Below are 144,179 nucleotides of genomic sequence, written 5' to 3'. Positions count from 1 at the left end.
GGGCACCACCACAGGGTCCTAGTCGTGATCATCGCCATTTTGGCCAGAGTAAATTTCTGATTTGGATTTCCTAGGCCCCACTCCAAAGCGAGAGTAAGATTTTAGGAATTAAGTAAATTTGTTATATTTGAGGGTATAATTATTTATTTGAAATTTATGGGCCTAGAAAATATTAAAATAGTATTATATTTAGGATTGATTTAATGGAATTAGGAATTTTTATAGGGCTCTAGTGAGCGCCGCAGGTGATGGGGATCAACATGCCTTATGTATCCCTTTTACTGATATGATGACACATGGACGACCTCCCGATCTCCACTCCTTTGCTGACATGGTGACATGTGGACAACCTCTAGATGTCCATTATTGTTTATATCTATTTTGTAGGAACATATGGAATTAATTGAAGATCTTCTACTTCTTTGATGGAAGACTTTTTTATGTGAAGACTTTGCTATTGTGTTAATTTATATTTTTTGTGGATAAGTTATTTCAAGATTATTAGGTGTTTGAAGACCATGCTTGAAGACCCAAGTGAAGTATTGAAGCAAAGTCCAACTCAAAACCCATGTGGTCTCCACATGGCTCCAATGGGTCCCACACGATTTTGGCCTTCCTTTTGGAATGTGTTTAAATTTCAAATTTGAATTGTAATAATGTAAGACAACTAAGCTTGACTTGTGTGCTTATGAGTTGGAGTTCCTTGTTTTTTTAGTAAGTATTAATTGTGTTAGGTTAATAGTTGTTGAGAGTTGTTGTTGAAAGTTATTGAGAGTTGTTGAAAGTTGTTGAGAGTTGTTGAGTGTTTAAAGCTTTGTCTCCCAGGCTATGCCTATAAATAGCCTTCTTATTGTAAGAACAAGAGATATGAAGTTGAAGTTGAATATTGAAGAAGCATCTCTTTGCTTGAGCTTGTAAAGTTTGTTCCTCTCCTTGTGAGTGAGTAGTGTGAGGCTACGGCGTTCTCTTCGGAGATCAAGTGGTGAGAGACCACTAAACTATCCAACGACTCCATCAACCCCTCCTCCATCTAATATTCTCACGGCCCCCATCAACACCACACGGCCAGCGTCTTCATACACCCACACGACGATCATCATTTACACTTCATTGCTATGTTCATCTTGTGATTCAAAGCTTGTACAAAAGACTAACGGTATGACCTAACTACGTGTGGAACAACATCAAGTCATCCAAACCAATATCTTGGTAACTTCAATACTTGTGTTTGAATTTTTTTTTATATTTTGTGAACCCTTGCTAGTAGATTAAAATCACATCTTTGAATAGCCCATTTGATCCATAGATTGCAATATTGGTACTTGCTAGTTAAAATCAATTGTATGAATATTAGTTTGCTAACATAGAACTTTTATTCTTGAATCTTTGAAATAACAACTTTTCAGTATATAACTTGATTCCTTTGTGAAAGAACCAATCGGGACTTAATTGCTGGACAAGTCATACACCTTTTCAAAATCCTTGAACATGTGAAATAAAACATGATTTATTGTGTTTATGTTCGGATAATTAAATTCTTAAATTAAAGTGTTTAAGTGTATGTGCTTGTGTGAGGGTTGAATCGTAGGACATAGGTTGACCTTTCCCATCCTACATCAGCAGGTATCTTTTTGGGGTCCCTGTTGGCATAGTTCAAGAAATCAGGTAAGAAAAAATATATATATTAAACCAGAATTTTTATGGATTTAATGGAAAATGAATTGCGTTATATATAAGTGTATATGTTTCAGTATGAGTTTAAAATACCAACCATTTAAATTATGTTTTCCGAGCTTAGGGCTATTTATTAGATATGTATATACAAAATTGAACTGATGAAAGTGAAAGATACTTTGAGGATAATTACGTAAGATAAGAAAGGTATATTTTTGAGTTTATGAATGTCAAATGCAGGTTGGCTTATTTTGTGGGGATTACATATATATGAATTTTACTACTAAATATGGTGACATGAGTAAATTGAACCTTGTATGGGACTATGTTATATGTTTGAGATGCATGTTATGCAGGAAATGCACTAAAATGAAATGTTGTATGGAATATATTGCATGTGTTTGTTAATGTAAATCATGTTTACGACAGCCAAAAGGGAGTTGTGGATCACGTTTATGACAGCCAAAAGGGTGTTGTGGATTATGCTCATAACAGCCAAAAAGGTGCTGTGGATTATGCTCATTAAAACCAAAAGGGAGTTGTAGATCATGTTAATGATAGCCAAAGGAGAGCTGTAGAAATAATAGCCAAAAAGGAGCTGTTGTAATTAAAATACAATGAGAATGATAAGGAAATATAAAATGCGAACAATGTGAAATGGAATAAGTCACGTAAAGTGAAATGCTATGAGATGGTTAAGCTAAGAACATGAACAGTTAAGAATTACCGGATAACGACAGGCGAAATAATGTACTGTGGTATTATTAGTATGTATACTAGTAGAATGTGTTATGTTTGGGCGGGGCAAACTTTTCGCCCGAGGGCTTGCTAAGAAAGGCGAGTGCCCTGGTAAGTATCAGATGTGGCACTAAGTTGCATAACGTGCTAGGGCAGAGGGAAACTATTTGTATGGGCGGGTAGATTTTCTTATTCTTGGGGTCTTTGCTGGTAAACCTTTGTATGAATTGTGTGAGTATGAGATTACATCACTACCTCGGGACTTACTGAGTAAGGTGAGTGCCCTGGTATGCCTCAATTGTGACATTTGGGTTACCTAAAGTATCAGAGTAGAGGGGTGCTACTTGTATGGGCGGGTAATCACCCCTGTCCTTGGGTAATCTTGTGGGTAAAATGTCTTGCATATGTTTTATTATGAACAAGAAATGATTTCAGAAATTATGCTAATGATTTGCAAATGATGAAAATGTATACTTATGTTATTTACAAGCCTCATATTAGTCACACGCTGTTTTAATATATTGTTTCTTCCTTTACTGAGATGTGTCTCACCTGAATATGAACTTATCTCTTTTAGGACCTCCACGAGATTGAGCTTAGAGAGCTCGAGGTGTTTGTAGCATTTTTGGGACATAGAAAAGAAATGGTATATACTTAGCTAATATTTTGGGTTGTATGTAAGTTATGTTTTATGTTTTATGTTTTAAGTCTTCTAAGATATGGATCATTGTGAAATATATTGGTATTTGTGAATACTGGATGTTTTTTGAGATATATGTATATATGAGAATACAGGTGATGAATAGTTATTTTGGATTATAGATAGAAATAGTAAACTCTGGTATTATATTTGTGGAGATTATATTTGTATTTTTCGCTGTGTACATGCTATTAAAATGTGGATTATCGGATAAATGAATGGATTAGTAGCACTCCGGGCCCACGTAGGGGGTCGGGGTGTTACATATATGTGTGTGTGTGTGTGTGTGTGTTCGCGCGTGCATGTGTGCTGAAATGCATAGAGAGGGAGAGAGAGAGAGAGAGAGAGAGAGAGAGAGAGAGAGAGAGAGAGAGAGAGAGAGAGAGAGAGAGAGAGAGAGATGTTCTATGTAAACTAATTTATTGGCCTAGTAGCTTGCACATGCCCCACGAATCTTCATATGAGAATTACATAGAGAGAGAGAGAGAGAGATATGTTCTTTTTGTCAAATAATTTATTGACATAGTAGCTTGCACATATTCCACGAAAATGTCCCCTAAAAAAGAAAAAAAATTAAAAAGAAACATAAAGAATGAGGTTTCACATTAGGTGCAGTGCATATAAATAAATAAATAAGTAAATAAAAAATTAAAAAAAGTTTTATATTTACCAAGTTGGATGAATAAAGTTTTTCGGAGTGAAATTAATAACATTACTTAATAATTCATATCTATTTATATTTTATTTATCCTCCAAATATCACACTTTTTTATTCTTTATATATTATTTATCTGGAATCGAAAGAAAATATTTTTGTATGTATCAACAATATTTAAAGATATTAAAAAAAAAGAATGTCATAAGTAAATATTAAATTGATTATTACAAATATTTATATGCAATTTTAAATTAGTTAATGTAAGATACATAATAATAAAAAAATTGTAAGATACATAATGTTTTTCTGTGCTTACATTAATTTTTTTATTTAATTAATAAAATGAACACATTACATATTCTTCTAAAATGACACTTCAACGTGAACTAATTAATTAATAAAATATTATCATCTAGAGTCACTTCACTTCTATTTAAAGATTTTTTGTATATATATATATATATATATATATATATATATATATAATAAATTAGTTTACAAGAGAAGCATCTACCTCTCTCTCTTTGTGTGTATGTATTTCTACACATATATTTACATATATTAGAGGGAGATGCTTTTCTTGTACACGCGCACGCACACACACAGATAGATATATATATATATATATATATATATATATATATATGTGCAAAAATACATACACAGAGAGAGATACTTTTCTTGTAAACTAATTATTGACTTGCACATGATCCAGGAATCTTCATATAAGAATTACTTAGAGAGAGAGAGAGAGAGATATTCTTTCTATAAACTATAATTAATCATGGCCACTCAAAAAGAAAAAAACAAAAAATAAATAAAAAAAACTTAAATAATAAGGTTTCGCATTAGGTTCACTGCATATATATAAATAAACATGTAAATAAAAAATTTGAAAATTTTTTATAATTACCAAGTTGGACGAATAGAGTTTTCCGAAGTGAAATTAATAACATTAGTTAGTAATTCATAATTATTTATATTTTATTTATCGTCAAAAGTCTACGTTTTTTATTTTTATATATATTATTTATAGGGAATTGAAAGAAAATTTTTTTGTACATATCAAAAATATTTAAAGATATATTAAACAAAAGCAATGTCATAAGTAAATTATAAATTGATTCTTATGAATTTATTAATAAATAAAATGAACATATTGTTGTTTTTTGTCCCACATTGGTAGAATAATTTCACATTAGCATAAAAAGTTGTTTTGAATTTTTTTATATTATTTGTCCCACATTGGAGGGAAGTGTTTTTTGGACTTGAGATTGAAGCTATATAAAAAGCTCAACTCTTCATTTGTAAAACACACGTCAAAGTTGTACTTTATCATGAAGTAGTGGATTGATCATCTACGTTCTAGGACGTAGGTAATTTTATACCGAACTTCGTTAATTTATTATCTTATTCTTTTTACTGTTTTATTATTAGTTTCTGCATTGTTTTAGTTTCTTATATATTCAATAGCAATAGTTGTAGTATTGGTGTTTGGCACAAGTGGGGTGTTCGACACAACAATTGGTATCAGAGTTAGGTTGAATAGTATTGATACAGAGGTGTTCCTCTGTTAGGATCCTTGATTCCACTTTTGATGCCTAAGAAAGACCTTGTCTAAGTAAGTGCTCAAAGACCATTGCGGCTCAGTCGCTCCCTGGAGGTCGGCCTGGTCAAAGTGAAATTTCATAAGATAAACAGAGTAAATACAGTTGGTATGTACTATTCATCCTAAGCCTTTTGCTTTGTTGGTTGCTATTGAATATATAGAAGATGGTAGAAACTAGTGCAGCAGTAGAAGAAACTCTTTCCACACGAACTCCAACCCCTTCAGCTTTGACATCATCATCAAAGATGATAGCTAATGCTCGGTTTGAGGGAGAAATTTGATGGCACCAATAATTTTGGTATGTGACAATGTGAGGTGATAGACATCTTGTATCAGCAAGAACTAGATATTGCTTTGGATGATAAACCAGTAGATATGAGTGACAGAGATTGGGAAAAGATCAATCACCAGGCATGTGGTACGATTTGTCTGTGTCTCTCTAAAAATCAGAAATATTGTGTTATGAGGGAGACATCTGCAAAGAAATTGTGGAAGACATTGGAAGATACATTTATGACCAAGAGTCTGGAAAATCGGTTCTATTTGAAAAAGAAATTGTTTCGCTTCCAGTATCAACCAGGTATTTCGATTAACGACCACATAAACGCTTTCAATAAAATTTTGACCAATTTGTTAAATTTGGATGAAAAGGGGAAAGATGAGGATAAAGCCATATTGTTACTGAATTTTCTCCCTGATGAGTATGACCATCTGACCACCACTTTATTGTATGGGAAAGATAAAGTTACTTATGATGTTGTTTGTACTACATTGATTAGTACTGAATGCAGAAAGAAGGATCAGAGGGTCCATAAGGAAACAGCAGAAGCACTAACAATAAGGGGACGTTCTCAAAGTTGTACGCCTGGAAGGAAGAGTAAATCTTGTGGGAGACCTGCTAAAGATGAATACGCCTTTTTGTCGTGAGAGAGGGCATTGGAAGAAAGATTGCCCTAAATTACAGTAGAAGAATAATGGTAAAGCACATTCTAATGCCAATATAGCCAATGATAATGGAAGTGAGTCAAATTTTTCTCTTGTTGGAACATCTTCATCACATTATTTTGGTGAGTGGATTTTGGATTCTAGTTGTTCCTATCACATGTGTCTTAATAGGGAATGGTTTTCTAATTTTGAAGAATTATATGATGGGGTTGTTTTTATGGGAAATGATAATACTTGTAAAACAACTGGAATTGGATCAATACAGTTGAAATATCAAGATGGAACTATTAAGACCTTAATTGATGTTAGGTATGTTCCAAGCCCAAAGAAGAATCTGATTTCATTGGGTGTCTTAGAATCTAAACGGTTCACTATCACTTTGAAAGATGGAATCTTAAAGATTGAATCATGTGCGCTGGTGGTGATGAAAAAAAATAAGGAAAAATAACTTGTATTATTTACAAGTACAGTTATTGGTTCAAGAGTTGTTGTTTCTGAGAAAGATGCAAGTTCAGATACAACCAGGTTATGACATATGCGATTAGCACATGAGGGAGAAAAATCTTTGCAACAATTAGTTAAGTAAGGTTTGTTAAAGGGTGCAAAGGTGTGCAAACTTGAATTTTGTTAGCATTGCATTCTGGGAAAACAAATTAGAGTGAAATTTGGCACTGTAATCCACCAAACTAAAGGTATCTTAGACTACATCCATACATATGTATAGGGGCCCACAAAAATGGCTTCGTTGGGTGGTATGCATTATTTTGTCACTTTTGTTGATAATTTTTCCAAAAGAGTTTGGGTGTATTCTATGAAGCATAAAAATGAAGTGTGTGATATTTTCCTTAAGTGGAAAAAATTAGTTGAAACTCAAACTGGTGGAAAAATTAAACGGCTTAGATCAAATAATGGTGGTGAATACACGAGTGACCCGTTTATGAAGGTATGTCAGGATGAAGGTATTGCTCGACACTTCACAGTTCGAGATACACCACAGCAGAATGGGGTGACAGAGCGCATGAATCGGGCTTTATTGGAGAAAGTTCGATGTATGTTGTCTAATGTTGGGTTAGACAAAAGGTATGGTCTGAAAAGCCTGCTAGTGATTATGGTTCTTTACATGTATTTGGTACTATGACTTATTATCATGTTAAAGAATCTAAGTTGGATCCAAGAGCCAAGAAAGAAATATTCTTGGGGATAAGTGCAGGAGTCAAAGGATACCGTCTTTGGTGTCTAGAGACAAAAAAAAAATGATTTTAAGCAGGGATGTGACTTTTGATGAACTTGCGATGATGAAGAAAACAATACGCAATGAGTCACGAATTGAAGAGAACACCAGTGGTACTCAACAATAGGTGGAGGTCGAGACAATTTTGGGAAACCCAGTGAGAAATGAGACTACACAAGGTAACTCTCTAGTTACGGTGGGGAATAGTGTACAAGAAGAGGAGATTTCAATTCGAGAATCTTCACAGCAACAAGAATCAATTGTTTCTCAAAGGCCAAAACGAGAAATTCGAAAACATGCTCTGTCTACTGATATGGTGGCCTATGCACTTCTAGTTGTGGATGATAATGTTCCTTATACTTTCAAAGAAGAAATGAGGAACTCTAAATTAGACAAGTGGAAAAGAGCGATGGATGAAGAAATATAGTCTTTTCATCATAATCAGACTTGGGAGCTAGTCCAACTGCCCAAGGGTAAGAAAGTAATTGGTTGCAAATGAGTTTATGTAAAGAAAGAAGGATTTTCAGATTCAAATAATGTTCGCTTCAAAGCTAGATTGGTAGCAAAGGACTGTGCACAGAAGGAAGACATTGATTATAATGAGGTATTTTCTCTAGTTGTTAAACATTTTTCTATTCGAATTTTGTTGGCTTTGGTAACAAAATTTGATCTTGAACTAGTTCAGTTCAATGTAAAAACTGCATTTCTACATTGTGATTTGGAAGAGGAAATCTATATGACTCGGTCAGATGGATTTCATGTTGTTGGAAAAGAAAATTGGGTATGTAAATTGGGTAAATCGTTGTATGGTTTAAAATAGTCTCCAAGACAGTGGCACAAACAATTTCATCAGTTTATAATGGGTCAGAAGTACATTAGAAATAAACATGATCATTGTGTTTATTTTCGCATACTACAAAATGGATCTTTTATATATTTACTCTTGTATGTTGATGATATGTTGATAGCTTCAAAGAAAATGGAAGAAATCAACAAGTTGAAAAGTCAGTTAAATCAAGAGTTTGAGATGAAAAATCTTAGTGAAGCAAAGAAGATACTTGACATAGAGATTCGCAAAGATAGAATGAGAGGAAGAGTTAGTTTGTCTCAGAAACAATATTTGAAGAAGGTAGTACAGAGTTTTGGCATGTCTGAGCATTCAAAACCAGTAAGCACTCCTCTTGCTCCTCATTTCAAACTTAGTGCGGCTTCCTAAATCAGATGAGGAACGTAAGTATATGCCACAGGTTCCTTATGCAAGTGTTGTTGGTAGTCTAATGTATGCAATGGTTTATACTAGACCTGATATTTCACAAGCTGTTAATATGGTGAGTAGGTATATGCATGATCCGAGTAAAGAACATTGGCAAGTTGTGAGATAGATTTTGAGATATATTATGAATACGATTGATGTTGGTATAGTATTTGAGAAAAATAATACTATTGATCAACGTGTTGTTGGATATGTGGATTCTGATTTTGCAGGTGATTTGGATAAATGTCGATCAACTACTGGATATGTTTTTACATTTGCTAATGGTCCATTGAGTTGGAGGTCTACCTTACAGTCTACCATTACCTTGTCGACAATAGAAGTAGAGTACATGACAACTTCAAAGGCTGTTAAGAAAGCTATTTGGTTGCAGGGTTACTTGAAAATTTGGGAGTTGTTCAGAAGCACATTGTTGTGTTCTGTGATAGTTAGAGTGCTATTCATTTGGCAAAGAACCAAGTCTATCATGCACGAACGAAGCACATCGATGTTCGATTTTATTTTATGTTGGATATTATTAATGGAGGCAAGATACTTCTTCAGAAGATTGCTACAATTGAAAATCCCGCAGATATGTTGACCAAGATTGTGACAACAATCAAGTTCAAACATTGTTTGGACTTGATCAATATCCTACAAGTCTGAATATTTTTGAAGGCGCCGATGATGTGGAACTCCAGAAAATGTTGGTGACTAAAAAATTTATTGAATTTATCGTCAAGGTGGAGATTTGTTATTTTTTGTCCCATATTGGTAGAATAGTTCCACATTCGTATAAAAAGTTGTTTTGAATTTTTTTGTATTATTTGTCCCACATTAGAGAGAAGTGTTTTTTGGACATGAGGTTGAAGCTATATAAAGAGCTTAACTCTTTATTTGTAAAACACACCTCAAAGTTATACTTTATCAAAAAGTAGTGGATTGATCGTCGGCACCCGAGGACGTAGGTAATTCTATACCGAACCTCGTTAATTTTTTGTCTTGTTCTTTTTACTGTTTTATTATTAGTTTCTGCTTTACTTTAGTTTCTTATATATTCAATAGTAATAGTTGTAGTATTGGTATTTGACACAAGTGGGGTGCTCGACACAACACACATTACATGTTCTTCTAAAATAACACTTCAAGGTGAACTAATTAATTAATAAAATATTATCATCTAGAGTCACTTCACTTCTATTTAAAGATTTGTTATATATATATATATATATAAATGTGCAAATATACGTAGAGAAAAAAATAGAGAGAGAGAGCGAGAAATGTTTTTCTTGTAAACTAATTTATTGGCCATAGCTTGCACATGATCCATGAATCTCCATATAAGAATTACTTAGAGAGAGAAAGAGAGAGAGATATGTTTTTTCTATAAACTATAACTCATCATGTCCACTCAAAAAGAAAAAACAAAAAATAATTAAATAAATAAACATAAAGGAAATTAATGAAAAATTAATTTTGGGTTTCACGTTAGGTGCACATATATCTATAAATAAACAAGTAAATGAAAAATTAAAAAAGTTTAATAATTACCAAGTTGGACGAATAGAGGTTTTCGAAGTGAAATTAATAACTTTACTTAGTAATTCATAATTATTTATATTTTTTTTATCATCCAAAGATTTCATTTTTTATTTTTTTTGTATATTATTTATGTGGAATCGAAAAAAAATATTTTTGTACGTATAAAAAATATTTAAAGATATTAAATAAAATGAATGTCATAAGTAAATTATCAATTGATTATTATGAATCTTTATATGCAATTTTAGATTAGTTAATGTAAGATACATAATGTTTATCTTTGTTTACATGAATTTTTTTATTAATTAATAAAATGAACACATTACATATTTTTCTAAAATGACACTTCAATGTGAACTAATTAATTAATAAAATATTATCATTTAGAGTCACTTCACTTCTATTTAAAGATTTATTATATATATATATGTAGAAATACATAGAGAGAGAGAGAGAGAGAGAGAGAGAGAGAGAGAGAGATGTGTAAATTATAATTGTTCATGTCTCATGGAAAAAGAAAACAAAAACAAAAAAGACAACAGAAAGGATGAGGTTTCACGTTAGGTTTCACGTTTCCATTCTCCGTGGATGGTAATGGAGATGTGTCCCGGGGGTCGGATTGGCCGAACGTCCAACTGATGCATGGAAGTCGTGTCCGCATTTCGAACTTTACTTGATCAGCGAAACCTAAGGAGAGGACGCTGATCCGTAGGTTTGGTGCCGCACCAGGGGGTCCAAAGGACTTATTGGTTGCTGGAGTTCTTATGTAATAAAAAAAATAAGTAAATAAAAAATTAAAAAAAGTTGTATATTTACCAAGTTGATGGAACTGAGAATTCTGGAGTGAAACTAATAATATTACTTAGTAATTCATAATTATTTATATTTTATTCATTATCCAAATATCACATTTATTTATTTTTTTATATATTATTTATGTGCAATAATATTTATAGATATTAAACAAATATCATAAGTAAATTATAAATTGATTATTACGAATCTTTATATGTAATTTTAAATTAGTTAATATAAGATACATAATGTTTTTTTTGTGTTTCCATGATTTTTTTATTTAATTAATAAAATGAACAAATTAAACAATTTTCTTAAATGACATTTCATTGTGAACTAATTAATTGATAAAACATTATCATCTAGAGTCACTTCACTTCTATTTAAAGAATTGTTCTATATATATATTTGTAGAAATATATAGAGGCATATATATGTTCTGTGTAAACTAATGTATTGGCCTAGCAGCTTGCGCATGCTCCGTGAATCTCCATATAAGAATTACATGGAGAGAGAGAGAGATGTTTTTTTTTGTAAACTAATTTATTGACCTAACACCTTACATGTGCACCAAGGGAGAGAGAGAGGGAAAGAAAGATATATATTTTTTCTATAAACTATATTTCATCATGTCCCCTAAAAAAGAAAAAATAAATAAATAAAAAACAGAAAGAATGTGGTTTCTTATTAGGTGCATTGCATATGTACAATTAAATAAGTAAATAAAAATTAGAAAAAACTTTATATTTACCAAGTTAGACGAACAGAGGTTTTTAGAGTGAAATTAATAACATTACTATTTAATTCATAATTATTTATATTTTATTTATCATCCAAATATCATTTTTTTATTTTTTTTATAAATTATTTATGTGGAATCGAAAGAAAGTATTTTTGTACGAATCAACAATATTTAAATATATTAAACAAAAAGAATGTCATAAGTAAATTTTAAATTGATTATTATGAATCTTTATATGCAATTTTAGATTACTTAATGTAAGATACATAATGTATTTCTATCTCTACATGAATTTTTTTTATTTAATTAATAAAATGAACATACTACATATTCTTATAAAATGACACTTCAATATGGACTAACTAATTATATATATATATATATATGCTGAAATACATAGAGAGAGAAAGAGAGAGAGAGATGTTCTATGTAAACTAATTTATTGGCCTAGTGGCTTGCACATGCTCAACGAATCTCCATATAAGAATTACATAGAGAGAGAGAGAGAGAGAGAGAGAGAGAGAGAGAGATAAACTAATTTATTGGCCTAACAGCTTGCACATGCTCAACAAATCTCCATATATGATTTACTTCTATAAACTATAATATATCATGTTTCACATTAGGTGCATTGCATATCTACAAATAAATAACTAAATAAAAAATTAAAAATTTTATATTTACCAAGTTAGACAAACAGAGGTCTCCAGAGTGAAATTAATAACATTACCTTAGTAATTCATAATTATTTATATTTTATTTATCGTCTAAGGATCATGTTTTTTAGATATATTATTTATGTTGAATCCAAAGAAAACATTTTTGTACATATCAATAACATTTAAATATATTAAACAAAAAGAATGTCATAAGTAAATTATAAATTAATTACTATGAATCTTTATATGCAATTTTAGATTAGTTAATGTAAGATAAATAATGTTTCTTCTCTTTTGACATGAATTTTTTTTATTTAATTAATAAAATGTACCGATTGCATATTCTTCTAAAATGATGTTTCAATGTGAACCAATTAATTAATAAAATATTATCATCTAGAGTCACTTCACTTCTATATATATATACACAAATACATAGAGAAAGAAAGAGAGATATTTTATGTAAACTAATTTATTGGCCTTACAACGTGCGCATACTCCACAAATCTCCATATAAGAATTACAGAGAGAGAGAGAGAGAGAGAGAGATGTTCTTTTTGTAAACTATAATTTATCATGTCCCCTGAAAAATAAAAATAAAAATAAAAAAAAACAGAAGGGATGAGGTTTCACGTTAGTTTATAAATAAATAAGTAAATCAAAAATTTTGAAAAAGTTTTATATTTACCAAGTTGGACGAACAAAGGTTTCCAGAGTGAAATTAATAATATTACTTAGTAATTCATAATTATTTATGTTTTTTTTATCATTAAAAGATCACGTTTTTTTATATATTATTTATGTTGAATCAAAATAAAATATTGTTGTACGTATCAACAATATATAAAAAACATTAAACAAAAAGAATGTCATAAGTAAATTATAAATTGATTATTATGAATCTTTATACGCAATTTTAGACTAGTTAATGTAAGACACAAAATGTTTTTCTATGTTTACATGATTTTTTTTATTTAATTCGTAAAATTAACACATTACATATTCTTCTAAAATGACACTTCAATGTGAACTAATTAATTAATAAAATATTATCATCTAGTGTAACGCCCCGAAATTCTACACCTGCTCGAGCGCATTATACCTAAATAAAATCTGATAGTCCATTATATCTAATATTATATCTAATAGTGCAATCTTACTAACCTACTTACCAATTTAATAATATTATATCTAATATTATATCATATAACTCCAATTTCATTTACTTTCTTTTTAGATTGATTACAACCAAAGCCCACTAACCTATTATATTATTATTTAAATAATATCTGCTTTAACTATTACATGCAACCTTATCTAACCACTAACCTCCACTAACATATTATTATAACTTACTTTATCATATTATACTATATATACATATATATACACATTTACATATTACTTTATCATATATATATATCTATATTTATATATCTATCATATCATGTATTTAATTATTTTAATTTAATAATTCTTAATTAATTATTTGATTAATATTTAATATTTTATTTATTTTTTATTTTAATCATTTTAAATTTTCGGATCATTACATCTAGAGTCACTTCACTTCTATTTAAAGATTTGTTCTATATATATGCAGAAATACATATATATATATATATATATATAGAGAGAGAGAGAGAGAGAGAGAGAGCAAGAGCGAGAGAGAGATATATGCTCTCTGTAAACTAATTTACTGGCCTAGTAGCTTGCACATGCTCCACGAATCTCCATGTAAGAATTACATATATATATATATATATATATATATATATATATATATATAAAGAGAGAGAATCTCATAAAGAGGGGGAGAGAGAGAGAGATGTTCTTTCTATAAACTATAATTCATCATGACATCTCAAAAAGAAAAAAAAAAAAAAAACATAAAGGATAAGGTTTCTCGTTAGGTACACTGCATATCTATAAATAAACAAGTAAATAAAAAATTAGAAAAAATTTTGTATTTACCAAGTTGGATAAATAGAAGTTTCCGGAGTGAAATTGATAACATTACCAATTCATAATTATTTATATTTTATTTATCATCCAAAGATCACATTTTTTTATATATTATTTATATGTAGTCGAAAGAAAATATTTTTGTACGTATCAACAATATTTAAAGATATTAAACAAAAATAATGTCATAAGTAAATTATAAATTGATTATTACGAATCTTTTTATGTACTTTTAGATTAGTTAATGTAAGATACATATTGTTTTTCTGTGTTTACATGATTTTTTTTATTTACTTAATAAAATAAACACATTACATATACTTCTGAATGACAATTCAATGTGAACTAATTAACAAAAAATAAAGTATTATCATCTAGAGTCACTTCACTTCTATTTAAAGATTTGTTATATATATATATTTGCATAAATACATAGAGAGAGAGAGAGAGAGAGAGAGAGAGAGAGAGAGAGAGAGAGAGAGAGAGAGATGTTCTTTCTGTAAAGTATAATTCATCATGTCCACTGAAAAAAAATAAAAATAAAAAAACAGAAAGGATGAGGTTTCATGTTAGGTACACTGCAGATCAATAAATAAATAAGTAAATAAAAAAAATAGAAAAAGTTTTGCATTTACCAAGTTGGACGAACAGAAGTTTCCGAAGTGAAATTAATAACATTACTTAGTAATTCATAATTATTTATATTTTATTTATCATCAAAAGATCATGTTTTTTTTTAATTTTCTATATATTATTTATATGTAATCGAAAGAAAATATTTTTGTACGTATCAACAATATTTAAAGATATTAAACAAAAATAATGTCATAAGTAAATTTTAAATTGATTATTATGAATCTTTATATGCAATTTTAGATTAGTTAATGTAAGATACATAATGTTTTTCTGTGTGTACATGAATTGTTTTATTTAATTAATAAAATGAACACATTACATATTCTTCTAAAATGACACTTCAATGTGAATGAATTAATTAATAAAATATTTTTGTACGTATCAACAATATTTAAAGATATTAAACAAAAAGAATGTCATAAGTAAATTATAAATTGATTATTACACATCTTTATATGCAATTTTAGATTAGTTAATGTAAGATACATAATGTTTTTTTTGTATTTACATGAATTTTTTTATTTGATTAATAAAATGAACACATTATTTATTCTTCTAAAATAAACGATTGTAATGTTTAGAGATAAACAACTTCAATGTGAAATGGCGAAAGACTTCTATCTTTCACTCAAGAAGATAATATTTTTTAAGATGATTTTCATATTAAATATAATAGCTTTGATCAAATTATGGTGAAAGTATTCGTTTTGATGCATTAGACTTCATGAATTTGTCATATGAAAACTATCTTATGTAGTTGAAATTTAAATTATCCCTTATATGTCAAAGATATTTCTATTACACATCTAATGTGGAATTGTGGCGTTGCGTATAGAGAGGTTTAAACTTCAACTATGTGAGTCATATTTTATAAGACAAAATTATAAGATTTAACAAGTTATAGTGAATAATACCTTATACAAGTTAAATAGAAACCGTTGCATTTTGCTTAAGTTATGCGATCAAAGAAATAAGACATTAACCACAATATTTGGGTTTCCTATATCCTTTCAAATTGCAATAGATAACCTGGCTTTGATACTGGCCTAAGCCCCCTATATTTTTGGACAATGAATTTAGATGCATTTAGGTGAAGCATGGTGTAAGGGTTCAATTTCTCTTGTTTTAATAAAAAAAAAAAGATAAATTATTAATGTTGAGGGTGGCGTTTATCAAGGTTTTGATTATGAAATTGAGATAGCATAATATGTTCATTTCTTATGGCACTATTGATAAGCAAACCTGGGCTCTTACTCTGACACCAATATGAATGACAAACCTAAAGCTTTCTATCGAGAAGAAACTAAAGACATTATTAGATCCCATTTAACCTTTTAATTGTTAAATAATACTTGAAAATCATTACTCCAGCACCCACATGCCTTAACACTTCTATATCTACTATTCATTTGCCACTTTTTACAAACTCACCAACCTTTACCTCTTCATTGTGCAATCCATCGTCAAACAACTCATCCCCTTACCTTTGACGCCCTTGCTTACTCTGCCATTAATCACCTCCCTTTGTTTTGACACAAGCATTATAATTGTCTATAAAACCATTATATTTGTAATTTGAATATGCAACAAATTATGTATTTTTATGACACCTCAATAGCATACCTTCAATCATTAAAGCTCTCTTTACTTTGTAGTTAAAGGCTGAAATGACTATAGTCGAGTTCAAATTGAGTTCCATTTAGATTTTAGAACTTTTATTGTGTGTCAAATGCGAGTGTCTCTAACCAATCTCGTTGATCTTATTTTACCCCTGTCACGACGTCCCAGGTGCGAGGTACCCCGGGAAAGTGAATAAAAATGATAAGTTTGATTTTTGGAAAAAAATTGGAAGTTGGAGTCACCACTAACCTTTTTGGGTGTGATTAGAACACTTGATTACTACTCGATTAAGAATAGTATCAGTTTGCGAATATCAGGATCTGAATCAGGAGTTTGGTTATGCAAAGGGAAGATACTAACACCTACTACGCACCCGTTCTATGAACAGAACCTAATTAACTACGAATTATCCCCAAATTGAATTTTAACAACCTTTATTTTGCACCTTTTAAATAAATTGAAAATGTGAACACTTAAGTAGGTAAATACATATGCACGCTTTATAGGGTATATTTAAAAGGGTGTGATTTAAGGATTGTCTAATAAGACCCCCAGAAGTGAGGATCTCGTTTGACAAACCCCTCATCAGGTGAGGCTCAAGAAGCCCATTGCCCTTTTTGAAATCATAGGGACACATCCCTTTTAAAAATCAAGAAAATATTTTTAGAAAATAGCTCCCAAATTTATTTCAAAATTTTGTAAGAAATTTTCCAAGTATTTTATAATATTTTCAAATTTTTTGGGAGGTTTTGGAGCTCCTTTTTTATTTTCCAAAGTGAAAAAAAAAAATTAAATATTTTTCCAACCTCAAAAATATTTTTCCAAAATTTTCCTGATTTTCCCTAGCTTTTTTGTGATTTTTATACTTTTTTTTTTTCAATTTTAAATCAAATAATAATATAATAACAACTAGGCCATTTATCCATTCCGAGTGAAAACACATGGTCTTATGTATATATATGTATCAGCTTTTAATGGGACAGGAGGTGACGTCATGGACGTCACCTAAGGCACGTGTCAACGATTGGTTGGATGGGCTTGAAGGACAATGATCGTTGACGTGGCAAGATCTATGCCGTCTTGAGAAAGCACGGATGCGACGGTCCCAGAGAGGCCACGCCGCGTCAAAAGGAGAGGAGGAGAGCTTGCCAAGTGTCACCCATCAATGGTGACCATTGGCTTCAGAGGTACTTCGTATAAAAACCAAAAATTCCCCTTTTTGCTTCAATTTTCCATTTCCTTTCTCTCTCTTCTCTCGAACAGTCTCTATTTTCTCATTCTCTCTCTCTCTCTCTCTCTCTCTCTCTCTCTCTCTCTCTCTCTTTAACTCTCTCTAACTCAACAAACCCTAACTCTCTCTCAATTTCTATTCTTTCTCTTACCTTATCACTCTGTTCTATCTCCTATCATGTGAAGATCTCGGAAAAACTAACCCTCCTCCTCTCTATTCTCTCTCATATCCTACGAAGGCTTCTAAAACCCTAAGCCTCACTCCCTAGATCCCTTTGAAACTCTAACTTTCCTCTCTTTCTTTTACCCTCTACACCAGCAAATGACCTGAAAACCCTAACTCTCCTCACTCTCTTTCTTTCTCCTGACCTGAGAACGACTTGAAAACCCTAATCCTCAAGTCTTATCACTCTCAGTGAACCTACGAACAACTTGAAAAACCCTACCCTCTCTTCTTCTATCTCTCAGTGAAGGCTCTTTAGGCCTTCTGATTTCTATGCTGGTGGCTTGATCTGAGATCCGAGAGGGACCTGATCGACGGTCCCATGATGGTGATTACCCTTCCTTGGGGTTTGAGCATGAAGCTCACAGAAGATAAGTATCCCCCCCTTTCCTTTCTTTCTGCTTTGTGTGATTGTGTGCATGTGATTCGAGTGCTATTGTTTTGTGATGTTGTCATTGTTCCTCTTCTTGTGTTTGTGATTTAAGTGTCGTTGTTTTGTGATGCTGTGATTCAAATGTTGTTGATTCTAGGGTTTTGGCATCCTTTGTAACTTGGTTAAGTGATCACAGGGTTCAGGGACAAGTTGACTCGTTTGAACCCCCACTGAGTCTTTCCTAGGTTGACTTGAACGAGACAACCCATGGACCCTTGTGGGTCATAGGTGTTTCGGGTTGGGCTTGTTTCTTGGGTTCGATTCCGTTTTAAAAATGGACTGGGTCTGGTTATTTTAAAAATAAGTTGGGTTGGGTTTATTTTTAAAAATGGATTGGGTCGGGGTTGTTTTTTTAAATATAAATTAGGCCTAGTTGTTTTAAAAAAATAAGTTGGGTCTGGATTGTTTTAAAAATGGAATAGGCTTGGGTTGTTTTAAAAATGGATTGGGCCTAGGTCCTCAAATAATTTTTTTTTTTTTTTGTGGGCTTGGGTTAAAACGAAGTTGGGTCTAGTTTGTTTTAAAAATAAGGTTGGGCTTGGGTTCTGTTTTAAAGCGAATTGGGCTTGATTTTTTAAAAACAAAGGTTGGGCTTGAGGTTCTTGGGTTTGTTTCTTTGTGGGCTTGGGTTATTTTAAAATGAAGGTGGGCTTGGTTGTCTTAAAACGAAGGTGGGCTTGGTTTTGTCTGGTTCTATTTGGTTCATTGGGGATTGGTTACAGGTTGAGGTTCTAGTGGGGGGTTTTGGTTACAGATTGAGGTTTTAGTTGAGGGTTGTGGTTATAGATTCAAGTTTAGGTGGGGGGTTTTAGTTACAAGTTTAGGTTCAAATTGCATGTTGAGTTTGCCTTGGTTCAAGGTTTAGGTTTAGGTTTTATGTTCAAACCCCTGCTTTCAAAATATGCACTAACAATTTGTTTAGGCAGATTAGAATAAGGAAGGGGAGCCAAATTTACCTACAGTCTCTATCTCCTTGGGTCTTCTTTTCCCACTTTTTGAGTTTGCTTTGTGTTAGTTTGGAGCAACCTTTTGGGGGGTCTGCTTCTGTGTATTAGACGACTACACTGGTGTGTGTATTCTTCCAAATGTGGGTAGTCGGGCACGTGTCTTCTAAGGAGATGACTTCAACCTTCTGGAGTCTTTAGGATTGCCGCTACTTTGCAATTTTTTCAGAACCTCCTCATACTGCTTCGAAGTGTTTTTAAGTGTTTTCCGAAGGATTTTAAAAGTTCCCTAATGAATGCCCATGATGTGATTTTTGGGCATTTTTCAGAGATTTGTAAGTTCACCTTTAATAAGATTCCAAGGTAGGTTAGTGGTTCTTCATCCAAGAAAACTTTTTTTTAAGTTAAATTGGAAAAAAAATGACGTTCTTCAAAATAATCACCTATGAAGTGATTTGAGGGTGGAAAAATATTTAATTTTCTAAATTTTATAGGGTTTTAAGGCTTTATTATCACAACATTTTTTTTTTTCTGAAATCGATGCTTTTTAAATAAAATATATATATTTTTCAATCAAAGACTTTAAGTATTTTCAAGAATCATCAAAATGTTTTCTAATTCTAAATTTAAAAATATTTTGATGAACTATATATGACTTGATTTTTCTTTTGAGGATATGTATGCATTCTACTTTAATAGATTCGGCCATTGTTGTTTATGGTGTGACTCTTATATTTGGAGTTTCATAAACAAGGGAAGGGAGAAGAACATGGAGGGGCTGCACAGCAGGCACTCGTCAACAAGTGCCCTGAGCTCGTTGACGAGTAGATACCAAGAGTCATAATTTCTCATAATTGAAGACTCGTTGACGAGAGTATGGACACGTTGACGAGTGATCTTCTTCGTATTGTCAACGAATCCTTGTACTCGTCAATGAGTGTCGCCTGGCTACGAAGAGAAATTCAAAATTTGAATTTGGACATTATGGTAATTGGGTATTTGGAAGGAAACCTCTGAGGGGTTATTATATATGTCGTTGTGGGCATATTTCAACATATAAGAGAGTGTGAAAGAAGGAGAGAAGATCATTGTATTGTGAGACTTTGATTTTCATAGTGAATCTCTTACCGATTGCTTCTGTGGATGTAGGTTTTACCGAATCACGTAATTCCTGGTGTCGTTGTCTTTATTATTACTCTCTTTATATTGCTATGGTTGTGGAATGTTTTGTGTTTTTCACAATTTTGTTTGTTGCAAGTATGTATGTGTGATCCTTTATACAATGTTCATTCCATTGCGCATTGTTGAGAGAGGCCACCCTTATTTTTTCATAACAACCATAATGATAAAAAGAACTAAAAATTCTTTTATTTTTCCTTCCTTGTCTTTTTAAATGTTTATGTGAGTGCTTGACTTTTTGGGAAAAATATCAAAGTAGTAAGTTGTCCATGAGGTTAAGTCATATGTATGGACCTTATGGAAGATTTTTTGAAGGAGTTTTGGATAAATAAATCATTTTTGCCAAAAAAAGAAAAGAAAAGGGAGACACATCTTCTGTAAGCAAAAGGATGATTGACTAGCCTTACCTAGAAGCAAGATAGGTTGACTGGTCCTTCCATTTTTCATGAAAATTTGACACTTTTTATTACAAAAAGGTAGTTTTTCTCGAGGGACACACACACACACACACACACGATGTAAGAACAGTAATTATTAATAGAATAATTATATTAGGGTGTTAGTCTTTTGATTCCATTTAAAACAAATTGAGAGATTACTTTCTTATTCATAATTGTACTCTCAAACCAATAACTCTTTTAAAAAAAAATTTCTATTATTTTACCTATTAAAAAATTGAAATAAAGTGGCAAATTTGTTTTTCTAAAATAAAAATAAAAATTAGATGATTAATGGTCTATTGTCCATACTTGATTTTCAAAATGGTAGCCAAACTTGTTGGTAGCCAAATAGGCCACCAAACTCAGTATTCACAATAACCAATCAACTATCTATTTATATCCATACCATCACTTAAAATGTACATAATTTTTTATTAAACATAACTCCTTCTAACCATCCTTGAGATGCTAACCAACCTCTTTCAGATCATAATAAATACAGGCAATTGCCCAAAGGCATGCTAAGGTGTCCGCAAGGATGCTTGAAACTCCACAGCTATTGTTTATGAATGTACATACTACATTGGGGGTTATTTATAAAATTTTTGAGGGTGGAAACTACTGATGAAGAAAAATAGGGGGTCAACCTGAAAATAACTAAAACTTTGGGGTGATCTAGAAAATTTGAAAAATTGATAAGTAAACGGGGAGGACGCGGCACCTGCACTGGCTTTCGCGGGTTTCTCTCTGCCCGACGAGTGAACCGGACGCCTTTCGTCCTTCAGCTCTTCAGCTCTTCTATTCTTCAAGCACGCGGCGAGCCGACAAGGCCTCACGCAGCGAGGGAGAGGGCGGCTGAAGAAGGAGAGCTAGAACTAGAAGAGGAGAAATCTAGAGGGATATAGCCCCTGTTGGAGTGTCAAGCTGAAGAAAAATCCTGGCAATCCATTTGATGGAAAGATCAAACGGCTACTCTGTCTTAAGCTGTTAAGGGGGGCATTGTTGTAATTTGCTTCCTTTCTCTTGTTTAGTTGTAACTAGAAAACAGCAGGGGGCGGTGGTTTGTTGGGTCTTCTGTTTACAGCAGCGTAGAAGGAGGGAGTTTTTTCTCGTTTTATTATTAAATTAAAATAAAATATTAAATAATACTTTATTTGAAAAAAAGTTCTCCAAACTAATGTTCATGTAATCTGGAGACCAAACTGCGAGATTTGCTTCAATTCCTGCGAAATTTGTTTTTCCATTGACTTTCTTATCTAATTAAATATCGCAGGAATATATATATATTTAAAATTAAAAATGCATTAAACACAATTAAAGAAACAAAATTTTTTTTACCTTCTAAAAAAAACATAAGTATTTTAAAAATAAACTCTATTTAATAAAAAATAAACTCTATTTAATAAAAAAAATGTAAACAAAAATATTATTACCTTCTAAAAGAAAGACAAGTATTTTTAAAAATAATAATTTCAATAAAATTAGATAAATCAACTTTTAAAAAATTTATTTGAATCCAGCAAGACTAGACCTAAAAAAATCCATTTTATTCAAAAAAATAAGTGCAAAAAATTTATAAATGTTATATAAAATGCAAGCTACCCTGTCAAATGAATCCTTAGTTGAGAATCTCATATATATATATATATATCTAGCTAAAATCTAATTTGTATATTTTTTTCACATTTTTTTAATTTTAGTCATATTTTTTAATTGCTATTTGATTAAAAAAAGCATAAATTTAATTAGGTTTTTAATTTATTTTAGTTTTCAAAATACTAACAAAAAAAAATTGCTAATTTTTAATTTTTTCTTCCTATTTCTAATTTTTCAGTTCTTGTTCCTCGTTTTTAGTTTCATAATTCTTGACAATAATACCAAACAAATTAAAGATTTTTCATTGTTATAACAATATTTTAATATGTAAAATTGGTTTATGGAGATCAATTTATTCATTTTATATATAAATTTTAATTAAAATAAAAATAAAATGACCATGTGAATTTAAAATATAATTCAAATAAACATATTTACAAAATTTTAAAAAATTTTAAAAATAATTAAAAGTGTTTTTTTTATTATATGCATAGCTGCGTAGGCAGTTGTGCAGATTATTCATTCTTATATATATTATTTCAATAAATATCTATCAATATCTTCTAAAATTTTTTAAAAATATTTGTAAATATCAAGTTCTTTTAATTAATGCTCAAATTTTCTTAATCTTTAACTATTTAGTTAAATAAAAGTTATTTTTTTCATCTCAATGTAATTTAAGTTTTATATTCACTTGAGTTAACTTTGAAAACCATTAATTTGTATGATAGTTGGTTAGAGTTCCTATGTAAATAAAAAAAAAAAAAAAACTATATAATTTGAAAATATTATGATCTTTCACACTAAAAAAAGTTAATTAGCTATAGATAATAAATTATTACTATAGTCTATGTATTATTGCTTCTAATGCATAAAATTTACTCTATGGGCAACACGTATCTCTAACTAGTAAATAAAAACACATAATTGAATGTATGTTAATTTTTGTCTTTAATTTGGACTAAATAAAAATTTGGAAACATGATTAAGATAATAAAAATCATAATATGTTATAATAAAAATAGATATTAATTATAATTATTTGTATTGTAGTTATTTTCAAAATTTAACTGTTACAAAAAATAATTTTGCAAATAATTGAAAAATAGTAAAAAAAATATTTTTTAATATTTTTAAAATTCTTTAAAATTTTGCAAATATATTTATTTGAATTATATTTTAAATTCACATGATCGTTTTATTTTAATTTCCATTAAAAGTTGATTTATCAAATTTTATTGAAATTATTATTTCTAAAAATACTTGTCTTCTTTTATAAGGTAATAATATTTTTGTTTACATTTTTTTATTAAATATATTTTATTTTTTATTAAATAGAGTTTATTTTTAAAAATGCTTATCTTTTTTTAAGAAGGTAAAAAATATTTTGTTCATATAATCCTGGGAGATTTAATTAAATAAATAAGAAAGACAACAAGAAATCAAATTTCCCAAGAATTGAAATCTTGCCATCAAGTTGCAAGATTACCTGATATTAATTTATTAAATTTTTTTTCAAATAAAATATTATTTAATATTTTATTTTAATTTAATAATAAGGAAAAAACTCCAGAAGGATTTCTGTTCTCCAGCCGCGAGAGACTCATGCAGAGCCGCAGCTAGTCTTCTTCTTCATCCCGAGCGCAGGAGATCTTCCCCTTCACAACCGGCGCGAGTCTTCCCCAGCGTGACACACGTCTGCAACGAGTCTTCTTCCACAGCCGGCGAGAGTCTTCAGCGCACGCGAGGGACTTGCAGCCGAGAGAGATCCTTCACCTGCGCGCGAGAGAAGGAGCAGGCAGGAGGAGGGGCGTCGTAGGGTATCTCCAGCCTCCAGCGGAGGTGCACGCTCAGATAGAGGGGAGGTAATGCACATATCTAATTTCTTGAGAGGGTTTCTTTTAGAAAAATTAGGGAGAAGGATAGGAAGAAGCCTAGGTTCTTCGCAGGTGCGAAGAGGGGCTTTCTTGGGTCGTTTTTGAACTGATTTCCAGAGGAGATTGGTAAGCCAAGAAAGGGAAAATCTGTGTATGTATATTATTTCCGCCGGATTTAATATAGTATGTCCCAAAGTGAGCCAATTTTTGATCCGTAAATGTGTTCTTGTGGATTGTGCTTGTGGCATGTTTATGTTTATATTTTGCTGAATATTGGATTGATGAACATATATTTTTTTGTTCAGGGTTATTACTTAGGCACACATTAAAATAAACGGATTTTCGTTTAGGTGTGATTGTAGTTGATGCTTTGATTAAAATCTGAAAATAGAATTAGCAGTGAGCTGAAATACACACAACAGCCCCAATTTTCCAGGTGACTGATTTTATTTCTGTTCATTCTCGAGAATGACGATGATAATTTGTCTTGCTTTTCCATATTTTTCCTTGTTCTTTGTTCGGAATGTATCCCTGCTGTCCTAATGTGCTCATTTGTTTTGCTTTGTTTTACCCTGTTTTTAGGATCCAGCCATAATCGGCTCCATTTCCCACGTTTTTGAATTTTAATGATATTTCTTCTGCTCTTAGTTTAATTTAAACTAACAAGTTGTATCTTTCTTCGAACGAAAAATTGGTTTATTCTGAATTTTTAATGTTCCTTTCTAGAGAAATAGCTTGGGTTATTAATTTGTTTTTGGCTCTAAAAACATAATTTTTTGTTTGTGTGTGTGTGTTTTATTTGTTTATTTATTTTTTGTCATTATGAATTGATAGAATTGATATCTTTTTTTTTTTTTTTATGATGTTTTTTTGTTTGTCTGCGGAAGCAGAATTAAATTGAATTGGTAGAATTAATTCCTGAGTTTCTGGTATGATAAGTTTTTTAGCAGCAAAACATATATTTTTTTCTCACGTTATTAATTGCTATTAGTTGATGAATGACATTCTCCAAAAATTTCTTGTTTTATGTTTTTTCTGTAAAATATCTATTTATTTATAAATTTTTACTTGGTGTAGTGAGTATTTTTGTTGTTGTCTTGTTAATAGCTGGTGATAAATTACTTATAAGGAGTCCAATGATTGAGCAAAACTGTCTTCTCAAGTACCAAATTGTAGATATGATTTAATTTTTTTTTTTTCTGATAAAGAAATCACTGATGTGAGAAGAGAGAAATATAAGATTTGGGGAATGAGACATCCTCCTATGCAAATCTAAAACCAACTACAAAAGGGCAGTCCTGCAGTCCCTTTGCAAATTAGACAGAGAAATCCCCCAAATTCCCAGAACACACCTGAAGGAAGCACCCTAGAAGGATCTGGGAAAGCAACTCTATTCCATAAAGATATTGTCTTGCTATTAAAAACCCTTGCTTTTTTCTCAAGCCATACAACAATAACAACAACAAAACCAGGCCTTAGTCCCATTAAGTGGGGTTGGCTATATGAATAATTTTCAGCCAATTTATGCGATCATGGACCATTTCTTTTGATAGATTCAAGGATATTAAATCCTTACTTACTATCTCCTCCCAAGTTATTTTAGGTCTACCCCTACTCCTTCTACTGCCCCCCACAGTAATTAAGTCACTTTTCCTCACAGGTGAACTATAAGGCCTACGTTGCAAGTGTCCATACCATCTGAGTTGTTCCTCCCTTATCTTATCTTCTATAGGAGCTACACCTAACTTATCACGAATATGTTCATTCTTTAATTTATCTTTCAATGTTATACCACTCATCCATCTAAGCATCCTTATCTCGGCAACTTTTACTTTTTGGATATTATGTTTCTTCGTCGCCCAACATTCTGATCCATATAGCATAGCTGGTCTTATAGCTGTCCTATAAAACTTCCCTTTCAATTTTAAGGGTATTCTACCATCACATAGCACATTTGAAGCACTTCTCCATTTTACCCAACCTGCTTTAACTTTATGCATTACATCATCTTCAATTTCTCCTTTAGCTTGCATAATAAATCCAAGGTATCGAAATCTACAAGTGCTATTTATTTATTCATCATCAAGTTTAACTTTGTCTCCAATATTCCTCCTATCATTACTAAAATTACATTTCATATATTTTGTTTTATTTCTACTTATCCTAAAGCCTCTAGATTCCAAAGTTTCTCTCCATAATTCTAATTCAGCCTCTACTCCATCTCTAGTTTCGTTAATTAATACAATATTATCTGCAAACAACATACACCATGGAACCTCCTTTTAAATACTCTTAGTCAATTGGTCTATCACTAAAGCAAAAAGATAAGAACTCAAAGCAGATCCTTAATGTACACCTATGGTAATTGGAAATTCTCTAGTTTCTCCATCTATAGTCCTTACACTAGTCATTACTCTATCGTACATATCCTTCATGACATCGGTATACCTACAACATATACCCTTTTTTTCTAAAACCCACCATAGAACTTCCCTCATATGCTTTCTCCAGGTCAATAACTATCATATGCAAGTCCCTCTTCTTTTCCCTAAACTTTTCCATTAATCTTCTTAAAAGATAAATAGTTTCTGTGGTAGATCTCCCAGGCATAAAACCAAATTGATTTTCTGAGATCTTCGTTTCTAACCTTAATCTTTGTTCAACAACTCTTTTCCATAGCTTCATCGTATGACTCATAAGTTTAATTCCACGATAGTTATTACAATTTTGAATATCTCCTTTATTTTTATATGTAGGTATTAAAGTGCTTTTCCTCCATTCATTTGACATTTTCTTAGTTTTTACAATTGTATTAAATAAATTAGTTAACCATATAATTCCGTTATCACCCAAGCATTTCCAAACTTCAATTGGGATGTTATCTGGTCTCATAGCTTCTCTATTTTTCCTCTTTTTTAGTACAAACTTAACTTCGTTAACTCTAATTTTGCGAATAAATCTTATATTTTTAGTCTTTTTCTCATTTGACAACTCTAAGTTTAAGCCTTCTGTTTGATTTTCGTTAAACAACTTACTAAAGTAACTTCGCCATCTTTCTTTAATATCTTTGTCCTTAGCCAAGACAATATCATCCTCACTTTTCATGCATTTTACATTTCGTAAGTCCTTGCTCTTCCTTTCTCTAGCTTTAGCAAGTTTAAATATATCTCTTTTCCCTTCTTTTGTACTAAATCTATCATACAAACTATTAAATGATTTATATTTAGCTTCACTAACGGCCATTTTTGCATATTTTCTTGCCTCCTTATATTTTTCAAAGTTTTCTCTATTTCTATATTTTTGCTACGTTTTATATCAAATTCTTTTTGTCTTTATGATTTTTTGTACATCTTTATCCCACCACCAACTTTCTTTGCTATTCGAGAATCTTTCCCTTGATTCACCTAAAATCTCTTTTGCTATTTTTTTTAATAGAACTAGCTAATCTATTCCAAAGAGTATTTGTATCTGTCCCATCCTCTACGATCCAATCCCCATCTTTGATCATTTTATCTTTAAATTTTATTATATTTTCTCCTTTTAGGTTCCACCGTCTAGTTCTCCTATACTGGTTTATTTTATCCTTTTTCTTCCATTTTTTAATACATATATCTAACACTAAGACTCTATGTTGTGTGGTTAGGCTTTCACCTGGAATAACTTTACAATCCTTGCATGATAAACGATCTACCCTCCTAGTTAAAAAAATTCTATTTGACTTTTATTTTGTCCACTTTTAAAGGTTATTAAGTGTTCTTCTCTCTTCTTAAAACAAGTATTCATTATACTAAAATCATATGACATAGCAAAGTCTAAGATCATCTCTCCTGACTCATTTTTGTCTCCATATCCATATCCTCAATGTATCCTCTCATAATTTTTATTATTTCTTCCAACGTGTCCATTCAGATCTCCTCCTATAAATATTTTCTCAGTCCCTGGTATGCCTTGTATAATACTATCCATATCTTCCCAAAATTGTCTCCTAAGATTTTCTGTTAAGCCAACTTGAGGAGCATAAGCACTAATGATATTTATTATCTCTTGTCCTAATACCATCTTGATTTTTATAATTCTATCCTTTACTCTAGTTACATTCACAACGCTATCTTTTAAGTTTTTGTTTATAATAATGACTACTCCATTTTTTATGTTTTTCTTTTCCAGTGTATCAAAGTTTAAATCTTGATTTATCGATTTCTCTAGCTTTCTCCCCCACCCACTTAGTTTCTTGAAGGCAAATTATATTAATTCTTCTTCTAATCATTGTATTCACAATTTCCATGTTTTTACTCGTAAGTGTCCCTATATTCCAATTGCTAATCTAATCCTAATTTCCTGAACTAATGTCTTTACCTGCCCACATTTAGAATGATGCAGGAATCCTTGCATATTTGATACCATACCTGGGCGCCGACACGGCCCGTCGCTTTGGGGCGACAACCTAGCCCACCCTCATCCACTTTTCGCTACACCCAGGTGGTTCAAGTGCAACACGTCGCTCGTAGGGGACACCCCAGCAAATATTCAGTAAGGATTCATATCATAGTGATCTGACAAATTTTACGCTAGTTGTCAGCAACCTAACGCAACCCTCCTCCTTTACCCGGACTTGGTAAGCCCTAGAATCCAAAAAATAGCACGGACAACACATTTCACAAATTTCTATCTCACCAACTTTTCCTAGACCCCCAAATTGCACCTACGTGAAGTCATTTACTGCACGCGGTGCTACCCAAAAATAAAAGTAAGTTTTGCTCAAATCTGTTTAGACACCCTGTATTGTGTAAAAACGTACAAATAGACTCAAAACACTTAATGCAAGTATGTGAACTACTAGCCTTGTAGGGTATCCTCACCTACAGCGGGTCATACATATTAATCTTGTTGAATCTCAAAGTCCAAGTAAATGTTTTGCTCTTTAAGGGAACCTTAGCCTTCCATATAACATCATTCAAAGGAAAAGGACATCTAGATGAAGGTTTTAGTATGTGAAGAAAGAAAGATTTAAAGGAAAAAGAACTAGAATGATCCCCTTACCAAATATGTAAATCATGCCTTGATCGAGGAAGGAAAGAGTCCAAAAATCACAAAAATCAACCTCTTTTTCATTAGGATTCTTGAAGAGAATGGAAATATCAAGACAGTCCCCTCCATATAAAAGGATGTGATGGGAGTGTTATGAACATAAGAAAGTATAAGGAGAGTGACCAAGGCTTCCAAAGAAACCTCACCCACCCACAAAACTTCCCAAACTCAAATATTATTACCACTACCAAGCTTGGAATGAGTAAGAGGAATGGAAAAATAAGCAACTTGAGAAACAAACTTCCAAGGATGCACACTAGAAGAATTATCACTACCTCTAACATCCTGTGCATTTCAACGTTACCATACTTGCTTCTTGTAACCTTGCGCCATGAGGGATCAGCCTCCAATGTGAACTTTCATAAGGACCATAACTATTTTCCTACAAGAGAGCTGTTTTTAGACACCAAATTTCCAAGTCCCAAACTCCTTTCTAACTTAGGGTCTCCTTAGTTCATTACAATTGACAAAATGATCCCTCTTATTATGAGCATACTTGATTGATGTAGGAGAGCAACAGAAACTTAGAAATAGAGAGAGATTGAAAAAATTATGGGAGAGAGTAGACTAGTTGAAAGAAGCAGAAAAGAGAAGAAGAGAAGAAGAGGAGAGAGAGATGGAGAAACTGTAGGGATTCTGGATTCAAATCAACAACTGTTTCATACATTACACACACAACTTATATACCCCACATTGCAACAAACAATTAATTACAAAATAAGCCCGACTAAAACATGTAATAACAAAATAATCCCAAAGTACTTAAAATACACAAAACAAACCAAAACTAGCTGAATTTCTAAAATAACCACATACTTTCCCAAACTAAAATAAACATCCTAGCTACCAAATAAGTACCTATAGTTCTCCATTGGTGGTTCTCCATCAAACTTCCATTGTTAGATAAAACTCAACTTCAAGTTCTGAAATGGTGTAGTAGACTAGTAGTTTTAACTCCATGAATGGGAACTATGAATTATTAGATATCTGTCAACCTTTATTAGGGGCTGATCTTTTGGAGATTTACAACTAACAAATCAGTTGATTTGTTAACTATTTTTGGTTCTATGATCCTAGGGGATTTGGGTAGCATGTTACCCGATTCTGTAGATAGTCTTTCCTATTTTACTGCTTTCCATTTTAAATAAGATATTCTATTTTCAGTAGGTTGTAAATATCCCTAGTAATTAGATGAGATTTATCATCTATTTTAAAGAGAATGTAATCTTTTTCATAAGTAAGTGGAATATTCAGTTTTCTTTTCCACATTTCAACATGGTATCAGAGCATCCTTTGAACCCTAATCTTCCCATATGATTAAATACGGTATGGCCACTGGGAGACTCGACTCCACCTTTTCAGTCTTAGACGTCACCACCAATTAGGAAACCATGGTCTCAGGTAATAGCAGCAGTTCAGCCATTGTCCCAGAATTGTTGCAAAAAATGTTTAGCCAATCTTTAGCAGCCCCTACTACTAGGGGTGAGCATAATTCGAGGAAAATCGAATTAACCTAATTAACCGACCGAAATTGGTCAGTTCGGTTTGGTTAAAAAATCTAGTTCGGTCGGTCGGTTATGCTTTCCAATATTTCGGTGAATCGAGTTTTGGTTCGGTGAATAGAGAATATTAATTCGGTTAACCGATTAAATAATTTATTTAATTTTAAATATAAATTAGTAAATTAAAATCCGGTTATTCACTTATTCCCTCTCAGTCTCACACTCTCACTGTTCTCAGAAGTCAGAACTCAGAAGGCCCTCACTGCCTCTCTCTCGCTCCGCTCTGCACCACCATCTTCATGCGATGCCATCGCCATCGCTGTCGCTGGCCATCGTCACCAACACAGTCATTGCTCTCATAAGTCAAAAGGCCCTCACTGAGTCACTGCCTCTCTCTTGCTCAGTCCTCCGCACCACCATCTTCACGCGATGCCATCGCCTGCGCCCATCACCATTGCCGTTGCCAACCATCGTCACCAGTACACAAGCTCCTTCTCATTCTCATTTTTCTTCTCTCGCGCACAGATCAGTTCACCGAGAACCACCCCCGACTCCTCCTCGCTAGCATCAAGCTCGCACGAGCCCAATCGTCTCCCTAACCACCTCTTCTTCGCGTTAGTCTGGAATCTAGATACACCTTCTTGGCTTCCCCCCTTCCCTCGTTCTGGATACACCTTCTTGACTTCCCCCCCTTCCCTCGTTTCATGGTTAAATTCGGTTAACTGAATTACCCGAAAAAGAAATTCGGTTGGGTTCAGTTCGGTGAGGCCCAACGGTTCGGTCGGTTCGATTAACATTATTCTTTAATCGAAATTTTCGATTAATTTGGTTAATTAACCGAATTTGGCCGAACCGACCGTTTGCTTACCCCTACCTACTACTGTGGTTGGTACCGGTTCTTTGGCACACAGAGGTAAATTTTTAAGTGCTCTTAATGTTAAAAAGGAGAAGCTAGGTCCATGGATTATAGACTTAGGACCATCGGACCATATTTTTTCTACTTATAGTCCCTGTTATGAAAATTTAACAGTCAGGATAGCAGATGGTTCACTCTCAAAGGTGGCTGGTACAGGTTCTGTTAAAATTTTAAAGAACCTAACACTCAACTTAGTTCTGTTAGTGCCAAATTTGGATTGCAATTTACTGTCTATTAGTAAACTCATTTTGGATCTCAATTGTGTTGTTAAATTTTTCCCAAATATGTGTGAATTTTAGGTCTTGAATTCGGGATAGATGTTTGGCAGTGCTAAGATGTGTTCGGTGCTCTATCTTCTCGAGGTTAATGATCCTCCTCAAGGAACAACTCACAAATCCGATTGTTTAGTGTCTGTAAGTCAAAGTTATTTTTTTGTCATTCGTTCTAATAATGATAGTGCAATTATGTTGGGCACTATAGGTTAGGACATCCAAATTTCTTGTATCTAGAGAAACTCTTTCCTTCATTATTCAATAGTAAAAATCCAAATGATTTTCAGTGTGAGATGTGTCAATTTTCAAAACATGTTCGCAACTCTTATCCCAACCAACCCTAGAAAGCATCCCAACCCTTTTCAATGATTCATAGTGATGTGTACCATCTAGGATCAAGAATATTACTGGATCTCGCTTGTTTATATCTTTTATAGATGATCACACTAGACTTACCTCGATATTTCTCATGAAAGAAAAGTCAGAGGCAGGCCAGATCTTCAAAAATTTTAACACCATGATCCAAACACAATTCCAAGCAAAGAATATTTCAAATCCATTCTTGATGATTATCTCTTGAGTCAAGGTATAATACACCAAAGTTCCTGTGTTGACACTCCTCAGCAAAATGGAATTGTCGAAAGAAAAAAACCGACATCTACTAGATGTTGCCCGCTCCCTCATGTTCTCTACACATGTACCGAAACACTTTTGGGGTGAAGTCATTCTCATTGTAGCCTTCCTCATAAACTAGATGCCCTCTCGCGTTCTCAAATTCCAAACTCCCTGTCAAACTCTACTTCAGTCCTTTCCCAATACTCGAGTCATCTCCACTATTCCCTTCAAAGTATTCTGGTGCTCAGCTTTTGTTCATGTTCATAATCAACCTCGGGGTAAACTTGATCCTAAAGCCCTTGAGTGCATTTTTCTCGGGTACTCTCCAAACCAAAAGGATTATAAATGCTATTCACTACCTACTAAAAGATATTATCACTCCATGGATGTCACCTTTTTTGAGCAACAACCATATTATCCCAAATTTGAAACTTAGGGGGAGATTACACAGGAATTCCAGCTTTGGGATATTGAAGAGTTATCTGACCCTTCTTCTGATTCCGGCCCTTCTCACCTATCACAAATTTCTAAATCTATTCCAACTACTGACTCCACTTCTCCTTCACACCCCTTCTTAGAATCTCTTGTGAAACATCAGCATCTAGACACTATTCAACCAACCAAAAATGATGAGTTGATTACCTATTAATGAGGAGAAGGAACCAAAAGGAGATAGAACAACAAGCATCCCTTGAGCAAATCCAAGAGTCTGATCCGAGCCCTAGATCAAGTGAAAATTCATCAGGTAACTCTAATCCTGAGACTTCCCATAATGAGTTAACTAATGATGATAGTGATTGTCCTATTGCTGTGAGAAAAGGTGTGAGATCATGCACAAAACACCCAATATACACGTTTGTGTCATATCAGGGGCTATCATCGAATTTTAGATCTTTTGTTGCCAACCTCGACAAAATCCAGGTTCCTAATACATGCTAGAGGCTCTCGGTACACCCGAATGGAAGTCTGCTGTTTGGGAAGAAATCAGAATGGAACATGGGAGATCACAGAATTACCAACTGGAAAACGTCCAGTAGGTTGCAAATGGATATTCATTGTGAAATACAATGAAGATGGAAGTGTTAACCGATTCAAAGCTCAGCTGGTAGCATAGGGATTCATTCAATCATATGGAATTGACTACGAAGAGACATTTGCCCCTGTAGCCAAGTTTAATATAGTGCGGGTCCTCTTATCTTTGGTAGCAAATTTAGACTGGCCTCTTCACCAACTAGATGTCAAGAATGCCTTCCTCAATGGAGACCTAGCTGAAGAAGTCTACATGGAAATTCCTCTTGGATTCGAGACACAAACTACGCACAACAAAGTCTGCAAACTCGGAAGATCTTTATATCGGCTCAAGCAATCCCCAAGAACTGGGTTCGAGAGATTCACAAAGGTAGTTAGGAGGTATGGCTATTCTCAATGTCAATAAGATAATACACTATTTGTTAAATACTCTCCTGAAGGAAAAATTTCTATCCTCATTGTATATGTGGACGACATCATTCTAACGGGAGATTATGAGGAGGAAATGGGTAGTCTCAAAAGTCTTCTAGCTAAAGAATTCAAAATCAAGGACCTTGGGAATCTCAATACTTCCTAGGCATGGAAGTGGCACGGTCAAGGAAGGCAATCTTTGTCTCCCAAAGGAAATATGTTCTAGATCTTTTGAAAGAGACTGGGATGCGCAGATGCAAGCCAACAGATACTCCTATGGATTCAACAACCAAACTAGGAGCCAAGGAAGACAATGCACCAGTGGATAAAGGCAGATATCAAAGACTAGTTGGAAAATTTATATATTTGTCTCACTACCTGATATTGGCTTCTCTATCTATTTGGTGAGTCAATTCACGAACAATCCCAATGAAGAACGTATGGAGGTAGTTTATAGAATCCTACGATATCTGAAGCTAACACCAAGCAAAGGATTATTTTTTGAGAAGAATCAAAGAAGAGATATTGAAGAATTCAGTGATGCAGATTGGGCAGGATCAATACATGATTGAAGGTCAACTTCTAGGTATTGCACATATCTGTGGGGAAACCTAGTTACATGGCGAACTAAGAAGCAATCAGTTGTGTCAAGAAGCAGTGCAGAAGCTGAATTCAGGGCAATGACACGTGACATCTGTGAAGGAAGATGGCTAACAAGGCTTCTAAAGGAATTAAAGATTTCAGGTGAAGAACCCATGAAGATGTTTTGTGACAATCAGTCAACCATCAGCATTGCAAAAAACCCAGTGCGTCATGATAAAACAAAACAAGTGGAGATTGATTGAAATTTCATAAAAGAAAAAATAGAGGAAGGAATAATCAAGATGTTGTATGTGCCTACATGTCTCAAACAATTGATATCCTTACCAAGGCTCTGCTAAGAAAGAATTTTGATGATCTGAGTTCCAAGCTGGGCATAATCAATATTTACAGCTCAACTTGAGGGGGAGTGTAGAATTATTAGATATCTGTCAACCTTTATTAGAGGCTGATCTTTAGGAGATTTACAGCTAACAAATCAGTTGATTTGTTAGCTATTTTTGGTTCCACGATCCTAGGGGATTTGTTATCCGATTTTGTAGATAGTCTTTCCTATTTTACTGCTTTCCATTTTAAATAAGATATTCTATTTTCAGTAGGTTGTAAATATCCCTAGTAATTAGATGAGAATTATCATCTATTTAAAGGGAATGTAATCTTTTTCATAAGTGAGTGGAATATTCAGTTTTCTTTTCCACATTTCAACACGAACAAAGTTAGACATATAGGCAAATCAAGAGGAGACACACACATTGTCCATCACCATTGCAGAGTATCTAGAAGATCCTCCAACTGCAAGTAGCATAGAAGGCTGCAATATCCCCTGATAAATAATAACTCTTCCAAACAGGAGATCACTTTAATATTCGAATCCTTTAGCAGCTCAAGCAAATATGCATTCTGTCCATATTCTAGGATGATGGAGATGGACATGTTTCACTAGATTTGGTTAAGGAAGATGTGGATGGAGAATATGTGAGGGATAAAGGCACAAGTTTATTGGATGGAGGAGAAATGATCTCAAGGGAATTTTCAACCATAGGATCCATGATTTGAAGAATTTTGAACCAACTCTGGAGCAACCAATTGTTCCTTGCTCTTTGGGATAGAAATGGAAAATTAAGGTTGAAGAGCAAGGTCATTGGCAAACGTATCTTTCCTAGTAGTTGCTGACTCATCTTGAAGTTCATTGCAAGTCTCAACAATCAAGGTTAGTGACACGTCAAGGTCCATCTCTGGCCCTGAGGCTTCAACAGTGTTTAGGGTCACTAAAGACAAGTCTATGGCCTTATTTTGAGAATATTCATGGCTCATGTCCACAGAAGAATGTGCACTAGTAATATGCAAATCACTTATGTAGTCATGGGACTTAATTTCGTAACAATTTGCATGGGCACTTCTGACGTTTAAAATTTTTTTTTGGATATAAAAAAGAAGAATTTATTATGAAGTAGAAGAAGTACAAGGTGCATGAGAAATCCTCATTAAAAGATACAAGAAAAAGAGAAAAGAAACAAAATAAATCAAAACAGCCCAGATAACCAGTGACTTGGTAGATCAGAAAGAGAGACCTCTTTGAAACATTAGCTACAAAAACCCACAAGGAAGCCTGATACTTTATTTATATGTCGAAGACATTCTCTTCCCAGTAAAATTATGAGCATTTATGTCCAACGAAACCCCCCCTCCCACAAAACTGCAAAAATTGCACCTTCCATAGCGCCAAAGCATGTTTACCCCTTCAGAAACCTGTACAATAGTAGCTAGGCAACAAATCCTCCACCGGCTGTATACACAACCAACTCTCTCCAAATTGGCCAAAAAGATTATTCTACCCCCTGCAAGAAAGGGAGCAATGAAGGAATATGTGAGAAGAAGATTTTGGATTTTGGAAGCAAAGAGAACATACATCCAGAGATAGATCCTTGGAAAGCCTTCTACTCTGCAACAATAGATTGTTACTGTGTTAACTTTATTAAGAACAACTGACCAAATAAAAGCTTTAATTTTAGAGGGGATTTTAGCTTTCCAAATGGATCTATGAGGCTGGAAGGACAAGTTATTTTTGGTTAAATGCTCAAATAAAGAATTACAAGAATACTCCCTAGAAGAATCAAGAATCGATAAACAATACTCTCTCCTTTCAGCAAGGAGCCTACCATCCAACAAATTTCATAAGGAGGCAAGCTCTGAAAAACCTTCCTATCATTAAGAGCCCTACAAAAATGGAAATCCCAATAGAAATCAGTTCCATTAGAAATAAAGAATGAAAGAATAGATTCATGGTCCAAAGAGGACAATCTAAACAAACGGCAAAAGATGAGCGAAGCAAAGAACTCCCTACCCAAATGTCTTCCGAAAAGTGAACATGATAATATTGTGAAGGATTGGTTTCATAATGGAGAGGGGAGGTGCTTGAATGAGTGACTGTTTGATTAGATATATTAAGTGAGAAAAACGTTCAACACTATTTAAAATCAGTTGATTATGGAGCAATTCCAAAGCATGTAAACTCTTTTAAGATAAGTGTGAAATATTTCTAGTTTTTGAATTTTTGTGGCAGAAAATTTAAGATGTATTTTTTTTGAAACTTTTGTAATGAAAATATTTGATATGATATTTATTTATTTTGATTACTAGAGTATTGATTGCACTCACTTACAAAAGGTCTTCAATCTGTCATTTGCTTTTGGTGTAGTGGGAAGCGCTTGGTCCTGGCTTGTACAAAAATCTACTGCTAAATTTCCCTTTCCAAGTAATACCCTCATTTAGAAGTTGCTTTGTGTTTGTACAATCAAAATGATGTCAATAATAACTGTGGTAGTTGAGAGAATTACACTAATTCAGGGTGTAGGAATTGAACATACATTCACAAATAAAGACTGAGATTTCAGAGTAGTATTTTAACAACCTTCTTTGATTCAAATAACTACTAAATCCTTAAAACAGTGAAGAGATTACTGCTGTGAATTTCAGTCCAGCAGATAGGGCAATTTCTAGGCACAACAACAACTTAATCCTCAGATCAGTGCTCAATACAATATGACACTTCGCAGAGATTTAAGAAAACAATAAAGAAATATCAAGCCCAAGGCTAAATAAAAGTCCATGTTAAGTTATAGGTGCAAAAACCTCAAAACTACACTAAATCTGAAGAACTACCTGTTTTGGCAATGTTTCAGAATAACAATGAATAGTAAAAGTGGCTTTTTGCTAGTCTATTGCACCTTTAGCAACGATGGAGGGACTGGTAGGCACCACACGGTCAAATCCTCAGAACCCAAGCCTCCAAATCTTCACAACCTAGATGGCTTGGAGCTGAGCTCTGTGGAGAAATCTTGTCAAAGACAAATGCCAAAAACCTGCTAGAGAAGTAGTTGAAGGCTCCTACTTATACAAACTCCAAGGCTTCCAAGAGAAGCCAACTCCCATTTTGCTCACAAGCCTCTCTAAATGCCACTTATCTTCTAAAGCCTCACCAAAAGAACTCCCATCTTAGAAGTATCTCCTGAATATTACAAGATGGCCTTCAAAAGCTAATTTGACTGAAACAAACCCCAAAGTTGAGAAATTATAGAAATACCCTGGCACCCATAAATAACAACACTTGATATAGACAAAAAAAATTGCATAAAGATTGCTGAGTTGCATCAAAAGAAGAAGGATCAGTTGATTAGTTGGAAGGTAATGTGTAGGTCTAAGGAAGAAGGCGGTTTGAGTCTTGGTAACTTTTTATCTAAAAACATCACTTTTTTGGGTAAATGGTTGTGGTGGTTTCCTATTTGGCGCAAAGATTTTAATAGCAAATTTGGCATGTGTGGAAATGTGTGATGCAAATATGGGGATAAGATGTTCCTTTGAGAGTTCTTCGTGGTTGTATTTCACAACTCTACTCTCTTTTTATCCTATTTACTAAATTTTCTTTTGGAAGCTTAACAACTTTTGCATATGGGCTTGTGGACTCTGGTTGTTTGATCCCACAAGATAGGTCAGTGTGAGCTAGCAAACTTGAAGTGTTCAATCAAGTATGATGGAAAGGGTTTAAAAGAGGAGTTTTCTTATTTGATTTTTTTTTTTAATCTTTGGGTAGAAAATTCTTGTGAATAATAATTAGAATTGTTCACAAGAGATTCTGTTTCAAGATTTGATCTTGGAAGATCAAGAGGAGTCCAAGGTCTGGCTCTGTGTGCACCAGTGGTAGCTGAACTTTATATGCGATGTGCTGTATCAAGAAGCTGCAAGAAGTTACAGGCCCATCTTTGATCTGCCATCTACAGCCGGCCGTCTTCTTTAGTTGATTGCCCATCTCAAGTGGATCATATATTTCTCTCCTGCTTTTCCCTTCGATGCTCATCGCAAAAGGTTGACTTAAGCCACCTCCAATTTGTCAATCTCCAGCTGCAATTATTCTCTCTCTTTCTGCCATAAGGAGCCAAAGGCCCATCTGTATGCTGCTGGCTTTGCAACACTGCACTCCAGCTGTCTTCTACAGTGTAGATGGTCCTCCTTGAACTCTTTATCACCGAAGAGATCACGAACTAATTAATACCTGAAACTTCTTGGGAGAGTCGAGGTCGGGCCTTTCTAAGATTTTGTTGTCTTTATACTGTAGCTATGAGTAACATTCTCTGTCTCTCTTTTCTTAAATTCTCTCTAAATTTTGGTTCCATCTTTCTTTCTTTTGAAGGAAATCCCTGCAAGAACCTTGTGTTTTGGCGAAGATCGATTGCAAGGAATTCTTGAATCATTAAACTTGAAACAAGGCTTTAAGGAAATCCTCACCTGCCAACCTCTCCTGTTGCAGAGCTTTGTCGTGAGTTTCTGCAAGGAAAAAATTCTTAGTCATTTTGGTTCAAGACCGTCATCAAGAACCTGGTTTTGAGTTTCAGGGACCTCAAATTGTTGTAGATTGGCATGGTCAGATTCCTACAAGGGATAAAATTTGACAATGTAGAGGCTGATTTGGGGCGGAGTTGTTTGCGAGAATTTGGGAACGGTTCAATTGAAGACCACGAATTGATAATGGATTTTTTTTTGGGGGTTAAGCTGTGTTGGAGACAATCTGAAAATTCTTTCTGCTGAATCCAAAAGAAAATTTGCAAGATCACTGTTGATGTGAGGCGGCGTGAGTGGTGCGAGAGGTGACCTTGACATTGTTGATTACTTTATCGCCAATCTTGATTTTGGATTGAAGAATTCCTGCAATCCCTTGTTGCTCTTCATATTCTTCGATTGGTTTTGTTATTGGCATTAAATTTTTGGTGTCAATGGGTACTTACTGCATATTTTCAGTTGGTTGTCACTGCTCTTTTTACTGGGGCACCGAACTTTTGCCTGTAATTCAACCTTGCTGTTTTTAGCCGCCGGTGAGATCTTCTCCTCTCTTGATTTTTTTCCCTCTCTCCTCAATTGTTGGTTATTAGAGTGGATTTTGTGTTTTCCTTTTTGGAGACTTAACATATGCATGTAGACATTGTTTTTTCGATTTGTAGGTTTAACATATGCTTTTTTATGTTTTCTTTTTGCAAATCTTGTTTTTTTCTTAAAAAAAAAAATTCAGAAATACTTTTTTAGTGTAGATTAATTTTCATTATGTTTAGATTGTTCAGGGTAGGTGGTGTGGGTTTTTAGTTCTTGTTGTATCGTCTATGTGAAACAAGTTTACAATTAAAAAAAAAAAACAAAAACTCAAACTTGCACTTTGCCTGTGTAAAACAAATTATTTTTGTACACACAGTCGGTCCCAAGCCTGGGTAAAGGAGAAGGGTTGTGTTAGGTACGGGACAACTAGAGTAAAAATTGTCTTATCTATACATCACAAGTCCTTACCAAATCCACCCGGGTGAAAGAAATAGACCGAGTCAATATATAAGGGAAAGGGCTAAAAAGTTAGTACAAGAAACAAATATTAGATTAACAACTTGGAATATAAAAACACTTATGGGCAAAAGCATGGAAATAGTGGAAATAATTTTTAGAAGGGAAATTAACTTAATTTGCCTTCAAGAAATGAAATGGGTAGGGGAGAAAGCTATAGAAATTGAAAAATTAGGATTTAAATTTTGGTACATAGGAAAAGAGAAACATAAGAACGGGGTGGGACGAAATGGGTAAGGGAGAAAGCTAGAGAAATTGAAAAATCAGGATTTAAATTTTGGTACGCATGAAAAGAGAAACATAAGAATGGGGTGAAAATTATTATAGACAAAGACCTAAAAGATAATGTAGTGTATGTTAAAAGAATAGGGGACATGATCATTGAAATTAAGATAGCTGTAAATGTCATTAGTGCATATGCTTCCTAAATAGGCTTAGCTAGAAAATCTTAAAAGATAATTTTGGGAAGATATGAATGATATTTTACAAGGGAAGACATTCATAGGAGTTGATTTGAATGGACACGTTGGAAAGGATAATATGAGTTATGAGAGGACACATGAAGGACATGGATATGAAGATGAAAATGAGGCCGGTTATAAAATTTTAGATTTTGACATGTCTTACGATTTAGTTATATTGAATACTTGCTTTATAAAAGGAGAAGAACACTTAATAACTTTTAGGAGTGGGTAAAATAAAAGCCAAATAAATTTCTTCTTAACTAGGAAGGGGATCGTCTATCTTGTAAGGATTGTAATGTTATCCGAGGTTAAAGTTTGGCTAGACATCATAGAGTCCTAATTTTAGATATAAAAATGGAAGAGAAAAAGTAAAGTAAAACAACACAGGAGGATTAGGTGGTGGAGTTTGAAGGGAGAAAATATGTCAAAGATGAAAACATCAAAGAGTGTGATTGGACAATAGGAGGTAATGTAGATGCAAATACTGTTTGGAATAAGATGGCTGACTCTATCATGAAGATAGCAAAAGAGATTTTAGGTGAGTCTAAAGGAAGATATTGGGATAGTAAAGAAAGTTGGTGGTGGGATCAAGAAGTCTCAAAAGCCATTAGGACGAAAAGAAACTGGTATAAAATATGGCAAAGTTTTAGAAATATAGAAAACCTTGAAAAGTATGAAGAGGCAAGAAAAAATGCGAGAAAGACCATTAGAGAAGTTAAACATAGAGCTTATGATACTTTATATAAGTAGACTAGATACAAAGAAGGAGAAAGAGACATTTATAAACTTGCTAAAGTTAGAAAAAAATGCAAAGATTTAGGTAGTGCAAAATGTATAAAGGACGAGAATGATAATGTGTTAAGTAGAGAAGAAGACATAAAAGAGAGGTAGCGAAGATATTTTGATAAGCTGTTTAATGAAAACCAAAATGAAAGATTGAACTTGGAAGTGATAGATGAGGAAAAGTCTAGAAATAGGAGATTTATTCGCAAAATCAGAGTAATTGAAATTAAGATGGCTTTGAAAAAGATTAAAATTGGGAAATCAATAGGACCAAATGACAAACCAATTGAAGTTTGGAAATATTTAGGGGATAAAGGAAGTATATGGTTAACTAATCTATTCATCATTATTCTAGGAACCAAGAAAATGCCGAAGGAATGGAGGAAAAGCACGTTAATACCTTTATACAAAAGCAAAGACGATATTCAAAATTGTAATAACTTTCGCGGAATTAAGATTATGAGTCATACAATGGAACTTTGGGATAGAGTATTTGAACAAAGAATAAGACTAGAAACGAAGGTTTCAAAGAATCAATTTGGTTTTATGCTTAGGAGATTGACAACAAAAGCTATTTATCTTTTAAGAAGATTAATGGAAAATTTTAGAGAAAAGAAGAGGGGCCTGCATATTTTTATTGACCTTGAGACATATGATATAGAGTACCTAGGGACATTCTTTGGTGTGTCTTAGAAAAGAAGAGGGTATGTAGTACATATACTAAGGTCATTAAGGATATGTATGATGGAGTAATGACTGGTAGTAGGATTGTAGGAGGGGAATCTAGAGATTTTCCAATCACAGTTGGTGTAAATAAAGGTTTTCTAGTTTGAGTCCTTATCTTTTTACTTTAGCGATTGATGAGCTTACTAAGATTTTCCAAAATGAGATCCCTTGGTGTATGTTGTTTGTAGATGATATTGTCTTGATTGATGAAAGTGGAGTGGAATCTAAATTTGAACTTTGGAGAACCACTTTAAAGTCTAAAGGTTTTAGGATAAGTAGTAAGAAGACATATATGAAATGTAATTTTTGTAATGTAAGGAGGAGTAGTGGGGAGAAGATTAAACTTGATAATCAAGAAATTAATAGAAGGGGAGCTTAAGCACAATGGTAACGTTGTCGCCCTGTGACTTGGAGGTCTCAGGTTCGAGGCGTGGAAACAACTCTTGCAAAAATGTAAGGTAAGGCTGCGTACTATAGACCCATTTTGCAGTTCTCCCGTTCCCTGGACCCTGCATGCACGGGATCTTTGTGCACCGGGCTGCCTTTTTTTTTTTTAATCAAGAAATTAATAATACTTATAGGTTTCGTTACCTTGGATCTATTATAGAAGTGGAAGGCGAAATTGAAGAGGATGTAATAAATAAATAGTTGGGTAAAATGGGGGAGTGCGTTAGACATGTTGTGTGATCGTAGAATACCCTTAAAATGAAAAGGGAAGTTTTATATGACAGCTACAAGGCCATCTATGCTCTATGGTTCAAAATGTTGGGCAACTAAGAAGCAACATGTAAAAAAAGTAAAAGTTGTTAAAATGTGAATGTTAAGGTAGATGAGTGGTATAACATCAAAAGATAAATTAAGGATCGAGCATGTATGTAATAATCTAGGCATATCACCAGTTGAAGATAAGATAAGGGAGGGGCGACTTAGATGGTTTGGGCATTTGAAACATAGACCTAGTATAGCATCCGTGAGGAGGAGTGAGTTAGTTGTTGTTTTTGGCATGAGAAGGGGTAGGGCTAGGCTTAAAATAACTTGGAATGATGAAGTGAAAATGATTTAATTGCTCTTAATCTAGTAGAGGAAAATGCTCTCAATCAGGTGAATTGACGAAAAAGGATTCATGTAGCCGATCCCACCTAGTGGGCCTTAAGGCTTGTTGTTGTTGTTGAAGGTGTCTCATATTCGATTTTAGGAAGATATTTTGAGTGGATGATTTCACTTTATTCATTTCTTTTTCTTATATTTACTGCCTACCCTAGTTGCACAATGGGCTTTTCCCCTCTTTCGTGATCATTAAGGGGAATGCTTTTTCTTGGAATTTCTATTTTCATAGGTCTTTTAGTGAGAGGGAGCCAGGGAGTAGATGATCTCTCTGCCGTGTAGGGTTTGTTTGAGGGTTCTTGTCCTTCTAATAGGAAGGATTCTTGGTTGTGGTCTCCTCATTCTTTTTGCGAGTTTTTTCATGAATCTTTTTTGATCATTTGATTCACATAAATATGCCACTTGAATTTTATGGTTGTATTTGTAAGGCCAAAGTTCCCTTGAAGATTAAAGCGTTTATTTGGTTGGTTGTTTTTAATAGAGTAAACACCAAGAATTTGTTGTAGACTAGGAGGCCTTCTAAGGATTTATCTCGAGATGCATGCTCTCTTTGTTTTGATAGTTCAGAATCAGTTTCTCATCTCATTTTGCACTGTCCTTTTTCTTGGAAGATTTGTAATATGTTTTTTGGTGTGTTTGGAGAGAGTTGGGTGTGTCCTCATTTAATGGAGGATTTGTTTCCTTTGTGGGGTTTGGCAGGAGTGGAAATGGTTTGGAGTTGGGAAGTGTGGGACTTTGCTGTTTTGTGGGGGTATTTGGTTGGAGAGGATTACTTGTATCTTTGCCAAGAAAAAGATTTCTTCATCTTTGCTTTGGGATAGGATTCAATATTTGGCTTTGCTTTGGGCTTTTGTGGAGGGATGTTTTAAGAGGGTGTGCTTTTCAGATTTACAGCTTGATTGGAAGGCTAGATTATTTTTTTATTGTGTTTTTCTCTTTTTTGTTCATTTTCTTTCTTAGAAGGGTTTCTCATGCACCTTTTATATATATATATATATATTCTTTCTCTTTTAATAATATTTCTCCTTTTTATTTCAAAAAATGTGATAATGCTTAAACATATACTTCTGAAATTTCTTCTCAAAAATGACATTAGCTGATCTGTCTAATTAGGAAATTAATGAGTATGAATAATATGTTGCCTCAAGATTTTTTGGGGTTGGGATGGTGGTGCTCTTGGGGTTCTAAAGTTCATCTTCTAATTCTTTATTCCTCTTGTTTTCATAATTTCCATTTGACTCCAGTTTCCCAGACATTAAATGATGCTAGTGATAATTTTTTTTATTTCTCTATCAATGCAGTTTGAAACATTTGTCGGTTATTCTCTAAATTTTGGGTTTGCCAGTATGGTGATTATCTTTGAAGAGAATCAATAGAAAAAATTGGCTCACTGTTGAAGTTGATGATCAATGGATCAAGAACAGCACTTTGCAATATTTACCACAGCAAGCCTTCCATGGATGACTGGAACTGCTGTTAACCCCTTGTTCCGGGCTGCTTATCTTGCAAAAGATGGGGATAAAAGGGTTACATTGGTGATTCCTTGGTTATCCTCGAAAGACCAAGCACTTGTTTACCCTGAAAACATCATATTTGACTCACCTTCAGAGCAAGAGGCATATGTTCGTAAGTGGCTTGAGGAAAGGACTGGATTTACATCTGATTTTGGTATACATTTTTATCCAGGAAAGGTAAACAAATTTTATGATTTATTGAGTTTACTATTTAAATTAATCATGAGTCTATCACCCATCATTATTTGCATACATAATTTATTTGAGTAATTGGTAATCGTTTAGGTTATCTGCATCATGTGAATGGGGTTTTCAGAAGATCTATTTTAATACAAGGGTTGAAAAGACAAATCTTTGGGTTTTTATTGTTGCAGTAAATTAAATTCTTTGCTGAATAAAAAAAAATCCTTCTTTTTTTTGGCCGGGGGGGGGGGGGGGGGGGGGGTTCATAGATTTGTACAATATTTGTTTTGCTGGTATTAAGTTTGTAATGTTTTATCCTAAAAAACATAAGGTTAAGATTTTTAAGTTTTTCAGTGCCTATGCAGTAATGCACACTTCATTACTGATTTTTATGCTTTTATCAATAGTATAAATTAGAAATGTCCTCTCCATGGACTGTATAGGAGGTTAAAAATAAGCATGAAAGAAGATGCAACAAAATTGAAGGTATGCATCAACATTGCTGCTATGTTGGTAAATTTTGTGTCTTATACACTTATCAGCTAATATGGATATTTTCTCAGTTAATTGTAGGACTCAATCCCCTCTTAGATGCCAAAGGTAGAAAAGACTTGAGCACATAGGCTGGGGGCTTTACTGTATAGTGGTTAAGCCTAAAATGCTAAAATTAGTTTCACACACAAGTCATTAGTTTCGGCTATTTCCTTGATGCGTTATTCAAATATGGTCAAGAGTGTCCATTAGAGAATATCGTGATTATATTTAGGCTAACATAGTGCAACACAAATGGCCACTGGTATTTACTAGATTGTACTAGGTATAGAGGAACCAAATTTAGATGCCTAACAAGATCCGTCCATCAAAGAGCCTACTTCTCCCATAAACTCTATACAAGTTATGATTCATTGCTTCAGTAAATGATAGATGGTTGGGAATGTGATTGGACTTTTAAGCATTCAGACAAGTACTTTTTGGGGGCTCATTATTAATGGACCATGTTGCAGGAGTTCATTATGACAAACTCATTCTTCACATCCCTTTTTAATGACCTCCTTGACACTCTATTTGAAATCTAGGTGTTCAATGGGGCAGGAATGCCTTGAAACCATAGTCTTGGAAACATGGAATGGCAATGTTCAATTGAGGGGGTTTGGGAAAGGGAAGGAGAGAAAGCTTTGTGGTAGTGCTCGGTTATGGCTATCATATATTGTGGATTTGGATGAGAGAAACGCCAGATTTTTATGGGGATGGCCATTTCTCTTAACTTGCTTTGAGTAGAGTGATGCTTCTTGTCGTTCTGGTGTTAGGTGAATGGTTTCTTTAGGCATTATCCATGGAAGATTTGCAGTGGGATTGGACTGCTTTGCTCCATCAGAGGTGTCTTGTAATTATTATTATTACTGTTTTTTTTTTTTTTTTGTTCTTTATTTATCTTGCTGTTTTCCTTGTGTATTGGGAGGATATCTTATTCTCCCTGTTTTACTTTTTATCAATTTGTTGTATTCTTTCTTTCTTTCTCTAATACAACTCTTTGTTTATCCAAAAAAAAAGAAAAGGTCACTTGAAATCTTAGTTACTGTCCAATGGCAGGGAATTGTTAGCAATTTGCTTCTGATGTTAATTGCATTTGCATGTGGAGAAGAAGGATTGCATGAAAATTGAATGTTGTGAAGAATGAGGAATCAATGTTGGCTAAAAATTTGTCAGATGATATTATTGTGACTTTTATAGTGAACTTGTCTCAACAATAAAACCTGAAGGGGTTGGAGAAAGTAATCTTAATAATATTTTTAGCTTTTTATATGTGGTTCTCAAAAGCCTAGGTTTGCTCCTCCCAAATAGCAACACTTGTAACACTTGTGTGTGTGCATGCCTTGGAAATTTTTCAAAACACGAACAATTCATTTACTATGGGTTGGTGTGGTCTAGCTCATATGGTGAATAAATAAGGGAGATGGAAAGGTAAAGTGAAAGATGAATATGACTCTCAATGGGCTTAAAATTGAAGACTCTTGAGGGAATTAAACTGATGCAATGCGAAATAGCATCAAGAAAAATTCCTTTTGGATCCTTCACAGAAGGCAACAATGTTGATAATATTTTTAGGGCATCAATTATTTCTTGTAGTTAATCATTTGTTGTTGATGTTTGACAAATAATGCTGTGATTAAAATTATAATAAGGTTGCCAAAATATTATCCTACAAGTACATATTAGATACAAGGGTCTTAATTTTGATATGAGCTGAGTGGTCACCCTTTTTCTTGGAATATTTTGGAACATTAAAGAATTTTGTTTATCCTTCAGAAGGTACACTCAAGTCGTCCTATTGTAATGTTCTTACAACTTAAGAAGCCAACTATAATTTAATAATGTCACAATATGGGAGTCACCTGAATATCCTTTTTCTTCTCTTAATAAATTTTGTTGTTTATGCACCTGCCCACCAAGCCAGACACATTGAAAGGAGTCTCCCTCACCCTGATGAATTTTTTGACTGTCTGGACAGTTTTTACAAGATTTATACATGATCTTTTCTAGGGGGTGAGTGTCCTTTATACTTAAACACCATGTGAATGCGGCAAAGGAATTGCATGGTCAATTGGAGTTTTTTGATGTTCTATAGGGCTTGAGGTTTTACCAGATCTTGGGCAAACTAATTGAGGATATGCTTGGAAATTTGGCTTCTTGTTTTATAGTAGCCACAGAGGAGCTTGGGCCTGTTGGTTCTGAGATCAGAATATCTTTCACCCTTTTGTTTACCATCTTGGTATATGTGCTCAATTAGATTAATATTACTAGGCTGGAATTACTGAAGTAGATTCTCCCTCCTCCCTTTCTTGAAGGAGTTGGTGTTATCAAGAACAAATGAGTGTTTCCATCTCTTATTTTCTGGTACCAGTTTCTTCAATCTTAATGCAGACAATATAATAGTCCTGTTGAGCAGGCAAAATAAATAAATAAATAAATAACCAAAAAAATGCCGTCTGTGCAAACAAAATTAAAAGACCAGATGTGATGGTTATCTTGATCAGTACCATAATGAGAGACTTTTTAATTTTTTCTCTTTTTATTTGTTTGCATAACATTAATTCACTACTGCACTTGTAATGCAGTTTTCTACCGATAAAAGGAGCATTCTTGCTTCTGGGGATATTACAGAAGTCATCTCTGATAAAGAAGCAGATATTGCCATCCTTGAGGAACCTGAGCATCTTACATGGTATCATCATGGGAAGAGATGGAAAACAAAATTCCGCTTGGTTATAGGAGTTGTTCACACCAACTATTTAGAATATGTGAGAAGAGAAAAGAATGGAAAGATGCTGGCATTTTTTCTGAAATACATAAATAATTGGGTTGTTAGCATCTATTGTCACAAGGTATGTTTTCTGTTGTCTCTGTGGTTTTATTAACTAAACTGTTTCTAACTTTTTAAAGGGTTCAATTTGTATGATATCCTTTATTCACCTAAGTAATTTTAGCCTTTGCTCTATGGTCAATAGACTCTGGCAATTATTTTTTTGGTGTGTTAGGTTTTGACATATTCCAAAAATGGTAGGGTTTATGTTATTTTGTTAATAACAAATGTATATTAAAAATGCTTATTATATGTTGCTGAAAGATAAACTTATGAAAATCGTTTCTCTTCTGAACTGCCCTCTGGGGTATTCATTGAAGTGATGGTGGCTAGCCCTTAGTATTGATGATGATGAGCTGTTTGGTGGCTTTGATTAAATCAGCGCTCTGATGATCGGTCAGGCCTTTGCTTGTTATATATGCGTGCTACAGACCCCTTCATATGATGAATTTTTTTTTTTTTTTGGGTATTGTTTCATTTGAATTTTCAAATTACTTTCTTATACTTGGAAGCAAAGATCATTGATTTAACTTCTGGAGGGAACTTGATATAAACTTTTGAAAGCAAGTTCAGAAGAAAGTACTCGGTAGAGTCAAATCAAATGTTAGTATGATTTAGGAAAATGAGTCATTTAAAAATTTGTAATACTCACTGATGTTGCATATGCCACATAATTTATAATGCCCACAATTTTTAAATGAAACTTTCTGATTTCAGTGAATAAAACTGGTGATAGAATCCCACATCAGTAAGTCAAAAAATGTAAATGTGAGTAAAAATAGCAATACTTACTAGTGCTAGTATAACTAATTGTTCTATGTTATAAAGTCCCTGCTTGTCTTTGGAGTAGAATCAATAGGTATTATATATACGTCGGATTTATGATGATTGGTTTTTGTTGTCTCTGGAGTCTGGACCTTGGGCGACTTGCTTCTTTAAAGAGAAGGTTGGGGCTTGTTAAACTGGGTATCAACTTTCCCCTGCTTCAATGGGACCTGATGTGAGTTTGGCTTCTCTCATATGTATGAGGATGGTGGTTGAAGATGGCAAGCTGCTTCACCTGGGTGGAGTCATTTAGCTTGCATCTATCCCACCTAAGCTTGTTTTTTCTTAAACCAACCTGTATGGCAGTACTAATGAGGACTGCTTGAGTAATTGACTAAGTAATGCTTCAACACTTACGCGAGCACAAAAAAAATATGGAAAACTAAATACAGCGACAGAGTTTCTGTTTGCTGTTTTCTGAAGCAGCAGATTAAGGGGCAGAGTTTTTATAATGTTCGGGGGACAGAGTTGTAATTTTCTTTAGTCATTTTTGTGGGTTGTTTGTGGGGTAATTTTTTAGTATGTTTGGAAAGTTTGGTTGTTAAGTTATTTGCTTTTAAATGAAGAGCTGGTTCTAGAAGTTCCTTTCTTTCCAACTGGGTTATAGTAAGATTGGTTAATACAGAGTTTATAGATAGAATTGTAATTGTTTCATTTTAGAGTGAGGAATGTATAAGACTTCCTAGCATTCTTGCTTTTTATTGGTCTATGGATTTCATGGTTGCTGTGAGTGGAAATATCCCAAATACTTGGTGGATCTCCCACCTTCTTTCTTCTCTTCTATCCTTCTTCTCCTCTTTACTCTTTCTTTTACTTTCAAATTCAATTCATGCTAATTCCTCAATTCTACTATAGCCAAACTGTAGTTGAAGCACACAATATCGCAAACCCATATCCACAACCATAGAACGTGAAACCCTACAACTGAGGCCTAATTACTACCCTCAGTACTGTTCATAAAATTTCTGCTTCCCTTCAATTTCCTTATGCTCCAAGTTTCTACCTTAACTTTTGGTCATTGAAAGCCTAATCAAACCCCTAACTTTTTTGCGTCAACCAGCCTTTTTGGTGACATTCTTAAGTTTTCAGCCTTATAAAACCGTTGAGATACTTGTTTATTTGCACTCAATGGCCTCTGAATAGAGATTGGCTCTTAATTGGTTCAATACTAAGTGACGCTAACTTTTTTTGGTGAACTACCTTGATGCCTGTATAGTCTCTGACTGAATCAGTGTGGTCTCTCCCTTGTTCAGTCAGAGTGGGCTCTTTCTTTTCATTGTTTTTTCTTCACATTTGTCTGTCTGCTGTCTCATTGGTCTGTGCTGAGGGTAAGGGCAGCCATATCTCTGGCTTGTGAAGGTGCTGATGGTTTTGATCCACCATGGATGCAGAAATCATATGCACTATATCAATTGAAAAGAAAGTTTTAAAAAAATTGAAAACACCCTTCAGCCTGATCCAAAGCTTTAATTTATAGCTTCAAGGTCAATGCTGCTTGTTACAATCCTCTTTGCTCCCCATTGAACCATATCTTGGATCGGCTTCTCCAGGATTAAGATACGGCATTGTGATAAGATCAATTTGAGTCTGTTTCATTTGCTTGTACAAATCATTACATCAACACTGGTGGCATAAATAGCAAAGAAACATGATGAAGTTGAGGGCTGGTTCTCAATGAAGGCTTGTGTGCTTCACCAGAAAATATCTGCTGTTTTGGATAGATGAATGGCTTTTAGATGGAAATTTGAATTTTTTTCCCGTGATGATCTTGAACGGACATTTTTTTTTTCTGTAATTTTTTTTGCCCATGTTTTTTTTTTTTTTGAAAACTTCATGATTTGTGTTTTCCCCCTTGATGGCCTTTGCAAGCTTGAAAATTGGATTTTTTCAGTGATTTGGTGGTTGTGATGGGCTCTTTATTTCCTGATTTTTCTCCTGTCCATGGTTGGTGAGTTTAAAAGTCTGATTTTTTTATTATCATGGTTTGGGATATTGAACTAGAGTTCTTGAAAAAATGAGACCTTTTTTGAAGAATTTTTCATTAATGTAAATAGGTTTGAAGTTATTTACCATAATAGGGAAATTACATGTCAGAAATGCAAATGAAAAACTTGGACAACCAAAATCAATGTGAATTTTGTTAGGCCAGAGGAATCACAGGTTGAACCTGCGATTTGCCATGCTAGAAATAGAAATTGCAAGTTCAACCTGCAATTCCTCCTGGCTAAAAAAAAAAAAAAAATTCAAAAAAAAAAAAAATCAATACATCTCTCCTCTTCTCAGTGTCAAAACTGATGCATTCCCATGACTGGTGTCTTTGTCGGCATTATTAGCCTGGTTTCTCTAGTGGGCTTTTACTGAGAAATAGATATGATCAATTGGATTCACTTTTGTTTTTTTGTTCTGCCTGAACTGTAAAATCATAGCCTACTTAGTTACTGAGAAATCGCAGGTTTCTCTTGCTGGAGTAACTAGAGGTCCAATCTGTGATTTATCTTGTGCAACAGAATTCATAGGTTCAGTCTGCTATTTCAACTGCTGGCAACTTTAATTTTGCATGGTCATCATTTGATTTCCGCTACTTCGGTAAATAGTTTCAGAACCTGTCTATTTTATTTATTTATTTATTTTTGTTATTGAGCCAGGTGTTATGGTCGGTCGGGAAGAAATAAATTTTATGAACAGGGTTACACCAGGAAAACTGTGCCTATTCAAAAATTTGAAAAATATAATTGAAATTCAAAAAATTCGAAGCTTGAATTATTAATTCAAAGCTTGAATCTGATTTCTAGGACTTGTTCTTTCCAATTGGTTGTCCTGCATCAGAGAGTGGGGGCTGTTTGGTATTACAGTACAAAATATGAATTTTAACGAAAGTGAAACAAAAACTAAAAAGTGATGTTCTTTTGTTAACTACTCCCAGAATTGAAACAAATTAAAAACTGAACTGTACACATGTTCAATTTTTATCCAAAAAACAGCTAATTATATGATTAGAATTTTGATAACTCATCATTGATCGTGTGAGTTATAACAGAGTCAATTATTTTTTATGTTTTTTATTTTGGTTCGGAGAAATGGTCTCATTATTAATAAACCCTTTTGTTACTTAGGTTTGATACAATGCACGAGATGCTTGCTGGTTTTAGAATTTAGAGATGTTTTATATTAATTTTATTTTAAATTCACATGCCATTTTATTTTATTTTATTTTTATTTAAAGGATTGTGTGCATGATGATTTAATCCAAAAAAAGCGAAATCAAGGTATTAAGGTACTGCTGCCTCAACAAATGAAAAACATAAACTCTGGTTTGCAACTGATGCAGCATTAGCTGAAAAGAGATGAGAAAACTAGAGCAAAAAGAAACGAGAGGGAAATAAATAACAAAAGAGAGCAAAAAATGAATTTTTTATTGATATATTTTTACAAGCTCTATACAACCCCTATTTATACATGTAAATGGGGAACACAAATTGGATGTAATTAATCTGCACGCTCCTGTCCATATTTAGATGATTCGCTGACTTCTCTTAAATAAGAAGTTCACGTAATATTAGTCCCCAATTCGCTTGATATTAGTCCCCAATTCGCTTGATACTTGCCATGATGTTAGGCAAGATTGTTGCCTTGAAGTACAACCTTCCTCAACACTCCCCCTCAACAGCCTATCTCGATATGCTTGGTTCGTTCATGGAATGCTGGATTTGAGGCTATGTGTATAGCGGCCTTGTTATCACAGTATAGTATGACTGGTTGAGAATGCATTACTTCAAGATCAGTGAGTAAAGCTTTTAGCCAATTAACCTCGCAACGTGTAGAGGCCATGTACCTATATTATTCTTCGGCTGAGGAGTGTAAAACTATTGTTTGTTTCTTGGTCTTCTAGGAAATGAGTGATTTTACGAGTAGGATGCAATACCCAGTGACCAATCGTTTGGTGTCCCTGCAGCATGCCCAATCCGCATCATAGTATGCATGGAACTGGATTTCACTAGAAGAAAATAATAAAATCCCTTGTCCTGGAGATTTCTTAAGGTACCGTAGAACCGTGTGTGCTGCATCCAAGTGTGGTATTCGTGGCTTGTCCATAAATTGACTTAGTACATGCACTGAATAGGCTAAGTCTGGTCTTGTGATGGCCAGATAAATTAGTCTTCCAACAAGCCGCCTATATGATGACGGATCCGAGATGAGTATACCCTCACTCTCATTGAGTGCAAGATTTTGATCCATGGGAAAGTTTCCATGCTTAGCTCCAAGGAAGCATGTATCTTCTAATATCTCGAGTGCATATTTCCTTTCAAATAGAAATATTCGTTTGGCTGAATGAACCACTTCAATCCCTAGAAAGTATTTGAGGATTCCTAGATCTTTGAGTTTGAAATGATTGCCTAGGTATTTCTTGACCTCATTGACCTGTCCCAAACTGCTTCTTGCAACAATAATATCATCCACATAGACTAAAATGGCAGTGAAAATGCCCTCATGGGATTGGATGAAGAGTGAATATTGAATAATCTACCTTGGATTGTTTGTATCCTGCATGGCTGCATCAATGAGAGTGGATGAAAGTTTGGCATACCATTGCCTCGAAGTTTGTTTGAGACCATACAGAGACTTGAAGAGCTTGCAAATTCTAGTCTCCCCCTTTTGTCCAAACCCCGGAGGAAGCTGCATATAGACTTCTTCATCAAGATCGCCATAGAGAAAAACATTGTTGACATCGAGTTGATGGAGGTGCCAGTTGTGAGCAGAAGCAATAGCCAAAATGGTACGAATGGTAATCATTTTAGCAACTGGAGAAAATGTCTCGGTGTAGTCAATACCTTCTTGTTGGCTGTAGCCCTTGGCAACTAGGCGAGCCTTCTACCGTTCGATGGATCCATCAGGGTTGTATTTGATCTTGTAGACCCATTTGCAGCCAAGGGGTTTATTGCCAGGAGGGAGAGGAGTAAGGTGCTAGGTTTTGTTGAACTCAAGGGCATCAATTTCAGCACGCATGGTAGTATGCCAGTTGGGATTTGTCATGGCTTGAAAATATAGTTGGGGTTCTTTGGAAAGAGAGAGGGCTATGGTGAAAGCACGGTGAGAAGGAGATAAGCAAGAATAAGGCAGAAAATTAGTGAGAGAATAAGGAGTACTTGACGAACGGACCATTGCAAAGTCAGATGATTGAGTGGGCCGAGACGGCAGAGCTTGTTTCACATGAAAATCTTGCAAGTCTGTTAGTAACTGAGTAGGACGACTAGATCGTCGGGGTGGTGGAGGAGAGGGTAAAGGAGTGGATGGGGATGGAGGAGAGGTAGGCGGTGAGGAAAAATATGGTGACGAAGATGGAATTTTTGTGATGTGGTCAAGAGAGGGAATAGGACAAGGTAGGACGGGTTTCGTGGGCTCAGGAGTAGATGATGCAAAGGGGAAGAAATCTTCATGAAAGAGAATATCTCGAGACACAAATACTTTGTGTTGCAAGGTTATAAAGTCGGTATCCCTTTTGGCCATATGGATAATCAAGAAAAGCACATCGAGTTGCTCTTGGATCGAACTTGGATGGGTTTTGCGAGTGAGTGGAAGCAAAGCAAGAGCATCCAAAAACTCGCAGGTGACTGTATGTAGGTTTGACATTATGCAATCTCTCATAAGGAGACAAACCACCTAAAACAAGAGAAGTAGTTTGATTAATGGGATAAGTTGCAGTAATAATGGCATCCCCTCAAAAGTGTTTAGGCATATGGGCTCGAAAAATTAATGCACGGGCAACATTAAGAAGGTGATGGTGTTTGCATTCAACTACTTCATTTTTTTGGGGAGTGTTGAAGCAATTAGTTTGATGTACGATGCCTTTGGGGGCATAGAATGAGGGAATGTCAAACTTAGACCCATTATCACTTTGGATGATTTTTATGGTGGTGGAGAATTGGTTTTCAACAAGGCGAATGAAGGATTGCAAGAGAGGGCGGGTGTTAGATTTTTGGCGCATTAAGTAAACTTATGTACAATGGGTATAATCATCAACAATGGTGTGAAAATAGTGTGCACCAATAGTAGAAGGGACATGATGGCTCCCTCAAATATCAACATGCAATAGGTCAAAAGGTTTAAGAGAATAAATGGAACTAGATGGAAAAGGTGCATGAGTTTGTTTAGCCAATGGAAAAATTAAACATGATTTTGAATTGGAACTACAAATTTTTGGGAATTTATTGGAAAAAGAAGACAGATTTTTATTTGATAGATGACCCAAACGACGGTGCCAAAGTTGGGAAGCGGATGTGGATGTAGCCACTGACAACAAGCATTCCTGGTGTTGGTGAAGTGGTATAAGCCGTCCCGCTCAGTTCCCATCCCAATCATCTTCATCAAGCGTAGGTCCTGCATGAGACAAAAATCAGAAGAAAAAATAATGTGACAATGGAGGGTTTTACACAATTTAGGGACAAAAATTAAGTTGAAATGAAAAGTCGGGACGCAAAGGACATTGTCTAAAATAGGATTGGAAGAAAAGTGAATTGATCCAATATGAGTAATGGTGGCATGAGAGCCATCTCGTAATTGAACCAGTACGACCATGTACTGGGAAAGATTGGGTTAAAGTAGTGGGTGAGCAAACCATATGATCGGTTGCGCCACTATTAAGAATCCATAAAAGATCATTATTGGACTTACTTGACAATGAAGATTCGACACTACCTACTTGGTGTGCCATGGATTGAGGGGGGATGGAGTTGTAGAGAATGGCCAGAAGCTGCTGGAACTATTCAAGGGTGAAAGGAAGGCTGCTGGTAGATGGATTGGAAGAAGCTTGATGAGCGCAATGCTTCGGACCCTGATTGGGCTTAGAGTTACGAGGTCCTAGAGGGAAGCCATGGATGCGGCAGCATCGATCCACAATGTGACCCTCTTTGCCATAGTGGTACATTTGAGAGATTTCTTAGGTGGACCAGGGCGCCCTTCCTTTCGTGACCGATAATTGGTGGCGGCCAGAGCAGTACCTTCAACAGATGGTGGAGATAGAATGTTGTGATGGTGTTTTTCTTGAAGCACAAGAGCGTAGGTGTGATTTAGAGTGGGAAGTGGATCAATAAGAAGTATCTACCCACAGATCGCAGTGTAGGAATCGTTGAGCCCCATAAAAAACTTCAAGACATGATATAGTTCTTATTGTGTGTGAGTCTCCTCGCGTGCGCTGTAGGTGCAGGTAGACATCCCTTGAACTGCACGTAACTTGTCCCACGAACTCTTTAATTTGGCAAAGTATGCACTAATTGATAAAGATCCTTGAATAAGATTATTAATATCTTGTTAAAGCTTGTATAAGCGGGTGCCATTGACTTGGGAGTGTTGTTCTTTCAAATCGTCCTATATGACGTGGGCAGTTAGATCACACTATTGGAAATCTCTTTCGAAATTTAATTGAGAAGCTAAGAAATTACAATAATGTTGCATCGTCTCCATTGCGAATGTTCCAAGGATTCGGAAGATGGTGAAGGTAGTGTGCCATCAATGAAGCATATTTTGTTCTTCCCTTGGAGTGCGAGAATCATCGCACGACTCCATGTGGAATAATTGTCTTCCATGAGTAGTGGAGAAACCAAAATCAATCCACGACGATTTGATTGTTGGAGGCATAAGTGATGATTAGGATCATCATAATTTTCCACCTTGGTTACCTTTTCAGCCATGAGAAGTGAATCTATCTTCTTTTTATTTTTTATTTTTTATATAGATCGGATCTGTGTGCGATTTGAACTGGGGCGCGATTTGGACCTGTGCACGGGTTGGGCTCAAATTAGAGTTTGTTGGCCAAAATAAAATGTGCGGCCCAAAGAGAAATGGAATGGAGTGATTGTGTGCGTGGACTAGGCTTTAGCTTAGGAAAAACAGCCCAAAACCCACCTTCTTCAACCTTGAACAAAAGGCAATATGCAGGTTGTGCGCCCCAACTATTTGACAAGATGCTCAATGAAAACAGAAGTCAAATTGAACTGATTGGTCGAACCAAGTGAAAAATAAAAAGCATCAGAATAATCCCACAATAAAGAGTAGTGGAATTTTGAAAATTAAAACCCACACTGAACGTTTGACAGTAACGTTGATGTGAGAAGATTTGAGAAATACAACCTCTATTTTGTGGTATCAGGAAACTGAGGAATGGAACTGAGGAGAATTATCCTCAAACAAAAGTTTTATCTCTCAAGGATCGATTTGCTCTGATACCATGATAAAACTAGAGCAAAAAGAAATGAGAGGGAAATAAAGAACAAAGGAGAGCAAAGAATAAATTTCTATTGATATATTTTTACAAACTCTATACAACCCCTATTTATATATGTAAATGGGGAACATAAAATTGAATGTAATTAATCTACATGCTCCTGTCCATATTTAGATGATTCGCTGACGTCTCTTAAATAGGAAGCTCACGTAATATCAGTCCCCAATTTTCTTGATACTTGTTGTGATGTTAGGCAAGATTGTTGTCATGAAGTACGGCTTTCCTCAACAAGAGAAATTGAAACTAGTAATGCAGACGAACACATTGCCACTTGTTTCTTCATTGTGCTGCTTTACCAAATAGCTCCTAAAGTATAAACTAAAGTGGCTTTTTTCACATCGGAGGCAACTTGGGAAAGAAGACTCACTCTGGACAATATGATGAAGATGGTCCTCTGTTGGAACACTTGATGTTTTTGTGCAAGGATACAGTAAAACACCTTCTTTTACACTGCAGATGGGTGTGGGGGCTGCAGGGTTTTGTTTTCCCTTTTCTGGGTATAAATTTGGTGGTAGCACACTAATTGGAGAAAAAAATTGCACACATTGAAGGGTTCCATTTGCAGAAGAGAAAATAAATATTAGTGGGATACAATTTCTAATCTGTGTTTTGGCTGGGCGAGAGGGAGAGAGGCTAGAGCCTTTGAAGGTGTTGAAACCTTGTTAGAAAAATTCAAGGTGAAGTTGATTTTTGTCTTGCATTTTTGGTTGAATGGTTCTTTTTCAACTTCTTCAATTCCTATCTTGATGTTACTGAGTTCTTTTTCATGGGATTTGATAGTTTGTCAACCTTTCTTTTTTGTACATGCTTTGCTCCCCTGTGGAGTTCTTACAGTAATTTACCTTGTTTAATAAGGGGCATTTTCATTACTACAGTCTACTTTTGTGGCAACACAAAAACTAAATGCCTTACCCAGTGTTGGTCCTATCAAGTTGGGTCCTGGGAGGGGTGATGGGGATATAGTCCATTGGTCCTAAACTTCTGCATTTTTGCATAATGTTGCCAGTCTGAAGATTGCACTTGCACTACTGAGTCCAAGAATTTCACCATTGTCCCGAATAGGGAGCCAAAATTAGAAACACAGGAAACTAGTAGAAAAAAAGTGTTGCACCTGATGAATTGATGGAATGATGTATAAGTTGTGGTTCTTTGTTATATTTATATATATATTTTTTGCTGCAAAGCACAAATATGAAATGAATTATGTATATTGAGTCTGTCACCAATATGTTCACTATTGGGAATTCATTTATCCATTACTATCTGACAGCGAAAGAAATGGAGCCAACGTAAAATAGTGAAAAGTTCAGTTTACATTTTAGTTAAGAGAACTGCTAGCGAGGAAGGATGGAACATGGATTAGAAAGGCTTATGGTGGGACTTATATTTTAGATTTTTAAACAAAAGCATGTTGATCAGGTTTGAAAATAGATGCTAGGTTTGACAAAATTGACCGTTGAAGGAAGTGACAGGCAGAGAAGGACCGTGAGGTATATTGGAAACTGGAAATACTGAAGACCTTTTTGAGTTGGTGGTGTTGCTTATTTCTGTCCCAAATAATTTGCCTTTGATAGTGTTTCTCTTCAGAATTGCAGGAATCAACAAAGGCTGCCTGATTGTCATCATGAAACCAGTAAGAAACATAGTTAGCTGGCAGTTTAGATTGCACTGGGTATGCTTATATTAGAGGTATAGGCTATAGTGGGAGAGAATGCATTGCCTGGAAACAGAAAATGCTGATGGCTCATTGCAGAGTATTGTTACATTTGTTATTTTTATATGATTTATATGATTTATATGATTTATGGTGAAGTGTAAGTACCGATTCTTGATTTTATTTTTATTGATTTTAAGAATTTGAGAATTCAGATAATGTGATTTGGCTGGGTCCCCCTTCCTTTGCCCCACTGGAGTGCTGCCCTTGGATGATGAAAATTGAAGTCAAAAATTTTGAAGAGAATTGCATTTCTCATTTCTTCTCCCTCCACATTTGCTTATAATTGCCTTCTCACCTAATTTTACTTGTCATTTATTGCAGGTGATAAGATTATCTGCTGCCACCCAGGATCTTCCAAGATCTGCGATTTGCAATGTTCATGGAGTTAATCCAAAGTTCCTTGAGATTGGGAAGAGAAGAAAAGAAGAGCAGCCAGACAAAAGCCAGACCTTCACCAAAGGTGCATATTACATTGGGAAGATGGTGTGGAGCAAGGGGTACAAGGAGCTCTTGCAACTTCTCTCTAAGCATCAAAAAGAACTAACCGGACTTGAGGTTGATCTTTATGGTAATGGCGAGGACTCTGATCAAGTAAAAGAAGCTGCCTCAAAATTGGAACTAGCTGTTTCTGTTTACCCAGGGCGGGATCATGCTGATCCTTTGTTTCATGAGTAAGCTTTCTATGATGTGTTGGGTTCTTTTTGATATTGATTTTATCAGAAGATCCTTATTATATTAAATTTATTTTTGGTCTATTTAAGCATAGAATGTTTTGGCTGCCTTCCCTGTTTTTACAATTTCATGCACCATAATGTGCTTGGAGATGCTGGCCCCGGTAGTTGTGCTATATTGGGTGCTTTAGGCATGCTTAATCCGTTTTGGATTGGAGGGCATTGGCCTACTGGGTAATTCTAGTTGGTTTATTTGCACCTCCATATTTATTATTTATGCACAAAAAAGTCACATCATATTGTCCAATTGATTCTTGATCTTCTAACATGTTGGAGATGTTGTGCTTGTTAGTCCTACATTTGATTTTACTTTGTTAAATTAGGAAATTATCGGTGGCTGGTATTGAGTGCAAATTCAATCATAATGATGATGTCAAATGCATGATTTTTAATTTCTACATGATTTTTCATGACCATTTTGGGAATTGCAACATTTAGAAGCCTCTTCTATGTTTGATGCTTAAAATTCAAAAAATATATTTTTGGCCTCAGAGATGAACCCTCTAGATTCTGCTTTTATGAAAAAACAATTGACAGTAATGACTAAAGCCAATTGTATGTTAACATGCATCTTGAAGCATTTGCAAGCTGAAGTATTTTGACCCTTGTAGGCGACTATTCATTTAAATTTATGCTTCAGATTTGCATGATTTTCTTCTTGCTTAAAGATGGTTTCATGGGTATTAATATTTCTCTACTTTTTTTTCTTGTTACTTTCCAGCTATAAAGTGTTTTTGAATCCAAGCACCTCAGATGTGGTCTGCACAACTACTGCAGAAGCATTGGCTATGGGCAAAATTGTAATATGTGCCGATCATCCCTCAAATGACTTCTTCAAGCAGTTTTCAAATTGTCGAACATACAAGGACAGTGATGAGTTTGTCGAAACAACATGCAAGGCACTGACCGAAGAGCCTGCCTTGCTGAGTGATGCAGAAATATATCAGTTGTCATGGGAAGCTGCCACAGAACGGTTTTTGAAGGCTGCTGACCTGGAGCAGGCCCCAGCAAAGGAACTAAAGAAAACTCCTTCAAAGAATCTCATGTCTCTTTCTTTCAACATGGGGAGGACAGTGGAGGATGCTTCAGCGCACTTGCATTTCATGGCTTCTGGGCTTGAAGCATCCCGGAGGGCATTTGGTGCCATTCCAGGAAGCTTGCAGCCAGATGAACAGCAATGCAAGGAGCTTGGGTTGGCCTCTCCTGCAGGGAAACGGAGCTCAAGGAAATGATTAGAAAGATGCATTATTTTTTGGGTGCAAATTAGTATGATCAATCAGATAACACATTAATTCTGAGGAGACCAAACCAAAGATCAATCACCCCTTCTGAAATTTCTCTTCGGTGCTACATTAGGAATTGTATATGAAAATGAAGATGTCCGTAGCTGTCGCTGGTCATTTGAATCTTTTTCCACTTTTGGGCTCTCTGCCACCGTGTGGAGGAAGGGGGTTGTCATATACCTTGCTTTTTTTCTTTATATCTTTTTTTTTTCTCTTTCTTTTTTTGGGAGAAATATTGATAGTTGCTTGTGGTCATTAAAATGAACTTGAACTCACCATGTACAGAAAATTCTGTTTGCTTATTGCAGCTTTTTGAATTTGTGAATCCCACTATAGGAGCAAATAATATTTGGGAAGATTCATTTGTATCCTGAGCTATTTTTCAATGGATTTGGCTCCTCTCAACCCTTCCCGTGACACCGTTATGCAAAATCCCATGATTACTGCTTAAGCATTGCACAACTAGATTCAATTAATGCTCTTTGCTTAAAATATGAAACATCATTCCAAAATTCATCCGTAGTTCATGTTGGAGCATAAAAGAGGATGTCCTGATTTAATCATCTGACGTAGCAATTTTGTTAGGAAATATTCACATTGGGTCCAACATGCCTTTGCAGAGACCGACTATTTACGTCATATGGGAGCTGTTCATCATCACGTCAATCATCCTAATCACAACTTGCAAATGCAAGCAGCAGAATCTGCAAATCAAATTGGTCGACGAAATCAAATTTATTTATTTTCCTTGGTAAAATCAGTGTCGCAAAATCCTTTCATTTTGAGATTGGTCCGCATGCAAGGGGTTGGGGGAGAATCAAATAAATGGCATTGTGTGAACCAATCCATGCAAAAGGATATGCTAGAATAACCCAAGTTTGGAGAGTTGCATCCATGCCTTTAGCCCTCCAATGTCTTAAAAAATAAACATTTATTATAAAAAGTACTTGAAGTACTTATTTCAATAAATAGTGTTTTATTTAATTTTTTTTCCCGAAAGAAGTACGCATTATTTTATTTTAAAGAGGCAAAACCTAAGATAATACAACAATTGAAACAAACTGGGTACGGTACAATATTGGTGTTTGAGCTCAAGGCTCAAGCAAGAAATCAAATAATTAAATTACTTATTTCAAAAAAAATAATATTTCTCTATTATTTTTTAGAAAAATAATCATTTACATAAACATTTTTTTAAAAAAATATCTAAAATTTCATTTAGATGTGAAGAGGAGTGAATTAATTATTACTTCTAACATTGAAAAAGGATAGGGATAAACCTAAAATAACTTGCAATGAAATACTGAGAAAAAATTTAATAGCCTTTAATCTAACAAGGTAAATTGATAAAAAATGATTCATATAACCAACCCCACCTATGAAAAGACTTCTTGTTATTTTTGTTATTGTTATTGTATATTACTTTTAAATAAGTACTTGGTTCCAAATAATCCTAATATTTTTAAATCCACAATTGCAAAGACTCGAGGCACATTGATGTCTATGTTCCCAACCTCTGCGCTAAAACCATCCGACATAATGGAGAAAACTGCAAGAAATAAAAGTTACTCATGAACATGGTGCTTGTGACCCTAGTAATCACAGATGAATACATTCTTAAAATCACATGAAGTAAGGAAGCATTGAAATACTTTAGTTGCATGAAAAAGTAAAGCAAAAGTTGAATTACTCCAATTTCATTGCCCCATGGAAGGCAGAGATACATCAGCCAAAACTACAAATAACACGGATCCTGTAGAACAATCTTTACACCACGAACCCTCAAGATGAACGTCGGAAATAATAGCTGGAAAAGTAAAGGAATTAGTGAATCAATTAATCATTTTTTACTAATATATATATTATATATATATATATATATATATATATATATGCATAGAGAGAGAGAGAGAGAGACATACACGAAAATCTTTATTCCGTACAAAGAGGCATATTTACGCAGAAGCCGTTCAATGGTGTACCATTCTGAGCGATCAGATCCCTCTTGATATCCGATACGAGGCATATGGATTGAAGCTTTTGAGAAAATTCAGAGCGATATAACATTAGCAAACGTTTACCCAATAAAAGGGGAGAAGATTCAAGATTGCAAATTTATGTGGAAAATTTGCATGCACAAGATACAACTCATACAAGAGAAAATACCTCAAACAACAGCCACAACCTTTATGCCAATAACATGAAACAATCATGCTTTTACCTAATGCAATAGGATTCAACATGAAGCCTTGCATGCATCTGATGAAAATTTAACGAGTTGATGAAACGAAATTGATTCTGGTTGCTATAGAATTTGTGTGATGCCCTTATTAAAAAGGAGCCATTGACAATAAAAATTGATCTTGATCTCAAGCATTAGGCAAATAATTGCAAATATGAGTAATTTTGTAATATTTCAGGAAAAAAAAATCAGGAACGCCCATGTATATCAAGCTTTAATACTCCCTCGTATGCGCAGCCTGACAGCACATGGAGAGATAAAGCCCAGGATAAATAAAACCGAATACAGGGAATACAATAATTTTCTAAACTCCACAAAATAAACATAGGCAAGAAGACTAGAACCCAAGACCTTTTAGTAACTAGCTCTAAAAGTTTAAGCTATTAGGTTGTGGGCCAATAATGTCATCAAGCATTAACAGCAGTAAACTGCAGCTCTAGGTTCTAATTGGCCTCCATGTGTGTTCATTCTATGGTGAGTGAGATTGCATGTGCTAATGAGTTTGGTGGGGATATGAGAGAAGTGACGAGTAATTGAACCCTTTTCTCCATTATAATGGATTGATATTGGGGAACTGTTGACACAGGCTAAGTGAAAAACCAAAACCAAATTAAAATCTTGTTCTCATGTGCATGCTTGATTCTATGCATACCCATGTATGTTCTCTATGCACAACAGCTAATTACTGGTTGATGGATTATTTTGAAAATGAGTCGCATAATCAAGTTGGAATTTCAAATGTATCAACAAAATGTAACAAATTTGTTTGGGGGGGGGGGGGGGTGAGGGGTAGTGTTGGGCAGAATATTCTCTAGTAGAAATTTGAAGGCGAAATACAAACATATTCAACAGAACCAATACCATAATTTTGAGCAGCCGAGAAGGATGCCTTTGATAAGCAGCATTCTAAGTTGATAAGAGAAATATTACTGCGGGGTACTTTGCGTCTGGGATTATATGATTGTACAACAGCCAAGGCCACCCATTGAGGACCATTACCATCCATATTCTGTTCCTTGCAATCTTCTGCAAAGTAACAAATGAATTTGAAAGGAGATATTTTTCAAAGGGAAAAAATGGCATGAAATGAAATCTAAAAATAGACCTTAAATGGCAGCTTTGCTCCAATTCAAGTATCTTTATTTTTTAATTAGTGATTCAAGTTTGCATTTTTCCACCTCTTTAATATGTGTGTGCGTTTGTGTAATCTTTAAGCTATAGGAGTAGAGGATCCACAAGGACCTGGATGTCCCTCCTCTTTTATCCAGGACTCAGACCAGCTATGTAAGAAAAGAGTTCATATAACCTCACATAGCAAGGTTGCTGTTGTTTGATGCAAAAGGAAATTTTAGAGTACATTTCGAAGCTCACCAGTCTGGAGTATGGAACTACATCCTTTCATCCCCACGGTATTGACTCATGCATAGTGGATTAGGTGAAATGTGCATGCAAAAGACAGAATATGCACATGTTGAAGATTATTAAAATATGGATTCCATTCATTAAGTGGACTAAACCAGGGTGTGTATTGCTTCCAAGGACCTATACAACTCATGATGTGCCTAAATGGCAAAAAGGGAATTGCACTATTCACATGAACCCTAGATATCCATTCCAAGAATGAGATGCTAATTCTATATGCAGAATGCAGCCTTGGCCTTTATTATCCAGCCTTGGCCCTTATTATCCAAGATCTAAAGTACACTAGGGAACAGACATGAGAGCATATATGAGTTTGCATGTAACTTTAACAAAATTTACCATGAACAGAGTCATGTATACTGAGAGCATATGTGTGTTTTTTCTTTTCATATTTTTGAAAAAGGGGGGGGGGGGGGGGGGTGGTTGAGGTTGGGTGTTGGGGGTGGAAGCCGATATACAGCTTTGGATATACAATATACAATATGAAACAACTGACCGCTGATCTTTATAAAATGCAGATCTCCAAGATGAAGATCCCCAAATTCAGAAGCTTGTTCATAAGCACTGGGGATACTTGTGCAAAGCTTGGCCAGTGCATCAAACATTCCTCCATGGCCCCAGTTTCCGGAATCATCTACACAACTGCCAAAGGAACATGTGAGTCAAGGCCAAGAATAACAACTATGTTTATTTGTGGACTTAAAATTTCTAGTCTGCAACTGATTATAGCTTATGCTGTGGTTTTAAAGCCCAAATGTGGACGACTCAGAGCACAAAATCAGTAAAAGCGAATAAGAAATACAGCTGAGTTTCCAACTTTATTTGTTTGAATGCCTATATCTTGAAAAGGATAAGTGAAACAAGCACAAAGACAAAACAATATAGGAGGCACATAGAGATTAGGCAGATCAGAAAACTAGAAATAGCAATCTGAGACAAACGACTGATCTTAAGCAATCATCTCATGAAAATAAGCACAAGCAATGAGGGGCAGCCAATGAGGAGACTATCCAAAGACAAAAATCTCACCTAAATATGATTGTGGGCTCAGATGGACAAATTTTTGATGGATGTGTACAATCGCCATAAACAAAGTGAACTGAACCTGAATCTGACATGATATCACGATCCACATTGCAGGTAGGATCTTTCACAGATAAGGAGTGGTATCCAAGAGCTTCCCACTTAGACAACTTCTTCTCCTCTGCTTTCTTCCTCGTAGCCTCAAGTTTAAGGTGCTTTTCCCGAGGTTGAGTTCTCCTAGTTTCCAATCCAAGACCTGAATCGTCACTTATTTTTGATGCCACAAACTTTTGAACCCATAAGCTATATGAAGCTTCATCAAGACCAGGTTCAAAATTGATAGATGCAGTACTCTTTCTCATAAGATCACTTGCACTTAATAAATCCGTTGGATTAATCTCAAATTTCCTAACCTCCTTGTCTGACAGTTGCTTATGACGCATTGCAATTACCTTTTCAGCCATAGCATTCAATTCTGAAAAATTCAATTCACTGGGATTTTCATTATTGATCTCTGCAGGATTGAATATGTGTAACCCAAATATGATGGATCGCAAATCACCACCTTCAGCTCCTGCCATTTCTTTCAAATTCTGGTCCGTACCATATCCCCCAACAACATTATGGCTAAGCTGCAACTTTTTCTCTGCTCTCCTCATGATCACCTAAATAGAAACCTTCAGATTTTGGAATCAAACATGAAATAGAATACAATCTTAATCTAAAACATTTAATTTATCAAATTTCACCTCTTCTACAGTCTGTTCTGTAACTAAGTTTATAGACAAGACGTGATTCATCTGGCCAATCCGGTGTGACCGTTGCTGAGCTTGCTTGTCCACCTGTGGATTCCAATCTTGCTCATAGAATATAACCTACACCCAGTGTTTAAAAAAAAATCGGTAAGAATATAAACATTCATGAAAGAAACAAACATTTAAGGTAACCTTGAAAATAACTTCAAGGTAAATCCATATGTACTTGATTAGTCTCTAGCTAATCATTGCTCAAGTCATTCTAACAAGAAACTGGGTATTGCCTATGCTAACGAACCTTCATTTTATTCCATTCAAATGAAAGGAACATCTAAAATAAATGCCCAAAAAAATTGTACCAGCCATTGGAAATTATTTTCTTTGAAACTGCCATCAAATATCTCATCCTTGTCCAAAATATTTAATTTCCAAGAATAAACAGAAAGAATTCAAATCAAGATGTTTCAAACATGAAGGAGGAGCAAATTTCAGAAAGATGTGCAGATTTAACAAATAAAATAGAGGCAGTATTAAATTTGCAACAGACCACTTATCTCGCCAAATCAACTACCCTAGTTAGAGAAAGCAGGTGGCTGGGTGCATGTAAAAGAACATAATGAACTAATTTTAATTATCACCTTCCAAAATCAATTTCTGTTCACAATGTTATGCTTTTGTGGAGTAATCTGCGTGTCATTCAGTAAAAGGCTGTGATCTCATGTTAGTGGTCTAATACTTACTCTTTGTTGGATTAATAGTACACATAATTTTATATATTTCTGATTAGATTGAAAAATTTATTCCCTTCTGATGCGCATGAATATTAGCAACTTCTATACAAAGATCAAATTGAAAAGCCACTCCTGAAATCTGGATGCTATTCCAAGAGAAGTCGACAAGTGCTAGGCTGAGGATTTGAAAAAACTCACAGTATCAGCAGCCACAAGATTCAAGCCAACTCCCCCTGCTCTGGTAGATATCATAAAGACAAATGCACCACTGCAGTCAGCCAGGGAATTGGAACCCTCTTTATCTAATTGCCGGCTGAAGCTTCTTATAGCTGCAAAACGCTCCTCTGCCCGGATTGATCCATCAAGACGCTCATAAGAATATTTTCGCAACTCCATAAAATCCTACAAGGTAGATGAGAAATTGAAATTAGAAATCTTTTTATTTACACCTACATATGCAGTTGAGCAAACGAGCCGAAAGAAAAGTATCATTATAAGATTTTAGTAAAAATGAAGAAGTCCGTTACCATTTATTGTGTCAGTTATTTAGTATTAATACTGTATGTTAGTGAGCAAGACTTAGTGAATGGTCATTATGATGTACGTGACATATATTACAAATAGAGAGGGAGATCTATCAGTATGAATAGTTTTTCCAATTTTATTGAACTCTGTTAGCATGGTATCAGAGTATAAAAGCCACAGCCACTGCCAAACCAAGCCCTAAATCTCACAACCCTATGCATGCCAGCCACCATAGGAGGGTTGTCCACATTACAACAGGCCTGAACCAGCTCCTGCAGCAGCTGGAAAACCCAGCAGTTACTGGAAAATCTTGGACGACACTGTCAGATCTCCCAGACACTGTTGATCAATAGATCTTAGAAAGCCCTCTGCAGGATATCCTCCCACGCTCCATCATGGGCCAGTCAGAGGCTGATGGCCCCAATGCCACAGGCAGGCTTCACAAAGCCCTGTTTCTGGTCTGATTGGATCCCACATGGTTCCATAAACCATGATATCAAGTTGGGCCATGGATTTCAGTCAAAAGATCCAACCTTTTTAGCTGTTTGTCAATGGTTGCTGTGTCCTTTGGGTGCTGAGGCAGTGCTATGTTGTTTGTGTCTTTGATTCATTTTGGTTGTTCACATTGTTCATTGTTGGTGTGGTAAAATTGTCGCCGTGTGACCTGAAGATCACAGGTTTGAGGTGTGGAAACAGCCTCTTGCAAAAATGCAAGGTAAGGCTGCTTACTATAGACCCATTGTGGTCGCCGCTTTCCCGGACCCTGCATATGCAGGAGCTTTGTGCACCGGGCTGCCCTTTCACATTGTTCATTGTTGGTCTTGTTTGTGTTTAGGATGGAGTCCATGAATCCTGAAAGTAATTTTCCCTCATTATTGCCATTACAACCAAGAGAATGGAAGTAATTATGTGCAAGTCATCTAAGGCTGCCAAGATCTATTTGACAGGCCTAGTCAACCCCGAACACTCTAGTGACAACAAAAGAAAGGAGGTATGGGTTCAGGGGGACACAATGAGTGTCTCACTTTCGTGGGACTCAATGGAACCTCAAATTGCACATCTATATGTATTTAACATAACTCGTATGAACGATCTCTCCCTGAAGTACTTCATGGGGATGAAACTTATCCACATAACTCGTATGAACAATCTCTCCCTGAAGTACTTCATGGGGATGAAACTTACCCATGAGGAACTCAACATTGTGCAACCCATAACACTAATGTCCATGAGATACAAAAGCAAAGGGAGCATATGACATTCCTTCAGGTCTTAGCGGGTCTGAAACTCAAGTTTACCGGCCTGACCCCAAAGTGTAGTGCAGAAAGTTGCATTTTTTGCTGATGTTTCTTCTCGTGTTGTCCATCCTCCAGCAATCATTACTCAGCTCTTAATTCAGGTGTTCGACCTATGGTTCCCACAAGTTTGCATTTACTACATGTGGTGGTTTGAGCTATCAATAGGGTACTAGCAGAGGTTCCCAGGGTTTTTTCAGTAATCATGGAGGAAGGAACGGATGTGGTAAAGGTGCCCCATGCAAGTGTATTCATTGCCGATGAGGGGTCATGATTGGGCAGTGTTGGGATCTTCCTGGTAAGCCCCCATGCTTCACCAATGCAGCCACCACACCTCTATCAGTTTAACTAGCTCTTAATTCAGGTGTTCGACCTATGGTTCCAACTTCCAACAAGTATGCATTTCCTACACATGGTGGTTTGAGCTATCAGTAGCGTAGTAGTAGAGGTTCCCAGGGTTGTCTAAGTAATCATGGAGGAAGGAATGGATAGGGTAAAGGTACCCCATGCAAGTGTATTCATTGCCAATGAGGGGTCATGATTGGGTAGTGTTGGGATCTTCCTGGTAAGCCCCCATGCATCACCAATGCAGCCCCCACTATTCCACCTCTATCAGTTTAGCTATGGGTCATGATTGGGTAGTGTTGGGATCTTCCCAGGGTTGTCTAAGTAATCATGGAGGAAAGAATGGGTGTGGTAAAGGTACCCCATGCAAGTGTATTCATTGCAGATGAGGGGTCATGATTGGGTAGTGTTGGGATTGTCATGGTAAACCCCCATGCATCACCAATGCAGCCACCACAATTCCACCTCTATCAGTTTAGCTATGGCGCAGCATACTGCATTGGTCTTAGAGGAGGAGTATTTGAAGTTCCTTCAATATTAGGAATCTCAACAAACTTCTCTTGCCATTGCATCTCTTGCTTAGATAGGTAACTCTATAACTCATTTGTCATCTAGTACCTCTCCAACTAGCTCTTGAGATAGATTCCGCTGCCACTGACCATATGATAGGTACAACCAACTTGTTGTCCAACCTCCAGTATTCTAACAATTTACCTTGTGTTAGCAATGTTAATGGGTCCAATACTACATTTTGGTAAATGGAGATAGTAAATCATACTACCGCTGTCTCTCTCTCTTCTATTTTATTATATTCCTAGATCCCCCTTTATTCTCATGTCTATAAGCAATATTACAAAATCAATGTATTGTTCACAATATTATTCTATCCTCATTTTGTTGTTATTCATGATTTGAAGATGAGGAATATGATTAAACAATCGGCATAGAAGATGAGGTGGGTGGACTTTACTACTTTCAGTTGCCGTCTCCTTTGCTTGCACTACTATTGCTACACCACTTTTTAAATCCATTGTTGCCCAGGTTTGTTGGAAAGTTAAAATAGTTTATTCCTGCTTTGAGTTGAGTGTGAATCTTGTCAGTTAGGAAAGCACCGTCACATTCGGTTTTCTTACTGAGTAGTTTCCCTTTCATGCTAGTTCATTCCAATGTTTGGGGTCCTAGTTGTGTTGTGTTAAAGTTGGGTTTGAGATATTTTATTAGTTTTGTTGAAGATCAATCAAGAAAGACATGGTTTTAAGTAATAAAGGATTGTTCTGAGTTATTTAATATCTTTTGTGCCATTTTGTTTTTGAATCAAAGACTCAATTTAATTCATCTATCAAGAGACATCATAGTGATAATGCTAAGGAGTATTTTTAGTACCCTATTACCTATATGGCTAAATCCGGTATAATTCATGCGTCCCTTGTGCCCCACTCTACAAAAAAAAAAAGGGGGTCACAAAAAGGAAAAACAGATGTGTCCTAGAAAGTCACTTGTACCCCCGTATTAGATCAACTTCCCTAAAGTGCTTTGGAGTGATGTCATGCTAACTGTGTGATGATTATACCCTATAACCCATGGTTAATTTAAATTACTTTCATAAATTGCATGGTAGTTGCTTTTGCTTTTGTATTGAATGAGTTTATACTAAGCATGTTGTGCATTAATTAAGATATGTTAATTGATATTGGAAATTTCACTTAATTTATTAGTAGTAGGAGCGGCTTAAATGAAAGCAAGTTTTGAAAATGTCAAAACATAATAACATACAATTTGGAATAGAAATTAGGGAAAAAAAAAAGGAAAAAAAGAAAGAAAGAAAGAGGGGCATGCTGAAACTAAGAAAGGACACCTGGAAAACAGCTGGCAGCTCTGCAGAGCCCCTTGTTACAAACTGCTGCTGTCCTGCCATGTTTCCAGCCCAGAAGTGGATGTTTGGCACACAGCTAGCAGCAAGCTGCTGTTGTTATAATCCATTTCTAGCTCTTACCAGCAACAACACAATATGCCATTAAGTTTTGCTGTAAACCCTTATTTCTAGAGAGAGAGAGAGAGGAAGATAGAAAATTCTGCAGAAAATCAGGAAATTCAGGGAAAAACCAGGATAAAATACAGAAAATTCAGAGTAACTTCAGAATAGATTGGAGAAGCTGATAATCAAGGTCGCTGATAATCAAGGTCGCTGATAATCATTTATTCATTGGGATTTTGGGTATTCAATAAAAAAGGGTAGAAACTTGCATGAAATTGAATAATAATAAGGAAGGATTAAGCTTGTTGTTTTCCAATTATTAGATATGGCAGCACATATGTTCTCCTAGATTTTCATAGCTGCATATTTGCATTTTAGTTGGGAAATTTACACATGATAAATATTGTCGTGTAAGGAAGATAGTTTGTTGCTATGGCATAGCTTGTAGCCTTGTATGTGCATATATTGAACTGCTATTATGTGAAATAGCTGGCACTGCGTATGTTGTCTGTGGCTGTTATACTGTGAAATTTAAGCAAGCAAGGATTGTGTTCCCTTCGGTGAAAGGCACTAAACCTCTGTTGGGTGTTGCCATGTTAACTGGTGGTTGACCAAGCTGGAAATTGGCACTTGTTTGAGATGAAAATTTGCACTTGTTTGAGACAACACTACTATGTTGAGATGAAGTTGAATGCGTGCTATTTGAATGTTTTGTGATGATAACCCTATTAGATGAAGCGATTGCTTAGAATAAGGAGTGTGTTCATGACAATATGATTACACACGCATATAAAGGAATCACATCTTAAAACGGTGAATCCTTACACAAATAAGGGGGAATTAAGAATGCCTAAGCTCATCGTTGCTCACCCTACTTCTATAACCATTTTCAGGTTCAATTGGACTGAATGAAAGCCTCACTTGCTGAGTTTTCCAAAGAGTGAGCCATTTTTTGACATTTAGTATAGGTGAGCAAGAAGACACAAAACCAATGTTTGTTGGCAACCATATTCAGTCTAGGAAGTGTAAAAAATATTGTATATAAAGTACAACTGAATGTAAAGAGCCAGTGAAAAATAAAACTTCTTGGTTGCATTATGAAATATATGTATGTATCTTGTGTTCTAATGCAAACTCTCATACCTGTACTCAAATGAAGGGTTTTTTGCGAAACTAATTCTTCCCTGGTCCTGGTGCTTCCATTGGATTGTGAGATGGAATCACAGCCGGTCATGTGCCAAAAATAGGGACGTGACAAACTGGTTGCTCTTTTATCAATAGAATGCCATCAACTATCCATGATAAAATGGTCTACTATGTTCTCCTCCCAAACACTCCACTGTTCTCACTACCTCACCATATATTTGGGTATGTGTCCTATCTCCATCAGGTAACTCTAGGCATGGATAAGTTGGATCCTTGGGCCATCAAATGTATTTTTTTGGGATACTTGTGTACTCAAAAGGGATATCACTATTATAGTCCTACTTGCATGGATTCAGTCTTTGTTGATGTTATATTCTTTCCTTGAGTTTTGCTGACGTTGATGACTCCTTTCCTCTACTAATCTTTTCCTTCAGTCTTGCTGGTGATGGATGTGGATGATATTGTCAGATTATCCAAAGTCTCAAGCATTTACTTAAGATGAAGTTTCAAACTAAAGCTGGGGCCTGCAAAATACTTCTTGAACATAGACGTATCCAAAATCTCACACGGGACTGTTTTTTACAGAGGAAGTATGTTCTAGAATTTTTAGATGAGACTAGGCTATTAGTATCCACCACTTGCTAATACACCTATAGATCCTAACAGCAAATGAATAGTAGATGTGGGTGATTTTATCGGCCAATCCTTGATCTTAGAGACCTGTTGGGGTATTAAACTATCTTTCACAACATGTTTGTCATCTGGTTTCCTGATTCACTCTGAACAAGTCACAAGGATGCAGTTATCTTGCAGTATCTTAAAGATGCAATTGGAAGAGGTCTGTTGTATTGGGGTTAGGGTCACACTCATGTCCAGGGATATAAAAATGCAGATTGGGCTAAGCAAATGATAAAAGATCGACAATCTGGTACAGCGTGTTTGTTGATGGGAAGTTGGTTTCTTGAACAGTAGTTAAAGCTTGACATACATTGTTGGCCCATAACCTAATAGCTTAAGCTTTTTGTAAAGCCATTGCCTGACATGGATAGTGCTATGGTTGACAAGAGGTCTTGGTTAGCTGTGTTTCTTGTGTGGTGGATCTTATTCCCTGTAATGGTTGTTATTCATCGTTGTTTACTCCTCCGCGTGCAATTGGGCTGAATGTGCAGGGGAGTTAATTATACATTGTTTCACAATACAACCATTAAGCTTCTAGATAAAGTGGTTGCTTTAAAATATTATAAAAAAAAACACTCTGGTAACCTAGTCAAATTCTGAGTCAGGTATAAAGCCATGGCCCACACTACATGTGTACTAATTTAATTAGCTGAAGAACATGTTGGAAGAACTTGGTTTTCCACACTCCCATTGATGTGTGATAATGAAGTTGTTTTTCTTATTGCCTCCAATCTAGTCTTCCATAAAAAGAAAAAACACATTGAAGTTGATTGTCATTTTATTCATGAGAAACTGGTGCGGAAGCTCAATGCAACCACTCATGTGAAGTCCAAAATACCAACTTTCTCTTTACGGCGCTAGGAGGGGGGGGGGGGGGGAGTGTTACCGTATGTTAGTGAGCATGGGTTAGTGAGGGTATGATAGTCATTATGTACATGACCTGTATTATAGATAAAGAGGGAGACCTATCACTGTGATTAAGTTTTCCAATTTTATTGCACTGTAAACAAAGTCATAACATACCTGTAAAATGTCAAGTGTACGAGTCATCTGAGCAAACAGAAGAACACGATGTCCAGAACTATACAGCTTCTGAAGTAATTGGTCCAAAATTATAAGTTTACCACTAGCCTGACCAGGAAATGTCACAGAAAAAAAAAACTCCTTAAAGGGAACATTTTGCAAAGTAAAAAAGCAGATTTAAAATAAAATAATTTCAGAAATACAGCCAAGGTTTAAGCCCTTTCAAGAAGTAATGCTTTCGATCGCTCATTTCTTGCCAAATTCATTTTTACTTTGACAGGCATCTATGAATGAAGGCAAAATAGACACATGTTCGAAGACTATCTTCACAAAATATCATTATTTTACCAAATCAACTCAAAGACTTTTTTTGTTTTGGGGGGGGGGGGGGGGGGAGGTGGTAGAGCTTACCTGAACCAGGTGTTCACCCTCCTCATATGGCTCAGGCTCAATGCCAGGGAAGAGATAAGGATGGCTACATGCTTTCCTCAGTTGTATTACCTGTGTCAAAGGCATATAAAAAGGTAGAGGCATTAGTGTCTTAGTGCGGCAGAAATGGTCCTCTAAAAATAAAACAAAAAAGTAAATACAATAGAATGATTTGCAAAGTCAACAGACTCTGCAGATGCCATTCTCCAGAATGAAGATGAACACCAAGAAGATTAAACAATTCATAACAGTTTAACACCAAAATATTGAACAATTAAACAGTTTTTTTTTTTTAATTGGAAAGGAAGAACATTATTAATAGAGAAAGAATGTACAAAACGAGAGAATAATAAATCTTCCTAATAAGAACATAAAAACAAAAAATAGAAAAACAAATAAATAAATATAGAACAGCAAACCAATCTTGCTGAACATCCTCAAAAGACATTCCCATGAAACAACCAGCAGCAGCAGCCCATAATGAAGCCAAATATTGAAACTGTTGGAGTTTGTGGCTCATATTGAGTGGAACGCATGCACGGGAAAAGCATGGTGAGCAAGAACAAGGACGCTGAGCTGCAGGAAGACACCATCAACGGTTTACCCTAGGGAGAAAACCGTTCAACGGTTTGCCTGAAACCATCGACGGTTTCAGCCTTTGCATTTCAATATCGGTATTAAATCGTCAACAGTTTGTTGAAACCGTCGACGGTCTTGTTTGACGCTGATTTTGAATTTTGAATTAGAAAGATCAGTAAGCTAAGGATTCGGAGGAAAAACCTTCGGAGATTGCTACAGGGGTACTTTAGGAACTTCCTAAGTCCTTTGTACGTGTAGGGCTAGCATATAAACAATATTGTAGCCCTGGTTTGAAGATTGATAGTGAAAATTCAGCCGTTTAATCTCGTGGATGTAGGCACATTGCCGAACCACGTAATCTCTTGTGTCATTGATTATTTGCTTTCCTTTATTATTTGTGTGTGATTGTGTTTCCGTATTCTTTCATTGTTGGTTGTTGTATTGCATGATCTGATCGATTTGTGTTTCCGTTGCGCATTGGTATATTTGCACAACAAATTGGCATCAGAGCTATTGGTTACAATGGCTGGGATTTCTTCTGCAAAGTTCAATATTGTCAAGTTCGATGGATCGGAAAACTTCGTACTATGGCAAACGAGGGTTACGGACTTGTTAGTGTAGCAAGGTATGGTGAAGGCATTATACGAGAGGCAATCGGAAGGCATGGGTGACATGAGTTGGAAGGAATTGGAAGCGAAGGTTGTAGCGACTATCAGGCTTTTTTTGGATGATGATGTGATGCATCACGTCATGGATGAGGAATCGCCGGCAGCAGTTTGGCTGAAACTGGAGAACCGGTATATATCCAAGTCATTGAAGAACAAGTTGTATCTTAAGCAGAAAATGTATGAGCTTAAGATGGCAGAGGGTTCGAATCTGAATCAATACATCAACGTATTCAATCAAATCATCAGTGATCTGAAGCGGGTTGATGCGAAGCTCGATAACGAAGACAAGGCGTCGATGCTGCTAAATTCCCTACCTACGTCTCCTATGTGTGAAAATCTTGTTATGACTCTGACATGGGGAAAGGAAACTCTAGAGTTGGAGGATATCACGAGTGCTCTGTTGGATTTTCATCAGAGGAAGAAAGCCAACGATGAGAATTCTCAAGGTGAATGGCTTGTGGTGAAAGGTAATCAGGATCGTGGGAGAAAGCAAGTTCCGGAGTGGACCGAGTAACAATAAGGCTCGTTCCAAGAAGAGGAAGGATGTATGGTGTTTTAAGTGCAGGAAAAAGGGGCACATAAAACCGAATTGTCCAGAGAGGAGGAAGGGGAATGCAGAAAATAAAGAAGGTTCATCGAAATCGGCAAATGTAGTGGAAGGAGACTCAGGGAGCAGTGATGGTGATATGCTTTTGGTTTCATCCGGTTCAAATGAGCTCACGGATTTTTGGATCTTAGATTCATCGTGCTCTTATCACATGACGCCCAACAAAGACTGATTCACCACTTACAGGCTGGTAAATTCAGGTTCTGCTCTGATGGGAAATGATGCTTTATGCAAAATTTTCAGAATAGGGAATATCATAATCAAAATGTTTCATGGTGTGGTGAGGATGTTATGTGATGTAAGGCATATACCGGAGTTAAGGAAGAATTTAATTTCACTGGGCACTTTAAGTTGTAACGGGTTTAGTTACAAGTTTGAAAGTGGGGTAATAAAGGTGAGTAAGGGCGTTCTAACCGTGATGAAGGGGCAGAAAGTACCAAGGAATATCTATACACTGCTAGCTACCACATGGAGTTCCACCTACAACTGTGGAAAGCTGAAGTGGAAAACCAAACCGGGAGAAAAATCAAATGCCTCATGTCAGATAATGGAACTGAGTACACTGATTCGAGATTCATGGAGTTGTGCGAGCAGGATGGCATTAGGAGACATTCCACTATACGCAAAACACCACAACAAAATGGTGTGGTGGAAAGGATGAACCGAATCATAGCCGAAAGGGCTCGGTGTCTCAAGTTGAATGCAGGGCTCGCGAAGAACTTCTAGGCAAAGGCAGTAAATATGGCGTGTTTCTTGATTAACAGATAACCAAGGGCGGCACTAGATGGGAAAATTGCAGAGGAGGTGTGGACGGGCAGCGCGGTAGACTACTCTGGTTTGAGAGCATTTGGATGTCCAACCTATGTGTACATTTCTAGTGAGGAGAGATCAAAACTTGATGCAAAGTCTAGATAGTGCATCTTTCTAGGGTATCAGAAAGGGGTGAAAGGGTTCAAATTGTGGGATCTGAGGCAAATAAGGTGGTGATCAGTAGAGAAGTGGTTTTCGATGAGAAAGTCATGTTGCAGCGTACTCAGGAAGAAGAAAAGAAACACGTACTAGAAAATTGCAATAGCAATGAGTATGTAGTGCAGGTGGAAGTGGAGATGACAATGTGCAGAATGCAGGGAGTTCTAGCTCAGGAGACTAGCAGCAATGCAGTATACCAAGGATCCTACTACTTTTCAAGAGGCGGTGCACAACCAAGAGAAAAGTAAATGGATGGGTGCTATGGTGAAGGAAATGGAATCATTGCATAAGAACCAAATGTGGGAGTTAGTGGAGCTTCCAGCCAGGAAAAGGACGATAGGATGCAAGTGGGTGTATATAAAGAAAGAAGCGGTATCAAAAAAGGAATGAGAGAAGTTCAAGACTCGGTTAGTAGCAAAAGGTTACTCACAGAGGAAAGAAGTTGATTATGATGAGATCTTCTCCCCTGTGGTCACACACACTTCCATCAGGGTAGTGTTGGGATTGGTGGCGCATTTTGACATGCATTTGGAGCACATGGACATAAAGGCAGCGTTCCTCCATGGTGATTTGGAGAAGCTGATTTACATGGTACAGCCAGAAGGGTTTAGTCTAGGAGCACTTGGTTTGTAAATTGAAGAAATCTCTTTACGAGCTGAAGCAGTCTCTGAGGCAGTGATACAAACATTTTTGACTCTTGCATGATTTAGATTGGCTACAGGAGGTGTGAGTATGATTGCTGCATTTATGTGAAGAGTCTTGAGGACGGTTCACTCATTTTTCTGTTGCTTTATGTTGATGACATGTTGATTGTTGCGAAGGATATGACTGAGGTAAATCAATTGAAGACTCTGTTGAGTAAAGAATTTGACATGAAGGATTTGGGTGTGGTTAAGAAGATTCTTGGGATGGAGATTTGTAGAGACAGAGCTGTAGGGAGATTGTGGTTATCTCAGGGTAGCTATGTGGTGAAGGTGTTGGAGAGGTTTAGCATGGTTAATGCAAAACTGGTGAGTACGCCGTTAGCGAATCATTTTAGGTTGTTTACCACCTAGTGCTCGAAAAGGGACAATGACGTTCGTGACATGTCAAAGGTCCCCTATGCTAGTGCAATGGGGTGTTTAATATATGCTATGGTATGTATGTATGCGACTAGACCTAGAACAAGCTGTCAGTGTGGTGAGCAAGTTCTTTTCAAATCCAGGTCGACAACATTGAGATGCAGTCAAGTGGATTTTCAAATACTTGAGGGGTACTATAGACTATGGCATTATGTTCAGCAGATGACAAGGTGATCCTTCAATGGTAGGATATGTGGATGTTGACTATGCATGGGACTTGGATGACAGAAGGTCTACCACAGGGTACATATTCACCCTTATAGGAGGGCCTATTTGTTGGAGGTCCATGGTGCAGTCACTTGTTGCTTTATCTACTACTGAATCAGAGTATATGGCAGTGGCTGAGGCTACCAAGGAAGCATTGTGGCTTACAGGATTGGTTAAGGAGTTGGGTATTCAACAAGGTGAAGTTCAGCTGCATTGTGATAGTTAGGGTGCCATCTATTTGGCAAAGAACCAGGTGTATCATGCGAGGACGAGCACATAGATGTGCAATTTCACAAGATCAGGGAATTGGTTGCTTCTGGTGAACTACTACTTCAGAAAGTTCACACGTTTGAGAATGTAGCAGATATGTTGACAAAGCTTGTTACAACAGACAAGTTCAAGCATTGCTTGGACTTGATTAACGTCTCCAGTTGCTAGATAGGAGGCGTCCCAACCTACTGTCTCAGGTGGAGCTGCAGGTTATGCTTTCATATTTCTCCTAAGGGGTAAATATTCGCCAAGGTGGAGATTGTTGGAGTTTGTGGCTCATATTGAGTGGAACGCATGCACAAGGAAAGCATGGTGAGCAAGAACAAGGAAGTTAGGCTGCAAGAAGACACTATTGACGGTTACATCAACTGTTTACCCTCGGAAGAAAACCGTCGACGGTTTCAGTCTTTGCATTTCAGTCTCGGTATTAAACCATCAACGGTTTGCTAAAACCTCCGATGGTCTTGTTCGGCACTGATTTCAAATTTTGAATTAGGAAGATTGGTTGGCTGGGGATTTGGAGGAAAAACCTCCGGGGATTGCTACAGGGGTACTTTAGGAACTTCCTAAGTCCTTTGCACATGTAGGGTTAGCATATAAACAATATTGTAACCCTGGTTTGAAGATTGATTGTGAAAATTCAGTCATTTGCTCCTGTGGCCTTAGGCACATTGCCGAACTACGTAATCTCGTTTCATTGATTATTTTCTTTCCTTTATTATCTATGTGTGATTTTGTTTCTGTATTCTTTCATTGTTGGTTGCTGCATTGCACGATCCGATCGATTTGTATTTCCGCTGCGCATTGGTATATTTGCACAACAGAAACTTATCCCAAATCAAAGACCAAGAAGTCTTTTCTCCTTGAAAATGCAAGTGTTTCTTTCCATCCAAATACCCTCAACAAAGCATCGAGCCCAAATCTCCAAAGGGCTGATTTGTCTTTGCTCCTTCCAAACCCTGAAAAATAAATGGCCAACATATCCTCCACTGACCCCAGATAAACCCAACTTTCCCCAATAAAACCAAAAGAGTTTGTTCCAAATCCTCCACGAGAAAGAACAACGCAAAACCATTGAGAACCATCAAAACAAAGAACACACACATCCGCAGATGCTTAGAAGACCTCTTACTTTGGAACAGATTGTACGTGTTAACTCTATTAAGAAACACCAAAAAAATAAAAGCCTTAATTTTAGAGGGAACTTTGGCCTTCCAAAAAAATAAAACCCCTCAAGGAATCCAACACCCACTACCCAAAATCCTCCCTATTGGAAGGATAGCAACCCTCCAGCAACCTCAACAAAGATGCAAGTTCCATCATCTCTCTATCATTTAGAGCTCTATGGAAATATAAATCTCAATAAAAAGTTATCCATATAGAAATCGAAAAAGGAAGAAACAGCCCCACTGTGTAAGGAAGATATAAATCAGGAAACGACACAAAGAAAAGATGAAACACCCAATCCAAGGGTCTTCCTAGGAACGAATGACAAGTCCATTACCCACCCCAAATTTGGTATTAGAAATAAAATATGGACAAAGATGAGATATGCATCTCCAAGGACTCTTAGAAGAAGATGTAACCCCACAATAGCATTCCACACATTTCCTGTAAGTCAAATTTATTCTTAATGATATGCCGAAGGGAGTTCTCCTCTCAAACCTTTATAACCATTTAGTCATCAAGGCAATGTTTTTAGACACCACTTCCCCCAGACCCAGCTCCCTTCCTTTTCTTGACCTACACACCTACCATATGGGACCAAAGAAAGCCTCTCATGATTTTATTAATAGAATTAAATACCCCCAGAGGAACTTTAAAATGGACATAAAATAAAGCGCAAAGTGCTAGAAAGACAAGACTGAATAAGAGTGACATGATCGCCTAAAGAAAAAACAGCATCCTTCCACCCATCCAAACGCTTAGCCACCTTCTCAAACACAGGAGCCCAAAAACCCATCAACCTAGGATATCACACAAAGGAACCCCTAACAATGTCAAGGGACAATCTAAATTAATACACCCTGCTAAAGAAGCCAGCTCCAAAGATCTATCAACTCCCAAATTAATACCAGCTATTCAACTATTCCCTAATCCTACTCTTCCCTAAATTAACTTTTAACCTTGAAAGAAACTCAAAAAGCTGCAAAATGGTGAGCATATTTAAAAAGGACTCCCTATGACACTCCATGGAAAAAATAGCGTCATCGTAAACTTAAGATGAGATGCTATGACCCTCTTACTACCCACCCCATACCTCTCACAAACCTTCTATGAACTGCCTATCTATCATTTTAGTCAAACAGTCAACTATCAAGACAAAGAAGACAGAGACAATGATCTCCTCGCCTAACACCCTTCGAAACCCTAAACCAAAATTTAGGCTCTCCAATAATAATAGAAAAAGAAGCATCAGATAAACAACCTCTCACCAAAGTCCTCCACTTCTCAGCCTGCTCGCATGCACCTTTGCAATAATATTATACACACAAATAACGAGACAAATAGGCCAAAAATCAGCGACATTAATAGACTACTCTTCTTAGGCCCCAAAGTGATGAAAGTCAAGTTCATACAATTAGCCAAAACTCCATTAAAAAAGAACTTCATAAAAATCTTCACTAAATCTACTCTAACGACACACTAGCAATCTTAAAAAAAAAAAAAAAAAGGAAAAAGAAGCCATATCTAAACCATCAAGATCTGGAGCCTTATCCATATCCATCCCAAACACTAGCTGTGTAACTTCACTTTCTCAAAAGGTTTCTCCAAACCAAGACTGCTGATTCACAGAAATGGGATTCCACTCCAAGTCTCCAATCCTTCTTTCATTGGCCTTCCTTCATCCTCTTCCCAAAAAAGACATGCAAAAACCAACAAGCTCTTGAGCTATCACAGCACGGAAGAAGTGATCTCTCCCTTCCTCACCTCTAACTCCCTTATAACACTCCTCTTACTATTAGCCAAATTGTGAAAGAACTACAATCACCCTCCCAGATCCACTTTTATTTCATCTTCTGCCTCCAACTCCTCACTTCCCTAAAAATTACCTTCTCTAACTCATTTTTTAAACCCACCCTCTTAACCTCCTCCTCCCCCTCGACTAGAGTCCTTTCCTCCTATTTCCCATTCAACATCTCCAAATCTCCCAAAATGCTTTTTAATTTTTTTTAAAAAAAAAATTATTATCTCCATAAACGTCAACAAACCACTTCTTGAAAACAAAACTTCAACTTTTCTAGCTTTATCATAAACCTATAACCCTCCCAATCCCAATCAACCTACTCATTCCGATATCCCTCACCAAATGGCGAAGCAGTTTGGAGAAGAATTATAGCGATGTGAATTAGACAGCAGTTTGCAGAACCACCATGCATTGCATACATAAAAAATTCATACACCAAGATAGTCAACTTTAGAAGATTAAGAAAGAAATGTACAATATTTTGCAAGGACTGGTTACTAGAAGTTCCAGAAGAGAATGCTAGAAGCCGAGGAAGCTCTTTCCTTAGTATCGACACATAGACCTTCTTTTGCAGGGCTACAAGCGGTACCATCCTAGAAATTCAATTTTATGAACAAGTTAGCATCGTTCATTGTAAACAGCCTGATCAGTTATTGGCTTATCGATGAGGTTGACAAACCCAACTTTTACACCAAAACAAGTTTATAAACAAGGTGGAGAACCAACACAGTAATCTCTGTCAAAGGTGGGAGCATGAGAGTTCCACACTCGATAAGCTCAGATTTTGTCCGTCGAAGCATAAACGCTCCCAGTAGATATTTTAAAGTTTTGAATTGTTCCTTGACTTTGGCTGCATCATGACCTGTGCAGGAACATAATCAAACATTGAGAACAATGAGCTGTTGTTTATCAGTGCAATATTAAAAATCACTGAAGCTTGGAAGAATGCCAAAATGAAAGATAATAAAATCAGCTTAAAATAGGAGATGCATATTGTCTTCTGTAAGAAAAGAAAAGGAGGGAAAAACATGAACCAGAAATACGAAGCAGATTTATTTTTTTTTTTTGAATCTGTTATCTCTATTTATGGTATTCCTAAATTTAAGAATGAGAAATCATCTTCATATTTTGCTATCTTGATTAATTCTACGCGTCCCGATTATACTAGATTAAGACATCTGATTAAACACTAAAAGAAGCAGAACAAGTCCCTATTATTTTCATTTTATGAAAAAACTGAAGGACAACAACATTCAAATAAACAATAGAACCAGTTTATAGGCATAAGCCATAAATCAGTGTCTCGAGCCAAATTGTATCCAACAACTAAACTGCAAAGATCTTCAATAGTCCAAGTACCGCTGAGGTTTAGAAATTCATTGTCTGTGAATGTGTTGGAAATTTAGAAATTCATTGCCTGTGAATGTCTTGGGAATGTCCAAATATGGAGTCAAAAGGAGATGTGGGAGCTGTAATCTCACATTGGAAAGAAGAGGAAAGGAAGAGTGAGTTATATACACGGGTTGGGCACAAAACTCATAAGCTTAGGCTTTGGGGTTAAGCTGGTGATCTATGTCAGGCTAGTAGGAATTCTGTAATGAACTGTTGGCACAGTCCTACATTTTGTCTTTGTAGACCAACGAGACAAGGGGTTCAACAGGAAAAGGATTGTAACATGAGAGAAGCAAGGAGGTCAACCTGGTTGAGTAAAGGCTCTTGGAGAAACATGAGAACAATCATAACTCCCTTCCATTTAGGGGGAGCAATAGTCTCGCATGTAAGAATATCCACAGACTAGTAAAAAAAGGAGGGAAGGAAGAGGCTATCCCCCATTCCAAAGGCAAGAGGAAGAAGACCAGCTTAGATTCATAGGTTGGGTAGTTGGCCCAAGACTTATGAGGTAATCAGAAGCTCATATTAAAAACAGAGTATAGTTATTCCAGTCCATAAATGGTGGCAAAGCCAACGGCTTGAGCTGGGAAATAGTAGTCATACAAGTGCATGAGTATATGACCTCAATGTTGCTGCCCCATGGTGGAGTCAATGGTTCCCTCAAAACATTATGCATGACAATCAAGATCCTCTGATAGATACTACCCCATGGAAGAATGCACTTCCATGGTTTCAGCCCCTTTCCTGCAGTGGAGTAAATGCTCTTGGTGGATCAAGTGACACGGGAACAACCATAAGTGGCTTTCATTCAAGATGAGAGAGACTCATATGCATATCCACATGAAAGGGAAAAGGAGATGTGCAAAAGATACACACACATCAGACACACAAGAAAGGCGAGTGACTTGAATACATAGGGTGGGTGGTCGGGAACAGGAATCACAAGGTAATCACATGCTCATATTAATCACATATAAATGCATCAATCAAGTGGATTTGACAGGTAAGAGATGTGATCTAATTTGCCATCACCTTAATATGTCTCCTAAGTTTTAAATCCATTTTGAGACAAAATGAGAACAAAAATATTTCCATTTTATATCTTGCAGCAGTTAGAAAATAATTTATAAAAGCAATAAAAAAGAGTGTTGTTTAACATTTTTTTTATAAAATAAGTGTGGTCAATAAATTTGCTTTAGCTTGAGGGAAAGTATTGACCTAGACTCATTCCAATTCTCAAATCTCAAAGGAACTTTGGCCATTAGTAATAATATGATAAGGGGAAATATGAGGGATTTGTGCGAGTGCATACACGCTCCACTCTGGCCAATATTTATAGCGTAAATATGGGCCAACCCTGAGTTAGTGCAGCCCAATTACCTTGATATCTGTAGTCGACATTGGGGATTGGTGTAAGATACACCCATCACCTACCATAACAGCCCATTACCCCTCATTTGGCATGGTTCCCGAATCCTACTATGAAGGTGGGAGGGAGCAATGTGTAAAGGGTAAAAGGGAGAATGGAAGAGGTAAGTACAATCAAACCTTAAAAGCCTCCTTTCAATTACCCTACTAACTTGAGCATTGTAGGGTTTTTCTAGAGCCCAACTTGGGTCACCCCTTGTGTTCATCTTTGTAGGAACCCCCCATGTCGAGGAGGCATATATCAAATCATTCAATATTGGTGGAAGGATACCTAGTCCACCCTATGCTAATTTTTGCATAAATTTGGTGCCATCTGCCAAGGCCTAATCATAGTCCCTAGGTGTAAAAAGGGAAAAACCAATCTAAAGGACGGTTAGGAGCATGCTTTCATGTTCTCCCACCTTGGCACCCTTCCCAAAAAGGGAATAAGAGCCACAAACCCTTAAGGGACGCTCTTCTCACCCAAAAACAATTCTAAGCCATGTAAAACCAGATGAAATTGCTCACATTTAACAATTAATGTTCAAGTGCTACTAGAGCCCAATCCTTTGAATTAGGGGAGGAGAAGCTCATAGTCCATTTGAGTCCCCTCCTCGAAAAAGAATAAGGATTTGAAGGCCTAGAGGAGCTTATCAATGCCTAGTGATGAGGCACCACAAAGGCCAATAGAGCAATGGCTAGAGCAGGGGCCAAGGAGTGGAGATAGGAGCATGTAGCGTAAGGACTCCGACAAAGCTAACAAACCAATGGGATGATAAAGAAAATCCCCTTCATGGGGGAGATAATGAGGAGCCATTACCTGTGGATTTCAGATGCTAGTCATGGAATCTTATGACACCATCACGGACCCCTTGGACTACCTAAAGACATTCCAAGCTATAATGGTTCTACATGGGGCATCAAGTGCCATCTTGTACCTAGCCTTCACTAACACAATGAAGAGATTTGCCCAAATGTGGTATTCAAGCCCAAAAACACAATACATATCCACCACCTTCAAGGACTTCAGTGCCCAATTCATAGGGCATTTTGTAAACAGCAAGAATCTTTGAGCGACTATTTTTAGGGCTTCATATCATGTTCCTATTTTTGGTAAGTGAATAGTCATGACCCCATCCAAAATCTGATGGAGGCACTAGGCCTAGGAAAGAATTAGTTTTTCAAAAATAATCATTTGAATACAAGTAAGAAGCCAATTAAGAGAAAGTATTTGTTAAAACACAAGATACACATATATTTCATAAAGCAACTAAAAAGGATTTTTACTTTCACCAACCAAGTCATTACATTGGGTTTTACTTTATAAAAAACATTTTTTCACACTTCCTAGACTAAATATGTTCAACAAAAAAAACATGCTTCATGTACTCTTGCAAACCTATTGTACATGTCAAAAAGTGGCAATCTCTTTGGAAAGCCTAGCAAGTGGGCTTCTTGTAGTCCAAAATTGAACTTGAAATTGTTATAGAAGTGGGGTGAGCAACCACAAGCTCAGTAGACATTCTTAATTCTCTATTATTCATGAGTATTTCACCATTTAAGATGTGATTTCCATATAGGCACGCATATTCATATTGTCATGAACATACTCCTTATTGTAAGCATCTCTTCATTCAAAGTTACTAACACAAGAAATTACAACAGCATGCATCTCAACATCATTTCAACATGGCAGTGCTATTTCAAAAAAGTGCAATTTTCATCTCAAAACAAGTTCCAAATTCTACCTTGGCCCTCCGGAGGTTTAGGGCCTTCCAACCAAAGGAGACATTCTATAGTTTTCTCCTTGCACTCTCATCAATAGAATGCCACCCTCTATCCTTATTAATAAAAAACACAATTCAATTCTCTTCTCGAAGGCTCTTTTGTTCTCACTTTCTTCCTGTATATTTGGGTGTGTGTCCTTTTGTCCTTAAGTCCAACAATGGATAAGTAGGATCCTCGTGCTATCAAATGTATTTTTTGGGCTACACTTGTACTTAAAGGAATCTAGAATCTAGAATGATGGCAAAGAAAGGGACTCATCAAGGCAAGCAAAGCTTAAGGAATAAGAATAGTATGGTGTAGACTCACAAAAGGTAACCTGAAGGCTTGTTTGGTATCGTTGTTATTTTCTATTTTCTATTTCTATTTCTCCACAGTGAAGAAACATATTATAAAAACGCGTTTGTTTCTGTTGTCAATTTTCTGTTTCTGTTTCCGATTTTCAGTTATTTTCCAAAAAACTATAGTTTTTAGTTGTTTTGGCAACATGTTGCTAGAAATTTTAATATCCAAAAATAGTTTTTTTGGATTAAATTATTCCTTTTATAAATTTTTAAATTAAAATCAAAATTAAATGATCATATGAATTTAAATATAATTATAAAAAAATTTACATAAATTTCAAAATATAATAATAAAGTCAATTACAAAATATTTTTACCTATTTTTCAATTTTCATGTCCAATAATTTTTTTATTGCAAAGTAAAATTTGAAAGTAGAGCAATTAAGTAACATAATGATAGTAAATTTTATTTTAATTATAGTAATTTTTTTAATGTGTATCATTTGTAATTTTATTATTTTAATTATATATTTAAAGATGAAAATGAGAATTTTTTAATTAAGTTTTTAACTTGTATTAGTTTTATAAGTGTTAACCAAATAGATTGCCGATCTCTAGTTTTTAGTTTCTGTTTCTGGTTTTTGGTTTTCATTTCTAGTTTTTGTTTCTCTAATTTTTGACAATGATACCAAATGGCCCCTTAGTGACTCTGCACATCTTCATTAAGTTTGCATCCTAGATCAACACAAATTGCAAGTTTACAAACAAGTGACTCGAAAACTACTAAAGGAGGAGAGCCTCCTAGTTTTCCCATTCCACAAGATGTTGATCTTTTGTTCTTCGAAAAAGTAAACACACTTATACCGAGCATCCAATCTCTAATTTCATTTGCTATGATTTCTTGTCACCCTTATATTTGTTAGTGCTCTATGAACTATTACTCTTCCCAAACCTATCTCTGAAGTCTTATTCCATTCAGGTTGGAGGATTTCAATAGTTAAAGAGATGCATATGTTACAAGATAATGACACTTGGGAACTAGTACCTCCTTTTGCTCATAAGTTTGAGGTTGGTTGTGTGCCATGAATATGATAAATGGTTCTATGGCTCTTCTCAAGGCACATCTTGTTGCTAAAGGATATAATACTCAAATGTATGGTTGGGATCAATACTATTAAACCTGGCCCAACTATTGACCCAGTAGAGGGATTGGGTCACCACGTCACTAATCTAACCGATAGGTCAGTGCTCATATCAATGGATCAATAATAATCTTTAAAAAAAATTATAATGTTTGTTGAAATATTTTTAAAAATAAATACACTTAAAAATAAAAGTATTTGTTGGAAAGTCAATTAAAATTTAAAATCACATTAATAACTCCACCGTTAAAAATCAATATTCAATCTCAAAATTCAAGGTAAACACAATCCAACTTCTACTATTCTACATATTAAAAAAATGACCTACGAAGCAAAATTCTCCAATTGTAGGCCAATGGCAAAAATATTATGTTTATGGAATACATGTAAAAGTAACAATTGAAACATAACCTTTACAACAGGTAAATAGTGAATGGGAACTGGAACCAAATGGTAAAAATTTAAAAGAAAAGTAAAATTTTGTAAAATTATAAACTAACTCGGGTTTTACCAAGTTTGACTAGGTTTATTGCTTTTTCGATCCATCATGGAACCTATCTCAATTTTAGGTTCAAATCACCAAGTTTCCGGTCCAATTGATTGGCTAGGCTAAGCCAAATATAATAACACTATTTGGATTACTTTGACACATTCTCCCTCATTGCCCACGTTGCCTCGGCTAGTCAACTTATTTGTTCATCTCCTTAGCGATCACCTCTTATCGAACTTTCCGTTAGTTAGATACGAAGAATGTTAAGAGGAGTCCTATATGAAGCAATCACCTAGGTTTGCTCAAAGGGTGTCAACATTGGTTTGTTGTCTAAAAATACCCTTATATTATCTAAAGCAATCTCCTAGAGCATGATATAATAGGTTCAACACAATTGTGCTTGAGTTTGGCCTTTAATGATGTCCGGTAGATTACTTTGTATTCTATTATCATAGTGTCGATGGTAGGATTTTGTTGATTGTGTGCGTAGATGGCATTATGTCTGCTAGTAATGTTGATCACTGTATTTGAAGTTTCAAACTAAAGATTTGCATCAATTGGAATACTTGTTGTGTATATAAGTATCCACATCTTGCGTAAGGACCATCTCGTCATAAAGGAAGTACGTTTTAGATCTTTCAAAAGAGATTAGGTTATTGGGTCCAATCCCATTTATACACCTATGGATTTAACAAAAATTATCACAAGATGTGGGTGATTTGTAGGTTGACCCTAGATGATATTAGAGATTTTTTCGGAATTTAAACTACTTCACAATCACACAACCAAACATATCTTTGGCAACAAGTGCTGGGGAGACACTTTCTTGATTCTCCCCAAATGTGTCACTATGATGTTTGTCTTTTGTATCTCATGATACCTCAAAGGTGCATTGGGAAAAGGCCTCAAGATCATGGACACACTTGTATCCAAGGTTATAGGAATGTAGATTGGTTTGGTTCACCCTGAGACTAGAGATCCACAATTGGGTACTGTGGGATTGTTGGGGGGTAACCTAAGATTCAAAGAGTAAGAAATAAACTATTGTTACTGAATTGAGAACTAAGTCAAAATATAGGGCCATGGCACGCTACATCTAAATTGGTTTGGCTAAAGAACATATTGGAAGAAATTCGTTTTTTCTCAACTTATGGAGCTGATGTGTGATATTCAAGTTGTTGTTCCTATTACCACAAACCCAATCTCCATGAGCGACAAAACACATTGAAGCGGATTGTCACTTCGTCTACTAGAAATTAAACCACTCATGTGAAATGAATTTCAACTTTTTGATTTATTCACTAGAGATTTAGGGGTTTCCAAGTTAAACCAACTTGTAACAAGCTCGGAGCACATGATATCTACACTCCATCTTGAGGGAGGGAGTTACTAGCTAATGGTTCAGTACTTTAGCATTACTATTTTGTACTACGAATGAGTAAGGGTACGATGTTCATTGTAATCTACATGACACATTATATATAGAGAGCAAGACCAAACATTATTAACAGTGAAACATGCCACTTACAAGATCTCTACTCACATTCAACATTCAAACCCAAAGCTCATTGTTCAATTCCCTCTTTAAACACATGCATCCACTATCGATTTACGCTTCAATATTCGTACTCCCATGTCCCGTTTTACCTCAAACATTGGTATTCAGAAAATAAATTTAACATAAATATTTCTTTATTATGTCTATCGATAGTTATTAAATTTTCATTAGAGAATTGCATGCTTTACTGCATATTTCCATCATTTTTAAAATTGAAATTGACATGAACATCAAAATATTATGTACTTCCAAAGCCTCAAAATTTCTTTTGAAATATATTTAAGACCTTGGTTGGACTCAAACTAGCTCAGGTCCACAAGCACCACTCGTCTTAATATGTACAACAATGTTCAACCAGGATGGAAGTTCTGAGACTCTAATCCAACAAAGAAGTGAAGGCAAAGGAAGAAAGCACAAAGTTTCAATCAATTATGATCCACCATATTCCAAGCACAAAGAACATAAAGATAGTCACGCTTTCCGAATTGGAGACATCCGCCACAACCAATCTCTAATGCATTGCTACCTCGGAAGTGGTCCCCACTAAACAACACACAAATGAAGGCCCAAGTATGCTAAATTACCACTAGCCCATGGAGAAGGATTCCAGCTTACTTAAAAAGGAATTACTATTGATAGAAATGAACAAGGCAAGGAAGATTGTATGCAAGGACTCTTTTTCTTTTTTGGTGGGGAACCCAACCCCCCCCCCCCCCCCCCCCCCCCCCCACTCTCGGGGGGAGGGGGCAGGGTTGGGGGGGATGATCTATGCTGCTGATTATGCAGTTTGTCTTCTCTCCAAAGCCTATCCCTAGAGGAAGCCCACTGCGTACTTAACACAAGAGCACATGTTGGAAACACTCAATGGTTAGAGCTCTTGCCTGCAAAGCTCTCCAACAAGGGTACTGTGGACCAACCCTCCAAATAGATACCATGGACTTCGTCAAAAGTGATGCTTGCTAGTGACATTCTCATATGATTTGGTTGCCTCAACTCTTGCCAAAACCAATGACTAGTCCATAGCCCTTAGCCAAATGTGGAGTGGACATCCTTGTCCCTTTTCAATGATCAGTTAGTAGGGGAAATTCTTAGCATTTGAAGCAGACCACTTCATGAAATGGGTCAACATTAAAGCCTTGGCCCTAATAACAAAGCCAGCACAGGGCTGCCAAAGTTTCATATTAGAAGTCTATAGTATGCCGGTTTGGGTTACCAAGGCCAGTTTAATGGACAATGAAAATCAGTTTGACAACATTTAAGTTCAAGACTTTATGCACAGAGTTACATATGAGTACACATTGGTCAATTACCCATATACCTATAGACAGGCGAAAGCTATAGACCAAGCTATCCTTCATGCTTGAAGACTATAGTTAAAGGCAAAGGAAATAAGAAAATGACTGCCAAAGATCCTTTGGACATGGCAGACAATGAGTAGAGCTCATATAGAAGAGACACCATTCAACCTAGAATTCAGCAGTGAGGCAATGAAACCAGTTAAGCCTACAACATTAAAAACAAGGACAATTCGCAAGCCAACTTAGATCTATCATAAGAAACCCAAGAACAAGCATGCCATAGCTTATCCATAGAAAGTCATCTACAGGACGAATTAAAAATCAAATAGAAAACTGGCCTAGAAAACTCGGATCAAATTGGTAAGGGGCAAGGCCATACCCCACGCATGGAACTCAAAGAACCTTTTGCAGCTCTACGAGTAACGTTCAGTTTGTGTTTCACTTATTAGTGGATATACAACAATAACCTACAGCATTTTCTTGTTTAAATTTCCCAATTTGATCACTAGATAGGAAAAAATTACTGAGCCCAAAGAAGGGGTATGGTTAAAAGAATAAAGGCTAAAAAATTAAGGGCACTAAACTCAAATAGGAAAAGGGCATGGAAACCAATAAAAGCCGAAATACTAAGAAAGAATTTGCAAAGGCACTGAGCCAAAATAGGAGAAGGGCGTTGCCCAATAAAGCCTAAAGACTAAGAAAAAATCCCTAAGAGCAATTAGCCCAAAAGAAGATAAAGGTATTGAGCTTAGTAAAAGCCCAATGGCTAAGGAAAATTTTCTAAAGGCAATAGCTAGAGAGCATCGAGCATAGTAAAAGCTTAAAGGCCAAGAAAAAATTCCAAGGGTGAGGCCAAACATGATAGGGGCGTTGAGTATGGTAAAAGCCCAAATGCTAATGAAAAAAATTCCTAAGGGCACTAGTCCCAAAAAGGATAAAGGTTTGAGCTCGGTAAAAGCCTAAGGGCTATGTAAAAATTTCTAAGAGGATTAAGCCAAGATAACATAAGGGCATCAAACCTAGAAAAATTCAAAAGTGTTTTTACACAATTTATCAAGCAAAATAAACAATTCATTATGTAAAAGTGCTTTAAAAAGCCATATTTAAGAAGTAGAAGTTGGCCTTAACAGCAGGATGAAGAACCACAAGTGCATCATCATCTATCTCCGTGTTGAATCTGAAAAGGTCCAAATTGCTAAAGTCACCATGAAAATACCAACCTATTGTAGCATCTTCAAAACCACCTTTTACATAGATCAACTAGAAGTCATCAACTGAAAAAAGGTTTCTGAGTTTGTCCTACTCTCTTTAGTACCCTTCGCATGCCCAGAAGTCAGCCACTACCTCCTTGGCACTAGCTAGCTTGGACTTCATCTCCTCTGCCTCTACCTTAATCTAGTTGACATTGGCTTTGACAGCCTTAGCCCAAGCTTCCATATTATCCCAATGCCACTCTAAACCACCTTCATTGTTGTTGAATAATTGGGTCAAATGGAAGACCTACTCACAATGATAGATCTCTCCCTTTGTTTATAATATATGTCGAAGTACATACAATGACCATAATGCCTTTACTAACTCTTACTTGTTAACATAACACTCACACACTAACAATACTAATGACTAAGACAACCATCAACACTTCCCCTCAAGCTAGAGCATATATATATCACATGCCCCTAGCTTGTTACAAATGAATTCAACACGAGCACACCCGAAGGCTTTAGTAAATAAATCAGCAAGCTGCAAATCAGACTTCACATGAGTGGCAGTAATGGGCTTCTGCACTAGTTTCTCCCGAACAAAGTGGCAATCAACTTCAATGTGTTTTGTCGGCTCATGGAAGACTAGGTTGGAATCAATATGAATGACAGCTTGATTATCTCATATCAGCTCCATAGGTTGAGAATATGGAAAACCCAGTTCTTTCAACATGTTCTTCAACCAAACAAGTTCACGTATAGTGTGAGCCATGACCCTATACTCTGACTCAGCACTTGATCTTACCACCAAAGTTTGTTTCGTACTCCTCCAAGAAACCAAATTTCCACCAACAAGGATATAGTACCTGACTGTAAATCTTCTATCAAAAGGTGACCTGACCCAATCTGCATTAGTATATCCCTAAATATGAGTGTGACCTCGATCCTAATATAAGAGACCTCTCCCAGGTGCACCTTTGAGATATCTCAAGATGCGAATTACTGCATCCCAGTGACTTATCCTAGGCAAATCAAGAAACTAACTCACAACACTTGTTGCTAAAGATATATCCAGCTGAGTGACTGCGAGATAATTCAAATTCCAACAAGTATCCGATATTGTCCTGGGATGGGCAACAAATCACCTATATTTGGCACTAGCTTACTATTAGGATCCATATGTGTATCAACGGGTTTGGATCCCAATAGTCCAATCTCATCTAAAAGGTAAAGAACATACTTCCTCTGTCACAAGACAGTTCCAGTACAAGATTTTGATCATTCTATACCCAAGAAGTACTTCAATGATCCCAAATCCTTTGTCTGAAACTTAGTCTACAGGAAATGCTATAGGCTCTAGATACCTTGATCATCATCACCAGTAAACACAATATCATCCACGCACACAATAAGCAAAATCCTTAAGGATGGAGTATGACAATAAAATACAGAATGATGTACTGCACACTATTGAAGGTCAAACTCAAGCACTACAACACTGAAGTGACCAAATCATGCCCTCCGAGACTCTTTTAAACCATATAGTGACTTCTTGAGCCGACACACCAAGCCCGACTCCCCCTAAACAACAAACCTAGGTGGTTGCTCCATATAGACCTCCTCCTGAAGATCACCATGTACGAAAGCATTCTTCACGTCTAACTAGCGTAGAGGCTAGTGATAGGTGGTGGCTAAGGAGATGAACAAACGTACTAAGACAAATTTGGCTACAGGGGAGAATGTGTTTGAATAGTCTAAGCCATACACCTAAGTATATCCCTTAGCAACAAGGTGGACCTTCAATCAAGCTAGGGAACCATTTGAATTAACCTTCACAATATACACTCAAAAACAACCAACCACAAACTTATCAAAAGGAAGACGTACCAAGTCCCAAGTATCATTACCCTGTAAAGCATGCATCTCTTCTATCATCACATTCCTCTACTCAAAATGGGATAAGGCTTCAAAAATAGACTTGGAAAAAGCAATAGACAATAAGGTACTAACAAAACAGTAGTATGAGGGTGACAAGAAAACATAAGAAACAAAATTAGAGATTGGATGCTAGGTAAAAGTGCATTTACCTTTTCGAGCAGTAATAGGAGGATCAACCACTTGGGGAAAAGGATCATCTGACAAGGAAACTGTAGGCAACTAGGTGTAGAAGTGGAAGCTGGAGGAGGCTCTCCTCCCTTGATTCATTGTGTGTACACTTGCAGATTGGGACAATCCAAGTGATGAGAAGGACTTAAACTGGATGAAGATGTAGGAGGACTAGACAAAGGAAGGCTAGGCAAAGGAAAAGACTCATCAAAGTCGACAGAATTCAAGAAATCAAAATAGTACAATGTAGACTCAAAAAAAGTGACATCAATAGAGACAAAGAATCGATGTAAAGTGGAATTGTAACATCGATATCCTTTTTGAGTATAGGAATAACCCAGAAAAATACATTTGATAGCATGAGGATCCAATTTATCCCTTCTTGGATTTAATTGATGAATGAAGGACGCACAACCAAATATGTGAGGAGAAAGGGAGAACAAAGGAGCCTTAGGGAAGATAATTGAATATGGGATTTTACCACCAAGGATAGAAGATGGCATTTTATTGATGAGAGAGCAAGTAGTGAGCACAACATCACTCCAAAAAACTTTGGGGACAGTCATTTGATACAAAAAGGTTTTAGTGACTTCAAGAATGTCTATTTTTCCTCTCAGAAACTCCATTTTGTTGTGGAGTGTGGGCACAAGATGATTGATGGATCATGCCATAGTTGTCATATAGGTAATGAATTGAGTACTAAAGTACTCTTTAGCATGATCACTGTTGGGGATGTGGCTCAAATTCTGAGTGGAACGCATATACCGGGCGAAAGCATCATGAAGCGAGAGACAAAGAGAGAGATGCAAGGTGCAGCCTTGAGGGCAAACCGCCGATGGTTTGGCCAAAGCCGTCCACGGAATCACTCACAAACGTCATGGATCTTTGAATTCAATATCAGTAGATTGGGCTAATTGGAGGGATTTCCTCTAGTGGATTGCTACAGAAGTGTTTTAGATCAACTATAGGTCTTCTGTACGCATTAGATCATTATATAATGATTATTATGTAACCCTAGAAGGGATTAAGCTTGGTGCAAGCTTCATTAGGCTTGTAAACTTCATTGTTCATAGTGAAAACAGCCGTTGCTCCCGTGGATGTAGGCAAATTGCCGAACCATGTAAATTATTGTGTTTTGATTGTTGCTTTCATTGATTCTCATTGTTGAGTGATTGCTAGTTTTGTATAGTTCAACATCGAGTGCTTGCTTGCTTGTTCTATTGATTGTTTCGTGAGAGTTCATGTGAGGTCTTCCGCTGCGCACACTCAACGCCAACAATTGGTTTTTGAGGGCTAATTGTTGAGAACAACAATCGGTGGCAGACCCAAGTGATTGTTGGTGTGGTGAACAACAATCACTACGAAGTACTCAAACTGGCATATCAAACTGAGTTCTTATTTGAGAACCAAAGGCACAAAATATATTAAACAACTTAAAGTGATCTTTCATCAAATACAACCAAGTCATTTTGGAATAGTCATCAACAAAAGTGACAAAGTATCAAAACCCCAAATTTGACGTAACACAACTAGGACCCCAAACATCAGAATGGACTAACATAAAAGGGCTATCGACTCTTTTATTGGCTCGAGAGGCAAAGGGAACACAATGATGCTTTCCTAATTGGTAAGACTCACAATCGAGGGTAGACACAAAACCCAAAGTAGGAACTAGCTATTTTAACTTGTCCAATGATGGATGACCAAGGCGACAATGGATTTGATGTGGTGTGACAACAACACTACAGGCAATAGGAGAAGAGAGGAACTCAAAGTAGTAAAGTCCATTGGCCCCACGTCCTGTGTCAATAGTATAAGAACATAATTAGGAAAGAAGGTTATAGAGCAATTTAGTGGCTTTGTAATTTTACCAACAGACATGAGATTAAAGGAAGATTTAGGAATGTCGAGAATAGAAGAAAAAGAGATGGAGGGAGTAGGATTTACTTTTCCTATTCCATTAGCAGCAGTAGTGGACCCATCAGCAAGAGTAACTTGAGGTAGATTTTTAGAATATTGGAGAGTAGAAAAGAAGTTGGTGACATCTGTCATACAGTCAATAGCAACAGAGTCAAAAACTCAGGGACTAGTGGGAGAGATACTGTATGACATACAGACAGTATGGTTACTTTTCTAAGCAAAAGATGCAATGTGATGAGATGCTTGTTGGGATTCCTGATACTATCAGAACATTAAATACTCTTCTTCTGAAACAGCTATAGTATGTTGTTCACTCAAACAAGTAACTGATGAGGGAGACACACTTCTGGGATTTGGGAACTCCATCCCAACACAAATACAACCTTGATAGAGCAGAAAATCAAAAACACACAGCGGGCACCATGTTTTTCAAATTCACCAACTCGATCCCAACATAAACAACCTTCAACAACTGATGCAAACCACAAGCCCACAACATACTAATAAAAAAACACAGCAAATACCACTTTCAGGCTCAATAAACTCAATAAACATTGACAAACAGCTTCAAGAAGCACCAAACAACCATTTCTCGGATGTCATAAATGCAACTAAAAAGGTAGGATCTTTGAAAAAAAAGATATCACGAAAAACTTCAATAATATGTTTATGGAAGGATTCGAGCCCTGCTCGAAGAATTCAGGTCAGAAACATGCCTGAAATTTGTTTCACATGCTGGCGCCTGAGATCAGCCTTGGCAGCCTTTGACCAGAACGTGAGGGCATGTGGGGAAGCTGCTGGAGATGAGATTTCAGTAGGGGGCAGATCGGCAGTGTCTGTGGGTGACTATGGTATTGTTTTTGCAAAATCTATTGCAGATTTTATGTTCCTGGCTGGCAGTGTTGCCCAGGAATTTTCCTGTGACTTCTCTGGCTTCCAACAGCTGCTGGCTATCTTTTTAGGGTTATAGTGTTGCTGGATATTCTTCTACGATGGTAGACATGCAGCAGATTAGGGTTTTGGGCTTCCGTTTGATGGTGGCTGTGACAATTAGGGTTTAGGTCTCAGAATCTTGCTCTGATACCATGTTGAATAATTGGGTGAAATGGAAGACCTACTCACAAGTCACAATGATAGGTCTCTTCCTTTATTTATAATATATGTCAAAGTACATACAATAACCATAATGCCCTTACTAACTCACTCTTGTTAACATAACACTCACACACTAACAATGCTAATGCCTAAGATAGCCATCAACAATTGCAATTATCAGCTCGGCTTTCCCAAGTTTTCCTTTCTTTTTCTGCATGAGATTAAAAGTAAAGATTAAAGGCACATTCCAAATCCCAGTATTTGAGGCCTTTTCAACACCTCGCGCAGCCTTTCGAAGCCATCACAACTTAACAAATGGACTCCCTCCTCATCTTGTCAAGGACTATCTCTTCTTCCTTTTCGTTTTCTTCCTCCATTTGCACAACAAGATCCCTGCATCCAGAATGTCAGATGGGAAAGATTCTGGGACACATGAAAACTTGAAAGTCACATCAAAAGGTCAGTATTGATAAGAAATAGAGCAGCAAACTAAAAGGAAAAATAAAGCTAATCTACCTTGTATCCTTGCTAGATTGATGCTAGCACGAGTCAATCTTTCTTCAACAAGTAGCAAGGAGAAGAAAGAGAATCAAGAGATCTAATTAACTGGAACTCTCCAACTCTGCTCCACTTCTTACACATTGGGGGTTGAAGCACCCATGTTTCACTAGATCCCTCCACTTGCTTCTCACTGGCCACTCCCTTGCAGACAAAGCAAATAAATACTTGCCTTTTCACTCATAAATTAAGGAAACAACATCCAGCATGAATTTCTTCCTAGGCTTGGCACAAAGTACACTGCAGAAGCTTGGATGCTGTTTAAGGGAAAAGGAGCGATGGAAGTACTTCAAGTCCACGAGAAAACCCTATTTCATCATCAAACTTGACAATGGTCTACAAGCAGTTTGGAAGGAGTTGAGAGGGGGAAATTTCATGGTGGTTCAAGATGCCCACATAAAAAAAAAGTAATGGGAAGCCTGAACCCAGCATAGACGACATCCTCATGAATACGTTTCTCTTGGATAACAATGACAAGCCCTTTTATGGCATTTAAGGAGACGGAGAGTAAAGGAATTGTGATGTAGTATCTTCATATGTTCCTGGGAAAGTCGTCCAAGGTGAGGACACTCAGCTCCTGATTATTGATAAAAGCCTTGGCCTGCTCATTGGGCTCAAGGATAATTTAGGAAGGAGAGAGGGACCTCAAGAGGGACCTCAGAGCCCTATCAAAGAATTCCCAGTCCCCAGTTCCCTTGCCCCTTATAGCAGAAGAAGCCACCAAGATAGAGTCCTTACAAGTGTCCTGCCTAGAGTACAGACATCCCTAAGAAACTAAGAAGAGGTGGAAGATGAAAACTCCTCCACCATAATTGAAAGAAGGAAAGGAAGAACAAAGGAAAGTTCCTAACAAGTAAAACTCAAACAATTGGTAGATAAACCTATATTCTAAGACACCCTTTGGTAAACCCCACGAGAAATAAAGAAAAATAGGGATCAAGAAGGGCATACCTCGATACAAGGGAGATGTAAGCCAGAAAAAAGGAAGAATGAAGAATGAAAATGGAGATAAATCATTGGAGGAAATTCTCGTAGAGAAGAAGTTTGAAGATAACAAAGTGAAATTTGTTCTATTAAACCCTGTACCTGGAAAAGGAAACAAACCAAAAAGAGATGCCTCAATAAGCTCCACTGAGATACTGTTGGCCCCATCAAACAAAGTGATAGTGCAAAGCAAGAAACATGAATACCCTGACATGCACACATGCAATCATCAAGCTAAATAAACTTTTCACCTAATGGCTTCAAAATGCTCCAGCCTTTGAAAAAAGAGAAAGGGGTTGAGAAACATTACACCTAATAATGACCAAGGTATTAAATTTTGATTTCAACTCAAATTTCGAAGCTCCAAAAGTACGGAAATTTCGATTTCAATTTGAAAAAATAATTGTGAAATCAGCAGTAAAGCATGGAATTCTTTGTGAAACTTTGGAAATGGTTAAGATACAAGTTTTAAAACTAATATATTACAAGTTAAATACATCTATGTTGTGTATGAGGTGGAAAAGTTGTAATATAGTATGTGTAACAAACATATTTGTAAAATAATGTACATTACACATGTTCAGTTAATACAAATGAAGTTCATAAATCATTTAAATATTGTTCATTATACAAAAAATGATAATTTCGACATGAATGGTTAAATAAAATGTCGCTGTAAGTTTATTTTTTGATATAATTTCAAAAGCACTTGTAATAATCTTTTGTTTCAATAAAAATAAATTAAATAAATTAACAAAGAAATTTCACTTCACTCCTAAATCTCTCATTTGAATTCCGAGGAAATTTCATTGTGTAGTTAAAATTTTGACAAGTTTCGCTAAAATATCGAGATTTTGATAAATTTCGGATGATTCGTTGAGATTTCGATGGAAATTATGCAAGACGGAAATCGACTGCCATTTCAATTTCGAGGGTGATAAAAACCGGAAATTTCAACAGAAATTTTGACTATTTCATGGAAATTTAAGACCATGATAATACTGATGGACCATGAGTACCAAGGAGAAATGGTCAACAACCTGGAAAAAGACTAGACTTAGAATAACAGTACTCCCTTAGAATGGACCAAACTACGACAGCAACTGCCATGACCATAAGCCCATTAGCAGCAGTTGCACCCCTCTTCTTCCACTTTTGAGTAACCGCCCACTGATAGATACCATAAATCACATACTAGCTCGCCTCTATTTGAAGGGGGAATCGCCTCAACAAACGTAAGACCTTTCACCCTCTTTTCTCAATCTCTCTCAATCTACTCCCTCCTTTCCCTTTGCTTACTTAAGAAGGGTCCTTTCAGAGCATTGCATCTAGTAATCCCTGTGCTTTCTGTTTTGCAGGGCAGCCCTTCAACTGCCAAATTTTCCAATTAAAAAACTTCATCAACAATATTTTTTCACAGGATCAACTAAGTAACTTGCCATATAAGAGATTAAAATGATGTACATGCTAGAATCCTAGCCCAAAGATGAGCAAAGTACTTTCAATAACAGTGCACAACCAATCTTAGCCTAAGCAAGATGCAAGGAAAAAAATTAATGGTTAATTTTAATGACTGTCAGCGAGCTCATGTGCTGTATTTAATATGCGCTCTAGTAAGTTTCTCTTGATCATACAAAAAATTTTCATTCTACATTTTAATCTTTAAATTGTAAACATCAAGTAAGTAAATAGCTGGACAGAAAATAACCTTTTAATGTGTTTTGAAAATAGTTGTGAATAAAAAAAGTGACCATTGCCTTCTCCAATTACAAGAAAAAGTAGGATGGTGAAGAATGCAGAGAAAAATGCAAGTGCGGAGCACTTGGAATTTAGAAGTTGTAAGCAATTCTTGAAAGAAACCAGAGGTTCAAACAATAAAGTCATGGCAAGCAAGAACAAAACCTGATAAAGGATCTGCAGCTTCCTTAAATGTTGAAAGAAACTGGTCTAACGTCCCAAAGACAGAGGGCATGCAAAAATGCATTAATGCCCAAAGTTCGGTGATGTTGTTCTGAATAGGTGTGCCAGTCATGAGTAACCGCCTTGGCATGACAAAGCGCTCTCTGAGGACATTATACAGAACCTGTTCAGTTTAAGCACTTAAGCATCTGTAGGGGAAGTAAAAACATAGCTAATAAATTCAGTGACTTGGCTAGTTCAGATTTAGTCTGAGCAAGATGCCTTGGCATCACTTAAAAAAGTGCTTACAACACTTACCACTTAAAGTAAGTACTTGTACAGAAAAAGTATTGTTTGACATATTCCCAAAGAAGTGCTTCGCGGGAAGTGTTAAAGAAGAACCACTGTTTTCAGTGGATTTTTAGAAGCAAAGAAAGATTATTTTTTGCCCCTTAAAAGTGAGCACTGTTCATGCACAGTGGCAATTTTGTAATTTTTATTATTTTATTACTTTATAAACATAAATTAATGCTCATATATTATTTTTTTTATTTACTACAATATATTATTGCTTATTAGAAAAAAAGAATGATGATTTATATTAATTAAACAATACTAATGGAACAGTTAATTTAATTAACAGTATTATTATTAACATAAATTAATAATCACATATTATTTATATTGTATTGTAATATATTATTGTCAATCAAAAAAATATTAATCATGAATTATTTTGATTAGAAAATATTAATTAAAACTGTTAATTTAATTATTAATATTATTACACAAATTAATTATCATATAGTATTTTATTATATCTGATAATATATTATTGTTAATTAGAAAATAGCAGTAACAAATTAAATTAATAATCAGCACTCATTTTTAGACACAACCAAGCAGTATTGATCACTTCCAGAAATTTTTTATTTTAGCACTTATTATCATCACTAAAAAAATTAAGAATTTTTTTCAGTTCAACACTTCTCCATAAGTGATTCCAAATGATGACTAACACCTTCTCCACTTGTAAGAACCAAAAGGTCTTGACTTTTCCCAATTAAACTTTTAGATGACTCAAGTAGAAATTAACTCTGAAACTAATAAAATTAGTTGCTCGTCAATTAGAAAATAATAATCATGAATTATTTTGATTAGGAACTATTAATTAAAAAAAATATTAATTTAATTATTAATATTAATAACTTAACTTAATTATCATATATTATTTTATTATATTTGATAATATATTATTGTTAATTATAAAATAATACTAACAACTTAAATTAATAATCAGCACTAATTTTTAGACACAACCGAGCAGCATTTATCACTTCCAGAAACTTTTTATTTTAGCACTTGTTATCATCACTAAAAAAATTAAGCACTTCTTTCAATTCAACACTTCTCCACAAGTGGTTCCAAATGATGACTAATACCTTCTCCACTTGTAAATACCAGAAAGTCTTAGACTTTTCCCAATAAAACATTTCAGATGAATTCAAGAGTGGCAAAAAGCCATTTTGAATAATCACATATTTGTTATTCCTGATACTTAACAGACCCTACATATTGTTTCAATCTTAAAACCCCAAAAGATTCCCATAACATTATTGAATGACTGAAACATAAAGCACAATAACATTTCCCTGATTTCACATCATAATATGATTAAAATATTTACTCTACTAAAAAATATTGACTCACAAAACTAGACAAAAATATGCAAGTATTCTTTATTCATTCTTTGCAAGCTTAACATACACTTGAAGGATTTTTTAGCCTTTGAGCTTCATCAATTATTGCATAGTGCCATGGAATTTGACAGAGAAAATCTTGATCCATCAATGCTACGTCATATGTTGTCAACAGCACATCAAAAGGTAGCAACAATACCTGTAATCAGATCCAACTTAGCAACCATTACGCATACATATGGATTATATAGAGAAACTAAATATCTCTATTGAAATCTCAAATAAAATTATAAGGAAGTGAATGCAATAACAATTTTCACAAAATGCCATACCGTTAGTGGTAGACATGTTCAAAGTGATCATAATTAAAATTCATACAGCAGGATCCAAAACTTACATCAGCTGATGATGACTGCTCCTTTTTTACATGCTCATATACAGTCTTGCGTAAACTGCAGCGGTGTTCTTTGTCACCAACATAGCTAAGCACTCTTAACTTAGGCGTAAAGTTGGCTATTTCTGATACCCAACCATCAGTCACACTTAAAGGACACAACACCACTGTGGACAATAAAGAAGTATTAGTGAAATTATAAATCCAAGGAGTATGTTCGACTCCAAAACTCATAGAAAAAATTAGAGGGGTTTCTGAACTCACAAAACGGCCCAAGTGATATCTGTTGAACCTTCAAATAACTCAAGAAAGAGATAGCTTGCAAAGTCTTCCCCAAGCCCATCTGCAAGTAACTCACTTAACTCCAAGCACAATCAATAATCATGCATGCAACTAAAAATGCTCTTCTACATGAGTAACAGCTACCATTGTCTTACTTTTATTATGCTTAGTAATGCAAGCTCTTCCACACTAGTAATGGTTATCATTGTCTTGCTTTCATTATGCATGGTAATGCAAGCTCAAGAATCAAGTTAGACCAAAGGCAAAGTATGCTGCACATGCCTAGAAGCAAAGGGTTACATATCTATTACATTACCACTTCATCGAAAAGCTTAAGTTGTTAGGCTGTGTGCCAACAATGTATATCAAGCTTTTAAAACCACCGCTCTCCCCTTGCACATGTAGCCACGATAGCACATGGAGAGATAAACACACGATAAATAACACCCATAACAAGGAATGCAATAATTTTTTAAATGCCGAACAATAAATGTAGGCTACGAGACCAGAACCTAGGACCTCCTCGTAAGCTGTAATACCAGGTTAGATTACCACTTTACCTAAAAACTTAAAATGTTAGGTTTTGGGCTAACAATGTAAATCAAGCTTTTAACAGTATCTATCTTCAGCAAGCTTCAACCATCAATCATTAGTGACACTGCAAAAATTATTTAATTAATCATGAATAAGCAACTATGCACTACTTTCAATGCACAAGAGTCATGTGCATTGTGCCAGATATAAAAAGCCTGAAATTTCCCTTGCTGCATAGACCTTATTCACTTTCCTCCAAACTTTCCCACATTTCACAGAAGTGCTTTCAATTCTCATGAACTAGATTGTTCAAGGACTTAAGATCTAGAGGTGAAAAATTAAAGTTTTTTAATCAGAGGAATGTTATTTTAAATTATTTTGTAAAAGAAAGTCACAGATTCTAACAAAAATATGCTAGTTCACATTTTACACATATTTCTTTTTCTTTATATATTTCTTTTCCTTTCATTTTATTATTTTAGCACTTTGAAATTTCAGATAGGAGTGCCCATTGCCCAACAATGGAAGCAAAAACATAAAGCACCAACGACTAACACCATGAACAAAATCAAAGCTTTAGGCTTAAAAGGTTATCATAATTGAACCAGGATGGCTCTGTAAAGAAGAGCACTAATGGCAGTTTCATTAAGGGTTCTAAAAAATAGGATGTAAACTCTAGCAGATTTGCTGTACACAAACAGTAAGAGACAACGAAACTTCAGAAATCCAGGAGACATCTAATCCTTCATAAATCCAGGAATTGAACATATTTAAAATAATTGGCCCTCCTAGTAGTTTCTGCAAGGAAAACTCAGTTAGAGGACTGGTTTTAGCAGTTTCAGTGAGAAAACACTTCACAAACCCTTTCAAATCATGGCTGCAGAAGGAACAATCTTCAACACAATATCTTTAGCATGTGCGACCTGTCACTGACAAGATACTAATGATTCATCATCAATTGCTTATAATTTCCTATTGTTTGAAATTTCTCTGCAGAAAGTTCCTCTTCGCCTTCACCAATTAACACAATGATACTGCAGCTCACGTACTGGAGTCCAGTCAGTGATGCAGAACCTATATCTATCAGGCATCTCGGCCTTTAAGAACCTACAGCATAGCTGGTTTTCACCTCTTATGCACTCACATTGGCCCAGTCAAAACAACTAAACAACTTAATCAACTCTCTTTGCTTGTTGGAATTTGTCATTCAGTAATCCTGCTCATATGTTCAAAACTTTTTAAATTAATAGTTACTAAACAAAAATAAAAAGAAAAGGAAAGGAAAAGGCGTAAAACGAGTATAATAGAATCCAATATGAGTGCACCCACACTAGGCCAATAGGCCCCATTTGCCCATTTGAACAATTAGCCAATGTAATCCATTCTAGTTACTATTCTGACCTTTTTCTTTCAGTAATCCTGCTCATATGCTGAAAAATTTAAATTAATAGTTTATTACAAAACAAAAAAAAAAAAAGGACAAGGAAAAGGAAAACAAGGAAAAATAGCAAGTGTAATAGATTCTAAATCTTTTGATCATTTCTTTTGCCATGCTCATATATGATAATTCAGAATGATGGCTTAAGAAAAAGCTCCTCAAAAGAAATTATACATGAAACAGGTCTACAATTTGTTCTATCTTTTTAACAGAAAACTTTATGATTGCTCTAAAAGCAAAAAATCCAATTAATTTTCAATGTAAAAAAGTTGCATGTGGCTGCTTTGAGTCCAGTTTGGGATCTGAATAGTGAGCCCAAACTGTATGTTCTCAAGCTCTCTGGTACTGGGTTACCAAAAATGCACTAGTTCAAGTCCTACAAGCAGCCAGTTAATGCAAAACTGCTACTGTTAAAACCATATGCATTCCAAACCTCCTCTCCCACAGTGCCACCCCTCCCAGCACCCTGCCTGCATAGCAGGACCCTTTCCAACCACTATTCCCAATCATAAGTTTACTTGGTTCATATACAGATCAAGTTAAAGTGAATAAAAGTAAAACTCGGCAAAAAGAATTCAACTGTATAAACAACATCATGAAATTCTGCAGAACTAAATGCAATTCTGCTGACCAAAGGCATGGAATCCAAAACAAATGCAATTCTACACAACCAAAGGCAAATCTCTCATATAAAATTTTGAAAATTTCCCATAAAAGTATGGACATGAAGAACTTCTTAAACATGAAAGCTCAACTGGGGTCCCAAATGTGACAATTCAATTGGCATATTAGGTTAATATCCCAAGAGAAACTGTACCTCATCACCTGCAATTAAAATGGAACGACATAATCACATAAATGCAGGTTTAAATCAACTACATTAATATATATAAATTAAAAATAAACATTCTATGTAACACGCAATTTAGTTGCTCAAAAATTGAACCAAAAAAAAAAAGTATATTTGAATTCAAAATTTTAGACCCTGGCAATATTAGAGGCCTGAGATAATGAGAACCTCCATTCAGAGCAAGTAAGCATGGTAGAACAAACTGGCTTGACTTAATTGAGTTTTATGCAAATGCTCCGAGTAGAGGGATTAAAAACCAACTTTTTAATTATTCTTAATTCGCAGAAATAAAGAAGGAAGGGTAAATTTATGGGCACTTCCCGTCCCTTTTAAGTTTCCTCGTTTTTCTCGGCAACCAAGCAGACGTTATTGGAATTCGAAACAGCGCAAACATAAAATTAAATTTCATTTCTGCCATTTTCTCTTCTTTTCCTTCCCCATATATATAATTGTGTCTGCAACCGAATGGAATTAAGAAAACCAGAAAATAAAAGAAACCCAACCGAGAATGACGTTGACGCCGAGAACATATCTCCGGATAAGCCATGAGACCCCTTCGACTTGGTGAGGTTTCAGCGTCGCCATAACTCCTAGGTCGGCACAATTCACTGGAGCGTCGCCACCTCCAGCGTCGCCGGCGAGGACCAGCTTCGCCGCTGCGACTAGTCGCTGCTCGTAACGGTTCATATCCCGAGCAAAGTAGGGAGAGAGAGAGAGAGAGAATGAAGCCGTGTTGACGAAAGTAGCCCCGTCGAGCACTTGCCGCCACCGGCACAAGACGGTGGTCTTGATGATTTGCCCAGCCCTGGGAGTCTCTCGGGTGTGAGATTTGGCGGTTTACGACTTTTAACGGTAATTTTTAAATATTTTTTTCCAGGTGGCATCTAATTGTCTTAGGGAGGTTTTCCCTTCGAATCTCAATGCGCCTGGATTTAGTTTTAACTTTGAAATAATTTATAATTTTGCACATTTTTAATTTTTAATTTTTAAGTTAATTGTTTTATGTCCCAATTTTTTTATTTTTTTATATTTTTGTGTATTATTCGAGACTTTTTGGATACTAAACTATTCTATCACAATAATAGGTCCACCCTTCTACTTTTTCTACTTAAATAATAAGGTATTATTTCAAATGAAAAGTCGAAACTCCCCGAGACTTAAGTTGTCCTTACGATCTTTTTATGTCCCACAATATTAATTCTCTTTTAAGATAATATGAATTGTTGTAAGTTAATAGAGATTTGATAAATAAATAAATAAAATATAATTTAACAAATTTCAAATGAAAATTTAAAATCATTGAAACATTTTATATAAATGCTGGAAAATAAAATATATAAAAAAAAAAAAAAAAACAACAACTGTAGCATTAAATGAAACGTTGATAATCTATATATTGGGTGAAGGAGAAACATTATTTTGAAAAAAAAAATCCAGATAAAGTTGAGAGCAAAAAAAAAAAAAAAATCAAATTGATCAACATCAATAACACTAGAAAATTGTTATTTTTTCGGAATCATTAATAATATTAAGATTTAGATTTTAATTTGTATAAATCTAAAATAAATTAAATATAATTTATATTACGTATCGTCCATAGGATTAGAATAAATCAACTATGTCATAAATATCTATCTATATGGATGACTTGGATGAATGTAGACATCAAAGTGAAGAAAGCTCCTTTGCATATGCAATAAATTTGAATTTTATTCGCGAGCAAACCATAATAGAGGAAATCAAAATTCAATTTATAAGAACAATCTTATTGTCCATTTCAAACTCACTTGCTAGAACAATGTTATTGAGAGTGAACGACAATTAAAAAATATAAAATTATTTTGTAAATAATTATTTATTTTTTAAAGAAAAATTTATGAACATTTTTATTGGTTGTTATATTTTAAATTCATATGATTATTTTGTCTTAATTTTAATTAAAAATGTGCATAAAATAAATTATTTAATTTATAAAAAGTTAACTATGAATATTAAAATATTTTGACAATAAGTTGCCAAGACAACTGAAAATTATAAAATCTATTTTTCAAACTTTTTTTTTACAAATAACTGAAAACCAATAACAAAAACAAAAAACTAGTATCACAATCTATTTTTTTATTGTACAAAAATAAAAATAGAAAAATAAAATAAAATGACACCAAACAAGCCCTTAATTAACCTCAGTTTACAACTTCAACAAGAATTGACCCATAATAATAATAATAAAACTCGAGATCATTTTACAGAGGATGGCGTGCCCTTAAACACAATTCACAAATTCTCACACAACCTTCATTTGATCACTTAGGTTTCTTGCACAATTAATCACAACAAAAGTAACCCCATCACTTAAACAAGAAAAAGAGTATTTTACTAAATGATACGAGTTATTTACTCTCACACGATTCTTAATTAAAATATATCAACAAGTATAAAGAAGAAAGCAAAGAACAAAAGAGACGATATGTTTTGATTCAACTCTGAGTGAATACATTATTACACAATGTTGCTTATAGTATAGATAAGATGCTTCAAAATACTATTGGCAATATTTTACTTTACATATTCACATACTCCTATCTTTATTCTATGCACATTTTGTGCCAACTTTCTTCTCATTTAGCATCCCCTAAAGCTTTCACGAAATTAACATTATCAATGAAGGTACTAAACTTCTCAACTATCATTTCATTTTCTGCTCATTTGAAGTAACTCATCATTGTATATTTAATAGCCTTATTTTTTATTTGTCAACTTGATTAATACCTTCACGTGTCATTTCAAGCTTGTCTCAAGTAACATATAAATATTCACAGTGCAACATGCACGCATGTATAGCTAGCCCACATAGAAGTGAACTATGCAGTGTCTTGAGTTAACCTAAGCAACCAATCCTAAAACACAAACATTTATCTCACAAATTCAAGTGCAAAAATATTATTCGAGAGATGTTTCTCAAGTATGTAACTTTACAAGCTATTATTTTTACAAAATGTCTAAATTATTAAATCATTAGAACATTAATATGTTATTTTCATTGAATGTAGATCAGGGGTCCAATTGGCAACCGCTTCAACTAGAAAAATGACAATTTAAATGAAATGGATGTAAGATGTAACGACCTGCTAATCTAATCATATAATAAAACATATTTAATAATAAGGTCAACCCGAACCCAAAGGTAACGAGGACACATTTGACATTCACAGCGGAAACCTAAGTAGCAATAAATGTAAATCACATTTTCATAACCACAAATACATCATACCAGAGTTAACTATAATCCAAAACACTATGTTTATATACAATCTCCCAAAAATACAAAAATAACTCTAAGATCCCACATCATATTTTCCTGATCCTAGATCAAACTTACCCTCCTAACGGGGTAGCACAACAAACTCAACGGCGACCTTGATCTGTCGGTCCTTTTGGGTTTCCTGAAAATTATTTAATTTCAGGGGTGAGACACTTCTCAGTAAGGGAAAATAAACTAAATACAGTTGTGTGGCAACATGAATATTTGATGCAATTATACATATACAGTACATTTCATATACCTGAAAACATTCGTCATATCATACTAAATAATCATATACTTTCATATTTTCTAATAAATCATACAGTTCACAAAATGTCTGATATAACTGATAATACTAAAAATTCACCCAGAATGTATAGCTAACTGATGTCATATATTACCCCCCATGATGGGTTGTGCAGCCCGAAGGCGAGACCCGACAATGGATGGCCGACCACTACCGAGTCAAAAATGTTTGTAAGTACAATGGGCTTGCCACACTCTGGTCCGGATTGCCAAGTGAACATCTACAATTTTACACTGAAAGTCACATCGACTATTTATCTCCCACCCCTTTGTGGGGTGGTTAGCACAAGTCTGAACATAATATCCGATCTGTATAGCAATGGTACCGTGTTCCTGTAACTGAACTAAACTAACCTCCAGGTTCTCATAATATATAATACATGATAATATGCAATTTAGCGTAAATAGATTGATAGCATTTCTGTAATAACGTAAAAACATACAACCTTGCGCCGTTTACTTTCATATCTATGGCCTTACGCCAAAATCATACATATGACCTTGCGCCAAAATCATATATCATACACGGCCTTACGCCGGCTATCAATCACTGCCTTGCGCCGAACATTTCATAAATATCGTTCTGAATAAATAATTCGTTTATCATGTATTTGAAACCATAATGTACTGCATTATCTCATAATCTGTAAAAACATGCTTAATTCTTAAAATTTCCATAACATAATGTTTTTTAGGTAAAATAATATTCATGCCACACTATGCTGAATAAACCGTACATTCCATTCTAAAAATCATATTTCTTGACATATCATACTAATATATATATATATATATATATACATTTCAACATAATAGTAGTATTTTCCCAAACATGCATTATTACCAAACTCTTCATATATATTATACATGCTTCCTGAAAATAAATTTGTTGATAAGTAATAATAATATAGTTTGCATGGAAAATAACTGTTTTACTTTATTCCCTTACCTGACACTGAGAAGAAACCCCAAAAAAATCCACTTGTCTTGCATCCGCAGGGTTTCCCGTTCAATATCCTGAATTCAACATCTCTCGGAACTAAATTTCAGTATTTTTTCATGAATATCATTTCTTATAACTACGGTAAGACCAAATTTCGCATAAAAAGCCTTACCTTAAACCAGGGATGAAATCCAACTCAGTCCCACCAACGATCTGCTCCAATAGATTTGGAGGGAAATTCCCCATGAGCGTTGTGGTGGCCTCAGATCGTCGATTTGGCAAACAGCAGAGCCGAAATTGAAGAGAGAGGAGAGAGAAATCGTAGGGAGGAGAGAGAGAGAGAGAGAGAGAGAGATTTCCACAAATTTTTTCTACGTAAAAACCGAGTTTTGCACTATTTATACTATGGGCTTCGTCGACGAGCCACGTCACCTCGTCGAAGAGGTCAAGAGAAAATTTGTCGACGAACTCTCCCCTTCGTCGACGAAATTCAGAGTCACCCAAAATATTCCCTCGATATCTTCTCGTCGACAAGGCACACCTTTGTCAACGAGCCCAATATGCAATGTCGTCAACAAACGCGAAGCCTACTGTTTCCTTCTATTCCTATTTCTCATTTCCCTTTCTCTTATTATTTAAATATCATTATTCTTCGAGTCATTACATAAGATGCTAGATAATTCAACATAATTCACGGAGTTTCCAAAAACCTATTATTTATTTAGGTATGATATCACCTAATTAATTACTGCAAGTAATTGATCTCTAAGCTAAAACTTGTGTTTAATGAATTAATAGTCTCCTGCACTACCAAAATTAAGTTCAAGAGAATGATTATGCAATAAAAATGTATTAACTCTCAGTACACATCCGTTTTGCGAGACCTCATATTTTCTCAAGTTCAACCAACAATAATCTTTGATTTGCTTTATTATTTTAAAATTACCAGTTATTTTATTTTTAAATCCCTAGATGGCCATCTCAAATTTTATTTTGGTATATAAATCTTCTCACCTTAAGAAATCTTAAAAGGACACAATGCCTGAGCTCCATCATCGTATTGATATTGTGTATTAATAAGGTTTATTTAAATTACTATACCATTAAGTACAAAATCTACCCATGCTTGTCCGGAATTCTATTCAAGCATATAAGTTCATCTCAACATACCTCGAAAAGATGCATCTGTCCCTCTTTTGATATTTATCGTTGAATTGATTATTAGTATTTTATAAGATTATTTAGATTACCAAATCTTTAAGTATTGAATTCAATCATGGCTACTTGGAATTCCATTCAAGTATAATTCATCTCATCTCAGGACAATTTATAATTTTAGTTGGATTTGGTTCGATTGATAATTAGGGTTTCATGTGGAGCAGTGGATTGATTTAATATGGTGAAGAGGACATCCTTGGTGGAGAAGAACTCTATTATTTTGCTTTTGTTGCAATAGGAGGAGAAAAAAGACTAAGTGCAATGCTTTGGAGAGATATGTCAACCTAGACACCACATTTTTTAAAATTGCATTTTAAAAATTTGAATAAGAAAATTTTGGATTGGTTTATATGCTTATTAAATAAGGAAAAAAGGAAAATAAAGGTTGGTCAGTCAAGGGTATAGAGTCAACTAAAGAAATTAAGAGCTAACAAAAATATTTTCTTAGGTAAACAACAATTACTACCTAGGAGGTGTTGTCAACCCTCAAAAGACCAAGATTAATTAGGAGAATGGTTTAGTTAGGAGAAACCAATGAGGCAAAATCTTTTATCTCCTCCCCCAAGTCCCTAAAACCTCTTGAAAGTCATTGAATATATTCCTTGTGTTTATTTATTGCAATGTCCTGGAGGGCTAACTCTAGGGAACGGCAAGAGTCCAATTTCCAAATCGCTTCAACCAAGTGGCAAACTCGATATTGTGTGATATGAAGTATTTTGTAATACATGGACTAAGAAATGCGTTATTTTGAAAAACAATGGAGCCGCCATTAGCCTATTTATTTTAGGTGCGATTAGAACACCTATTTAACAAACCAGTAATTCATTGGTCACTTAAGTCCAAGGAAGCCAATAGTCAATGATCTGCACTACCAGGTTTGAATTCAGGAGTATGACTATGCAAAGGGAAGGTATTAGCACCCTTGCTTGCCTGTCCAACGGACGGTACCTGATTAGTCCGAAATTACTTTCAAAATTGATCAATCAAGACTTCAATTCTTTTGCTTATTTAAAAACTTGACTCTTAAATATTGGATGTTCTTGCACAGGGTAGAGACTATTCTCATCTCAAGACTCCCAAAAGTGTGCTAAGAACAAAACTTTCGGTTATCCTTTTGAAAATTATTTACTTAATATTTTCCTTTATTTTAAAGTGCTCATTACCTAGCCTTTAACTGCCAAGAAAAGACATAGCCTTTGATATTTAAAGAAGAATTTATTAAGGTTTCAATCAAAGGCACATCAAATAGGCAAGTAAAATAAAATAATTAAATATATTCACAACATGCAATTAAAATCATAACTCATGCAAAAGCACATGCAACGTGTGCACCATAATTCATAAATTCTAATAGAACCACTAAAGATAAAGTGATTCAATTAGAATCTCCACTCCTCAGGAGATAATTTAGGATCAAAGAACCCTGATTTTTTTTAATTTCCCTCATAGGAGTAGTGCATACAAGCACACAAGCATGCATACACATGCACGCATAAAAGAAATATGTTAACTCGACAAGCATAGCACACAATAAGCAAACACATAAGAGAAAACACTAGAAAAGAATCAAAATTGAGCCAAAATGGTACAAAAAATTTTTCAAAAATTTTCCTATTTTTTAGTAATTTTTCAAGATTTTAAAAGAATTTTCTTCATTTTTATTTATTTTTCCTGATTTTTTAATGATTTTCTTTGATTTTTTTCCCATTTTTTGAATTAAAAATGAATTTGAAAATAAATTAATGTTAGAAAAATGAGGCGGTTTAGGAAGACAAACCAGTTCAACTAGTTTGAACCAAGTCAATGGGTCAGTTTGAGTTGACTTGAGTCAAAACTGGATTGACCCGCTTCAGGAGGGAAAGGCTGGGGCTGCCACACATGTCCCACTTCAAATTTTTTTTAAACTTTATATATTTTTTTTTTATTTTTTTTACTTGTCTTTTCTCTTATTTTCTTTTTTGTTTTTCTCCCCTTTCCCAAACTCTCTCGGCCTCTCTCTCCTCTCTCCATCTCTCTCTTTTCTCCTTCAACTCCCTTAGCCCCTATCGCCACCTAGTTGCTACCAACAATCACTACTCCTCTGGCAACCTCCGTTGTCTATGTAGATGGGACCGACACACTAATATGAATAGGTATCAGCGAATGGCCACAAAAAAATTCATATTGTAAAATAGCAAAGATAATTGAAAATTTAGATGATTTGGGTGCTAACTATTGCTATACATAAAATAGTATGCTCTAATAATGCAAAAGTGTATATTGATCTCTCTTTTTGCAATCTATATGCAAGAAAACATTTGCCCATAGACAAAAGAAGAGCTCAAAAGCCTACAAGACTAGCATAGGTCCCAAAGAAAGACCAACAAAAATGAGCAATTTGACATTTGTTTCAATTTGCTCATAAGATAAGAGACTTGAATAGTTTGTAGCTCTGTTTAGACAAAAGTCATAGCTCGGTATCAACCTACTAACATTAGTAGAATGGCCAAATCTCATACAAAGCAACTCAATCTAAGAGTTAACCATGTTGTTAAAGTCGTCAGGTCTTAAAGAATAGCTTAGTTGTCTGAAGACTGACATGCCAACATTGGAAAAACAGCCAAATCATACAAGGTAACTTGATCCACTAACATTGGTAGAATAACCAAGTCATTACAAGGGATCAACCACATCGGAAGGATGGTGTAGCTTGGCTATCAACCTACTAACATTAGTAGAATGGCCAAATCTCATACAAAGCAACTCAATCTAAGAGTCAACCATGTTGTTAAAGTGGTCAGGTCTTAAAGAATAGCTCAGTTGTCTAAAGACTGACATGCCAATATTGGCAAAATGGCCAAATCATAAAGGGTAACTTGTTCCACAAACATTGATAGAATAACCGAGTCATTACAAGGGATCAACCCCATCCGAAGGATGGTGTAGCTTGGCTAAAGACTGGCTCGTTGACATTGGCAGTGTGAGCAAATCATATGGTAGCAAGATGACTAAAAGAAAAGTGCAACCTAACCTAGAGAATATAGCCAAAAGAATTAACTGAAATGATGCAAAAACTACTCTTGGAGCTACAAGTTCTTTTTCAAGCTATAGGAGTATTAGGAGAGCCATGTGCATTAATACAAGACACAAAGCCTCCTGAAGGAAGTCGATTCTTCTTAAAAATAACCTCAACATGATACAAGTTAATCTTAAAAAGGAAGAGAAGGAAAAGATCATATATATGTCTAATATTTAAAACTGTTCAACCAAAAGAGAGCCCTATGTCCTTACAAAATAGGGATCTCAATTCTCTAGGAAAATTCCACAAAAGGGTAACCTCGGAAAGAAGGACAATAAGACATATTTCTAGCATTGCTACACTCATTCTATTTTCTCATTTTTACGTTTACTTTAACTTAATTATTGAAGATCTCTAATTAGATGTAATTGGGAGTCTAATAATTAATTTTTCTATTTTTTCTTGTTTGCAAGTACTCACAAACAAATTGTGGTCATGAAGAATAATGTGTTGATTTTTTTTACTTTAACAAATTTTTGATTGAAACATGTATACAAGTATAAACATTATTTGACACATTAATGGATAGTTGTTGTTGCAAAGTCACAAAGAAATGTCTAGAATGACGAGGAATAAAAATAATAAAAAGTTTGATGAAATCACCACTAACCTATTATTTACCTAAATGCGGTTAGTTTAGCTAATTACTACTCGTTAATTGGCCTATAAACTAATAATAAGGCCAAGAAACTAGTAGTCTCAGTCTACATTTACCAAAATTGGGATCAGAAGTTCAGTTATGTGAGTGGAAGGTACTAGTACCCCCTACACAACCGTTCTACGAAGGTACCTAATTAATTATGAACTATCCCTAAATTGAATCTAATGGTCTTTAATTAACTCTTTAAAAATAAATAAATATTTAAAATTTAACAGGAAAATTTGAAATAAGGTGTGATTTAGGAATGTCTAATAAGACCTCCAAATGAGCGGATCTTATTAGATAAACTCTCCTCAAAACTAATATAGGTAAAGTTTGAAATACCTCTTTACCCTTTGTTTAATCATTGGGATGCACACACACAAAAATAGAATATTTGCAAATAATGATTAAACAAATTCATCAAATTTGATCAAAAAGAGTCTTTAAAACATTCCCAGATTTTTTCAAATATTTTATATTTTTTTATGAAATTTTGCAAATATTTTTTTGAATTTTCTGGGATTTTAAGAGACTTTTTGCTTCATTTTTTATATTTTTATTTTCCCAATTTTTGTTGTCCGAGTCAAAATAAGTCAAATAATTTTATTTATTTCTTTTTTTAATATACTTTTTCCTGATTTTTTCTTATTGTTTTACTACATTTTCTAATTTTAAAAAAATTAAAAACCAATTTTAAAATTAAATAACTGAACCAACGGTTTGGAAAAGTCATATCGATTCAACCGATCTAAATCGTGTCTAATCTAATTGGAAAGAATGGCCACGTGTTAGCTAGCGATGGTGACACGTGGCATTGCTTTATTGTTTTTTAGTTTTTTTTTTAAAAAAAATTCTACAATAGGATGATGTCATCATGACATCACTTGTCATGTGGTGGATCCGGTTAGTTTTAGGAATTTGACACGGATCGCTAATGTGGCAGCGCTCCGACCATCTAGAGAAAACACACATTTGACAGTCAAGATTGCGCTACGTCGCCTTCCAAATACACTATAGACACCCTAATATTTACCAGGGTCTTTCTAAGAGGACCCGACATGATAAAGTTTGATTTTGAGTCCTGAATGATCTCGAATTTTAAAAATTAAGACCCTGAGTCCCCACTTTCAAAAATTGAGTGTCTTTGATTTCAGTTGTTTGAGTTCCTTAAAACTTCAAAAAAAATTGATTTCTTTTCTCTTTTCATTAGGAAATTGCGTTTTGTAAATTAGAGTCCTTGATAGAGTCTCTAGAATGTTCAAATCCAAGTTTTAATAATCCTAGTATAGGCTCTTTTAGTTGCAAAATTAATCTCCTTTATTAGTTGAGGCTGCCATAATTAATCCCTTATTAAATGGTGTTTTTTTAACTCAATTTCAAAAATTAAGTCCCTTAATTTCGAAAATTGAGTTTTAATTTTTCAATTTGGGTCCTTAGATTTTCAAATTAGGACTTTCAAATGTTAATCAAGTTTTTAGATTGAGTGGTTCTTTTAATTTCAAAACCAAGTTTTTTGTTTGAGACTTAAGGACATGTTTTATTGCTAGGTTGTCTCTGGGCAAGATTGTCTAATTTTGACATAGGGAATTTCAATTAGAATATAAAAAATAAAATAAAAAACACATGAGGTCACATTTTTATTAAGAAGGATGGGGCACTCGTCCAAAGTACAGTGCCCGGCATACACATACAGAAAATATGTACAAAAAGAAAAAGTACAAAAGTACAGGGAAATAAAATGTGAAGGTCACATCTGGTAATACGGGGAAACAACAAGAATGTTACAAAAGAATGTTGCAGGAAAGGAAAATCGAGGATACATTCACATAAAAGTTACAAAAATAATAATAAATACAAAAAATAAAAATTTCAGTCCTTTGTTGCCAGCTGGCATATCTGAGAGCTCCCCCTAAGGTTTCCTGCGCACAAAAGGAGAAACAACACGTCAGTGAGCAAATAAAATAAAATACATTCACATGTGCAAGAATGAAATCTGTTAGACAATATTCCCTGCCAAGTTTGTTAGAGGGGAATCCACACTGGAAGGAGGCCATTTTTGGTGCCAAAGCAACTCTCAGACTCCCTATAAATAGGGAGTGACCACACAGTGCAGGTGGGGGAACACAATTAGAGCATCAGAAACACCCTGCAGAAAGGAAAAAATTAGAGAAGAGAGGTTCTCTCTGCAAATTGAAAACTATCAGAAGAAACTCTATCAAATTGCAGAAAGCAGAGAAGTAAAGAAAGAAAAAGAGCAAACGCAGAATTGATCAGAACCCAATACCAGTCTGCAAGCTCTCAATCCAACAAGCACAAACAGACTTAGAAATCGAAGAAGAAGACCGGAGGAGAGAGAGATAGAGAGAAGGGTAAAATTCTAAAGCTCTATTTCTTAAATTGTTCAACACATGTGAATTGTGTCTGTGAATGCAGGTACCTCTTCCCCCATTTGAGCCTCAGGTTCGCATGCAAACCTGAGCATGGGGTTAGCATTATGTCCAGGTCTATGACCCAAACTCGAACTCAGGTTTTAATGCCTTGATCCATTTAATGATTCAAACTCGGACCTTGAACCAGAACTCGAGTTCAAACATTTTGAACCGGCTTAATTTTCTAAGACCTTGGCCTGACTCACATTTTAAAATACCTCTGCCCAATTCACATTTTTTTTAATACCCCTCTGCCCCAAGCCCGAGACCCACTTTCTTTTAAAAACCCACAGCCCATTTTGTTTAAAAACACCCGAGCGTGTTTTCTAGCTAACCTTGGACCAGTGAGTTTCTTCTTTAACCCATGGCCCTTTTATTTTTTAATCAACCAAGCCTAGTTGTTTTTAAAACCAAGCCCATTTTAAAATTTAACCCCCATCCCGTTTTTAACAGAACTAACTCAAGCCCATTTTTAAAAACTTAAACCAGCCCAATTTTTTTTTATAAAAACCCCAAGCCTATTTTAAATTTAACCAAGGCTTGTTGGCCTTACAAGGCTTAAAATCTTGTTATCTTGTTTTGATGCTAACAAACAAGTGGAATTTAACGTATTTGTGTGAGTAATGTTATTTCAGGGCTCATATATGAGAAAGTAAGGTCAAAGTACTCACAAGGATCAAATAAAGCTTAAAAGAGTCAAAGCATGGATTTAAAGATCAAAGCATGGATTTAAAGATGATATATTAAAACTTGAAGAATATGAGGACATGAATGATTTGTTGAAAGCCAAGGAATGTTTAAAGTCAAAAGAGCCAAATAAAAGCAAAGTGAGAGAGCTCAAAGAATATTAAAGCTTGAAAACCAAGAAAGAGCCAAAGCAAGCATGAAGACTTGAGCGTTTAGAATGTTAATGTCTTAGAAGTTTCATCTAAGTGCTTTAATGTTTAAAATATCGTTTGAAATATTATGAAACTCTTAGGTTAACTTCTTAGACCTAGATACCTTTTAAAATACTTGGAAAATATTTTTATAAGATCAAAAATTATTTTAAAAAGGTTAGAATCATTTTTGGAATGAAAAGCACCGAAAAAAGTTTTTCCAAATGCTGTCAGTTTTTATACATCCACATTGAGGTGTATTTTTCTCTATCAAAAACTAATTATTTCAAAAAGTGTTCAAAATTAAAGTTGTAGGATTTTTTCTTATATTTCTTTTCATACCAATAACACCTAATTTGGAGTTATATAGAAAAAATTATGAGCAAAACACTGAATTGGGGTCACAACTGTTAGCCAACCGAACACTGTTCACAGGAGGAACTTCAGCTGACTGAACAGCACACAGAACTACTTCAAACGACGGAAGTGTAACTTCAGATGTCTGAAGAATAACTTTAGATGACTGAAGATTAAGTTCAGTCATCTGAAGATTTTTTGTTGAATTTTTTTTTTTAGGCAGAACCACCTCAGATAACTGAACCCGAGACTTCAGTCATCTGAACACTATTCAACAGGCAGAAATTTTAAAAGTTTCAATTTTTAAATATCCGTTGCTTGGGCTCCAAAATTTTTAAAATTTTGGGAAACACTCCAAGGAAACTTTAGCAACATGGAAACAAGTTTGAAAGCCTATAAAAACATGGTTTTGCAAATCAAAATACATCCAAGAATTGAAAAATCTGTTTTGAGAAGCTGAAAGCACTCTCGTTCTTCCAAAGTTCTCTTGCTCACTCATTGCAAATCTCTTTTGCTGAGATATTCTGAAGTGCTTATCCTTCCTTCTCTGAACTTCTACTGCTAATCCTCATCTAAGAAGGATATTGGTGAATTCTACACTTCAGCTTCATTGTATTTCATATTGATATTTTTACATTCAAGTATTCAACTTGCTTTTTGAGAGAGTATACTTGTACGCAGATCTTATCTTGTGTTTCTTGTAGTTCTTTAAAGTTCCAAGGATTGTTTGGATCATTGGCTAAGCAAGGGGACATTGCTTAGAGAGGCGAGCTCTAGCTTAATTAAGGAGTGATCGAACGAGAGGACATTGTTTGGAGAGGCGGGCTCTAGCCTAAGTGAAGGAGTGTTTTTAGCATGGGGTATCGCTTGTAAAGGTTTTGTTCCACCCATCAACAGAACAGGTTTAGTGAATCCTTTGGTGGTTTGCCAAAGGCGAGGACGTAGGCTGGGTATAAGTTGAACCTCGTAAAAATCTCTGTCTCACTCTCTCTTTCCCTATTCTTTATTTTCAATACATATTTAAATTGCGTGGATGGTTTAAATTTTAAAATCACATAAACTACGTATATTTGGAAATCAAGTAAACCTTAAAGTTTGATTTTGATTTGGGTTGCAGAAACCGAAAGGGAGTACGTTGGTTGAACCATTCTTTGCGGAAACCACACGAGAGTACGTTACTTGGCTAAACATCCCAAAGATAAACTAACTTAAGAGTTTATTTGAATTCTGAAGTTTGGAAAGAGCAATTGGATCTTATATTGAACATCACATTGAAGAAGCATTTTCATATATACAAGGCTTTGTTCAAACTTGCATTTACTACAGGGCTAAACACAATACAAAAGCTGAAAGTTACATATACCATTAATATATTGTGATTGTATGGTATAAAGCTTGAGATTGAGTGAACTGTGTTTATATTTCAGAAAGTGCTAAATCTTGAATGATTTCATCAATCTAATAGTGCTGAAGTGAATTTATATTTGGCAATCAAATTGGTTGTTGGTTTGAGCATTGTGGTTGATAGGCTTGACTAGTTTAATTATTTGTGTGGTTGAAGATTGAATGTTTTATTAGTTGTCCTGTTTATTGTTTAAGAGAAACCAAGTTATTGTTTGATTAAAAATAAATAAATAAACAAGTTAAAGAATTGGTTAAATATTAAAAGAAGTTAAGGATTTAAAAAAGAACTAAGAATAAAGTTTTAAAAGCCAATTCACCCCCCCCCGGCTCTTGGGAAGCTATTCTTGATTTCAAGGCCCATTTTTAAATTAATTGAAGCCCATTTTACAAAACTAATTGGACTTGTTTTAAAAATTAACCTAGGCCTTTTTTTTCTTTTTTTTTTTGAAAAAGGTTAATTGGGCTCGTTTTAAATTACCCCAAGCCCATGCACCCTAAACCAACCCATGAATCCACCGAGCCTGACTCAGGCTTAACCGAGTTCATTTAACCCCATGGTTGACTCACACGAGGCAACCCTGTTCCCACTCGTCAGGTTCGGATGAGTTAGGTTCGTCCCTGAACCTTGACCTTCGAACCAGAAACCCTAACAAGACAGAAGCCTGAACAACCACACTCAAGCAAACAGCATTAACACCATAGATTTTCAAGACACACAAATAGAAGATAGAAAAAATATCAATAATAAAAGACATGGAAAGAAAAAAAATACTTATCTCTTCTTCTGCTCTTCTTTGTGTTCGACCCAATCAGACCTCTCCTAGGTTTTGGGATTGAACTTCAAGCTGAAACCCCAAGGTTCATAAATTGTTGAACTACCCACGAAACTCAAATTTGCACCACCAGAACAAGGAGGGAGATCGAAACTTGAGCAAAAAAAAAAAAGAGTGTGAGAAAATGAGTTTGAGCTATGATCCGAAACCTTAAGGCTTCACAAACCAAAAAGAAAAAGAAGAAGTGAGATGTAACATCCCAAAAACACATACATAAAATACATAAAATCCCATATCATATCCACATCATTCACAAACATATGCCCTTTAAACTCATTTGTAAAATTATCACTGACCTAGTAGGGTCCAAAATATCTTTGTCCATAATTTAATTAATAAACAACGGAAGCAAATTATTTTTCTACAACCATAACTACCAGAGAGCTAACTCAACCTTGGCATCAACAAGTCTCAAAATAAACATGTGTCCACCCCAGAATGTCCAAAAACATCTTACATAAACAAAACAGTATCCTGCCCACACTCACCCTCGGCGAGATCGTCTAAGTCCCGCCCTAGAGCTCCTAGGCTTGACTCCCTGAAGGCCCTGAAAAGTTGATATTTTGATGGAGTGAGATACCTCTCAGTAAGACGAAATACATTATTATCAATGTGTAGCAAATGAGTTTTATTGTACAATCATTTATATACATTTCTTATATTGTCCCTAAATAAATATGTCATCGGTATAAATAATATGACGCAGTTCTGATAAATCTACTAACGTAGGTTTTATGGCATATCTCAGATAATATAAAGCAGTTCATAATAAATCTACTAGCATAGGTTTTACAACATATCATAGATAATTTAATTCACACTTCTATAGCACTTCTTTCTACACACAAATTTTTTGTATTGAGCATACCTCCCCATCGACATTAGTACAGATGCCACACAGGCCTTCTACCCCGATTTAAATATCACACAGGCCTTCTACTCCGATTTTTATGCCACACAAGTCCTCTACTCCGATTTATATGCCACATAGGCCCGCTACTTCAATTTATATGTCGTATTTACATTCTACTCTGATTTATACGCCACACAGGCCTTCTAATTCGATTTTTATGTCACACATGCCTTCTACTCCAATTTATATTTAGTCACTTCATATTTCCCAATTCAATGCAAATTTTAATGTACCATAAAACGGAATTAAACTGTCATATTCACATATTCATATCAAACCTATCATTTCATAATTAACGGAGTTAAACCATCATATTCACATATCCATATCAAATCGGTCGTTTCATAATTTCACAGTAATCTCGATATTTATATATATATCCATAAATCAGCATAGCAACACATACTCGTAGTATGATACTATAACAGTTCAACAAATCCATTTATAAAAAAAAAAAAAAAAAACCTATTATTAATTTATCTCATGCTACACATTTTACATTAAATCATAATTAAATAATATGGTCGGGAAAAGTACGTTTTTCTAAAAATCTGGTCCGATCATCTTTGAAATTTTATTTAATTTAAAACATGCAATTTTCGAAAAGTGAAGACTCCCAACCTACTCGCTTGATTTTTCCCAAATACGTTTAATATTCAAAAACTACCATTTCTTACGCTTGAATCGTTTAGAAAAATCATATATGGCATATACGTATCATATACTCAAGTTTAATCAATTCAAAATTAAAAAAAGACTTACAATCTATTCTCCTTACTAGGGGTGAGCATAATCGGGGAAACCCGAATTAATCGAATTAACCGACCGAAATTGGTCGATTCGGTTCGGTTCGGTTATGCCTTCCAACATTTCAGTGAAGCAGGTCTCAGTTCGGTGAATAGAAAACATTAATTCGGTTAACCGATTAACCGATTTAATAAGGATACTCAAGACCTGAGCTTGGTGAAGAACCACCTGTTTTTGTCGGTCTTGAATCTCTGCTCAAGCTTGGCCTTGGTTTCTTTGGTGGCGGCGACCTTCTTGTCGCGGGATTGAAGGGTTTCGAGCGTGATGATGTCCTTGAGATTGACGTCGAGGGTCTACCGCATGGCCATAACGTGATTGCAGTTCACCAGCTTAATGAAGGCCTTCATGCGGGACTTCTTCGTGGTCTTCTTGGCGGAGTCCTTGCAGTTTGCAGATTACCTTCTTCGGGTACTTGGCTATCTCGGCAACCAAACAGTGCCCGTATGGATGATCACAGGTGCCATCGTCGAACGATCGGATGATCATTACTTTGTGGCTGGCGTAGTGGCCTTGGAGGAGGACCACCGCCTTGTTTGACTTCAAAAACTTCACCATTCTCTCCCTATCCCCCCCCCCCTCTCTCTCTCTTTGAGTAAAACCCTATGCAACTCAACGAGCTCAGTTCAAATTTTGGGTCCCAAATGAAAGAAACCACCAGCTCGGAGGAAGAATTTGAGCTGGTAATCGAGTACACAGCCCCACGGCTAAACCGGAAGCATGTTATGTAGACGAAGGGTCTGTACTCCGGCGCTAGCCCCTCGTGCCCCATCTCTCTCTCTCTCTCTCTCTCTCTCTCTCTCTCTCTCTCTGAGTTTAAAAAAAGGAGATGACTCTGCACTTCAATCAGCTCGTGCCATTGATTTTGGTTTTCTTCCTTCTGTTTTCCTTCTCTCTCACTATCAAATCTTCAAGCAATGGAAGTATAGAGAAGGAAAAAACATTAGCCATGATAAAACCTGATGGATTATTGGGTAACTACACGGATGAGATAAAGAAAGTTATTCTTGATTCTAGCTTTGAAATTATCAAGGAAATTACAGTTTAACTTGATGAGGATAGTGCTGCAAGCTTTTATGCCAAGCATTCTTTGAAGAGCTTCTTTCCAAGCCTTAATACATGAACCTGCCTTTCGGTTAAATTCAGTTAACCGAATTACCCGAAAAAAAAAATTCAGTCGGGTTGGGTTAAGTTTGGTCCAATGGTTCGGTCGGTTCGATTAACAGTATTCTTTAACCAAAAATTTCGGTTAATTTGGTTAATTAACCGAATTTGGCCGAACCGACCGTTTGCTCACCCCTACTCCTTACCTTATCACAGGAGAGGTGCTTACGACGCCCAACCCATGAAATCTCCTTGATTAAAACGTTGGTGGCCGATATTGGAACCCATGGATATTTTATGTTCTTGAATTGATGCACGTTTGCTAAGAAAATTGAGGAGAGAGAGAGAGTGCGTGGAGCGAGAGAGAGAGAGAGAGAGAGAGAGAGAGAGAGAGAGAGAGAGAGAGAGAGAGAGAGAGAGAGGATGGCGTAGGGGGGTTTTGTTGAAAACAAAATGTAACTTTCCTGATTCTTCAGGAAAGTTACATATATATATATATATAATATTATATTATATTAATATATTAATTCATTATATTATTTATTTAATTAATAAGTAATTAATTAATTTAATTTAATTAATAATTTTTTTAAGATCACTACATCCACCCTTCCTTATAAAAATTTCGTCTTCGAAATTTGCTGACTTACACTTATCACAACCTCCTCTGGGAATCACTAAAATGTTTACCTGAATCGACGGTAATACCCTGCCAATCCCAAGAAACTACTAACTTTGTGGACATTTTTCGATCTTATCCAATCCACCACTGCCTCTATCTTACTCGGGTCCACATAAATACCACCCCTAGATATCATGTGCTCGAGGAATGTAACTTACTCTAACCAGAACTCACACTTCTTGAATTTAGTATACAACCTCCTTTCTCTCAACACCTAGAGTACCATCCTCAAATGATCCTCATGCTCCTCATGATTCTTTGAATATACCAGAATATCATCAATAAACACCACTACGAATCGATCCAAATATTCATGAAATATTCTCTTCATTAAGTCCATAAATGCAGCAAGGACATTAGTCAATCCAAAGGGCATAACCAAAAATTCATAATGGTCATATCGAGTTCCGAACATAGTTTTAGATACATCCTTTACCTTAACTCTCAACTAATGGTACCCAAATCGAAGATCAATCTTAGAGAACACTCGTGTTCCTTGAAGTTGGTCAAATAGATTGTCTATACGAGGAAGTGGATATTTGTTCATAATTGTTACTTTATTTATTTCTTGGTAGTCAGTGCACATCCTCATCGACCCATCCTTCTTTTTAACGAACAACACCAATGTGCCCCACAGTGATACACTCGGCCTGATAAACCCCTTGTCCAAAAACTCTTGTAACTGTTCTTTTAATTCCTTCAACTCTACTGGAGCCATTCTATACCGAGCTTTAGAAATCAGCATCGTCCTCGGAGATAGCAAATTCCACCTCATGTTTGGGAGGTAACCTCGGCAATTCCTCTGGAAACACAATAGGAAATTCCCTTACTATCGGGATATCCTCAAATCTTAATTCTCTCTCTGGCGCTTCCTTTATACAAGTTAGGTACCCCTGACACCCATCCAAGAGTAGCCTTTTAGCCTGTATGACTGATAGAATTGGTGGCGAAGCATGCACATACATCCCCATGAATCTGTACTCCAGCACCCCGGGAGGTTTGAACACTACTTCTTTCTTATAATAATCAATACTGGCATAGTTGGATGCTAGCTAGTCCATCCCTAGAATTATATCAAAATTGTGCATGTCAAAAATCACTAGATCGGTTGACATTGTTCCCCCCTGTATACTGATTGGATAACCATTAAAAATCCTTCTACACACTACCACTGTAACGACCTGCTTAACTTACTACATAATAAATCACATATAATACAGTCAACCTGAACCTGTGGGTAATGGGGACACACCTGTCATACACAGCGAAAACCTAAGCAATAGTAAAATAAATTACATTCATCAAACCATATAGTGCATAATACCAGAGTTAACTATAATCCACAATATTACTATGTTTATATACAATCCCAAAAATATTCAAAAATATATTTAGGATCACACAACAAAATCTCCTGATTCTAGTTCACACTTACCCTCCTAGCGAGGTAGCACAACTAACTCAATAGCGGCCTCAATCAGTCGGTCTTTCTAGATTTCCTGAAAATTATTTAAACTGGGGATGAGACACCTCTCAATAAGGGAAAATAAACTAAATACAGCTATGTGGCATCATTAATATTTAATGTTACAGTAGATATACAATACATTTCACATACTAGAGAATATTGAACATATCATGGTTGAGTAAACATATAATTTCATAATTCCAATAAATCATACTATTCATAAAATGTCTGATATAACTGATACTACGGTAATTTACCCAGGATGTATAGCTAGCTAATGTCATGTATTACCCCCCATGACGGGTTGTGCAGCCCGAAAACGGGACCCGATAATAGCTGGCTGACCACTGCCGAGTCAAAAATGTTTATAAGTACAATGGGCCCGCCACACCCTAGTCCGAATTTCCAGGTGGATGTCTACAACTCTACATTGAAATCCACATCGACTATCCATCTCCCACCCCCTCTACTTGCAGGGGCGGTTAGCACAAGTCTGAACTGTAATAATTTGATCTGTATAGCTACGGTATCGTGCTCCTGAAATTGAATTAAACTATCATCCGGATTCTGATAACATATAATACATGATAATATAATTTTTAACGTAAATAGATTGATAGCATTTTCTGTAATAACATACATACATGCGGCCTTGCGCCGTTTACTTTCATATCTGCAACCTTGTGCCGAAATCATTCATAAATACGGCCTTGTGTTGAAATCAGACATAATACATGACCTTGGATTGGTTATCAACCACGGCATTGTGTCAAACATTTCATACATATTAATCTGAATAAACATATTATTTATCATATATTCTAAAATCATAATGTACTGCATTATTTCATAATTTCTGAAAATCGCTGAAATATACTTTATTTGCAAAATTTACTTGACATCATATAATTTGCGTAAAAATAATACCCATGCCACACAATATTGAATAAAATCATACATTCTATTCTAAAATCATATTTTCTGGCATTTTATGCTAAAAACATACATTCTAGTGTAACAGCAGTATTTTCCCAAATATACAGTTTCTCAGTGATACTCACATATAATACATGCTTTCTAAACATAAATTTGCTAATAATCTCATAATAATTTTCATAAAAAAATCATTACTTTAGTTTACTCCCTTACTTGACAACTAAAAGCCCCTATAAGATTTAGTGCCGCACCCGCAGGGTTCCCCGTTCAACACCCTAAAAATAACATCTCCCAAAACTAAATTTCAGTATTTCTTCGTATACAACATTTCCTATAACTATAGGAAAGTCAAATTTTGAATAAAAAGTCTTACCTTGAATCTGAGATGAATTCCAAGGTAGTCCCACCGACGATCCACTCCAACAGATTTGTAGAAAACTTCCCCAGGAGTGTCATGGTGGCTTTCAGATCATCGAACCGGCGAGAATTTGACCCGAAATCTTAGAGAGAAGGGAGGTACAAATGGAGGAGAGAGAGAGAGAGAGAGAGAGAGAGAGAGAGAGAGAGAGAGAGGGGTTTGTGCATCAAAATTTCAATCAAAAATGAAGTTTAGGCTATTTATACACTAACCTTCGTCGATGAGCCACGTCACTTCGTCGACAAGGTCAAGAAGGAAATTCGTCGACGAATGTTATTCCTCGTCGATTAAATTCAGAGCTGAAAAAAAAATAGTCTCTCGGTATATTCTCGTTGACGAAGCGCATCCTTGTTGATGAGCCCAAAATGCCACCCTTTTTACAATTTCCATTTCCTCTCTCTTTATTATTTAAATATCATTATTCTTCGGGTTACATCCATGGTCCACGTCAGTGTGGCCACCGATAGATCAACATCTAGAGGCTGAGTTTCTATTCCACATACTCTCATAAACTCTCGTGCTATGAAGGAATGTGTCGCCCCTGAATCAAACAAAACAACAGCTTTATTTGACAACAATGAAATATTACCTATCACCACGTCATTTGGGTAACGCTCCGAACTTGAAAACCAAGTCTGATGTGTTATACCCAAACTAATCGTGCTTTGTGGCGCCCTGAACCTGCTTGGTGGGACCTGGGTGCCACGTCATCCATTCATTTACTTGATACCTGACATTCTATTATCATTTACGCAATGGAAAACATAAATATAATCCTCTAACAATAAAATACCAGAGTTTCTAACTATAACATCCCAAATAATTCATCCATCAACCTGCATCTACATATATATACATGTCTCCAACATCCAGTATTCACAACCATCCATAACTCAGAAAACTTAAAACATAAAACTGAAAAACTTAATACAACTCAAAAATATCATCAAGCTTATACCCTTTCTTTCTAACTCAAAAATACTATAATAGCCCCGAACTCTCTAAGCTCGATCACGTGGAGGTCCTAAAAACGATGAATTATATTCGGGTGAGACACATATCAGTAAGAGAAGAAACAATATATTAAATCAGCGTGTGGCCAACATGAGGTTTGTAAATAACATATGCATATGTATTCATCATTTTTATATCATTATCATAATTTCTAAAATCCTTTCCTGAGCCTGATCAAACGCATGCAAGGTATTTTACCCATGAGAATACCTAAAGATAGGGGTGATTACCTGCCCATACAAGTAGCACCTATAATGACCCAGAAAATTAAAACTGTTAAAATAATTAGGAAGGATAATAATGAAATGGATTAATGGATAATAAGGAAAAGGAAAGATTTTTAAAGAGAGGAATTGCAGGCCTCATCGACGAATGTTCTATCTTTGTCGACGAGTGTTCTTGTAACGTCCCTCAATTTCTTAGCATAAAATACCACATAATAAATAAAATGGTCAACCCGAACCCGTGGGTAGCGGGGACACCTGTCAAACACAGTGGAAAACCTAGCAGCAGTAAACATAAAATCTCAACATCCAATCATAAAACATAATTCCAGAGCTTTCTATAACATCAAAATACTGTTATGATATACAACCTCCAAAAGTCAAAATAACACTAGGATTAAATAACAAAAACTCCCAATCCTATTTCAATGCTTACCCTTCTAGTAGGGAAGCTCCAATCACTCAATGGCGGCTCTAGCCCGCCGATCTTACTGGATTTCCTGAAAATCATTTAATGTTCGGGGGTGAGACACTTCTCAATAAGGGAAAATAAACTAAATACAGTTGTGTGGCAACATGAATATTTAATGCATTTATACGTATATAGTACATTTCATAATTCTATAAACATCATCATATCGTACTGGGTAAACATGTATTTTCACATCTGTTAATAAATCATAATATATATAAAATCATCTGTTATAACTGTAGTACTAAAAACAAACCCAGGATGAATAGCTAGCTGGTGTCATGTATTACCCCCCATGACGGGTTGTGCAGCCTGAAGGCGGGACCCAACAATGGTTGGCCGACCACTGCCGAATCAAATATGTCTGTAAGTACGATGAGCCCGCCACACCCTGGTCCGGACTGCCAGGTGGACGTCCACACTCTACTGAAAGCCACATCGACTATCCATCTCCCATCCCCTGGTGGGATGGTTAGCACTAATCTGACGTAGATATCTGATCTACACATATAGCTACGGTACCGAGCCCCTGAACTGAACTAAACTAATATCCTGGTGGTGATAACATATAATACATGATTATACATATAACATCATTACGGCCTCGTGCCGAAAATAAAGTAATTACGGCCTCGTGCCGAAAACATAAATACGTGGCCTCGCGCCAATAACATAAATACGGCCTCGTGCCGATAACACAAATACATGGCCTCGCGCCAAAATTATTTCAGGTATATATATACTGAAAATACATCATTTATCACATAATCGTCAAAACCATCACAACATAACTCATATTTTCATAATACCTGAAATCATGCTTTGTTCGTAAAATCTTTCACATCATAATACATTTCACACAAAATAATATTCATGCCACACATATGCTGTGAAAAGTCATACTTCATATTCTAAAATCGTGAATTACTTGCATCTCATACATACATATACATTTTAATCATCATAGTAGTATTTTCCCAATCGTACATTTCATTCGTAATACACAATATAACATATGCTTTTCTGAAAATAAATTTACTCATAATCAATAATAATTTGTATGGAAAATTACTGCTTTAGTTTATTCCCTTACCTGACTATTGATAAATTCCTTAGGACCCAAATCCTACGCCCTTAGCGCCCAAAATTCAACTCCTGAAATTTACATTTTTCCCCAGATTAATTAATCTATTTCTCCAAAATAATACTCATCTAGCCTTCCTTAGGCTCCATATACCTCAAATTAATATTTAAACTATTATTTAACATCCCCACTTAATTTTTCAAAATTTTCCTGCGGGTCCCAAAATTTCACCTGCGGTGCTCACCCGAGCCATAAATTTCAAAAATCCTACTTCAGTCTCAGATGCTTAATATTTTAGCATTTCTAAATTAATTCTAATTAATTAAAAATAAGTCCCTTAATAATCTCCGCACCCCAAATTTGGGGTTTTGGTCCGATAACCCCATGAGAATTCCGTTCCACTAGACTTGTAGAGAATCATCCCTAGATTCTCGTGGTGGTGTCCGTTCATCAATTGGGCTTATATTTTGCAAGAAATTAAAGAAAAATGGGAAAATGGCTTACCCTAGGGAATATGCTTACGCCGCTCCTACCACCGATCCGCTCCGGTAGAAATGACGGCAGCGGCGAATGGAGTCCAGTGGTATCTTCGGATTTTCGATCGGGCGAAAATTCGTCACCAAATTGAAGAGAGAGGGAGAGAGAACGTGAGGAGAGAAAATGAGAGAGCTGCGTTGCAGCAAAAAGAAAAGAAAAGAAAAGTAAAGAAGAAGAAGAAGAAGAAGAAGATTAAATTGAATTTGAATCTCCTGAAGCTTCAGGAGGATGAATATAATAATAATAATAATAATATTATTATTATTATTATTATTATTATATTTTTATTAATAAAATAAAAATTAATTTTAATTATTATTATTTTTTCTTTTTTTAAATCCGTTTAATTAATTAATTAAATTTTTTTTTTAACTTTTTTTATTTTTTTGGAATTCATTCCACTAATCTTTTATATCTCTTTTTGGGGTTTTTACAGTTCTTCTAGAGATCGTTGACGAAGTCCAGTCCCTTGTCGATGAAGAAATCCCGAGAGAGTAATTGCACTCAGAATTTCGTCGACCAATGCATTCTGTCGTTGATGAAGACCCTTTAGTGGTTCGTCAACGAACCCTACCTTCTCATTGACGAATCCACGTGGCAGCAGCATCTATAAATTGAACCAAGGTTGCTTCCATGTGAAGGAAATCAATTTTCCGTCAATTTTATCTCTCTAAGTCTTCTTCTCTCCCTTCTCTATTCAAATCCAGCTATAAACAGATGGTAATGCAATGTAAATGTATGTTATATGTATGAGAGGTCGGTTATGTAAGAAATGCATTGATAATGAAATGTTATACGGACCTTGTTTCTTGTGTTTGATAATGCAACCATGTATGCAATGACAGCTAAAAGGAGCTGTAGACTAATTGATGATAGCTAAAAGGAGCTATATTAGCATATTCTAGTGCATATTTATGTGGACTAACTGATATACAACTAAAAGGAGCTGTAGTACGAATGAATGAAATGAAAACGAATGAAATGGAAATGTGAATGAAACGGACATGAAATATGAAATGTGAACGATGTAAAATGTTAAGAGTTACGTAAAGTGAAATGCCAAGAAATGCTAAAGTTATGAACACGAACAGTTATGGATGTTTGAATAACAACAAATAGAATAACATATTATGGTATTATCAAGTATTTATGTTAGTAGAACAAGTTACTTTAGGGCGGGACAATCTCTTCTCCTGAGGGCTTGCTGAGAAAGACGAATGCACTAGTACTATCAGATGTAGCAGTAGGCTACATAAAGCACTAAGGCAGAGGGAAACTATTTGTATGGGCAAGTAGATTTCCCTATTTTTGGGGGCCTTTGCTAGTAAACCTTTGTATGAACTGTGTGGGCATGAAATTGATCTATCACTTGAGGGCTTACCGAGTAAGGTGAGTGCTTTGGTATGCTTCAGTTATGACCTTCGGGTTGCCTAATGTATCAGAGCAAAGGGGTGCTACTTGTATTGGCAGGTAATCACCCCTATCCTTGGGTAGTCTCGTGGGTAAATATTTACTTGTGTATGATTAGGTTCATAAAATGATTTCATAATTTATGTTAATGGTTTGCAAATGATATTAAAATGTTGATTATAATCTCATGTTAACCACACACTGTTTTTAATATATATTGTTTCTTTCCCTTACTGAGATGTGTCTCACCCGATTACGAATTTATTCTTTTCAAAACCACCACGTAAACGAGCTTAGAGAAGCTCAAGGTTGATAACATTTTTGGGGTTCGAGATAGAGAAAAGGGTATAAACATTTTGATGATATTTTGGGATGTAAATAAGTTATGTTTTATGTTTTAAAGTTTTTCTGAGGTATGAATGGTTGTGAAACATACTGGTGTTTGTGAATATTGATTATTTTGGAGATATGTATATATGAGAATTCAGGTGATGAATGGCTATTGTGGATTGCAAATAGAATTAGTAAACTCTAGTATTTATTTTTATGATTGAGGATTATAGTTATATTTTTTGCTGCGTATGTATGATTTAATTATGGATTATCAAGATTTAATCAGGTATAATGCACTAGACCGGGTTTAAGGGTTCGGGGTGTTACAACACCCCTTTACTCCAATACTTTAGGCAATCTGAAGGTCATAACTAAAGCATATCAGAACACTCACCTTACTCAGTATGCCCTTACATGAAGAAGTAATCTCGTACTCACATAGTTCATCCAAAAGTTTACCAGTGAAGGCTCCCAAGAATAGGGAAATCTACCCACTCATACAAGTAGTTTCCCTCTACCCTAGTATGTTATGCAACCTACTGCTACACCTGATACTAACCAGGGCACTCACCTTTCTCAGCAAGCCCTCGGGCGAAGAGTTTGCCCCGCCCAGACGTAATATGTTCTACAAGCATAAATAATGATACTACCATAATACATTATTTTGTCTATCATTATTATGTAATACGAACCGACTTCTATCTTCTAACTCTTTCAATCTTTAAGTCTACTACTTTGAATTCTCCACTGTCAATTTCCCACTGCTTCTACAGTTCAAGCTTCTTGATCTCCTATGTTCCTTCACTATGTATTCGTGTCTCTCTCTCAGCGTTCCAATCTCAGTGTCTGTCCACCCTTCTCTCAAAAGTCAACTATATGTAGTTCTAAAGGATCACTCTACTTAACGCTGATTAGATCAATCAACACCTAATTTGATGAATTAAATTTATTTCAAATTGACTCACATGTTTTTAATTCACATTTTCCACATGCCTAATTATTGGATTTCCTTTTGTTCTTGTAGGCTTGAAAAAACTTGCCCACCCTTTTTTCTTTTTCTTTTTTTTTAATTTCATTTTTCCTTTTTCTATTTTTTTTAATTTCAATGTAAAAATTCACTTTCCCCGTATTTAAAATATTTTCCCATATTTTTTTCATTTTATGAAATCAATAAATTTTATCCATTTTTTATTATATAAGGTCCGGACAAAATGGAATATTTATAGTTGTCATGACATTATACATTATGCATCTCTCAATTTTTCAAACTTGCAGTGGGAATGACAAGATGCAGGGAGAATTGTTGACACCTAAAAACATTCAACAAGGAATGTTGGAGTGCTTGGTGGTCACTTGGGCATGGCCAATTATGGACACAAGCTGGTTTCTGAATTCATCCCAATATAGGAACATAAAGGAAGGCAACTGAGCTTCATCAGGCAATAGCTTTGAGTGGAAACCCCACGCACTAGCCAGCTAGTGGAATTCAATATTGTGTAGGTAGCGGTGTAGCTTGGTTTAAATTGGGTGTTGAGCTCAGCATGTCCACCATTACGTCTGCCATCGCCCATCACCATCAGTATAATAATTTTTGGCATCAAAATCTTAATCATATCTTTGTTTTAATTTAATATTTTAATTTTGTCCACCTGTGGCCCTCAGTTTCACTAAAGGTCAACTCCTTCTGGGTGGCTGAAATTAATTTAGGGCGATGAAGGACTTTGTTTGAAGAAAAAGAAAGGAAAAAAAGTTTTAAAAATATATATTAAATATTATTTAAAATAAAAAAAATAATTGTAAATTTTAAAAATTAAATATTATTTTTTTCTAAAATTAGTTTTTCTGTTCATTGATTATTTGTTCGATATTTTATGTTTTTCCTCATCACTTTTTTTTAATATCCATACTTTTCTTTCTTTTTCATGTTTCAGCTTTCAGCTGTGCCCAGATCTATCTCAGACATGCTTAATATTGATACCATTCGAAGGCCAAAAGAATCGAGCTTTCATCCATTGGAATAGCAATAACTTGTGAGGTGTGAAGTGAGAGATTTTAGGACAATTTTTTTTATATATTTATTTATTTTTATTTTTAAAAGAGGGCAACACTTTCATTTATTTATTGATATGTCATCACTTTTGGCGGAAAAATATCGTCGTTACAAGACAAGTATTGAAAGATTCCAGATAAAAAAATTAAAAATCTTTCAAAAATAACACCAACAACCACTCAAAATAGGATTACAAATTTAAACAAAACTAAATAAGAAACAAATCTAAACAGATCTATTAAAAATAAAAATAATCAAATCAAATCAAATCAAAAAATTAAAAAATCTAAACCTACCAAACAAAAATCAAGAGGTTGAACTAATGATGAAAGAAACTGAGCCCTAACATATCCATCCAAATGATATATTTTAAAGAACGTGGTAAAAGATGTTTTTCGTAAATAACATTGTTTCTCTTTTCTCCTTCTTTGTCGAGAAAATCAATCGCACTATTTGATAAGTCAACACCTATCATTGGTCCTCCAATCAAGATGTCAATCACTCTACCGTCAAGCCTCCATTATCTCTGTAAATCTTGGCTGAGATTACTCTGAATTCGTTACGTATAGCTCCCGCATTCATCATTGATTATGTATAAAAAGCCATGTATAACAATGTATTATCAAGCATTGAAATATACAAATTAATATTCTTTTCATGGTATCAGAGCCTGCTGATTCCTGAAATCGGCAAGCCACCTGCGTCTCTTTCTCCCTTTCTCTCTCGCAGTATTTTTCTTTCTCTCGGAGTGAAGATCTCTTACTCGAAGCAATTGGAAATGAGATAATCATAGGTGATTCCAAATTCAATCGAACATTGCTGCTACAGATTGTTCGCATTTGGTGTCACTAAACGCAATAGATTTCTTCTTTAGTTACTGCTGCAAATTTTTAGATCTACTTCATCTACGTCATCGGAATCACTAGCTTGTATTATCATGAGCTGTTGCAGACCCGTAAGGGTGCTTTTTTTTTTTTGAAAGCTAGGTGATTCAGAATCGAGATCCAACCTGTCTAAAGCTCTCTCCCTCAATGCCAAAAGACCCACCGTTAGCCTCTTCATCCCTCTTCTCAGACCCTGCCACAGTGATTCCCGTTGGCACACCCCAAGCTCTCGAGACTGCATTTTTTGTTCATCTTCTTCACCAAGCTTCGAAACCTTCAGCGGCCTGCGCATTGACGGCAAGGATCCCTCCTCCATCTGCTCGGCGCCACCGTCATTGGCTCACCGCTAGCACGCCGGAAAAACTGGCAAATGCACTTTCCTCTTTAGCTCACCAGAATATTCTACACTGAAGCCTTTCTCATCCCTTTCCTTTCTTTACCTTTCTTTTGAGACCTCTCCTTCAATGTAATTTTCTTGGGCCTAACCAAAAGCCCAAGGTACCAAAAAAAAAAAAAAAGCAGCAAGCCTGAACGCGTCTCTTCCCCGTCTCCTCTTCCATTTTAAACCGATTCCCATTCATTTGTCCTACATCCAAACCCTAATCTTCTATACATACGTCCAACTAGCTTATCTTCTCCCATCTTTTAATTATGGCTGCATTACACTTATATATGCCGGCGAAAATACTCATGTTGTCTCAATTAATACATCCACACTTATTACCCACAAACTTTCAAGTGGAGGAAACTATTTAATGTGGAACTCCCAGATGACAAATCTTCTTCTTGGGTATGATCTCATGAGATTTGTAGATGAAACTCATCCATGCCCACCAGTTAATGATCTAAAATATAAAATTTGGATTCGTCAAGATCGACTATTACTTCTTATTATCCAAACAGCTGTCACTGGACCAGCAAGACCAATTATATCTTGATGCAAAAATGCCGAGGAAGCGTGGCACAAACTCAAAACTACCTATGCCAATAAATCTAATACTCGGATGGTTAGTCTAATTGATTCCCTCGCCAAGGTCAGTCAAACAGGAAAGAACATTTCTGAATTTATGCAAATTGTTAAAACCATTATTGATGATCTTTCTATAATTGGGCACAATATGAGTGATGGAGAAATAGTGGTACATGGGCTCAATGGTCTCACCGATGTTTACAAAGAACTCAAAGCCACCTTACGTGCAAGAGAATCACCCATCTCCTTTGAAGAATTAGTAGAAAAACTCATAAACTATGAAAATAGCCTCAAGCAATTACACTTGACAGACTCTCACATCATTGCCCAATTGTGATACCTCGTGGATGAAAGGCTTAAAGGATTAGATGTTACTACCTATATCAACAAGGTCCACTTTTCTTTTCGGGAGCCCTTCCCATAAGAACTCCACAGTTAAGCGTGCTTAACTTGGAGTAATCTTGGGATGGGAGACCTTCTGGAAAATTTTCTCAAGAAGTGTGTGAGTGAGGACAAAACACACTGAAAATGACACAGTTGGTCTGTGTAGCTAGTCATTAGTCCGATAAGACCGCCCCCCCAGTGTCGTGACCCGAGAAGGGATGCAAAGAGTAGGATGGGCAGACTAGGATGGGGCGTTACTGAAGGGTATCAGAGCCAACACTTGGTTGGAAATGTCATGAAATTCACATCACTTAGGTTTGGAAATGTGAGTTCGCAACGAGGATGTTGTGTTCTATAAGTAGGGGAGATTGTGATATCCCGTGGATGAAAGGCTTAAAGGATTAGATGTTACTACCCATATCAACAAGATCCACCTTTCTTTTCGGGAGCCCTTCCCATAAGAACTGTGACGACCCGAAGAATAATGGTATTTAAATAATAAAAAGGGAGGGAAATGGAAACAGAAACAAAAGGAGGCAGCAGACTTCGTCGACGATATTGTACTTTGGGAGTAATAACTGAGGAAATTTATTAGGTCCTCGTCGACGAACACAGGGGATTCATCGACGAGGGTACAAGAGGGCCTCATCGACGAAGACAAGTTTCGTTGACGAGAAGATACCAAGAGAGGATTTTAGGGAAATCTGAAATTCGTCGACGAAGGTGCAGGTTCGTTGACGAACTTTCTACAGGACTCGTCGACAAGGTGACGTGTCTCGTCGACGAATCCGACCCTATAAATAGCAAAAGTCCATATTTAAACACAGTAAATTAAGAAAAATCACACACACTCTCTCTCCATTTGGTTTCTCTCTCCTCTCTCTTCGATTTCGGCTCTGTCGTTTTCTGGATCGACGATCTGAGACCACCACGACGCTCATGGGGAAGTTCTCTCCAAATCTGCTGGAGCAAATCGTTGGTGGAAGCTAGTCGAAATTCATCCATAAGTTGAGGTAATGCTTTTTATGCAAAATTAGGTAATGTTTTTTATGCAAAATTTAGTCTTACTGTAGTTATAGGACATGATATTTACGTAAAAATACCAAAGTTTTGTTCTGAGAGTGGTTGGTTTCAAGGTGTTGCTCGGGAAACCTTGCTAATGCAGGACCGGTATTTTAGGGGGTTTCTTTTTAGTGTCACGTAAGGAAATAAACTAAAGCAGTTATTTTCCATGCAAATTATTATTATTTATCAGTAAATTAATTTTCAGAAAAGCATGTATTATATTTATATATTACGAAGGAAATGCACATTTGAAAAAATACTGCTATTATGTTGATATATATGTGTATGAGATGCCAGAAATTATGATTTTAGAATATAATGTATGGTTTTATACAGCAAATGTGTGGCATGAATATTACTTTACGTGAGAAATATTATGATATGACAATGTTATGAATGAAGTATGTTTTTCAGAGATTATGAAAGAATGCAGTACATTATGATTTTAAAGTACATGATAATGATTTATTATTTAAAATGATATGTATAAGATATTCAACGCAAGACCGTGATTGATATTTGGCGCGAGGCCGTGTTTTATGTATGATTTTGGCGTGAGACCGTATTTATGAAATGTTCGGCACGAGGTCGTATTTATGAAATGTTTGGCACGAGACTGTATTTATGAAATGTAGAAAATGTTATCAATCTATTTATGTTAAATGTTATATTATCATGTATTATATGTTATCAGAACCCGGATGTTAGTTTAGTTCAGTTCAGGAGCATGGTACCATAGCTTATAGATCAGATATTTATGTTTAGATTGGTGCTAACCACCCCATGAGGGGGTGGGGGATGGATAATCGATGTGGCTTTCAGTGTAAAGTATAGACATCCACCTGGCAGTCCGGACTAGGGTGTGGCGGGCCCATTGTACTTACAAACATTTTTGACTCGGCAGTGGTCGACCAACCATTATCGGGTCCCGCCTTCGGGCTGCACAACCTGTCATGGGGGGTAATACATGACATTATGATTAGTATTATTAGTTATACCAGACAGTTATGATTAGTATGATTTATTAGAGATATGAAAGTATACGTTTTTGCAGTTATTAAATGATGAATGTTTTCTGGTATGATGTTTGTACTGTATATTTATATTATCATTAAGTACTCATGTTGCCATACAGCTGTATTTAGTTTATTTTCCCTTACTGAGAAGTGTCTCACCCCCGAACATTAAATGATTTTCAAGAAACCCAGAGAGACCGACGGGTCAGGGCCACCGCTGACTGAGTTGAACTTCCCTGCTGGAAGGGTAAGTTCTAATCTAGGATCAAGGGATTTTTGTGTAAGATCCTAGGTTTATTTTGGCATATTTGGAGATTGTATATAAACATAGTATTATGGGATGATAGTAGACTCTGGTATTATGTAATTATTGGTTGATGAATGTGATTTACATTTACTGCTGTCTAGGTTCCGTTGTGTATGACAGGTGTCCCCGCTACCCACGGGTTTGGGTTGACTAGTTTATTTATTATGTTTTATTATTTGTTAAGTTAACAGGTCATTACAAGAACTCCACGGTTAAGCGTGCTTGGCCTGGACTAATCTTGGGATGGGAGACCTTCTAGGAAGTTTTCTCAAGAAGTGTGTGAGTGAGGAAAAAACACACTGAAAAGGACACGTGTTAGTCTATGGGGTTAGTCATTAGTCCGATAAGGCCGCCCCCATGTGTCGCGACCCGAGAAAGGATGCAGAGAGTAGGATGGGGCGTTACACCAATATTGACAAAAGCAACACAATAAGAAAGGCAGAAACAACACCTTCAATTCCTTTCCAAACCAGTCTCGATTCGTAGGAAACAATAATGGCTACCCAGGGAACCACAACAAACAGCTCCAACAAAATTCCTATAGAAACTGTGGTAACCCAAACTTTTCCAGTAGTTTATAAACTCAAGGACTCTTGTCAAACTACTCAAATCAGACTTGGCGACCTAACTTTAATGGGAATCAACCTCGAGTTGTCTGTCAATTGCGTGACAAGCTTGGTCATGTTGCCAAAGTATACAGATTACGTTCCTTACCCATCACTTGGCCACAAGCCAACTTCACGACTCATGACACTCCGAGTAATCATTTAGGTTGGATAGTTGACTCCGGGGCATCTCATCACATCACCTCCGATTTGCATAACCTATCCATTCACTCTGAGTATGGTAGCAATGATGGTGTCATGGTTGGAAATGGTAATAACGTTCCTATCACTCATATTGGATTTACCACTCTTAATTCATGTGATTCCACTTTCAAACTCAATAATGTTTTGTGTGCACCTAACATCAAAAGAAATCTTCTTTCTGTCTCTCAATTTTTCTCTCAAAATAACACCTCTATTGAATTTTTTACTGATTTTTTTCTTGTGAAGGATCTAAGCACAGGGGCATCCTTGGTGCGAGGTCGAAATAGAGGAAATGTTTATGAGTGGCCTACTTCAGTTAACAGAACAACCTCTTCACTACAACACTCGGCTCTCACAAAAACCCTATCCAAATCCAAACTTCCCTCCATTAGTCTCTGGCATAGTCATCTTGGTCATCCATCCTCCAAAATTCTTCATCAAATCATTGCATCTCATAAACTACCTTTCTCTAAGTCCAGTTCCTTGCCTCATCATTGTAATGCATGCTTACGTAATAAAAGTCACAAACTCCCTTTTGGTGTCTCGTCCTTAACTTCTTCTAGACCTTTGGAAACTCTATTTATGGATGTTTGGGGTCCTGCTCCTCTCCCCTCTTTTGATAATTTTCACTATTACGTTATTTTTGTGGATTACTTTACTAAATATACTTGGTTGTATCGTATCAAGAAAAAATCGGATGTTACTTCTGTATTTGAATGATTTAAATCTCTTGTTGAAAATTATTTTCCTACAAAGATTAAAACAGTTTATACACATGGAAGTGATGAAGCCACTGTTAGATTTGGTGTATTCCCAAGAGCGGGGGTGAATTGGGTATTTAAAAATTTCTCCCCTTGGTTAACTAGTTTAGCAACAGTATATTCACAACCTAGGTTTTTCTACCCAAATGCGCAGATAAGTATAATATGCGAAATTTAAATCATATGCATCATTCACACTATAACATACACGTGCGGTAAATATAAAGTGTAGAAATATAAACAGACACACGACATGTTGTCGAGGTTCGGCCAATTATGCCTACATCCCCGCCTCTAGCTTGCAAGTCTGAGGATTCCACTAAAGGCTCACTTAACGGGTGGAGCGGCACCGATTACAACTAGGTCAACTCAAGGGGTTGACCTCAACCAACACGCCTTAATAGGATGACGCATCTAGATTTCCTAACTGGGTCTAAGTCAATCCAGGACTATGCAACAGGGCTAGTCTCCCTCTTCAGGTCCATGCCTGGAATACAACAGATTTGAAATACAATTGTTGCGTACAAGGAAATACTTCTTACATAAACTAATATGTACCAATATGCGCACGCAATAATCAATGCACTTCCAAGAGATAAGAACTATAAGTTCAATGAAGTTTAATGTGACTACTCTCTAAACAATGTCATTATATCAAGTAGTACGTGAGAGTATGTGTGTAATGATCTTTATGCAAGCAAACACTCAGCAATATATAATCATGTATATGCTCAAGAGTGTTCTAACAAGCTATATCTTTGAAACAAGTTATAACAAATCTCAATAACAAATCAGAGTTTCAAAGATGCTAATCAAATATTCAAACTAACTCAAAATATTTTCCTTCAATGAAATAAGCACAAGAGTAGTTTGAAAATATTATAGCTTGGAAAAATATTTACACACCAAAAATTATAGCTATAGGAGTCTTGCAATGACAATGTAAAGATCCTTAAGCTTTTGAGTTTTTCCCAACACAAGATTTATCGAATTAAATCAGTGGGATAACTCTTTGCTTAACTCTCAAAAAAATCAACAACAAACTTAAGCACAATATTGAGAGTATTAAGCAATCTACAATAAACACAATAAAAACTCTCACAAAGCTTGGTTAATCAAGAAATTCGGAGTATGAGAGTGTATGGAAGTAGTATATGAAAAATAGGCTTGAAAAATTAAGAGAATATTTTTCTTAATCTTTTTCCTAATCTCTCCCTAATTTGGACAAATGAAGACATATATATAGGAGAGGGGTGAATTATAGCCGTTGGGGACATATAGGGTATTATTAGGATTGTTTTAAACCATTTAAACCCAATTAACCCTATTTAAAAAATTTAACCATGGTAAAAATATTGGGGCAACCCGAGAGCACCAGTCGACCAAAGGAAGTTCGATTGACCGAGTTGTGCAGAGTTTGGTCAACCGGGTAAGAAATGAACTAGAAGCTCGGTCGACCGAACATGCTGTCCCAAGGGAGATTTTTCTATTTAGAGCGGTTCGGTCGACCGGGAATCTTTTGAACTAACTAATTCGATCGACCAAAGCGTTGAGTTCCACACGTGGGAACTTGGTCGACCAAGGCATTGGTTTACAATTTGAGCTCGATCGACCGAGTGGTCAAATTGTTGACTTATAGGAAGTTCGATCGACCGGAAGGAATATACTGGCCATGGCTCGGTTGACTAGGCTGTGGTCAAACTGTTGACCCGGTCCTAGTTCGGTCGACCGAGAGGATTTTGTACATGCAAGTACAATCGATCGAACATGCATATTTTGTGCATTTCAGTCCTATTTAAGAATGCAATCACCTTATTCAAATGACCATACAAATATATGCATGAGTAAGTATCCTAGGGTCATTCTAGGCCTTTTTGAAGACACCGAAAAAATCTGGT

The 144,179-nt window shown here is 35.6% G+C and overlaps 2 protein-coding genes and 1 pseudogene across 4 annotated transcripts; 1 reads left to right on the top strand and 2 right to left on the bottom strand.

Annotated features, from left to right (window-relative positions):
- The first annotated feature begins 24,369 nt into the window (after positions 1–24,369).
- On the top strand, positions 24,370–62,338 carry LOC131166230 (digalactosyldiacylglycerol synthase 2, chloroplastic). The gene is made up of 5 exons (XM_058124578.1): positions 24,370–24,676; positions 45,377–45,766; positions 48,889–49,155; positions 60,275–60,624; positions 61,406–62,338. The coding sequence occupies exons 2-5, from the start codon at positions 45,485–45,487 to the stop codon at positions 61,914–61,916; spliced, it is 1,410 nt and encodes a 469-aa protein (XP_057980561.1). The 5' UTR covers positions 24,370–24,676; positions 45,377–45,484; the 3' UTR covers positions 61,917–62,338.
- Positions 62,339–63,271: 933 nt separating this feature from the next.
- Positions 63,272–108,092, bottom strand: LOC131166886 (probable helicase CHR10). Of its 3 annotated transcripts, XR_009139895.1 has the most exons (17): positions 107,762–108,092; positions 104,424–104,502; positions 104,163–104,326; positions 103,833–103,964; positions 102,069–102,249; positions 83,672–83,807; positions 83,421–83,538; positions 75,539–75,628; positions 75,128–75,235; positions 68,339–68,542; positions 67,404–67,529; positions 66,661–67,319; positions 66,128–66,273; positions 65,071–65,232; positions 63,890–64,004; positions 63,658–63,774; positions 63,272–63,516 (listed from the first exon to the last, which is right to left on the bottom strand). XR_009139895.1 is itself a non-coding variant. In XM_058125504.1 (16 exons), exons 1-16 carry the CDS (start codon positions 107,948–107,950, stop codon positions 63,750–63,752), a joined length of 2,637 nt encoding a protein of 878 aa, XP_057981487.1. In that variant the 5' UTR covers positions 107,951–108,092; the 3' UTR covers positions 63,518–63,749. The 3 variants fall into 3 exon arrangements, 2 of the variants coding, with proteins under 2 accessions (XP_057981487.1, XP_057981488.1); XM_058125504.1 differs by lacking the exon at positions 63,272–63,516 and having other exon boundaries at positions 63,518–63,774; positions 65,071–65,235; XM_058125505.1 differs by lacking the exon at positions 63,272–63,516 and having other exon boundaries at positions 63,518–63,774; positions 65,071–65,235; positions 104,424–107,238; positions 107,767–108,092.
- A 16,404-nt stretch (positions 108,093–124,496) lies between these two features.
- Positions 124,497–124,911, bottom strand: LOC131166642 (large ribosomal subunit protein eL27x-like; annotated as a pseudogene).
- Between the last annotated feature and the right edge of the window lie 19,268 nt (positions 124,912–144,179).

The sequence above is a fragment of the Malania oleifera genome, chromosome 10 (genome assembly GCF_029873635.1).
Source record: "Malania oleifera isolate guangnan ecotype guangnan chromosome 10, ASM2987363v1, whole genome shotgun sequence".
Taxonomy (NCBI): domain Eukaryota; kingdom Viridiplantae; phylum Streptophyta; class Magnoliopsida; order Santalales; family Ximeniaceae; genus Malania; species Malania oleifera.
This window is presented reverse-complemented; position numbering and strand designations above follow the sequence as displayed.

Coding starts and splice junctions, on each gene's coding strand:
- LOC131166230 (XM_058124578.1), top strand. CDS start 45,485: ATGGATCAAGAACAGCACTTTGCAATATTTACCACAGCAAGCCTTCCA. Junction 49,156..60,274: donor TTAGCATCTATTGTCACAAG/GTATGTTTTCTG, acceptor CATTTATTGCAG/GTGATAAGATTATCTGCTGC. Junction 60,625..61,405: donor GCTGATCCTTTGTTTCATGA/GTAAGCTTTCTA, acceptor GTTACTTTCCAG/CTATAAAGTGTTTTTGAATC.
- LOC131166886 (XM_058125504.1), bottom strand. CDS start 107,950: ATGAACCGTTACGAGCAGCGACTAGTCGCAGCGGCGAAGCTGGTCCTC. Junction 102,250..103,832: donor GGCTAAAAAATCCTTCAAGT/GTATGTTAAGCT, acceptor TAAACTGAACAG/GTTCTGTATAATGTCCTCAG. Junction 75,236..75,538: donor AGGGTGAACACCTGGTTCAG/GTAAGCTCTACC, acceptor TTTCCTGGTCAG/GCTAGTGGTAAACTTATAAT.